Here is a 122,957-nt window from a genome sequence, read left to right as displayed (position 1 = left end):
TTTGAAAATCTCTTAAATGACTGAATTGAAATAAAGTCCATGTATTGTGTTTTGTATGAATATGATGTTCCTCTGGTACCTATTAGGCCGAGACAAAATGCACATCAGTCTTCTCTCCCAAGTGGGAAGGCTAGAGGATAAATTCACCACTACTGTCTAAGTTTAGAGCAATTTTTTCAAGTTTCTTTTAGTTCTGTGCTAGAAAACAATGGGGAAAAATAAGATTAATAATTAAAATAACCACACTTCTATTTTTAGAGGTCCAAAACATATTCTCTGCTTCCACTCTAATTTTGAGAAAGCCACAAGTTTGTGGCCTGAACATTTCTTATGGAGAAATTTTAAATATTGTATTCCAATATATGTACAATTAAATGCCAGTTTCAATTTTGTTACCATACTATTGTAAAATGCATCCAGCTTCAGCATCGTCTTCACCTCTCACCCCACAGTGTGTTCATATGCTTTTCTGTGAAATTCTACCACAGACACAAAGACAGCGCTAATGCTAATGCATAGAAATATAATTTGTACCATATAAAATCAAGTCACATCCCATGCTTATAGTTCCAAACTGGCAATATATTTCCTAGGTTCCACCTCTACCTTCTAAGATACTTTGTGTAAGTGAAGGGTTCAAAGGATTAAAGGATAAATCTTTTCAGATTTATTTGGATTGGCATTGACATTTTTGATATCTAGCCCCAATCCTCTTTTTTTTGAGCAAGCATTAGCCTGTGGTTGAGTTATTTTGATTTTAATTGGAACTGATTGCCCATGTCATGGATTCTATTTTTTCTGGAGCTCCAGGCAAGCACCGAAATAAAAGCAAAACAAACTAAAACCCTTGATTTCCCAACTGGATTCTGTTGCCGAAAGTGTATTGTTTTTTTTTGGTATTGGTTTATTATTGTCACTGGTACAGAGGTACAGTGAAAACCTTGTCTTGCAGACCGTTCATACAGATCAATTCATTACAAGTGTAGAAGGTCCTACAACCAAAGCCATTGGTTATGATTTGAAAAATGACACAATTTTATGTTTTCTTTTAACCTATGTCAGAGATTGAGATCCATAAGTGTTGCTTGTTCAAAATTAGCCATTGCTCTTTTCCTTATAACTGCACCAATGTCCTCAACTGCAAAAAGCTTTAATCATATCTTACAATATTCTCTTTGTGACCAAGATACAGAAAGCAAATGACATTGTAGAATGGGATGAATTACATTTTTGTTAATTTGTGGAATGCAGTCATCACGAGAAAGGCCAGTGTTTATTACTGATTCTGAATTGCCTTTGAAAAGTTGACAGCGAGCCACTTTCTTCAACTGTTACTGTTGTATCAGGTGGGGAGTCCAGGGTTTTGAGCTAGCAATAGTAATGGAGTCAGAGTTATAATGTGACTTGAAGGGAAGCCTGCAAGTAGCAGAATGTAGATGTGCCTGCTGGCCTTGAGCTTCTAGGAGATAGAACTCGTGATTGTGAGGTGCTGTTGTTTAGTTGTTATTGTGCAGCTTGTAGGTGCAGAGACCAGGGGGACTGTTTAAGGTGGCAGAAGGGGTTTGTGGCCCTTGTAGCAGACTCTGTCCATTTGGATTGATCCTAAGCAAGTGTCTGGTAGGTGTGATGTTGCTCTTCTTCATATTTACATTGAGGATGCCTTGGAAACACACTTGAGGACCACAGAGAAAGTGTGCCATGGTTGAGCATGAGGAATAAGGCTCATTTTGCAAGTCTGGAGATTAGTATCATTACAACAGGTGAAGTGAATGTAATTTAATCAACGCTAATTATATTTGCTTGGGAGAGTATGGTGTTGCTGCTGCTTCATCCATTTATGACTGTATGTATAACAGCTTGTGAAGTACTGATAATATTTCTCCAGCATCTTGAGGTGTTTTCTATTAGGTTTTGCATCTCAGCAATGTAGAGTGGGGCAGAAATTGAGACTACCTGATTTAAGAATGAGCTTGGTTTTGGCTAATGTAAGAGTCATCAGAGTTCACTCCCGGATGTTCAAAAATTGAACTTGTAATGTTGTAGTTCTTCTTGAATGTCAGCTTTTTCTCAGAATTGGCTTCCAAGGTATGGGAAATGCATGTTTTTTTTGTTTACTTATTCACAGAATTTGGATATGACACGCAAGGTAAGCTTTTATGCTCCTTCCCTAATTTCCCTATATGCTGAATAGCCAGCTGGGCCTTCTCAGAAGGTAGTTAAGACTCGAGTGCTGAGGCCAGGACAAGCAAGGATGACAGATTTCCTTCTGGAGCAACAAAACATTCTGCTGGAAGAACTCAGCGGGTCAAGCAGCATCTACGGGAGGAAAGGAATTGTTTTAAGTTTTACGAAATGTAGGCAATTCATTTCCTCCCACAGATGCTGCTTGGCCTGCTGAATTCTCCCAGCAGATTGTTTATTGCTCCAGATTTACAGTCTCGTGTGGCTTCTCCGACAAATATCCGTTCCTAAAGTGCAATAGAAAACTAGGTGAGTTTTCTCAATAACGCAGCAGTTTCATGGACGCCATTGGTAGAACTAACTTTTTCACCTGATTTCCGGGAATATCTAATTTCTTGAATTTAAATTTCCTAGCTGTCATGGTGGAACTTGAACCTGTAGGATGAATCGTCCGAAGGAAAATGTCAGTGGTTAGCCATTTCAAAATAATGTAAGTCCTGCTTGCACTCGCTGTCGTCTGAGATGTTTTGAGTGACAAACACTGTTGCTGGACTTACGTGGGGGCCAATGGCAGAGTCTGATCTTGCTGGAATTCTCCAGTTTCCTCCATGGGTTGGACCTGCTGTAGGTTTGGAGAATATTGTGGTGGTGGATCTCAGTCTGGGGAATGGCAAAGCTAAGTTCTTCTTCAATTATTTTATTTTAGTTTAATGTTTTTAATTATTTAACTGTTTTGATTATCTTCTTTATTTTAAAAAAATTATCAACTTTACTAGTCTTTATGTGTCCCTGAATGTCAGAGACATTTAAACATTGTTAAATGCAATGATTGCCTATGACAGGAAACAAAGCCATACCCAAGCTTTGCTTTCTGTCAATGCTTGTCATTGTGTTCCAGGGCAGGGTCTTATCCATTCTGTCGCCTGAGGGTTTCTTGCTCCTTGGACCTTGCTACCCAGTGCCAGGAAGATCAACCATACAAACTACTGGACTGGGAAGGGGACAGCAACTGTGGGCATGGACCAAAACCAGCATAATCCAGCTCCATCTTTCTGTAAGTAATACTCCAGGCCTCAAGATATTGATTCAAAGTTTCCCCATGAACCTGAATTCCTGATTGGTCTCTTCAACTACGAAGGATTTCCATTGATGAGATGAGATTCTTCCCATTGCAGACTGCTGGATAGTGTTGAGCTTCTTGACTTGTGTTGGGGTTCCACTCACAAGATCACAAGACAAAGGAGCAGAAGCAGGCTATTCGGCCCATCGAGTCTGCTCCAAGGAAAAGGGAAAAAAGAAATGAGAAATGGGGAATGGAGGGGGGGAATAAAAAACCCTATTCTAATCCCAATTTCCGGCCTTATCCCCATATCCCTTGATACCCTGACAATTTAGATATCTATCTATCTCCTCCTTGAATGTCCCCACTGATCTGGCCTCCACTGCTGTACGTGGCAAGGAGTTCCACAAATTCACCACCCTCTGGCTAAAGAAATTTCTCCTCATCTCTGTTTTGAAACTGTACCCTCTAATTCTAAGATTGTGCCCTCTGGTCCTGGACTCAGCCTAGCCACATCTACTCTCCTTTCCTATCAACATTTTAAATGTCACTATGAGGTCCCCTCTCATTCTTCTGTACTCCAGTGAGTACAGTCCAAGAGCCGACAAACGCTCCTCATACGTACCTTTCATTCCTGGAATCATCCTCGTAAATCTCCTCTGAACCCTCTCCAATGTCAGCACATCCTTCCTAAGATGTGGGGCCCAAAACTGCGCACAATATTCCAAATGAGGCTTCACTAGTGCCCCGTAGAGCCTCATCAACACTTCCTTACTTTTATACGCTATACCTCTCGAAATGAATGTCAACATAGCATTCGCTTTCTTTACCACCGATCCAACCTGGTGGTTAACCTTTAAGGTATCCTGCACGAGTACCCCCAAGTCCCTTTGTACTTCCGTACTTTGAATTTTCTCTCCTTCTAGATAATAATCTGCCCGCTTATTTCTGCTTCCAAAGTGTACAACTGCACATTTCTCAACACTGAATCTCATCTGCCATTTCCTTGCCCATTCTCCTAAACTGTCTAGGTCTCTCCGCAACCTTCCTATCTCCTTAATACTCCCTACTCCTCCACCTATCTTGGTGTCATCCGCAAACTTAGCCACGAAACCATTTATTCCATCATCCAAATCGTTAATGTACAGGGTAAAAAGGAATGGCCCCAACACCAACCCCTGCGGCACACCACTAGTAACCGGTAGCCAATCAGAACGAGATCCTTTTATTTCCACTCTTTGCTTCCTGGCAACCAGCCAATGCTCCACCCATTCTGTTATCCTACCCGTAATTCCATGACCTCTCATCTTATTAATCAGTCTCTTGTGAGGCACCTTATCAAAGGCCTTTTGAAAGTCTAAATACACAACATCTACCGCCTCTCCCTTATCCACCCTACCTGTGATTTCTTCAAAAAAACTCCAATAGGTTGGTCAGACAGGATCTTCCCTTCACAAAACCATGTTGGCTAGGACCTATCTTGCCTTGCGCCTCTAGGTATTCCATAACCCCATCCTTGAGGATAGATTCCAATAATTTTCCCACCACTGATGTCAGACTAATAGGTCTGTAATTTCCTTTATGCTGCCTCCCACCTTTCTTATACAATGGAACTACATTTGCAACCCTCCAGTCCTCTGGAACCATGCTGGAATCTATCGATTCCTGGAAAATTATCACCAATACCTCCGCTATCTCTAAAGCCACCTCCTTCAGAACCCAGGGATGCACCTCATCCGGTCCGGGAGACTTATCAGTCTTTAGCCCATTTAGTTTTCCTAGCACCTTCTCCCTAGTAATCTTAACTGAACTCAGTTCCATTTCGTGAGACTCCTAACTAACCGGCACATTGCTGATGTCCTCCACGGTGAAGACCGATGCAAAATATTCATTCAATTCCTCTGCCATCTCTCTATCATCCATTATAATATCTCCTGCACTGTTATCAATTGGTCCTATATCAACCCGTGTCTCTTTTTTTAACTCCTTATGTATTTAAAAAAACTCTTAGTATCCTTTCGAATGTTATCTGCCAACTTCCTTTCATAATTCATCTTTTCTTTCCTAATGGCCTTCTTAGTTTCTCTCTGCAGGTTTTTAAAAGCTTCTCAGTCTTCTGTTTTCCGACTAATTTTTGCTTCTTTGTATGCCGCCCCTTTTGCTTTTATTTTAGCCTTCACCTCTCTCGTTATCCACATTTGTGCCTTTTTTCCATTCAAAACCTTTTTTCTTGGAATATATCTATCCTGCATTTTCCTTATTTCCTGTAGAAATTCCTTCCATTTCTCCTCCGCCATCCCTCCAGCTAGCTTACTCTTCCAATCAATTTGGGCCAACTCTTCTCTCATACCATTGTAATTTCCTTTGTTCCACTGAAATATCGATACACCAGTTATCAGCTTCTCCTTCTCAAACTTGAAACTGAACTCAATCACATTGTGATCACTGGTTCCCAGTGGTCCCTTTACCTTTAGTTCCCTAATCACCTCTGGTTCATTACACAGCACCCAATCCAAAACAGCCGATCCCCTGGTGGGCTCTTCAACAAGTTGCTCCAGAAGAACGTCCCTTAGACATTCCACAAACTCACTCTCCTGAGTTCTACCGCCTTGCTGGATTTCCCAGTCCACCTTCATGTTAAAATCCCCCATAACTATCGTCACATTGTCACTCTGGCACGCTTTTTCTATCTCAAACTGCAACTTATCATCCACTTCCTGACTGCTATTAGGGGACCTATATATGACTGCTGCTATTGTCCTTTTACCCTTGCTATTTCTTAGCTCCACCCATAAGGATTCCACCTCCTCTGACCCAATGTCCTTCCTTTCTATTGATTTTATGTCACTACTAACCATCATGGCCACACCTCCCCCTCTGCCTACCCGCCTATCCTTCCACTCATCAGACAAATGGGGAGTATTCCATCTCCTTATGGACCTTAGACGGGTAAAACTTTGGGATATCAGGAGGTGATTCTCCAGTATCATATTTCAAATATTCACCCCCTACAATGAATCTCTCCACCTCTTTTGTTGCACTATTTCCCCATCTCCTTCACTCCGCTTGTCCCACTCTGAAAGATCAAATTTTTCTCAAATTTTCCATTAAGAGACAGAGCTGAGAAATACAAGATATCATTATTTTTGAACCCCTTTTCACTATTATGAAAGGAGTTGTTTAGTCCTTTATGTAAAAGGACTACCCAAGAAACTGGCTAAATGAGGCTAAACACAAACTAGAGGAACAGCACCTTAAATTCCACCTGGGTAGTCTACATTCCAGTGACATGAACGTTGAATTCTCCAACTTCCAGTGAACTGATCCCCCCTGTCCCTTTTCTCTCTCTTCCTGATGCACCTGGCCCCCATCACCCACACACTCCTCCAACTGGTTCCCCTCTCACACTACTCCCCACCTCACCTCCCTTTAATCCATGCTCCACCTTCCTCTTCTATCAGCCTATCATCTTTCCTCACCTGGGTCCACCTATTGCCTGCTAGCTCTTGCTCCACCCCTTCCCTCTACCTTTTTATACTGGCCATCTCCCCTCTATCTTTCAGTCCAGATTAAGGGTCTCAACCCAAAACTTAACTGTCCATTTCCCTCCATAGGTGTTGCCTGACCTGCCAAGTTCCTCCAGCATCTTGTGCGTTGCTCCAGATTCCAGCACCTGCAGTCTCTTGTGTTTCCTGTGTACCCAAGGAACTTCACAGCTCTAAGTTCTATTGATGCATAGAGACTACAGGGGGAGTATATTACCTTTTTAATAAATGATTTACACATAATAACATTTCTAATATATCACCAAGGCTGTAAAATACTCAAACCATTCCTGTTGAAAATTAATGTCCAGGCTAAAAACACCCAATTAGTAACATGTTCAAATCCTATGTTATAAATTTCATTGTCAAAATGAACTTGTTGCAATACTCTCATATGATATTTTATCATGTATATCAATAGTCAGAGTTGCTTTTCACATCATCACAGGCACAGTGGACTGGATGGAGTCCTTTGAGTTGTATTATTCAATGATTGTGGAACATCCTTTGAAAGGAGGGGGATAGACACATTCAATAAAAGAAGTTTAAACTCTCGTTGAAATTCAGAGTTAAGATATATAACAGATAAATAGATTTCTGTTATTTGAGGATCTGTTCTGAGTAATTTATGGATACAAACACAATCAGCTGGTTTATTTATAAAGGTACAGTAATAGCAACTCTGCCATTGTCTTCCCCTGCAAACAAATCATATTTTTATACCATATTCTTTATGTACAGAAGATGTCTCAGATTATTTTACACTGATGAAGAAAACAATGTGGACGTGGAACATGACCAAAGGGAAGTAAAATGGTGATACAGGAGAATAATGGTGAGACTGAAGAGGAGAGGAATGACTTTAAGGCTGTTGGAGGCAGGAAGGATGGTGTTCAGGCAAGAGAGTGAGCAACAAAATTTCAGCAAAACTCTGTGACAAAAAGAAAAGTTGTAAATATTGAGGAGAGGGCAGGTATTTGAGATGTGTAGCTATGCACTGGATGAAGGGCAGGAGAAAAGAACAAGACAATTGGAAAACCTTAAGAACATCTGGGAGACAGTCATTTGGTAAGTTTGGAGGCAGCAGATAATAGGGGGATGAGACTTAATCTGGGTGAAAACATGGACTGTTTTTATCTAATGAATCCTGTGGAGAGTTGAGATGGGGAATCCCAGCTATGAAGGAAAAAAAGGCAAGCCTAAGGATAATTAAGGCATGTATCAGGATTTTGCTGACAGAAAGCCATGGATGGAAGCTGAGGTTAAAAGTGTTGGAAAGATAACAGAGATTCAGTGGTGAAAGAGAAAACTGAATTCAAGGATGAACATTAATTGAAAAGGAAAAAAAAGTACTGATGCTGGAAGTCTGAAATAAAAACTGTTGAAAATACACAGAGGTCAGGTAGCATCTGTGGAGAGAGAAACCATGCTGAGCTTTTAGTGGCCTGTTACTTTAATTCTCCATTCTACCTGCACTCTGATGTCTCTATCTTTGGCCTCCTACAATTGCACCAGGAAGGTCAAGGAACAACATCCCACCTTCCAGCAAGGCAGCTGCAGCCCGTGGGTTTCAAATTGAATCCCACAATTTCTGATAGTCAGCTGTTCCAGTTTGTATCAGTGTTGGCCAGTTCTGATGAAAGGTCATCAACCTATAACAGAAACATTGTTTTTCACTCTTTGCAAAGGTTGTCTGCTGGGTACTTACAACATATTTCTTTTATTTCAGTTTTCCAGCAACGGTAGTATTTTGTACCTCACGGTTCCAGTCATTTTTTTTCTTGCCTTTGTTTCATCCGTTTCCTTCTATTTGCATCACCTTCAGGTGGATCAGCCTTCCTCGCAATCTCTCAGCCAGCACCGGCACCATCACTACTTTTGTGTCATTTGGTCTCTCTTGGTCTCTATCACAGACATCCCCTTTGTTCTCTGCATCCCTTCCCCTTCACTGCAGCTCAAATCATGATTTCTAACTTTTCCCAGTTCTGTTAAATGGCCATCATTCTGAAACATTAATGCTGTTTTTCCCTCTCCACAGATACTGACTTGCTTGTTGAGTCTTTCCAGAATTTTGTTTTTATTTCAGGGCTAAATGGAATACCACTTTTTCACACCTGTTGGTTCCGGTTGAGATATTGATAAGGAGGTTGATGGAATGGAGGCCAGAGGCATAGGGGGCGAAAGAGCAACAGCTAAGGGAAGCTTTGGCCCAATTACTATCTCACTGGCGATTTCAAAACCAAAAGCAATAACCCTTGGTTCAGAATAAATTGTGGCAAAAACAGATTATGGAAACTAACTCTGTTCTTAAATCTTAATAATACTATAGATGTGAATGGAATGAACGACAGAACCGGGAGTGATCAGGTGAACAGAGAAGGAAGTGACGTTGGTGATAATGCCAATATTGAGAGAGGTAAGATTTCAGAATACGAGGCATCGGCCCTGTGGCAGACTGCAAATTAGGGGAAGGTTGAATGCCAATGGTGTTAGATGTGTCAGAAAGACCAAGGAGGCTGAGGACATGGGATATTGTTTGACTCTTTAACTAGCATAGTCATGGCAGCAAATAAACTGGATTCGGGATAACTGGATAAGGAGTAGCGAAACTGTGGATGTAAATCAACACACTAGTAGTGAAAGACAACTGGACGACTGGAAAATTTGTGAAATTAGGGAGACTTTCTTAAGGGTGATAGGAAAAGTCCACTGATTTGGATGGAAGACACACAAAACACTTGTATATGGAAAACACAATGCTAAATGTCTTGATTATTTTTCATGGGTGATGATATCAGCAAGATTGAGGCTGAGGAGGTGAAGCTGAATGCTTGAACTGGGATGAGATGATATCAAGGATGCAGTTAGATGAAATGAGTGAGTAGTGAGGGAGGTGAAAGACAACAGGGATCTAAGTCATCATTGGGTAGGGTAGACTGGAGAGAGCTTGAAGCTGTGGGAAAGGGACTACTCCAAAGAGGTAATAATGGCTAGAATAAACATACACAACTTTTGTATATGGAAAACACAATGCTAAATGTCTTGATTATTTTTCATGGGCGATTACTTGTCATTCTGAATAGCTTGGTCAGCATTATTCTCTGAATTGTCTTCTGAGGTGCCGTTCTCCTTTGTGGATGTGGAAGAGGACTCTGTGTACGCACCCATATCCAGTACTTGTAAGAACTTCAGCTTTTCAAATGCTGTTCCTTTTACTTTAGTAGTTGTTAGACTGTTGTCTCTGTGAAAGGAAACGGTGGTGTTCAATGTATGAACCCGAGAAAGAATCTGCACTTGTATAGAATCTTGTATGACTTTTAAAATCGGTCCAAGTTGAACACAGATTTTAAACTACAAAATTGTCGTTTGGATTTGGAACAGCTAGTTTGAACACTAATGAGATAAAATAAATAATGTAAAAACAGGCAAATTATTTTATTCATCCTTTTCTCCCCTCCAGACCCCCACACAACCTGCTGCCATGGAATCCCCAACAAATGACTGGGCTCATGAATATTAATTGAGCAGATACCCCAGCAGGCTCCTCTCCTGCCATTTTTTTGAAGAGTCCGGCAGGGAAGCACAACAAGGAGGTAACCAATGGAGCTGGCAAAGTGAGTTTGGAATCTCTGAGTTTCCACAGGAGTCCTAAAAGTTACCAGCATTTACACTGAGGAATGCCAAAACTCAGCGAAAGTCCATCTTCATGTGTTTCTACCCAAAAGCTGTCAGTGACAGTGGTTAATTAATACGTATTGGGAAGTCAACTTCCCTGGCAACTATTTTTGCTCCATAGGAATATTTGCATCTACATGAAATGTTAAACAGAGGACCCCCATATACCTTTTCATCTAACAGGTGGCACTTCTGATAGTGCAGCATTCTCTGAGCATGATGTGCATATTTCACATATATAGTCTCCTAGTGCATTGACTCTTTCCGAAAGTGCATGTGTGTGTATTTTAGGTGAGGGCAAGTTGCACATGGAAATTTACTGCAGGCACCTGTGACTGCGAAGAGAAAGGTCTGTCGATAAGTGCTCGAATTCATAACCTCGTGACCAAAGGCAAGAATCCTACCACTGATACCAGGGCTGAATTCTAAATGTGCACCTAATATCACATTTTTGACACACAAGCTGACAAACTAGAAAATATTGGGAACAGCCCAGAAAAAAGTCAAAAAGGCAACCCCCTTTTTAAGTATCATCACTTACCTTACAGGCCAGCTGAATCCATTCCCGGTATGCCCAGAAGAAACCACTTACCTTCCAGTCCAGATGAATTCACTCCAGGTCTTCCAAGTCTGTCCTTAAGCATTCACTTACTTTCTGGTCCAGGTGGCTCCAATCCAGAACTCTCAGGACCGACCAGATGCAGCCACTTACCTCGGAAACATAGTAAGAGGGCTGGGCTGCAGGTGAGGTTGCAGAAACAGCATGGGTTCAAGTCCTATCTTCCCAGCATACTACTAGCTAACGTCCAGGCCATTGAGAACGAAGTTGATGAACTAAGAGAGAGACGGACCTACCAAAGAGAACTGAGGGACTGCTGTGTGCTATGTCTCACTGAAAAGTAACTCACACCTGACTGCACCATAAAACCTGTGTGCTTCTCAATTCACCGGATGGATTGTACAACATCCTTGGGCGAAGTTAGAGGCGGACAGGTCTGCTTCCTTATCAACACCTCGTGGTGCTCAGATGTGATGCTCCTAGCGAGTCCTGCTCATCCAGCTTGGAATATCTAACAGTGAAGTGTCGCCCATGCTACCTGCCACAGAAATTCACTTCAGCATGCTATGTTGGCGCCGGAAGTGTGGCGACACCTGTGGGCTGCCCCCAGAACACTCTATGCAAAAGATGCATTTCTCTGTGCGTTTCGATGTACATGTGACTAATAGACATCTTAAATCTTAACAGTAGTCTACATTCCCACCCCAGGCAGATGTGAAGCCTGCACTCCATAAACTGTGGTCAACAGCCTTGCAACGGGATACCCTGAGGCCCTCTTCGTCATTGCCGGTGACTTCAACCAAGCCAACTTAAAGAGTGTGTTACCAAAATACTACCAGTATGTCTCCTGTCCCACTACGGGCCCCAAACACCCTTGACCATTGCTACACAACTATCAAAGATGCCTATCAAGCCATTTCAGCCCCCCCCCCCAACCCCCCACACTTTGGTAAATCAGACCACCAGGCTGTTCACCTTCTCCCTGCATATAAACAGAAGCTCAAATGGGAGGATCCAGTACAGAAAGTCATACAGTGCTGCTCTGAGGACATAGGTGAGCTTCTATGCGATTGCTTTGAGTCAGTAGACTGGTCCTTGTTCAGAGACTCAGCAGCCAGCCTAGATGAGTATGTCACCACCATCACAAACTTTATCAGCAAGTGTGTTGAGGACTGTGTACCAAAGAGGGCAATCCGAGTGTTCCCAAACCGGAAACCATGGATGAACCGGGAGATCCACTCCCTACTGAAGTACAGGACTGTGGCGTTCAAATCAAGTGACTCTAACCTTCACAAGAAATTGAGATATGACCTCCGTAAAGCTATCAGGGATGCCTAGAGACAATATCAGTCCAAAATTGAGTCTCATATCAGCCATCAGTGGTGGCAGGGCTTACCACCATCATCCTAGTACCTTAGGAAAAACAAGGTAACTTGCCTTAATGACTACCGCCCGGTGGCTCTGACATCCACCATCATGAAGTGCTTCGAGAGGCTGGTCATGGCTCGCATTAACTCCAGCTAATTATCCTACCGCTGAAACAAGTCTATGGTAGACGCCATCTCCCTAGCCCTACACTCATCCCTGGAGCATCTAGACAGTAAAGACACCTACGTTAGACTATTGTTTATTGACTACAGCTCCGCCTTCAATACTGTAATTCCAAGCAAACTCATCACCAAGCTCCTAGACCTGGGACTCAACACCTCCCTTTTCAACTGGATCCTTGACTTCCTGACAAACAGACCACAGCCAGTAAGGATAGGCAACAACACCTCCACCACGATTATCCTCAACACTGGTGCCCCACAAGGCTAGATCCTCAGTTCCTGACACTACTTTCTACACATTCATGACTGCGTGGCCAGATTCTGCTTTAAATCTATCTACAAGTTTGCAGATGATACCACCGTAGTGGGCCATATCTCAAATAACAATGAATTGAAGTACAGGAAGGAGATAGAGAGCTTAGTAATATGGTGTCATGACAACAACCTTAACCTCAATGTCGGCAAAACGAAAGAGCTGGTCATTGACTGTAGGAAGGGGGACAGTGTACATGCTCCTGTTTACATCAATGGTGCTGAGGTCGAGAGGGTTGAGAGCTTCAAGTTCCTAGGTGTGAACATCACCAATAGCTTGCCCTGGTCCAACCAAGAAAGCTCACTAGCGCCTCTACTTCCTTGGGAGGCTAAAAAAAAATTTGGCATGTCCCCTTTGACCCTCACCAACTTTAACTGATGCACTACAGAAAGTATCCTATGCAGATGCATCACAGCTTGATATGGCAACTGCTCTGCTCGTGATTACAAGAAAGTGCAGAAAGTTGCGGACACAGCTCAGCACATCATGGAAACCAGCCTCCCCTCCATGGACTCTGTCTACACTTTTTGCTGCCTCAGTAAAGAGGCCAGCATAATCAAAGACCCCTGACATTCTCCCTTCTCTCATCAAGCAGAAGATACAAAAGCCTGAAAGCACATACGACCAGGCTCAAGGACAGCTTCTATCCCACTGTTGTAAGACTACAGAACAGTTCCCTAGTACGATAAGATGGACTCTTGACCTCATAATCTACTTCATTATGGCCTTGCACCTTATTGTCTACCTGCACTGCACTTTCTCTGTAACTAACACTTTATTCTGCACTCTGTTGCTGTTTTACCTTGTACCACCTCAATGCACTGTTGTAATGAATTGATCTGTATGAATGGTATGCAGGACAAGTTTTTCACTGTTCCTTGGTACGCGTGACAATAATAAACCAATTTACCAGTTTTTTAAATTCATTTTCTCATCTTTCAGTCCCTTCTTTGTCCAGAAATAAACCTGGTTGCCTTGATAAGTATTAACTCAAATCAATGTTATTGTATTTTCAATGGCTTTAGGAGCTGATTTATGCATTGTGCCGGCTCTGAACAGCTCTGTAAAAATAAAACTATTCTGTTTCCAAGATACTGTTAGAATTTACCTGCTGTTATCTTATTTTACCATACTGGACTCCACAGTTCGTTTGTTTGCATGCCATTTTTCCCTCCAACAATTTTCTCTGCACAGTCACAGGTGCCTTCAGTAAATACCCACAAGTTATTTGATATATATTATGTCATGGTAAACTCATGAGCTGTTCCTACCAAAAATGCACATACTGTATATGTACTTTCAGAAGGAGTTAATACATCGAGAACAGGATCAGGACTATATGATTTCCCTGAGTTTTTCTTACGAGCACTGAAACCAATTCTAGTCTCATCTATCACTCTCCTAACAGTATTTCCAGTTCCCATGCCAAATCGCTTCTCTGATTGGGAACACCAGTTAATGTTGAACTTTGTGCTGTAGGTCCATACGCACTAGAGCCTGGATACAAACAGCCTATCCTCATGGATAAAAATGAATTGAGTATGTTTGTGATAAAGTTTTGGAAAACAAATTAATGCGAAGATTCACCATTACCCCAAGGTAAGGTAAAATGGTCCGCAGTTCAATTTCAGGAAATGCATTAAATTTTCACCACCTTACTGGTTCTTAAAGTCAATAATTAGGAGTACTTCTGTTGCTATCTGAAACCCCAGCACCGCTGCACCACAAATCCTTCTATCTTGCTGCTTGTTTCCTATGTTTGTTTATAATTCAGGGCTTCTGGTATAGCATGGATATATTTATCTCTGCAAAAAGATATAACAAGACAATCTGATAGATCAGGAGGAACATGGAAGAGCCAACTGCCTCAAAATGATGGAACTTTCAACCTTCCTCGCGCTTTCTGCCCAGTGCAACTTATTCAGAATATATTAATGTACATAATAGGGCACAGAAGGGCTTAAGCATTGTTAGAAGAGGTGGAAACATTTCTATTCTAACTTGCTTTTTCCCTTATTAAAGTTCGCAAAACAAAGAGACCTTTCCCTCTTTGACAATCAACAATTTCAAATCTTGTAGCTATTTATATCAACTTACCTAAGAAAAATCCCTTTAATGTTAGGTGTGGATTCAAAGGCATTCTCTGGAATGACAGAAATTTGATTGTTCTGGAGGTAAATGTACTGAAGAGACTCTGGCAGATCAGTAGGAATATAGGAGAGTTGATTGCCTGATAGATCCAAAAGCTGAAGATAGAATACAACAAATGAAAACATACAGGGTGCAGAACATATTTCAAGTGCAGATGATTTTAATTGTCTTTATGTGATTTGTTAATAGTTTGTGTTTAGCTAATTGAATTGAAAGGTTTATTATGTAACAAATGGCCCTAAGACTTGCAATAAAATCTCCTTTAAGAATATAATTTCTCTCAAACTTCCCTTCTCTGTCCTAAAACTCTTCTGGCTGGCTTTTGAATCAGTAAAGTTACCAGTTTTATTATTCCTTCATAAGTCTATTACCACTTAAATAAAAATAATCCCCTCATTAATTTCAAATTATAATCAAGTAGAACACTGCAGATGCTGGAATTCTGAAGTAAAAACCAAAAATGCTAGATATACTCAGCAGATCAGGCAGCGTCCATGGAGAGAGAAACATATTACCACTTCAAATCAATGACCTTGCAGCAATATTTCAGTTCTGATTAAAGGTCACCAACCTAAAATACTGTTTCTCTCTTCACAGATTCTGCCTGACCTCTCTATATTGTATACTTTTACAATGTAGAAGGAGGCGATTCAGACCATTGATCATTGAGCAATCCCATCAATCTCATTGCCTTACTTATTTCCCTGTAACCTATTGTCTCTCACTTGCCTATTAACTGCCCACCCCTCTGATTCTCTTGTCACCCACTTACACACCTAGAATAATTTACAGAGGCCAATAACCTATTAATCTGCCTGCCTTTGGGATGCAGGAGGAAATCAGAACAGTCACTCTACACAGACAGGATGTCAGGTCTCTTGAGCAGTGAAACAGCAGGACTAACCACTGCACCATTATGCTACCCTGCTCAATATTTCCAGCAATTTCTGTTTTTAAATTCTGATTTGTGTTGCCATATGCGTCAACTCATCATCATGGCCAACACTAAATGTTTATAACATTGCACAAAAAGCAAGTCCAGGCTTACATCATCCAGGCCAGCAACTACATTTCCAGACTAGGGGTCTGATCTATTTTGAAGTCCCCCTTCACAAAGTTTAATAGCCCTGAATGAATCCTGTCTTTCCACCTCCAACCACCCCTTTTCTCTGCAACATAAAATATGTTTGATTTCTAACTTTTTTTCAGTTCTGTTTAAAGACCATCAAACTGAAACATTAATTGTTCTCTCTCCACAGATGCTGCCCTACCTGCTGAATATTTCTAGCATTTCCATTTTTATTTCTCCCTAATCATATTTGCAACAGGAAATCCTGATGTACAACTGCAACACCACTTCCTTACCCATTCATAACACCTTCTTGATATAGGGAATAACATGACCGATTACTCTAATACTCAAAAGTTGACTAGCTATGATTAATTAGCTTCCATTTCCCTCTTGTGTTCCCAAAAACAATTGTGTTACCTGAACATCCTTGATCTTCAGCCTATCTCACAGATATTCCCTTTGTGCTCTCTACCCTTCCACCTTTATGCAACTTAAGCAAACTTTCTCTTCCCCCACTTTCCCCAGTTCTGGTGAAGGTCATTGACCTGTCTGTGTCTTTTTCCATAGGTGCTGCCTGACCCCATCACCTTCTGTTATTTTTTTCAGGATTCTAGTACCTGCAGTTTTTTTATTTTTCAAGTGAGCTGGTTTCATCAGTGTTGATGAGGCACCAAAACCTCACTACCCTACAACTAAAGTGGGAGAAAAAGGTTTCCACTCCTGATCAGAATTGACCGACTTCCTTTTGAAATCACTGATCGTTTCCAGCTCCACCACCTCACAGGCAGTAGGTTCCACTTGCTTCTGAAAAAATCTCTGGTTCACTTCCTCTTCAAATCTTTTCAAAACCTTAAAACAATTTCTTCTCATCCTTGCACCATCAGCCTATGGGAATATCTTTTGTCTCCCTTGTCTAAACCCTTCATAATTTTGTTCACTGCTCTCAAATATTTTCTAAACCTCCAGTGAGGACAACCACAGCTTCTCCACAACCTAACCTTGTAGCTAAAATCCCTCATCTCTTCTACACACTCTCAAAGATTTATTTACTGTTAGTATAGATGATACTAATAATTTCTTACCTGGAGTGCCGACAGTTGCTTCCATGCCCCTGGATAGACAGAGTTCAGTTTAAGTTTGTTATTACTCAGGAAGAGCTCCTTAAGTTTTGTCATTCCTGAGAGTGAGCCATCAGGAATTGAGTTGATTTCATTTTCCTTCAGCTTCAATATGTGCAAGTTCTTTGGCAGGCCACTGGGCACTACATTCAGATTATTTCCAGAAAAATCCAACGATTCAAGCAGCCTCATTTTCCGAAATGCTTCTGGGTGGATTTTGGGACTTGTTAATTTGTTGTAACTCAAATTAAGTTCTGTCAAAAAGTATGTGTAAGCAAAATCATTTCTGGAAATTTCTGAGATCTGATTGTGGAGAAGCATTAATGTCTTCACCCGTCGTGGTAAGCCACTTGGAATTCTTTCAAGCAAATTATTGTAGAGGTGAAAGGTATGGAGCTTTTTAAGTCCCTTGAATGCAAGTGGGTGAATTGCTTTTGCCCTTATCTTGTTATTATGAAGCAGGAGGTATTCAAGATTTTTTATCTGTGTCAACCAGTTAGCAGGTATTGATTTAATAGCATTTTTCTCCAAGTGTAGGAGGATAATATTTCGAGGTAACCCACTTGGTATTTGAGTCAGATTGTTGCTTGACAAATCCAGGTATTCCAAGCTTGACAGTTTCCTTAAATCAACAAGAACACAGGTAATGTACAATTCTACACATGTTGCAGCTGTCTGTTTATTGGTGGAATGGGGACTGCCCTAGGATGGTTTGAGGTGCAACCTAGCTGCAATGCTGCATGCCTTCCACCTTGTAGGTAAGATTGCTTTAGGAAGCACAGAGCATTACTATGGATGAGGAAGAATAAATGAGATAATTTTGGATGACTGATGATTTAAGACTGCTTCATGGCGAAGATCAGGTAGTCAGTGGCTATTACACTGAACTGTTAGAGGTCTGCTGCCTGTAGCCCAACTTGCATCAAAATCTGTTCACCCAATGTTACATTAGTGTCTAGTAAATTATTCAGTTTTAAAATCACCATCCTTCTTTTCAAATCCCCTTATGGCCTGACTGCACTCAATCTCTGCAACCTTCTGCAATTCTACAAGCCTCTGAGATTGCAGGAAAAATAACAATGAAGTTTGAGTCACCCTTTTGGAAGTGCACATTCTAAAGACAACAATCCCTTCCTGCTCGCAAACTTCACAGAAATTACTGCATTCTTTGCCTTTCATGGGCCGTTAACAACTCCGTTCACAAGGTGAGTCAGTCTGCAATATAAAATAGCCATTTCATGCGGGAATTGTGTTAGGTCAGTAGGCGTGTAATAAATGGAAAATATTGCACCGATGCACTGGGAGGAAATACACATTTTCAACTGGAGTACGAGTTGGGACAGAATAGTGATTCGATTCAAAAGTGGAGATGCATGGATTTGCGGGAACAAAGTAGGAATTTGCAAAGAAATATATACAGTAGCATCAATAATTTTGAGAAAATCTTTTGTCAAGGATGCACTTTGGAAAAAAATCTACATTCTATAGGGTAGAGTGAACACAAGTTTACAACCAGTGTCTGTTCAACGTGCAAAATCCTTACCAAAATGTTTCATTGTCTATTCCTTCATTGGTTATGTAATTATTATGAAGGTATAGTTCACGGAGATTTGAAAGATTATCGAAAGCTCCTTTCGGAATCTTTTCCAGTTTGTTGTTCTGTAAACATTTGAATATAAAAAGAATGCAATTAGGTAAAGTTATATTGAACTTGAAATAACAACTAATTGTTTTTAAAATGATTTTTACATACCTTTAAATGTAATCTGAATAGTCCTTTTGGCAAATTCTTGGGAACATACTTCAAGAAATTACTGGACATGATTAATATTCCGACACCATCGGATCCATTGAACATATGATCAGGTAATCCTGCATCTGTAAGTTTATTGTTATGGAGATAGATAGACCTATTGGAATTGAGAATAAATAATTAAGAAAAATAGCTTTATAAAATGTCATCAAAAATTACAAATCTAAAAATATAATGTTAGCATGACAACAACTCAAAGAAGAAAAGCTTATTATTTAGAATCTCTCAAATATATTTAACGAGTAAGTCCATCTCGTAACAAATGAAGTTTTAACACACATCAAATGTAATTGTTTCTCTTTCATACACTGTATATTGGTAAGGATTAGGAGTGAAAGTAAACCTCCTCCGCCATTCACCGAGATTATGGCTGGGCTTCTACCTCAATGCCATTTCCTGCACTAGCTCCATATCTTTTGATTTCCTTTAACGTCCAGAAATCTATCAGTCTCGGTTTTGATTGAACTCAATGACTGAGCCTCCATAGACATCCAGTGTGGAGAATTGCAAGTACGCATTACCCTCTGGGTGAAGAAATTGCTCTTCATCTCAGTCCTTCTGCTTATTCTGAAAGTGTTACCCTGGGCCTAGACCCTTTAGCAAGGGAAAACATCCTCCTTGCATTCAGGCTTGTAAGAATTTCATAAGTTTTAATGAGACTTCCTCTCAATCTTTTTAAAATCCAGAGGATACGAGTTTAGTCTACTCAATCTCTGCTCACACAGCAAACCCACTATGCCTGGAGCCAGTCAGGTGACTATTTGCTGCATCCCCTCTATGACACATTCTTTTTTTTAGGTAAGAAGACCAAAAATGTATACAATACTTCAGGTGCAGTCTCAGCAAGGCCCTCCACAATTGCAGGAAGCTATCTTTACTTGTGCATAGTATAAGACCACAAGATTTATACATTTACCACAGGATTTTGTTTCATAAACTAGACAAAAATAAGCTTTTAAAGTTTTTTGTTTGGTTTAAAATTTAGTGGATGGCCAGTTAAGAAGAAATACATTGCATTTCCACAGCGTGTTTTCTGGATGTCCCCAAATTATTTACAATCAATTAATTGCTTTTGAATTGTTGTTTTCAAACAAACAAGGCAGCCAAGAGCATTCTAATATTCATTCAGCTTTAATATTAGTGAGGTTACTGATATTGGGGTTAAATTTCCTTGTTTTGGAAAGTATATCCATACATCTGTCAACTGTGGCTCAGTTGATAGTGCTGTACTGTCAGAAGGTTGTCGGTCTAAATTCCTCTTCAGAGCCTTAGACGCTATGGTTTAGATAAGTATTGCAGTACTGAGGGAGTGCTATATTATTGGACTGGCTGTTTTCGGATGAAACAAGGGCCCATTTGTTTCATTAGGCTGTAGAGGATCCCATGGTTAGAGCTTCATCCCTAGTGTCCTGACCAATATTTTCCTTTCATTCAACAACACCGAAGTACAAATTATCTCGTCATTATCACAAAACCATCCATGAGAGGTTGCTGTGCATAAATTGGCTTCTATATTGCTACAATGGTCACTACAACAGCTGAAAACTACTTTGGTATGTCCTGGAGTTGTGAAAGATGCTATATAAATGCAAGCCTTTCTTTCTCCGTAGGTTTGTCATCCTATCACTGACATTTACCCTTTACAAACTTGAACAATGATCTCAGACAGAATAACTGATGACAAAGCCGTAGAATGATGTTGAATTGAGTCCTCCTACAATAGAGGAAGTGTTGCTGAATGATAATTCAGAACAGAATCAGGAGGAACTCAGGCAAATGCAATGGTTCAGTATTACCTGAGCTGAGATTACACACACATCTCATCTCAGCAAGTGATTCTAGCTGAGGCAGTCTTGACGTGTACACGCAATACCACAATACAACCAGTAGGCTTCACACCATTTACACATTATCATTTTTGTTATCAAAGCTAATCTTTCCCTGTTTTTATTACCTGTACTGTTCCTAAATTAAGCTGCGGTCAAACAGCTGCTGGAAGACCAAAGGGAACTGATTCTAACCTTGTGGGAAAGCTCTGAACTGCACTGAGTACTTCCTCACAACATGATATAGTTTGAGGGCTTGTTGATTAAAACCCTTTGACCACTAATAAGTACTGCTTGTTGTAACATGGTACAGCTTAAGCACTGGGACCTTTCTATCTGCAATCTGGAATAACTGACAGTAGATACTTTCAATATCATTCCTCTGATAACTAACATAGGTCTAATGCTCTGTATTTTAACTGAGTGGAAACTACAGCTAAATAATGCGAGAAATATAGCACGTTAGGAAATGCAACAGGCGTTTCTAGGGTAGAACCAGCTCAAAGGCAACATTTGTCACAATTGCATTATAAAGTATTCCTTGATTGGGATTTATATGGTAAACTGCACAAATAAAAAGACCAGAGAAGAATGGACAGTGTCACACAATACGATTGACTAAAAGAATGCCCACTAGAGCAAGGCCCGATGGCATCCCAACACAAGCTCTAGCTTCTGGGGGGGGGGGGGGGGGGGGGGGGATGGGAGAAGAGGGGAAAAGGGAGAAAATATGCATTAAGTTCACACGACAAATCATACCTTAGATTTGGCTTCTGCCCAAAAGTGAGGGGATAGATCTTTGTAAGGTAATTGGCTGCAAGATCTGCACTAATCAAGGTTTTCGGCAGGTATTTTGGAGCGACTGTTAGCTGAAAATGTACAATAGACAATCAGTAGATTACTGGTCTGCATGATTAACTTAATAAGTCAAACTTAACTCTATGTACAAATATTTTTCATGATAACTAACCTGCTTCATGGGCCAATCAGCTACCATGCGAATATATGGCTGCCTATCATTGTGATGCAACATTTGTTGTGAAAGCAGAGTTTGAATTACTAATGCATTCCAGTTGCAAGTCAAAGAAAGATTATCACTAAGGACAGAAAATGCTGAAAGTACCCAGAAGATCAGTGGAGAGAGATACAGAATTACCATTTCAGGTTGATGAAAAACTTGAAATGTTGATTATAGATGATGCCTGACTGCTGAGTATTTCCAACGTTTTCTATTATTATTTCAGTTTGAAAAATGTCCATTTAATTATAATGATTATCAGATATGTTAAAATAACCATATTATAGGCAACTTCAATTTCTATCATATTTTAAAAATAAGTACTCACCAGCACCTCTTGAGGTACAAGTCCTTGCTGAGGTCAGGAATTCACTCGAGTATCTCACCATATTGTGAACCTTTCAAGGACTTTTTTTTAAACTTTACCCTCTGGTAGGAAAATAATGGATCAGGTTAACTCTGCAGCCAGTTTCAGACTCCACCCTCGATGAGAAATAAAAATGGGGTGCAGTGTAAAACAGGCAGCCAATCAGACCCAGTGGATTTCCCACCAAGTGGGATAAGTTAAAATTATTCCTTTAATTTGGAATGTTAACATACACTTGACAAGGAGGGTAGAATCTTGGCAAGGGTTGTCCTGATTAAATGCAGAATTCATATTCCTAAATACTATCCAATGGCATATGATTCTGTTTAATCCCTCTTTAAAGATGGCTATTGTACTATTACTACCTTGTTTTGGATAAAGCAATTTGGCCCAGAGCTCAAACCCAGTGCTTTGCTATTCTGCATCACTGACCTGAACACCTTTCATCAGACAAGATATTACAGCCAGCTGAAGAATAAAACTCCATAGAGTCATAGGGTTATTCAGCAATAGAAACAGGCCCTTCAGCCCAACTTGTCCATACTGACCAAGGTGCTTACCTAAACTAGCCCCATTTGCCTGCATTTGGCTCATGTCCCTCAAAGTAATTCCTGTCCATGTATCTGTATAAATATCTTTTAAACACTGTAATTGTGCCTGCCTCTACCACCTATTCTGGCTGCTCTTTCCATTTACCCACCACCCTCTGCGTGGGAAAAAAACTGCCCTCAGATCTTCTTTAAATCTTTCCCCTCTCACCTTGAACCTATGCCCTCTAGTTTTAGACTCCCCTACCCTGGGGAAAAAGTCTGTGACTCTTCATCTTATCTATGACTCTCATGATTTTATAAACCTCTATAAGGTCATCCCTCAGCCTGCTTGGCTCCAGGGAAAATAGTCCCAACCTATCCAGTCTCTCTTTATAACTCAAGCCCTCCAGTCCTGGCAACACCCTTGTGAACTGTACCCTCTCTGGCTTAATCACATCCTTCCTGTAGCATGGTGACCAGAACAGCACACAATACTGCAAGTGCAGTCTCAGCAATGTCTTATAACATGACATCCCAACTCCTGTACTTAATGCCCGACTGATGAAGTCAAGCATGCCATATGCTTTCTTCACCACCCTGTCTACCTGTGTCACCACTTTTAGGGAACTATGTACTCAAGCCCCTAGGTCCTTCTGTTCAACAATGGTCCCCAGGGCCCCGTCATTCACTGTGTGCATCCTGCCCTGGTTTAACTTCCCAAAATGCATCATTTCATACTTGTCTGATCTAAATTCTATCTGGCTTTCCTTTGCCCACTTTCCTAATTGATCTGGATCCTGTTGTAACCTTAGACAACCATCTTCACTGTCTGCTATATCACCAATTTTGGTGTCACTCACAAACTTACTAATCATGCCCATCTACATTCTCATCTAAATCATTAACATATATGGAAAACAACAGGGGACCCAGCACCAATCCCCGCAGCACACCGCTGGTCACAGGCCTCCAATCTGAAAAACAACCCTCCACTACCACCCTCTGTCTCCCACCACCAAGCCAATTTTATATCTTATCTACTTCCATGTTTTTAGAATGATGAAAATTATCACAAAACTTGCAACTCCTCCACATGTTTTTGCAGCAGATAAACTAATTGAGAATGTGGGGATAATTAAGTAAAAACACATTGTGTAAATATTCAGCATGGACTTGGTGAGCCAAAGAGCCCGTTTCTGTCACTCAATGATTCTAATCAACACAAAATCTAAGATTGCTAATATTATTTTACAGTTGGCTCTATCTTCTACTTAAAGGTCAGTAGTTCCACTGAGAACCTTTCTGGATGGAGGCTTAGGACTCTTGAGTGAAGGAGGTGGTTCTGTACTTCCACTCAGCTGGCAACTCCCTCGTACACTCACTGTGCTCTGCTGCCAGGCTCCTCATGGTGCCTGGCAGGGGGAAGCACAAACTTCTGCAAACAACTCTAATGGGCACATTCATTTCAAAAAGAAGAAGCAACAGCAGGCAGAGCACAAATCCAACATTACTTCCAGTTTGTTGATTTAGTTGAACAGCACGGTGATGCTGGAGGAACTCAGCAGGCCAAGCAGCATCCGTGGAGGATGAAAAACATGATGATGCTGGAGGCACTCAGCAGGCCAGGCAGCATGAATGAATTTAGTTGAGTTGTATTAAATAATTTAATTATTTTCTCTCATTTCTAAGTGTTTTTCAGAATTTTAATTGTTTCTTTTAATTCAATTTTAAAAAAGTATTTTCAAAAATTTTAGTAATTCTTGAATGTTGAATGTCAGAGACATTCACAGAGATTCAGTCTCCTGACAGCTCATAAGACTGGAGGGACATGGCTTTCAGCTTCCAAAGGATTTCTGTGGACAGGGTTTGCTCGTCATGACCAGGAACATCCTGTGTTGCACAGAGCCTCACCAATCAGCTGGTGGACTGCTTTCCAGAAGAAGATAGTGCCTGTGGATCCACATCAGGTGAGAATGGGCTTTGAAGGCAAGTGACTGGCAATGTGGGAGACTCCTTGGTCAGTGGATGTGGGCCACATCTGCTCCAGGTGAATGGCAGGAACACAGAATTCAAAATTCCTCTGTTCCTTATTCCTAACAGAGGACCACTTATAAAACAGTGCTAATTTAGCCACTTTGAGAATTTCTGCATGAAATTATAACACTAAAACATCCATATGTTATTCACCCATAATCAATAGGAGCTGCATTTTATTAAATGATAACTCAGCTCATTTTGTTTTGTATGGATGCAAGAGATTTTCATTCTGTTAGGTTCAAATTTATTCCAGACTAAGTTTTACGGGTGAAAGTACTTGTGATTCATCAAGTTGTCAAATAGAACTCTATACTAATTTTGATCAGGGTACAATTTATTTGTTTTGTTCAGCAAGTAACTCTCGAACAACTAGCTCTTAAGAGGTCCTATTTCCCTTTTTTAAGGCTGCCACAACACCAAAAATCTTAGGAACACTCTAATGTCTGAAGCTCAGGATTACCAGACTTAAATTCTACTTATTAGACAGTCAAATCAATGAGAAAAGATCACTTTTTTTTTCCTGGAGTTTTTCGACATTACTCTGTAAATTTAAAGTTTTGTGTGTTTGCATTTCTTTTAAAATGAATACTTTGTGGAATTCATTTTAATAATTAGCAGTGTAGATAATGGAGAGGCTACCAATGTTCACCGTTATTTAATATTCAATAGGAAGAGCAATGTACAGTGTCAACAGATGCACAGAGGACGCTCAAATCAGGGACCTGAATTCAGAGTCTCCCCCCACCAACAGAAGCATTAGCATATTTTCATCATTCCACAAAACCCTGCATTAAAATACACGTGGAGTTGTGATTGGGTTTGTCCACTAAACACAATAAATTTTCAAAAATGGTTGGAACTTACTGGTAGTGAGCCACCTGCACCCTCTGCTGCCCTACCTGCTGGGTCTGCACTTACCTGAAGCGGATCTTCTGGGCAAACTCCCTGAACAAAGCAGCTCCAATGTTGGTGATAAGGCCCTGTGGGGTTCAGGAGCTCCCAGTTGTAAATGCCTTGTCCACAGAAATACTTTGACAGCTAGCTAAGCCACGCCCCCAGACTGAACCATCTGTCAAAAACACTTGAAATGTTTGTGAATGTTTCTGACAATACAAAATAAAATCAAAACATGGAAATGTTTTAAAAGATAAGTTTAAAAATTAAAGTTAATTCAAACAAATGTAAATGACTCCAAATCTCTTTCCTAGCAGCCATCTCTCGCCATTGAAATGAATGGAGTTCCTGAACCTGCACCATATCTAAACAGGCACATGGTCAATGGGCAGAGTTTCAGGCATAACTGCAGAGAAGTTGTAGGGAGTTGATGCTCCACTGATGAACTCCAAGAGAAGGTCAGAATTGGAGTGTAGCCAGGAAATCCCCTGCAAGCATCTGCGAGAACTTCAGGACTTGTGTGTTTGCACATAGATCCTGAGCTTCCTGACAGTCTCAAATGGAAATGTTGGCAGTTCTAATCAAACCGTGCCACAATGAAGGCCAAAGTTATAGAAACATAGAAAACCTACAGCACAATTCAGGCCCTTCGGCCCACAAAGCTGTGCCGAACATGTCCATGAAGCCTCATTCTTCCAGTTTTAATTTTTAAGACTAATAGAACAAAAATGTTAAAGATGCTTTTACTTTTTTCCTGTGTCCCTTTTTATTTCCTTTTCCTTTAATCCCATTTTCAGGGATGATGTTTCCCCTGGCCGGGATGTCTAAAGCCAGGGGTCACAGTCTCAAATTAAAGGATTGGCCATTCAGGACAGAGGTGAGAAGAAATTACATATCTGGAAAGTGCTGCATCTTTGGAATTCTCAGCAAAGACATCTGTGGAGACTCTGTTTCTGAGTATATTCAAAGCAGAGATCAATAGATTTTTTGATATGGTAAATCAAGGGGTAGAGGAAGATGGTGCTGAGGTAAAACAAAAACAGCCATGATCTCACTTAGTGACATAAGTGAAAATTGGAAAAATTAATTCGACCATTGCATTCTTAAATATGACAGCAAGTATTTTTGGGGAAAAGGAAAGTTCAGTGGTGCTGACAATTTGTGGTGAAATTACTCTACCATGTCTGCCTCCAAATTTACGATCTCCCATCATTGACTTCAAGCCACATGCTTCAATATTTGCTTTTACTAAGATTAATTTATTAGGTAGCAGTTATAAAATAAATCATAGCAGCCACTTACGAATATGGTCTGATTCATCAGTTGTAGCAGCAGTCAAATTTCTTCGTTCTTTACCAGTTCCCACAGACTTGTGGTCACTTTGGTTTCCCCATGCACCATCAATTCTCACTCACTTGTACTCAACTGCACAGAACTCTGTAACCACTTTTTTTTCTTGTACAGAAAGTTCTTTTGGCTTGGAGCCCTTCAAGATGTCCAAACACCATGTTTTGTGTGTCAAACGTTGTTAACTGTTGGCTGCAATTTCATCCAATGCTTTACAAGTATATCTTGGATGTGTTTTACTCCCCAGCAAAACACCAGCAATACAAATGAAACAATCATTTACTCCATCACTCTATCTTCACCTTGTGTATAACTGATTTTACATGAGCTTTATATTTATATTTTACCTTGATATATTATCAGTAACTGCATCACAAAGAAGTACAGACTCCAGTATGTTATCAATAAAGAACTGATGTACTCCCAAAAGGTGCAAGTTTAGAAGTTTTTTTATTGGTTGACTTCCACGTTAATCAATGTAGAAATATTTCAGTAGACATACAATATTGCTCAGTCAACACTGAATATGAAAAAATGTCCTTGCTAATCCAGGAAAGTAGAACTCTCTGGAAAAAGTTATAAATGATTCATGTTCCAGTGATGTTACTGTGGAACATTCTCTGGACTCCTTGGTTGTCCGCCATGTGTTCTGTTATTGCCATGAAACTGAAGCTCTTTCAGCATATTGAAACTATTTTTAATTTCCAGTAGATTACACTCAATGTTTTTCCTTCCCCTTTGCTGTTTCCCTATCTTCTGCCACATAACCTCCCTCGGCTGACAAGGATCATAGAGTTATACAGCACAGAGACAGTCCCTTCGGCCCATTGAGTCCATGCTAACTATCAAGCATCCACTTATACTAATCCTACACCAATTCCATTTCATTTTCCCTACATTCCCATCATCTCCCCTAAGATTCTACCATTCACCAACACACTAAGGGCAACTTACAATCGCCAATTAACCTACCAGCTCTGCCAAAACTGTATTATAGGCAGTAGCTCAAATGTATGCCAAGGTGCAACTCTCTGTCCATTGTTACTGGGGTATCCAATTGACAGCATAGTTGAGGTGAGGGGTTCACAGTGTTAAGTACCAGGAGGGCAAACCTATATCCACCATTCTGTGCCACTGTGCCAGTATGTTGCAGCAAAATCATGCTATCCTTTGCTTTATGTGTGAATGCCTTGGATGTATATGGTGTGGCATTGGCAACATCATTTAACTAAACATTCTGAGGTTCTTGACAACTTTTTGTGGTATTAATTGAGACTCTTGAGAATAAACCACCAAGACAAAACCTTTGAGTTAGTGGGAGTAAAATAGTTCAACTGGGCTTAAGTGATTTGAAGAGAAGAAATTGCTATTCATATATCACCTTATCATGTTCCTCAGATATTTCTGTACCAGAAGAGCTTCCATGCCCTCCTGGTCACCTGTTACCAGTGACTTGGTCTATATTGTCATCCAAGTCTTACATTAGATCATTGCTTACCAGTATTTTGTTTATAAAATGTGTTAATATTGTAAGAAAATTAAATGTTGCTGCCATACCTACTATACTTAATGTATTGCTTTACATGTTGATGGCCCTTTAATACCTCCCCTTTCTTCGAGAACATAACATATGAACGTAAGAAAAAGGAACCATAGAACCATACAGCACAAAACAGGCCCTTCGGCCCACCATGTTGTGCCGTCCATCAAACCACCCTCACACTACCTAACCCCTTCCTCCCGCATATCCCCCCATCCCACACTCCTCCATATGCCTATCCAACAAGCTCTTGAACCTGTTCAATGTAGCTGCCTCCACCACCACCCCAGGCAGCGCATTCCATGCACCAACCACTCTCTGGGTGATAAACCTCCCCCTGATATCTCCCCTGAACCTCCCACCCATAACCTTAAAGCCATGACCTTTCGTCTTGAGCATTGGTGCCCTGGGAAGGAGACGCTGACTGTCTATCTATTCCTCTCAGTATTTTATATACCTCTATTATGTCTCCTCTCATCCTCCTCCTTTCCAGTGAATAAAGCGTTAGCACCTTAAGCCTCTCCTCATATTCAATACTCTCTAAGCCAGGTAGCATCCTGGTAAATCTCCTCTGCACCCTCTCCAATGCCTCCACATCCTTCCTATAATGAGGCGACCAGAACTGAACACAGTACTCTAAGTATGGCCTAACTAGAGTTTTGTAAAGCTGCATCATCACCTCGTGGCTCTTAAACTCAATCCCACGATTTATGAAAGCCAACATCCCATTGGCCTTCTTAACTGCTCTTTCCACCTGTGAGGCAACTTTCAATGAACTGTGAATATGAACCCCCAGATCCCTCTGCTCCTCCACATTGCCAAGTACCTTGCCATTCACCCAGTACTCTGCCCTGGAGTTTGTCCTTCCAAAGTGTACCACCTCACACTTCTCCGGATTGAACTCCATCTGCCACTTGTCAGCCCAGCTCTGCATCCTATCAATATCCCTCCGTAAGCTCCGACAGCCCTCCACACTATCCACAACACTGCCTATCTTAGTGTCGTCCGCAAACTTACTAACCCAGCCCTCCACCCCCTCATCTAAGTCATCTATAAATATCACAAAAAGTAGAGGTCCCAGAACCGATCCCTGTGGGACACCACTAGTCACTGCCTTCCAATCCGAGGGCACTCCTTCCACCACAACCCTCTGCTTTCTACATGCAAGCCAATTCCTAATCCACACAGCCAAGCTTCCTTAGATCCCTTGGCCTCTGACCTTCTGAAGAAGCCTACCATGAGGAACCTTATCAAACGCCTTACTAAAATCCATGTAAACCACATCCACCGCACTGCCCTCATTAATATTCCTGGTCACCTCCTCAAAGAACTCTATCAGGCTTGTGAGGCAAGATCTTCCCTTCACAAAGCCATGCTGGCTGTCCCTAATCAGTCCATGATTCTCAAGGTGTTCATAAATCCTATCCCTTAGAATCCTTTCTAACAGCTTACCCACCACAGACGTGAGACTCACCGGTCTATAATTCCCTGGCCTATCCCTATTACCTTTTTTGAACAAGGGGACAACATTCGCAACCCTCCAATCCTCTGGCACCATCCCCGTGGACAACGAGGATTCAAAGATCCTTACCAGCGGTTCAACAATCTCCTCCCTAGCCTCTCGAAGCAGCCTGGGGAAAATCCCATCAGGCCCCGGAGATTTATCTGTCTTAATATTATTTAAAAACTTCAACACATCCTCTCTCTTGATATCTACAACCTCGAGAACATTACCCCCACCAGCAGTCCCTTCCGCATCATCAAGACCCCTCTCCCTGGTGAATACAGAAGAGAAGTACTCATTGAGAACTTCTCCCACTTCCGCCGCCTCCAGGCAAATTCTCCCACCTTTGTCCTTAATCGGACCTACCTTTACCCTAGCCATCCTCCTACCCTTCACGTACTTGAAAAAGACCTTGGGATTTTCCTTAACCCTACTAGCCAAAGCCTTTTCATGTCCCCTTCTAGCTCTCCTCAGCCCTTTCTTAAGTTCCTTCCTCGCTACCCTATATTCCTCACGGGCCCTGTCTGAACCTTGCTGCTTATACCTCAGGTATGCTACCTTCTTCTCCCTAACAAGTCGTTCCACCTCTCTCGTCACCCACGGTTCCTTCACCCTGCCATTCCTTCTCTCCCTCACCGGGACATATTTATCCCTAACATCCTGCATAAGATCCCTGAACATAGACCACATCTCCATGGTACATTTTCCTTCAAAAAGGACATCCCAATTTACACTCCCAAGTTCTCTCCTTATAGCCTCGTAGTTCACCCTTCCCCAATTGAAAAACCTCTTGTCCTCTCTGCACCTGTCCCTGTCCATGACAATTTTAAAGGCTTTGGAGCAATGGTCACTGTCCCCCAAATGCTCACCCACCAATAGATCCTTCACCCGTCCCGGTTCATTTCCTAAAACTAGATCTAACATGGCATTCCCTCTAGTTGGCCTGTCAACATACTGCGTCAGGAATCCCTCCTGGACACATTTAACAAATTCTGTCCCATCTAAACCTTTGGCACTAAGCAGGTTCCAGTCTATATCTGGGAAGTTGAAGTCTCCCATTATAACAACCCTGTTATTTTTGTTTCTCTCAAACACTGCCTGCCAATATGCTCCTCTATATCTCTACTGCTACCGGGGGGCCTATAGAATACTCCTAGTAGAGTAACTGCTCCTTTCTTGTTCCTTAATTCCACTCATACGGACTCTAGAGATGATCCTTCTACAACATCCATCTTTTCCACAGCCGTAACAGTGTCCCTGACCAGTATTGCCACCCCTCCTCCTCTCCTCCCACCCTCCCTAAACCATTCCTAAACCACCCTCCCTAAACCAGTAAACCATTCAGCCCTTTTGATGCCTGATCATCTATCTCGGTGCCATTTTTCAGCACTTTCACCATATCCTTTGATTCTCTTAATATCCAGAAACCTATTCAAGATGTTTGTCTATGTTATCAAGAAAAACCTTGTTAATGAGGGTTAAAGTTGAGAATTATGAACATGTAAAACAGCATACATTTCTCTCCTGCTTGGTATCAGTTTTTCAATTTCTCTTTATTTGATCTCCATGACACCATGTGTGAACATGCTGGCATCAGATCAACCTACTCTATGAGCACCCCGACAGGAAAAAAATCCAGTGCTCACTTTCCTGCTTATGTTTTGCTTTCCATGCAGAATCCTCCAGCCTCTACTCAACCCATAACAACATGATCAAGACCAGCAGCACGGGTGTATGGGCAGGTCCATAAACCATGGCTCCATTGTTTTAAGACCACTGGGGATTTAATGGAGGAAAAATTCAAGTAACTGAGCAAATTATAAAAATTAGCTTCATTTGAATCTTTAAAATGTAATATTAATGTTTAACAGATTGATTAGTACCAATTTTGATTAACATTTTCAACATTTATTGCAATAGAATGGCGATTAGTGCTCTAATCCCAGCCGTATGCTTAAGCAGTCATCTGAGAGCGAGACTGCTATTTCAATCATACAGTGCCAATGTTGTGGTCATTGAATCTGCATGAGGCTCTACCAAATCCATTTCTTTCAAAACTATTACATCACAAATTTTTATCCATGGGCAAGAGTTACACCTGATGAAGGTAGAATGTTATAATGTGCTTTCGTTAAGCTTGTAACCTACTAGGTTAAATAGTATCCAAGTAATCTTGTACTTGAAGATATTTTACCTTATTGTTCGCCAGGTACAAATACAGCAAATTCTTTAGAGAACGGAATGCATCATCAGGTAGACCTTTAAAAAGACAAACAAGGAAAATTCAATTATCAACTTTTGATTACTGGAGTTGCTTAATTCATCAGAAATTAAAATCCATTTTTAGCATTAGAGTACCATTTTGCCGTGTTACTTTAAACCTGGTGCAATTTAACTTTCAGGTAATGCAAGTATTTTTTTCCATTAAGTAGACTACTTGTGAGCAGACAAAATATTCTTGCAGGGAAATAATATCTCTTTATTAGTCACATGTACATCGAAACACACAGTGAAATGCATCTTTTGCATAGAGTGTTCAGGGGGCAGCCCACAAGTGTCACCATGCTTCCGGTGCCAACGTAGCATGCCCACAACTTCTTAACCCGTACGTCTTTGGAATGTGGGAGGAAACCGGAGCACCCGGAGGAAACCCACGCAGACACTGGAAGAACGTACAGACTCCTTAAAAACAGTGGCTGGAATTGAACCCGGGTCGCTGGTGCTGTAAAGCGTTATGCTAACCACCACAGCACCCTACCTGCCCTATAGTTCCCAATAACAGATGTCTGAAGAGTAAGTAGAACTGATAGGATTCTGTTTTTTTAACCAAATACCGAATCAGAAAAAAAGCTGCAGGATTGTCTTTCTTTCTGAGTGCAGCAGGGAATTGTGGGTAGATACCCTCACAGCTGTCAATATTTCCCCACGTAACCAAGGGAAACATCGGAATTTCTGAGTAAATACAGAAGATCCAAAATAGCTATCAACATTTTGTGATAGGTTTTACAACTGCATTCCAACTAGGGGGCACAGAATTATGGAGATTCCGTATCCTTATTTTGGGCAACTTGCTGAATAAGCTGCCCCAATATTTGTTCTCTATTGATTTCAATGCAGTAGGAGAGGTGTGAGGGAATAAGTTACTAATATTTTAGATTTGATTTAATTGTTTGAGGTTACTTAAATATTTTGTCTATTAAAATGTTCTAGTTTTTAACCATAATTAAACATTTTAAATCTTTTTACCAGTTTTAACCACTTTTGTATGTTTCTGAACTTCAGAAACATTTAGAATTATTTGCTTTGTCGGCTTTGACAGTCAGCTATGCCAGAGGACATGGCTCAGTTGTCTGTTAAAGTGCTTTCACTTATTTTGTGTGGTGATTAGCTGGGGGCTTGTTCCGCCAACCCCACACATGCTGCTATTTCTGTTATGGAATGCCAGTCACTGTACAGACCCTTGGTGTAGTTGTGGGAGTTGGCTTCTTAAAATGGGTTCCTGCCTGGGAACTGCTTAACTACAAAATTGTTGTAAGTGCTGACTGCGACACAAATTTGGGCTAAGATGGTCTGTATCCAGAGCAAAATGAATGACTTTGAGCATGAATAGGACTCAGGATGTTTAGTTCTGATTTCAACACTGTGAACTCACAAACAAGAGTGGATGCAATTGAATCACTTATTACAAACTGTGACCATTTTCCTTTTCATTAGGGTGATAATAAGACCCTGTTGTTTTGCTACTATCCCTACCTTATCTCAGCATTGTTTCTTTAAATTGTTTGCTGTACATTAGCATTATGGTCTTGTTTGATGTAATCATCTGCTCTGTACCATTATTCCTCTCATAATAAAGGACATAATCATTTGTTTTGACATATTTAGAACTTATTAACTCAACACTGTTAAGGGAAATTTAAATTAATTTTCTGAAATCAAGAAAACAAGGCTTCTGAGAAGCAAGTTGTGCTGTTGTAAATGATATCAAGCAGAAAGGAGAGATCACAAGGGCCTGCTCCAGGATATTTTTGAGTGAATAGCTATACAGAAGAATGAAATGAGACCAGGGCAAGGTTTCCAGTTTGTCCTTGCAGTCATATTATTGTGGATATTTAGGGGACATTTAAAGGGAAGGCCGTGAAAAATATAAATACAATAACTGCTACAAATTCCAGATATTCTCATTGAATCAGTTTCACCAGACATCTCCACGGTCTACAGTCTGGAGGAAATATTCTAGTTGTACATTTAATCCCAGGATGCTGTGAATCAAGTCCATTAATAATAGTTTATTGTGCACACTGGATACGATGTTTATCCCATCCCTCCAGGAGGTGAATTGATCAGTACCCTTGTGAGAAGAAAACTAATTACAAATCAACAACCTTGTTCACTTTACAGTTAATATCTGAATAACATGAATGCATTTTACAGCAAGTTTTGTTCTATTTCATTTTACATCTCAACTGTACAATAACAAGTTCACCACCTACTGTCAACGTCAACTTTTCCTAACAATCAGTACACACATTTATGACTTGACATTTTTTTTTGAACACCTCCCTTTGACTGGAGAGGAAACTCACAATCTGATGCCATATCTAAGTTTACGTCAGAAGGAAACCTAAGTTTAACCTCTGATCCTTACTTTAGGGGACTGATCTGTTTGTTCCCAATAAGAAGAACCTTAAACCAGGAACCTATCCTCAACCCTGGCACCTATGTGGGTTGTTGATACTCCAAAGTGCCCCGAGAATGTCAGTTTTGTACCATTACATAAATGATAGAAAAATAGGGAGCTATGTGGGAGAAAAGGGTTAGATTGATCTTAGAGCAGGATAAAATTTGTTAAGTGTGTCCAGGACGGATTTCTGTCACAGTATGTTGACAGGCCGACTAGAGGGAATGCCATATTAGATCCAGTATTAGGTAATGAACTGGGTCAGATGACAGATCTATCAGTGGGTGAGCATTTGGGAGACAGTGACCACCGCTCCCTAACCTTTAGCATTGTCATGGACAAGGATAGGAGCAAAGAGGACAGGAAGATATTTAATTGGGGAAGGGCAATTTATTAGGCTATAAGGCTAGAACTTGCGAGTGTAAATTGGGATGACATTTTTGAAGTGAAATGTATTATGAAGATGTGGTCATTGTTCAGGGATCTCTTGCAGGATGTTAGGGATAAATTTGTCCCAGTGAGGCAGACAAGGAATGGCAGGGTGAAAGAACCATGGGTGACAAGAGAGGTGGAACATCTAGTTAGGAGGAAGAAGGCAGCATACATAAGGTGTAGGCAGCAAGGATTAGATAGGGCTCATGAGGAATATAGGGTAGCAAGGAAGGAACTTAAGAAGGGGCTGAAGAGAGCAAGAGCATGAAAAGGCCTTGGCGAGTAGGGTTAAGGAAAATCCCAAGGTATTTTTCACTTATGTGAAGAGCAGAAGGATGACGAGAGTAAAGGTAGGACCGATTAGAGACAAAGGTGGGAAGATGTGCCTGGAAGCTGTGGAAGTGGGTGAAGTCCTCAATGAACACTTCTCTTCAGTATCTACCAAAGAGAGGGGCCTTGATGATGCTGAGGACAGTGTTGATAAGGTTAATATTCTAGAGTGTTGATATCAAGAGAGAGGATGTGTTGGAGCTGTTAGAAAACCTTAGGACAGGTAAGTCCCTGGGGCCTGACAGAATATTCCCCAGGCTGCTCCATGAGGCAAGGGAGGAGATTGCTGAACCGTTGGCTAGGATCTTTGACTCCTTGTTGTCCACGGGAATGGTACCGGAGGACTGGAGGGTGGCAAATGTTGTCCCCTTATTCAAAAAAGGTGGTAGGGATAGTCCAGGGAGTTATAGACTAGTGAGCCTTATGTCTGTGGTGGGCAAGCTGTTGGAAAGGATTCTTAGAGATTGGATCTACGGGCATTTAGAGAATCATAGTCTGATCAGGGACAGCCAGCATGCCTTTGTGAAGGGCAGATCATGTCTCACAAGCCTGATAGGGTTCTTTGAGGACGTGACCAGGCAGATTGATGAGGGTGGTGCAGTAGATGTGGTCTACATGGATTTTAGTAAGGCATTTGACAAGGTTCCACATGGTAGGCTTCTTCAGGAGGTCAGAGGGCATGAGATCCAGGGAAGCTTGGCCGTGTGGATTCAGAATTGGCTTGGCTGCAGAAAGCAGAGGGTTGTGGTGGAGGGAGTGCATTCAGATTGGAGGGCTGTGACTAGCGGTGTCCCACAAGGATCAGTTCTGGGACCTCTGCTTTTCGTGATATTTATTAATGACTTGGATGAGGGGATGGAAGGGTGGGTTGGCAAGTTTGCAGACGACACAAAGGTTGGTGGTGTTGTGGATAGTGTGGAGGATTGTGTGGAGGATTGTCGAAGATTGCAGAGGGACATTGATAGGATGCAGAGCTGGGCTGGGCTGAGAAGTGGCAGATGGAGTTCAATCTGGAGAAGTGTGAGGTGGTACACTTTGGAAGGACAAACTCCAAGGCAGAGTACAAAATTAATGGCAGGATTCTGGGTAGTATGGAGGAACAGAGGGATATGGGGGTTCATATCCACAGATCACTGAAAGTTGCCTCACAGGTGGATAGGGTAGTTAAGAAAGCTTATGGGAGGTTAGCTTTCATAAGTCGAGGGATCGAGTTTAAGAGCCGCAAGGTAATGATGCAGCTCTATAAAACTCTGGTTAGACCACACTTAGAGTGCCATTTCTGGTCACCTCATTAGAAGAAGTATGTGGAAGCATTAGAAAGGGTGCAGAGGAGATTTACCAGGATGCTGCCTGGTTTAGAGAGTATGCATTATGAGGAGAGACTAAGGGAGCTAGGGCTTTACTCTTTGGAGAGAAGGAGGATGAGAGAAGGCATGATAGAGGTATACAAAATATTAAGAGGAACAGATAGAGTAGACAGCCAGCGCCTCTTTCCCAGGGCACCAATGCTCTATACAAGAGGGCATGGCTTTAAAGTAATGGGTGGGAAGTTCAAGGGAGATATCAAAGGAAGGTTTTTTTTTACCCAGAGTGGTTGGGGCATGGAATGCGCTGCCTGGGGTGGTAGTGGAGGCAAGTACATTGGTCAAGTTCAAGAGATTGCTAGATAAGCATATGGAGGAATTTAAAAACGAGGGATATGGGGGAGGTAGAGGTTAGATAGTTTTAGGTGAGGTTTAAAGGTCAGCACAACATTGAGGGCCGAAGGACCTGTATTGTGCTGTACTGTGATGTAGTGTTCTATGTTCTATACACATATGAATGTGATTAAGATCTGATGACAAATGTCATTCTCTCAAAACTGATAGGACATGCAAGAAACACAACTCAATAAATACTTAAGACCTAAATCAGTTTCTCCTCAAAAGCTGAGGTACAATTGTCCTTCACCTACTCAATGTAATGGAATCGGCATCTTCTGGTGACACTATCGTGATTTTTGCAGGTAGCTAGTGCTAACTGTGCAGTTAATTGGCAGCATTCATCAGTGGGGACCCAAAATTATATCCTTCTAACACATTGAAGCCAGCCTATGTTGCTCCAAGGACATCTTAAAGAAGGTGCATTGTGGTTGGGAGTTGTCTTTGAGTTGAATCTAACTTGAGAAAGAGAGAGCAGCTCACCAGATTTTCCAGTGCTTCACAAGACTTAGTAAAGAAAACCAAAATGATCTTTGGTAAAAGAAAATTATTGTCCTTACATAATTTGACCTATGTGAGAGTTTAGTTCCAAGGCAAAGCAAGAGAGACTGCAGATGCTGGAAATCTGGAGCAACAAACACAAAATGCTGGAGGAACTCAGCAAGTCAGGCAGCATCTATTAGATGCTGCCTGACCTGCTGAGTTCCTCCAGCATTTCATGTGTGTTAATTCAAAGGCAATTATGGGTAGACAATAAATGCAGGTCTTTCCAGTGGTAAGAACAACTATTGAAATGAATTAAAAAAAACAAAATCCTGTATCCACAAGGATGTTTCTGGAAGCAGTTGGAATAAATAGCCACACAGGTAAATGTGCTCGTACACCATCAGGGACCAAGGCTGTAGAGTTAATGCAAAAAACAGAAAATGCTGGAAACACTCTGCAGGATAGATACTTTCTTCCATAAACTTTGTAGATTTCAATGAGGTCATCTCTTATTCTTCTAAATTCTAGAGACTAGAGGCATAGCCTACACAATCTCTCCTCATACAATAGATCTATCATCACAGGAATCAGTCTGATGAATTTTCACTGTGCTCCTTCTATAGTAAATATATTGTTTCGTTATAAAGATCAAAACTGTACACAATACTACAGGGGTGCTCTTACCAAGACCTTAGATAATCATCCTTGCTCTTGCACTTAAACCCTCTTGCAATAAAGGCCACATACCATTGGTCTTCCTCATTGCCTGTTGTACCTGCATGTTAGCTTTCAAGGACAATGCAGTCTCTTTGAATCCCAACATTTCTAAACCTCTCAGTTTAAAAAACACTCAGCAATTCTATTTTTTCTACTGAAATGAATAACCTCACATTTTCCAAAGTGTACCCCTCTTGCTGCCTTGGTGAAGCAGCCAGCATAATCAAAGACCCCACCCACCCAGGTCATTCTCTCTTCTCTCCTCTCCCATCAGGCACAAGATACAGGGGCCTGAGGGCACATACCACCAGGCTCAAGGACAGCTTCTATCCCACTGTGATAAGACTATTGAATGGTTTCCTTATACGATGAGATGGACTCTTGACCTCACAATCTATTGTGTTGTGACCTTGCACCTTATTGTCTACCTGCACTGCACTTCCTCTGTAGCTGTGACACTTTACTCTGTACTGTTATTGTTTTTACCTGTACTACCTCAATGCACTCTGTACTAACTCAATGTAACTGCATTGTGTAATGAATTGACCTGTCCGATCAGTATGCAAGACAAGTTTTTCACTGTACCTTGGTATAAGTGACAATAATAAACCAATACCAATATGCCATATTGTTCCCTATTCACTCAGCTTGTACATTTTACCTTGCAGCTTCTTTGCATCCTCACCACTGTTCCCATTCCAATTAGTTTTGTGTTATCAGCAAACACTGAAGTATTATAGCTGGTCTTTTCAGCCAGATCATTGATGAAGTTTGTGAATAGTTGGGGTCCAAGCACTTGCTAAGTTTATTCGTGCACAGAATTTATGTTTTCCTGCTAGTGACAAACCACAAAAATGCAATCGGAATGTAAATTATGCAACGAGATTTTATAAATGGTTATTGCCAGCACTAATTAGCAGAAAAAGGAACTTAGGACGGACATAATTAGCAAGTATGCATCAGTATCTCTCAGTGTAAAATCAGCAGCACTTTTCTGAGTGACCTGGGCAATAGCTAAGGGTTAGAGTAAAGTGGACTAACAAGATGAAGAGAGTATAGGGACAGGAAAAAGTAAGAATCAGGAAAGGGTGATTACGTGATGTCGAGTTTGGGTTCTAAAATATTTATGAATATAAAGATGGATATGTAAGATCAAGTATCAAGAATGAGATCTTGTGACTTTATCAGGTCCCTGGAACATTCTTGCGCAACTCATCAGTACTGTCCTCTCCTATCGGATTCCTTCTTCTCTAGCCCTTTGCTTCTTCCACCCATCACCTCTTAGCTTCTCACATCATTCCTTTTCATTGCCCCTTCCCCACCCACCTACCTTCCCCTTCTCACCTGGACTCACCTATAACCTGCCAGCTTGTGCTCCCACCACCCTTTTATTCTGGCTTCTGCCCTCTTCCTTTCCAGTCCTGACGAAGGGTCTCGACCCGAAATGTCAACTGTTTATTTCCCTCCATAGATGCTGCCCGACCTGCTGAATTCCTCTAACATTTTGTCTGTGTTGCTCCAGATTCCAGCGTCCGAAGAATCTTCAGTGTCTCAAATGATTCATTAATGCATTTTAGGGCAGGGACTCTCTGGTCCCTGCACTATCTGTGACTTCAATACCCACACTAAATGAATTCTGAATCTGAAGTAAATCAACAAGTTACTCTGTTGTATAATAGTAACTAGGGATGGAATGTTAATGCCAGCCTTTCCAGCACTGTCCAACTGCTGAATGAATGCTCCTAAAGCACCTTTCAGGTCAATGTCCAGGAAGAGCTCAAGTTGATGATTCACATTGGGAGAAGAAACCAGGTCCTTAGTCCTAACATATAGTGGGCATAATAGTAGATCTGTCAGCTTGCATAGCTGCCACACACTCCCCAGTATACATACATGAGCTATCAATGGGATACCTACACAAGCAGATTGCCTAGATACCTCTTGCATTCAAATATGAGGCCAGAGAACTTAAAAGGTGAAAAACATTTACATTTAAAAATATAGCTACAGAAAGAAATATTAAGAAAATAGAACACTTAAAATGAAAGTTAAAAGAAATGAAAAATACAACATAGAATACAAGCTTTTAAGGAACACTTCATCCATGATAAAACAAAAATGCTGAGGCTTTTTTGATATGGAAATGGAAGTGAACTAGGGGGAAAAATAAATCAGAATAAGGCAATTTACTTCACAACTATGTTTAAATATGCAAAGAAACACAAGACAGTTTTAAAGATACCAAGGTCCCCTTCAAAGCCAAACAGATTGTAACCACACTAACAATTAGTTAGATATAAGGTTAAGATATACACAATTATATAAATAAGTTTTAATCAACTTTGAGGACTGAAAATATACTAGCAGATGAAGCTGTATTCATACAGGGTCTGAGCTCTCCTTTAGTTTTAGGAGCTAGAACAAAAGCTTTCATTACCTTTAGATGTAAGCCGGTTATTCTGTAAGTTGAAAGTCTCCAGACTCTGCAGCCTTGATAACTCCTCCAGTGGGATCACTTCTAAAGCATTGTTCTAAGTTAAAAGAAACGACATGAAGTTTGAGTTCTGCCAGGAACTCTGAAAGCTCTCTTTAGTTTGTAGAGATGGCCAGGAGTGAATTAGAAGTGGGATGTCTCATCATGGCAGGGGAATTTACAGTAGGGAATTGATCTATGGTTAAAGTCCAGAAAAATCAGGATTAAAACAAGGTAAAATAATGATGATGATGATCCTGGTGTAACAGTCTGAGGATTTAACTTCAGTGATTATTACGTTAATGGAGTACTTTCATAATCTAATTTTGCAAAGGTATATGCAGCAACACTCATTGACACCTGCCCCCCACCCAATCCCATGAGAATGTCCTACATTTCAAATACCACTGGATACATTCTGTAGGTTTCAAAACAGCAAATGGCTTTTGGCTGATATTTTGGGATACAGCATGTAATGAATGTATATATGTGTGGAAAGGTTCTGTTAAATGGAATGAAGTAGTTTCTGGCTACTTTCATATTTTGTCAACAATTAACTCCTTTGTATCACTCTCAGGCCACCCAAAATATCCCAAACTTTTTCAATGCAGTTATACAGATACAAGGGCTTTTGGAAATTCTCTCATTTTGGATGGGATTCTGATTCTTGCCACAATATAATTTCTGGTTAATATTTCCACAAGATAATGATTTATGGCATCTCATGAGTTATGCCCCTTCTAATGACAACTTTAATCACTGTTTTGAACTCAGTTTTGGGAACTGCAATTTTCAAAAAGCATAGAAGTTTTTTTATATTAAAAAATCATCAATAACTAAGTAATTTAGGAGCTGTAACGTTATTTTGATTTAAAATTATTTTGTCAATAAATGTAAGACTTTGGTAAGTTCAATAAAAGAAACTGCATTTATGTAGCATTTTCATATAATACAAAGTGCTTAATATATTAATGCAGTGGAGGTGTTGGGAGAATTGATAAATGCACTGGCCAGTGTGGAACTAGTCCACACAAACCAGAATGATGTGGGTTGATTCCTGGTTGTAGCTGAACACGGGCGGGATTGGAGAAAGTTCTTTATAATGAGCTTAAGTGTGCCGGGTCTAGGCAGGAGAAAAGTAATTCATTGCTTGCCTAGCCAAACTGTACTGTCCTTGAGTCTGTTAATGCTATTTGTTCAAATCCCTACCCATGCCAAATACCAAAGAAGGTTCAGCCTGCATCTGCCTGAAAGGATAACAGAACATCAGGTGGAAGTACAACTCTGGAAAGGGCACAGAACAAAGGCCATGAATAGCAGTTCATCAATTGCAACAATTTCCTATACTTCTTACTAATCAAAGTAATGGGCAGACATTCCCAACAGTATTTTTGCAGTGGAACAGCACAAAGCAACACAATCCTGGTATTTATATTATTCCTCACCTGCAAAGACAGATGCAGTATTGATTGCGATAAGTTCTTGGGAAATTCCTTTAGATCCACCCCAGCGCAGTTCACAGTTCCATCCAGGTTACAACTGCAGTCAGCAGGGCAGTAGTCCACTTGCACTTCAGGATCAGTTGTCACTCCAGTTTGATTCTTTACTGATTCATGAACATAATTTTCTTCACTTACAGCACTGCAGCTGAAGCTCAGGAGCCATAGCAACATGGGGTGCCACCTGCTCCAATTCATTTTTACCTCCTGAAGCAATCAATTAATTTAATTTTTAAGACATAAGATGGCATAGAATGTCACAACCTATTCGATACAAGATTTCAATTTGAGCAACTTCCATCATTTTTAACTATAGTTTAGTAGAGAATATTAATTATTGAAAGTGCAAAAAGATGAAGTTAACCTGAGGTACAAGTTATGATATATAGTTTGTAAGTTCTTCAAATTTATAATCCACAAAAATTCCATCCTTCACTATGATATGCACATTAAGAAATAAAAGGTATTAAAATCAATATGATGTTTGGTATTATTTCACTTTGAATAGTTAATAGAGAGAGCTAAATATTTTGATGTGCATTTTTATTAACACACATCTTTCTCTTTAACTTAAACAGAGGCTTTCTACTAACAATTATTACTGCTGGTGAAGGACACAGTCAACCTACCGTAATCGACTCCTAACAATTAACAGAGTGTAAAGATTCACAGTGAGAATGTGATTTTCATCTCTCCAAAGTGCCCTAGGCTTGGACAAGTTTTGTTTTCCGGAGGGAAAGGAAGATCTTTTCCAGATGTGAAACAAAAATGGAGAGAAACTATGCACCAACTTCCAAAGAGAACTTCTGTCCTCTTTCAGAAACATGCAAAAGAAATGTTCAGGCCTACTCTGGAGTTATCATATGGAAGCACACAATACTGCAAAACTTTTCTAGGGTAAGTCTCTGGAAAGCCTAACCAAAAGCATACTATTGAACAGACTCATTTATGTCTAATCACTCATTTTCTGTTGGCTAAGAGCCCTAATAAGAGAGAAACATGTCTAACTCGGTAATAACACGCCACTCAGAGTTAAAACAGGAAAATGCCACGTATTAAATTTAACAGAAACGACTAAACTCCATTTCAATAACATTTTAAGAGTGCTTTACCTTGACCGGTGTTGTTAATTAAAACCAGAAATTTCAGTGCCATTTACTCAGCACTGAGATAATCACTAACAGAACCAGCAGAATGGCATTCAACTAAAAAGGTAGCTGATTCATTTAGATCAGCTTGGATAATTAAAGTTTTAGTTTTTAAACTAGTTTCCCAACATAAACTGCTTTATTATAGTTGGAATTTATTGATGTTCCTCTTCTGAATGAGGGGTCTGATGACCCTCATCTTGAACTCTTCTTGCAAGTTACAGCCATCTAAATACCTCATAAATGAGAAAAACAAAAATTTGTATCTGTACACAAGTAGATGCAGTTTTAGTTTCACTATATTAATTTATACTTCCAAGTAGCAATTATTTTCTTTCCTATATTTTAGAGTACACTTAGCTTTAACTTACTACATTGGCAAACACATTGCTAATACAAAATTGTTTACTGTATTACCATATCTTCTATAGTTATAAGACGCATATTTATAATTTACTTTGAATTTCTAAAACCACATTTGTTGGAGGTGACTGCATGATCTAGCTATCAAGTTAAAAAATTACAATACTAGTTAATTACTAATAAACCACCGGAAGAAGAGTCATATATTAAAAGGATTGATAAGTTTTCTACCCTCTTGCCATACAGATACACACCTGAGTCTGTTTAAAATCAATGCACACAGATCCAATTGCACAGAGGCAAACAATCCTCCCAAGTCTGACCTGATGTTATTGCTTTTCCTTTTCCTCCTACTGGGAGCTGTTCTTGCTTGTAGTTTCATTTAATGAGGTGCAGTCCAGTTTTTTTTTTACTTCTGTTTAGGTTGAACTGTCAATCAAATCAGACTCCTGCATCCATCACTGATAAGGTTACTACCTCGGCAAAGTTCTCTAAAGGAATAAGCCTTCACAACAGGGTCTGATTCAAACACTCGTGGTATGACTATGATTTGTAGGAATGTGTTGCTGTGCTCTTTTGGGACTCCATAACACATGAGATGCATGTTTGAGACCACACAAAGTAATCTACCATATTTCCTCAATTAGAATCAAATACTTCTTTAAAATGCTGACATATTCTGGCCAGACCTTAAAGAATGAACTTTATTTATAGGACATTATTTTCTAATTAATACAATAAAAATGTCTTCAGAGTTTAGATTCAGCAGCAATGCACTTTACTTTTGTTTATTAAATTAGCCTTTGCTTACCTAAGGATTACAGTAATTTTCATGCTATTTTTATAACATATTGTGCTCCTCAAAATGAGGGATGGAACACTTTCCAGTCTGGGGACATATTATTAGCCACAAGCTCTCCCTGTTTAGGCAGACCACAAATAGCTGATGAATCCAACTCTCTTTACCCAGTATAACAATATGCTTCAGAACCAACCCCAAGGTAGTTGCATCAATTGCCCTCGATACATGACTCTAAATATTGAACTGCTGCAGCGTTTGTGTTTTTGGTGCTCTCACTGTGACATAGGGCTTCCAGAACTTTGACAAAGAGGCAATGAGGGAATGGTGACATATTTTCATATCAAGCTGATGAGTGAACTGGAGGGGAAGGATGGTGATATTGCCCAAAATACAACTGTTCGTCCTTCCTGGTGGTCGCAGTCACAGGTCTGGAAGGTGCTGTTGGAGGAAGTTCAATGAGTTGGTGCAATGCATCTTGCAAATCATACGTATTCCATCCAAAGTGCACCAGTGATGATGTTACCAACAACTGAATCATTTCTTTGCCATTGAACTCAAGTGCACTGGTGCACTGCAATGTCCTGAATAATGCTGAGGTTATTGAGTGTTGTTGCAGTGGAACCCATCCAAATGCTGTGGTATTGCAGCCCCCTCTATCCTTGGATTATGCTCCTTAACTTAGCCCTGCACAGTTGTGGAAAATCAGGAGCAGAGAGATTCTCTCTACTCTCCCCTATTGCAAAGGGATAACTACAATTAACCAATGCATGAGGACACAGATTTCATGGTGTGGTTATGAAATCATGATAACCACTTCACTAGTCCTAAAGTATCCTTACATAATTCTAATTACTTATATCATTATTCATCTAGTCCAGAACCACACAGAAGCAAGCACCTTGAGCAAACTACCTGAGGAAGATCGCTGGATATACAACAATGGGATCCAAGAAACAAAGCTATATACCAGGGAGACAACTAGAAAAATTTATCAGTAAATAACAAGAAAACACAACTGAATGACACTGCTTGTTCAATAAATAGTTCTCATTATTTCAGCATCAGCACATGACAGAAATTTCTGATATGCTTGACCTCCATTTCCAATATTCTCTCAAAGTGATAGTGAAATTGAGAGGGAAACAGAGAGATAGCCTGTGTAGTATCTTGCTGCATGACAACATCGATAGAGTTTGGAATGTCTTTTCTCCAAGAAATTAGTGTCATTCTAAACCACCAATGAAAAATCCAAATTTAATGAAGAAATAATTATACTTGCATTGTTTCTTCATTTTTTCCCCCCACCGCTAGTCAGTAGAATGAAGCAGACAATTACTGTAGAATCATAACATAACGGGGAGAGGGAGAGGGAGCATCTCATTAATCATTCCTGAGGCAGTTCTTTGAAACACAAATAATTCCATTCCATACCCATTCTGCATACCATTTGGAAAACCTTTATCGGAATCTCTTCTGAAAATAAAAGGGACTTTGCTTCCTCCACCATTTCTGGTAAGGAACTTTGAGTTCTAAGAACAATCTGGACAGGACATTCTATGAACCTTGCCCTTCATTATTTGATGTTGATCTTAAATCAATGCCCTTTAATTAATACAATAAAATAACATTATTTCCACTCATTGGTAAAGTCCAACTCTATCACCTAACTTTAGAAAGAGGGAGTAGGTCTTAGAGATGATGTAGAAAAGATTTACCAGAATGGCTTCAGGGATAATGGATATCAGCTACAAGGTCAGATTGGATAGTTTGGTCTCAGGGTCAAGTAGATGGGTACAAGATCATGGCAGGATTTGACAGGATAAGTAGAGAGAAACTGTTCTCAACAGTCAATGGATCAAAAATTAAGATCTGCTGCAAGGATGGTGGAAGCAGAAATCAGTGCCTGCAAAAGAAACTGGAAAGGCATTTGAAAGAGAATAGTTTGCAGAGCTATGGGGAGAGGTTGAGAGAATGGGACTAATGTAATTGTTCCATTACAAACAGGCAAAACATGAGGAGAGAAGGTCAGTATAACAATTCTATTGTTTTGAACGATTTTAATCTTCTTGACTGTAGTAAAAAGATGGCATTACTCTTTCTTGCTATTAAGAGGTTCTGCAAAGGTATTCATTGTAAGTAGATTCACTCATCCCTTTTATCATCTTAATGCCTGTATCTAATTGAAATCCCTCTGAAGCCACTGTAGGCTCATCCAAAACTGAATTCTTAATGGCATAAACAATTATTTGTATAGATTTAGTACTACACTTTTATTTTCTATTTTATTCCCTTATTTTAAAAACCTTGTGCCCCATATGCTTTGTAAATACCTTTATCAATATGTCTTCTTACTTTGCTAAACTGTTTAATGAAAAGTAAGTATTCAGAAATTGCAAAACATTAAATCAAAACAGTACTTTTGGATCTTAGCTGCTTCCTTGGCCTAATATTGTAACCCAGTTTTTTTTTAAAATACAATTTCTAAAATATATAATGATTAACGTCATTGGAACATCTAACAGCACAGGGATGAGGGCAATGAACAGGACATGACTGGAGCCATGAGAAATGTGCCATGTACAACTGGTGTAAAGCTGAGGGGCCACTTGTGAAGTGTATCTGCCCCTTGGCTCAGCAACACCCCTGGTCTCAACAGGGTGTCAATGGCAGAATGAAAAGCTGGGTGTGGGAGCATTCGATCTTCAGTGTTACCCACACTGAACAAGTCTGGAATGTGCCGCTGCCATCACTACAGCTAGCTGGTGGGTGAAAGTGGACTCCCCATTCAGCTGGCAGTACAATCCAGCCTGCTGGCTGCACTATGTCATCCTGCAGAATATTACACAGCTCCTACTGAGTTGTCAATTGACCTTGTCTGACCAGGCTCCCCACAGAGTAAATTGTCCAAAAATTTCTAAAATACAAATTACATTTACAAAATTTTTTTTAATATATAAAGAATGCCCATTTTCCCTTCACAAACTTTAATGTGTTTTAACCCAGAAGTATTATTACAATTAGTCTATTTAAAAAAATTCATCAGCTGTAAAATAAATTCTGCAACACAGCCAATTATGGAACATAGCAATCCCATCATGTCAAAAAAAAGCCAACTGTTCACAGAGATAAAGTACGATTTAATTTTATTCTTTGACTTATCATGCTAGAACAAGTAGGTTATAAATCCCATTTATCTTACTGATTAAGGAATTGCGAAGGTGACGGTTCCCAAACCCAATATTACTGCAAGTATAATAAATTTATGGATTAGGGTAGATTAAACTCAGACAGCTGAATCTTAACAAACAACTGTTGAACTCATTTAGTACAGATAGATACTGTAGCTGGTAATAAAGCACTTTACAAAATATATTCAAAGTTACATTTACATCATTTTCAGAAATGTACTGAATCAGTTAGAATATAACTAATTGCATTTTGTTGAAAGTCAAACCTGCTCAGCAAGATACTAATATTATAAACTTCAAGATTAATTAGAAGATGTTGCACATTATTCCAGAATGTTTCAGAGATGAAGGCAGCAGCTCCTAACCACCTCCCTGGCAACCTGCCACCAAGATGTCACATGGCCAAAGGCTGGTGTTCTTCTACACAGTTATGAAGATGACTTGTGATAAATCCTCACAGTTTGGCTTTGCCAGGTTGAAGTTGTAGATTCTGAAGTTTCATGGCCATTCCCATATTACCAGCAATTTTCAGTTTCCCCTGGAAGAAGGCCTAGATGGAAAAATTATACTTTAAAAAAATATATTCTTCATTATTATACAAATTAGAGCACTGTAATTAAAGACTTCCCCATAATTCACAGTGAGTGCATATAATCCATGCATTCCCAATTTAGGGAGAATAGATTAGACATCAAATAAGGCTCAATAACTGAAGCCCAACCATAGCGAATGCATTTGCACTTTTCATCGCATCCGAACCATCTTCACAATTTCATTGAAAAGATAAATCTTTTGCGTCTTCCTTAAATAATGTACAACTGTGGAAATGTACAACACATTTTAAAAGCAAAAAAAAACACTCTAATCATTGTAACACTTCTTAAGAATGATGTCATTCAAAAATTGACAAAGTGGAAATACGATGAGCCAGTGCTCACTGTGGCACAAAGTCAAAACCGCAGAGTCAAATTTGCATTCAAATCTGGTGACAACAAAGGAAGATTAAAACGTGTGTGTGCGTGTGTGTGTGGGGGCGGGGGGAAGAGTGCAAAGAAGAGCAAAAAGAGCATAAAGTATAGCTGCAGTTAGCTATTATTTATAATTTAGTTTCCTGGCATCAGGGATCTTTACAATCAGATTTTCCATTGCACTTTGACATGCATGCTGTCCTTGGACATTGGTGATCACTGGTGAAAGCGGTACTCAAGCTGGGGTTTCACAGCACAACAACCTTGGCCTTGCAATCCAATATTCTGGCAATTAACTTGGACAAGGTACCAATTCTATAAATTACCCCAAATCTCCCTCAGCATATCCACTAGACAATTCATTTTATTAACTAAGAATGTTGCTTATCCTGCCTCACAACTCCGGGGGCAGACGATGAATTCTGATCTTGTGGATCTTACACCTTTAATACATATCACACACTCTCCCTCTCCCTGCAATCTCAATTTAGTATCATGTGTGGTTTGGATTGACCAATGCAAGTTGGTCAAATATGCAAATTAAAAACCATAGAGCTTATTACAAATCACTCAGACACTTTCCTCAGCCAAAAATCACATCCTTAGCTAGCACCTCCTGCTTCCTCTGTTTCAGGTAAATCTGTATTAATCTACAGAGTTTAACTGGAATACCAACTTATTTCAACTTTTGTGGTAGCCTTTCACACACTAACACCGTCAAAAGCTTTCTGGAAGTCTATGCTATAATTGTTTCAACATTTATTGGTGTGATTTCTTTAAAACAAAACTAGGGTGCTTGGTCAGACCACGTCTATAACATATCTTCTCCTTCAATATCCAGAACTACCTTCTCTCAAGCAGGAATTCTACTAGCACCTTCTCTTAGAATGACCTTGTGCTAAAGTTTTTAGTACAAGTACACTATTAACTTCTTGACTAATGAATACTTTTACAGTCATCATCACGTGTTAATTATCTTTTGGCTAATATATTTCAACTCAGTTTAAATGAATTTGATAATTATCTTGTCAGAGAATGGAAAAAATTATCACAATTAGATCTTGCTGCAATAATTGTTTTTCTAATAAACAAAGACAAATTTACATAACATCCTTCACCATGTTGAATCCTTGATATCAGTGAATTACTTATAATGTAGTCACTATTGTAGCATAGGCTAATGTGGATCTAACCTGTACAAAGCATTGCACCACAAAGGGAGAATTAGGTTAGAAATTAGTACATTTGTTGTGGGGGCACAGATTGAAAAAATATCGTTGATTAGGACATCGGGAAAAAAAGTTCTGTTTTCCTTCAATTAGCACTGTGGAATACTTTAACAAATAGAGCAATACACATAGAACCTTGGCTTAGCACTTCATGTAATTCCAGAAGTGCAGCATTCTCCATACAGTTTGGAGTAGGCCTTGAACTCACAACTGCATGACTCTAGAGGCGAGCGTTTTATCACTCCTGTTCCCATGCTCTGTCAACTGTTTATTTTGAATTACTTGTTGGCTCCTATTACGTGTCTTTTGTTCCTCTGCAGAGATCTTTCTTATTTTGTGGCAGACTGCTTAGTGAGATCTAATGTGTCAGATGGATGAAACTTAACCAGCCTGATGAGTTACTGACAGTGGCGATAGAGTGACGGTGCCTTTGGTAACCCACTGACTATGTGTTTACTTCTGAACATTCAAATATTGAAATCACGCCACGGAAGTTGTGAACCCGAGTTCCTAAAATTGAATAATTTACATAACGACCAACAAAAACACCTAAAATTCCGACAATATGGGTTGATTCTTAATGCATTCGAGATTGCGCTGCAAGTACGTCATGAGAAGATGCTAATATTTATGTTAGTAGACAATTACATTTAAACATATACAATGAAAATACGTGATGAAATTAGTCACACACAAAATCCTTCAAACTTTAACTGACATTGCTACACAACTTCCACCTAGATACCAAAGTAACAATGATTCAATACATCTGAAACAACCAACAAGGCAGTAGATAAATGCAAGCCTTGCACTTTAAGTTACGATAGATTTCAATTCACAAGCACATGGATATCTCAGTACGGTGCAATAGGCAAAGACAGAGCTGAAGCCATTTCTTGGAAGTGAGTTCCCAAAGAATGTTATATGGATGAAAAGCGACTTAGATGAGATCTGGACAGTGTAGGGTGCTTTTATGGTGGGAAGGTTGGGGAATAGAAATCACAGTACTTATTCCAGCTTTCTCTCAGTTGCGGGAGGTGATGTTTAGCAACCAGAGAAAAATACTCTACAGTTTCTAGTCTTTGCAAGTGAGCTGCACCAGTCTTCAAGTGAATAACAGCAACAAATGAGAATTTGATGGAATTTACTTTTCCAGTAAGCGTATCATGTATGTGTGGGGAGTTGATGCAATGTCTGCATTTTGTTTCCACTATTCATTTTGCTCCCATTATTTATTTTGCTACAACAGGTGTTAAAGGCAATATACTGGAATGTAGGAAAGAGGCATTGAGCCAAAGACACTGCCATTGGAAAAAGCAAGCGTGAAATTTCAACCTTCTGTTTAACATTAAACCTTTATACAGAAACTACTCACAGTCTGGGGATTCATCTTGCCAGTCATCAAAGCTAACAAATCATTATCAGACATGGTTATGGTGCAGTCAGCTTTCTTCTCTATGGGAAGACAAAAGTAGTTAGGTTTACCTATAAACAGCACTATCAAAATCAATTTTTAACTCTTTCATTATACATTAAATTGCAGTACTGTCCCTACATTGTCAAAACCACTGATGATATAATCTATACATCAGCACCCCACGTCAGCAGTCCCACATTAAAATTTTTTCCATTATACACCAATATAAAATAAAAGACAAATTATTAAATGGTGCAAAGGTTTTTCCCAAATCCCACACTAATCACTCTGTGTCCTTTCAGGAAGTCTGCTCATTATTGACAGACTTAGGGGCCTGTTTTCTACAGTGGGACCCTAAGCTGCAAATTCCCCAGGACCCTGCTGCTAGCAGAAATCTCATTTCATCACGCTAAAGTTACAGATCCGCATGACTTAATTGTGCTACTTTATATATATATTAATCCCTTTTAATCTTTCAAGAAAATAAAGGACTGAATTGTGCGAGCAGTGGCTGGTGGTTCAAAAAGGAATACTGACTTCATCCACCTGCAGACAATTACGTCCATAAGGACATAAGAAATAGGAGCAAGATACTTGGCCCTACCAGTCTGCTGCATTGTTTAATAAGCTCTACTTCAACCTTACTTTTCCTTATCCGTGGATTCTCTCAGCTGCCAAAAACCTTGCTCAATGTTTAAAACTGAATAATCTGCCTCCAATTGTTTGGCTTCTAATAACTCACCTGTTTGAATAAGGTTCAAAATGTGCATCTGTGAAAAGATGAACCTATCTCTGAAGCACAGAAGAAACACCAAAATCTCAGAACAGTGCAATTCAAACTCTCTCACCAAATCGTAAGAAAAAACAAATTAATTTTAAGAAACTTTATTGTTTACTTGCTCCAAATTCCTAAACATTGGCCCCAAAATTGCTGACAAAATAACAGCAAAGCATATAGCCCTCTCTGCTACATGCATAAATACCACAGCAGTTTCAGGTGATCGCAGGATTAAACAGAAAATGAATAGTTCCTGAAAATAGCAGTTCAACGTGGAACGACTTTTAAATAATTTGAGTGGCGAAGTCCATGTGTACAGTCTGCAAATTCAAACTAAATTCACAAAGTTTCAGCTGTTGGCTTCATAAAAAAAATTCTACTTCCCCTTCTATCTCTGAATTCAATCTTTCTATTCCCTCCCAATTTCTCTTTCTGTACCTGAATTGATGTTGAATTCACTGTTTCCTTGTTTAAGATCTTGTTTTGTCTCTTTAACATTTTTTCATTTTGATAGGTTAAGAGATGCATGGTTGTTTGCTTTCTTCACCAAGGTCCCAAATGCCCTGAAGGAAGTTCTGCACTGCTTCCCTCTCACTCTTCCTGCAACTTGTCATGCAGATTATATTGGAAAAGCCAAGTACAAGTAACTCTGCTGAGCAGTTACAAGAGTCTTTCAGTCATTAAATGCCTGCACTGAAATCTCCAAAGCTTTCCTTGCACTTAACCTCTCCTAAAACTTCAAAACTGTACCCTGCTGCCGACTGCAGAAATTCAAGCAAAACCCTATGATATTAAGTCCTTCATTGCATCTTTCATATTATCTGCATGGGAATGGGGGCTACAGAATATTATTATGGGACTTCTATGTTAACCGCTTGCACGTTTCCTTCAATGAGCCATAATCAGCCAAAGATAATAGAAATAAACCATACTGCCAGACATCAGCATGTTATCAGTAAGTTGATGATTCTTTTTGTATTAATATTGAAGGAGCAAAAACACAATGTTTGTATACATCAGAGAAGACAATTCATGATACCAGAATTGAAGTCCACAGATCCTTTTCCATTCTTGACATCCACCACCCAGAGTCCTTCTTTCCCATCTGGTCCGTCTTTAACTTTAAAAGCAAATACTCCTCCAATTTTCTTCACAAACACCTCTCCTTCCTAGGGGAAAGTCAAATCAAACACAGGGAATTCATTAGCCTCTATTCAAATTAAGATTGTTTGTACTCAACATATTCCAAGTGATAATGTATCAAGTCAGTCTGAAATGTACAGCTCCAGTGACCCAGGTTCGATCCTGATGTCCTGTCTGTATGGAATTTGCACATTCTTCCTGTGACTGTGTGGATTTCCTCTGGGTGCTCCAGTTTCTTCCCACATCCCAAAGACGTGCAGATCAGTACATTAACTGGCCATTATAAATTGCCCTGTGTATGCAGATGAGTGATGGAATCTGAGAGTTGGTGGGAATGTGGAAAGAATAAAGTGGGATTAGTGCAGGTTTAATGTAAATGGGTGCATGATGGATGGCATGAAAGGCCTGTTTCATGTTGTATGACTCTATGGCTCTACAACACTATAAAACCCATTAACTAAAGGCCATTTCTTTCACCTTTAGCCTTAACCTTCTGCTCCCACAGCACTTGAATCTATCAGGGAAGAATAAACCAATTCAGTGTAAAGAGACCACAAGCTGGTGCTCTGCTTAATGGAGAAATGCACAATAGCAAAATAAAAAGAATATAACACCATGTCTGTCAACATCTTTTATGTACACATGAAACTACAAAATTATATCATCTGTAAAAAGCTTAAAAAAAGTTTGCAAAAATGCAACAAGGGATGGGATGTTTCAACTGAAGCAACCTCATAAATTAAGAACAAATGTTTACTGCCCAAGGGTTTAGATGAAAGAAAACTGTAAATTGTTACAATGTGGCAATAACTGAATTTCAAAGCACTATTTTAAACTAGCTACCTATGCTGACATCCTCCGAGAGGTATTCAGGCAGCACACCGCTTAGTTTTATGCTGGTCCATAACCAACTATTCTGCTCCCACGAAAAAGATAAAAGGACCAGAACCGCAGACAGGTTGTTTAAACATCTGGTTTGAAATGGCAGAAAATGTGAATTTATAGTTCCATTCAGTAGTTATCATGGTGTATGATTTCCCAGTATAAATACCATGAAGCAATTTACTACAACTCCAAGCTCACATTTGAAAATGAACAAATTGCGTGCAGGCTCGAATTTCAAAATGTAACCTTGAAAACAGCTAATAATGTCATAAACTCATGGTAGGTGCAAGTACAGTAACCCAATATGCAGCATAATAATTCATGAACTTGGATAAATACAAAATGTGGGAGGCATGTAATGGGTAAACCTTATAGTTTGCAAATAAATGGGCAAGATAACCAAGAAACTAAATGAACAAATAATGATAATGGGGGACATAAGTGATTTCTGAGTATTCAACTTCATTGAAGATAATTAAAATCTACTGCAGATTTCACAATGATCTCACCATAATTCTCCAACAGTTAGCTATTCAAGAAGATCTTGATAAAGTGTGCATGATTATGTTATTAATGCCTCAGCAGAAGAAAAAGAATCAGGTTTAAGTGATCAAACACAAAGCCACAAGCACAGACATAGTTATCCATATAATCTGTTACAGTGATGTAACTTCTGATTTATAAAATTCCATAGCAGAAGGCAGCAAGAAGACTTTTGTAAGCTATACAATAGACAGGAGTGAAGTAGCCCCTGAAAGCACACACTGAATGCAGAGCCAGTGACTAGAAAAGTCTGGCCAAACCAACACACAAATAACAAAATTAAAAAAACACAATGGATAAGCCATCACTACGACTATGGGATGGAAACACACATCATATGTATTTATCATGGAAATCTGAAATAGTAAAAGTTATAAATAAGCAAATGCACCAGAATCACACATTAAACATACATAATGAATATATAAATCAATGGATAAATGTAATTCACCTGCCGTTATCTCTTTTTCTGCAGAAACAATGGCATCAATTGTCCAAAAGGCAAACAACCAAAACAACAAATATGCCATCAGTATCTGCACATTAATGTTGTGGACAATAGTTCCCTTTACTGGCACTGGTCTTGCATCTACAGATGGTTGGATTACCCTTGGACAAAGCTGTCACTGAGTTCTGAAATTCCTCTCCTTCTTGCCCTTTTAAACCCTCCTTTTAGAATAAACTAGAACCACACCTAAAATTTTGTTCTTTGACTGGGAACCCCATGTTTTTCATTAACCCTCTGTACAGCACTTTGATTGATGTCACAAATTAACTAAAAAAATGTTACAAAGTCAACACGAGTTGAGTTAAAGCTTCCTAATATATAGTATGCTGCTCTGCACACTCAATTAATTTAACTGACTTTATTAAGGTACTTTTACGGGCTGATGTAGCAACTGCTGCAACCCATGAATGACATATGGCCTGTGCACTTCCAAGCCACATTACCCAAATTGTGAAATACTTACTAGTAGACAATACCCCATTCTCTCAGATAAATAAGTGTAACATTTACTTGTCCCCAAAAGAGCATTAGAGCCTTGCGAGAAGCTCAGCAGGTATGATGGAGAAAGAAATAGACGGATGTGCTGATAAGGTTAAATAACACATAGAAGGCTGGCAGAGAGCACAGTCACGGACTATTTTGTCCCAATGGCTGTTTCTGTGCTGTAATCTCCATGTAATTCCACACAATCCTTGTTGCCCAATTTCTTTGCCAATCAAATTACAGATCAGATCACATCACATCACAAATCACCACTCCTCCTCAAAGAAAAATGTTTGGAAATATCCCAATTTATTTTGCACAGCACCCTTGCAAACATAACTCAATTATTTGGTTTTGGGCTGGATTGATTCTAATTCACAAAGATGAAGGGGGGGAAAATGCTGGTTCACCGAGGACGTAAAACCCATGTAACTGACCAAATAGACTTAAATGAATAAACATGCAGCTTTATTAAAAGGAAAAATAAAGGAGAGCCAAAAGACTTTTATGAAAGTAACAGGAATGTAATCATTCACATCACCCTCCCCAGCTTCCAATGATTTTCTCTAATTATTTTGTCTAAGCACTGATTAATCCATTGGGACGTCATTTGCCAGTACTTTTCTAGCCAAAACACTGTTGCAAACTCAGCCGAGACTGGTGATTGAATTTGGGCGAGTGCAGGAGTGCAAGACAGCACCACACTGGAGAGTCCATTTCCCTGTTAAGTTATCCCGGTTGCAAAAAGAAAAAATGCTGGAAGCATTCAACAGGGCAGGTGGCATTAGTGGGGAGAACTGATAGTTCACGTTAAGAATCCGTCATTAGAATTGGAAAATTGGGAAGATGAGCAAATATTAAGTTGTAGAGTAATGGCTCTTCCACTATTGCAACTAATTTGATTCACTTCACCCCTCTCTCTTCAAATTGACCTGTAAAGTTGATGGTTTCCTGCCCCACTCACGCCGTCTGACATGCTCAGCGTTTCTAGCATTTTCTCTTTTTTTTTAGATCTCCAGCATCTGCAGGTTTTTGGACCCAACGGTTTTGGAGTGGTTGCCTTTTGCCAAACAAAAACTGAAGCAATTGCTTATTAATGTGACAAACTTATTTTCACATTAAGTCACTTCTCTAAGCTTGATGGATTTTTAAAAAGCATATGCATAAAAGTACAAAAGTGGACATGCACATACATTTGAATAGTTTCAGAATTCAGTCAAGGTAGGATAATCACTATGCAAGATCATATTTATAATACAATATTTAAAATATACTAAAATAAGCAAATACAGCTTCTATATGGACCAGTTCCTGTTATCTACTTACTGCAGCTTAAGGTACTGGAGCAGAACAGTGTGTCTGTTCTGAGGCAGAAGGGGTCCATTCAGAAATTATAATGAAAAGGAAATCCCAATATTTTCAACCATATACATGTGGAATCATTATAATAGGTCTCCTGTGTAACTTCTAAAGTAATAGCAGTTTAATACTAACTGACATTTTAACTGATTTATGTGCAGGTTAATATTTCACAAAAATGTAAACACACATGAAGTAACTCAGTATGGCATTTTGCCATGACAGGAGTAGAATTTGATCTTAGTCTGCCTGGAGTTTCAGACCATGTCAATTTCAGCCCTAGATCTGCCTGTTTCCCTCTCTGGTTTTCTCATTCCTCTGTGGTGCTGATTTATTCTAAGGGAGGGCCCCCACAAAGTGATGCTCCCTGCTGCATCACACACATTTACATTCCTTTTATATGAGCATGAACAGCAGGTTTTGGCAGGCTTTCTAAACATGGATGACATGATTTTGTCCTCAATGCACAGGAGCAAAGAAGTCAGCTGATGTTTTTTCCATTCCTACTATCCATATCCAGGAGAACTGGCAGCCAATTGCTGTGTTCAACTGGAGTTCAAAATCTGTACATCTAACATGAACTACTCATACTTGGCTCTTTGCAAGAAGCAAGCAGGAAAAAAAACACAAACCAACAGTTGTGCTTGCTTAAAACCTATTTTGTACAAGTTGTGAAAATTTATTAGTCAGTGCAATTTTTAAAATATTCATTTCTCAGGATGTGGGCGTCACTGGCAAGGCCAGTATTTATTGCTCATTCCTAAGTGTCCCTGAAGAGAGTTGCAAGCTATTAACTTGAACCACTGTAATCTTTTTATTGGAGGTATTCTCATTGTGCCATTAGGTAGGGAGTTCACAGATTTAGACCCAACAACAAAGAAGACCCAAGTCAGGTCTTGGAGGGTAGCTCACTGGTGTGAAGGTAAACCTCTGAGACCAGGAACATCCTGGGATTGATTCACTGTTTCTCCCAAATTTGATCAGATGGTGATAGAGGCAACGCTATGAGATTTTATGCTCCTGATGTCATTGGCTACATATAAAGACAAGTAAAGACATAACCAGATTTAACTGTAATGCCTTCATCAGGTGGGCAACTCCCTGACACCAATGATAAAGCCCACATATGAATAATGGCCACTGGGTGCTTCACTTCTGCATAGGTCAGAATCCTAAGGGACAAATAAAAACAGAAGATTATTTTGTGATAATCAATCATATTGGGCTGTTGGGTGATCCAGCCTGTATGTGGTAAATTAAATCTTGCTTTATTTACGCCATAGTTGTGTGATACCTTTTTGACCACAGTAGCTTTGAAATCAGCTGAAACACTGGTCCTCAGCATACACTATAAACACCCAAACAAAAAAAAGCTGGATAGTAACTGGCTGTGCATCCTTTGAGTATGGAATTGTGTTACTTGAAGTTACCTGTTTTGACCATGTCTTAGAGTCATACAGCACAGAAACGGGCCCTTTAGCCCACTGTGACCAAGCCGACCTTTTTGCCTGGATTGGGTGCATATCCTTCTACACTCTGCCTGTTCAAGTGTCTACCTAAATGCCTCCCAAGTATAGTGATTTCACCACCTCCTCTGGCAGTGTGTTCCAGATATCAACCACTCTCTCTGTAAAATAGAACTTACTCCTAGATCCCCTTTAAAGCTCTTTCCTCTCAAGCCTATGCCTTCTTATTTTTAATGCCTCTGCCATGGGAAAAATACTCTGACTATCCATGTATTTCATAATTTTGTACACCTCTGTCATATCACCCTTAAGCCTCCTTTGCTCCAGGGAAAACAATCCCAGCTGATCCAATCTCTCCCCATAATAAAGTCCTCCAATCCAGGCAACATCCTGATGATTCTCCTTTGCACTCTCTCCAGCACAATTACATCTTTCCTGTAGTGCAGCAACCACAACTGTACACATACTCCCAGTGCGGTCTAATCATCGTTTTGTAAAGTTGCAAAAGAACCTCCCAACTTTTATATTCTATGCCCCAAACTAGGAATGCAAGAACACCATGTGTCTTCTTCATCACGTTATCCACCTGTGTTGCTACTTTCAGGCAGTCCCATGGTCCCTCTGTTCACCAACATTTCTTGATGCCCTACAATTTACTGTACATGTCCAATCCTTATTTGACTTCCCAAAATGCATCACTGCGTACTTGTCGGGATTAAATTTCATCCCTCACCCACATTCCCTGACTCCACACATAGGTTACCCCTTTGGTCCTTAAGGGGACCCACTCTTTCCCCGGTTAACCTTTGCTCTGAATATACTCAAGGATGTCTTGGGATTCTCCTTAATATTACATGCCAAAGATATTTCATGGCCCCTTTTTGCCCCCCTTTCTTAATTTCTTTCCTACACCCTCTATATTCCTTAAGAGACTCACACGATTATAGTTACCTGTCACATGCTTCCTTTTTTTCCCTGATCAGACCTTCATTTTCCCTTAGAGGGCTGTAGTTTTAAGGAGAGATTGGATAGGCTGGTTTATTCTCACTGGAACACTGGAGGCTGAAGGGTGACCATGCAAAGGTTTGCAAAATTTTGAAGGGCATAGACAGAATAGATAGATTCTTTTTCCCAGGTCAAGGTAGTCTAGAACTAGAGGCCACCTAGAAGTTTATGGTGAGAGGGGAGAAATGTAAAGGAGGTCTGGGGGTAATTTTTTCACATAAAGGGTGGTGAATATTTGGAATGAGTTGCCAGAGGAGGTAGTGGAGGCAGATACTATTACAAGATTTAAAAGGCATTTGGACAGGTACTTAGATAGGAAAGGAGCAGAAAGATAAGATTTCTTTATTAGTCACATGTACATTGAAACACACAGTGAAATGCATTTTTTGTGCAGTGTTCTGGGGGCAGCCCGCAAGTGTCACCACGCATCCAGCGCCAACATAGCATGACCACAACTTCCTAACCTGTACATCTTTGGAATGTGGGACGAAACCGGAGCACCCAGAGGAAACCTACGCAGACACGGGGAGAACGTACAAGCTCCTTACAGACGGTGGCCGGATTTGAACCCGGGTCGCTGGCGCTGTAATAGCATTACACTAACCGCTACACTACCGTGCCTGCCCTAATATGTGCAATTGGGATTAGCATACATAGGCATCAGCATACATAGTCATTATGGAGAAACAAAGGACTGTAGATGCTTGAATCTAGATTCCTCCAGCATCATAGTGTTTTTCATTTACACAGGCATCATGGTCAGCATGGATGAGGTGCGCCAAAAGGGCCTGTTTCTGTGCTATATGTTTCTTTGGAAGTTAAAGTCCCCCACCACTATAACCCTATTGCTCTTACAGCTTTCTGCAATTTGCTTATATATCTGTTCTTCTAATTCCCACTAACTATTGGAAGCCTTTAGTATAACCCCAGCAAAGGTGACTGAATCTCTCTTATTCCTAAGTCCTACCCATGTGCCCTCATTGGAATATCCCTCCAGGACGGCACAGTAGCGTAGCGGTTTGTGCGACGCTATTACAGCGCTAGCGATCGGGGTTCGATTCCTGTCACTGTCTGTAAGGAGTTTGTACGTTCTCCCGTGTCTGTGTGGGTTTCCTCCGGGTGCTCCGGTTTCCTCCTACATTCCAAAGATGTACTGGTAGGTTAACATGGATTTAAAATGGGTGGCGCAGACTCGTTGGGCTGGAAGGGCCTGTTACCACACTGTAAATTTAAAAAAATTTAAAAAAATATCTTCTCTAAATACTGCCATGATGTACTCACACTATGTGGATAAATAATCACTTTGTTGCTCGATGTAGTTTTAAAAAAATGGGGGGGGGGGCGCGGGGGTGGTGTCACACAGATAATTGAAAATATATAGCAATGCAAGTATACTGGAGAAAATTACGGATATGAATAAGATATAATCAAAAATAATTGTTGCCTATGGTGAACTATTGGTCATACCACTTCCTGTGAAATTTACTGCACAGCAGGCACAAATATTGTGCATGAGTAATGGTGCTCTGATGTTCGGAAGAAGCCAAGTGGTAAATTCATGCTGCAAATATATAAATATACATCAGATTATCTACAGAAGACATTGAACTAACGTTAGTACAGAGCCACTCCACCATACATAATGATACATGAGCAAATCAAATATAATGTTAACTCCAGCTAAGGTACTGTCACTGAGTGAGGGAAAAGCTGAGCTGTCCGTGGTCAGTACAGCCCAGTAGAAGTGGTGTGCGTACTTGAATTTTTCTTGAAAAGGTAACCAAGGTTTTGGATAAAGCCTGTGGATAATATCAAGAACTTTTGGAAGTAGGGGCGGCACAGATGCCATGACTAGGGTTCAATCCTGACCTCGGCTGCTGTCTGCATGGAGTTTGCACATTCTACCTGTGACCGTGTGGGGTTCCTCTGGATGCTCTGGTTTCCTCCCATATCCCAAAGATGTGTGGGTTGGTAGTTCACTGGTCACTGTAAATTGCCACTAGCGTGCAGGTGAGTGAGTATAATCTTGGGCGAGTTGCTGAGAATGTGGGGAGAATTAAACAAAAATGAGATTAATGTAGGATTAGTGTTAATGATTCGTGGTCAGTATGGACTGGATGGGCCGAAAGGCCTGTTTCTGTGCCATATATTTCTATGACTTTATTAATAATGTGCTCAAAGGGCTTTTAATCAAGTTGAAGCTTAAGGAATTGAAGGAAAGTTATTGAGCTGGATAGAAATGTCTGAGTTCACTGGCAGGTGCTCTAATAGCCAGGATGTTGCTTATGGCAACCCAAAGGGCTGCTTTGGTGCCTCAACAATTCACCGTAATAATTAATGTCTTGGATGTTGGGTTACAGGGCCATATAATCCAGTTTTCTCAGTAACACGTAGGTGACATTTTTAGCAGTCTAAATATATGCATAAAATTACAAAAACATTAATAAATTAAATGAATGGTGAAAACACTTAACAAATAGATTTCAATAGAGACAAGGATGATCACTTTGAGCCTAAAAATACTGACAGTGTTTTCTAGATGGTGAAAAGCTAGAATTGGTTTAAACCCAAAACAACCTAGGAGTCAACAGACACAGGTCATTAAAATCCCAGAGACAGGTACAAAATAATGAATAAGGCAGGTTGATTTCTAAAGCACAAGGGGGTTGAAGTTGTGTGGCAGCAGTCCAAGGCATTGATTTGGCTACACTTGGAGTATTGTGGGTTGCACACTTTAGAATGGATATACTATCCTTGAAGGGATTACAGCACAGATGATTTTGCCAAGTGATACTTGGACACCCAGGTTTAAAATAGGAGAAATTACACAAACCAGTGTTGTGAATCCTGGAATTTTGAAATTAAGGAGTGATTTGATCTAGCTTTTCAAAATATGTGGAGGACTGAAAAGGTAGATAGAGAAATTATTTCCACTGGTTGGAGAAACTATGACTGGGGTCACAGTTCAAAAAAAAATCAGACCTGTCCTTTCAGCAGCAAATTTAGGAAACATTTCTATACTGAAAAGGTGATGGAAGTTTGTGATTCTCCTCCCCAAACTGCAGTAAATGTAAGAATGATACAACATTTTTAACCAAAGGTAATCAGGGATAAAGGAGAAAAGGCAGGTATACTGTACTGAGTCACTAATCAGTCATAATCTTACTGCAGAACAGCAAGGTAGTGCAGCGGTTAGCATAACACCATTACAGCGCCAGCGACCCAGGTTCAATTCCCGCTGCTGTCTGTAAGGGGTTTGTATGTTCTCCCCGTGATTGTGTAGGTTTCCTCTGGGTGCTCCAGTTTCCTCCCACATTCCAAAGAAGTATGGGTTAGGAAGTTGTGGGCTGCTATGTTGGTGCCAGAAGAGTGGTGACACTTGCTGGTTGCCCCCAGAACACGCTACGTAAAAGATGCATCTCACTGTGTGTTTTGATGTACATGTGACTAATAAAGATATCTTAACTTGAAGCTAAGTAGTCTGTTCTGTTCCTGTGCTTCTATGTATAAGATGTAGGGACTGTATTAAGATATGTTTATGCTCCAGGGATAAATGTGGTAAAATTCATAGCATAACAAATTCATTAAATATCAATCAAAGTCAAGTTAACACATGCACCCTCCCAATCGATGTGCAGTAAGATTCAATTCACATGAAGCCAAGCTTCATTCACATTTCTCATAGAGAATAGTAAGGTAGGAATAATTGATAAGAATGGTGCATTGTTTTTTATCATCAAGGGTTTTACTTTCTAAGTTATGCAATTTTCTCTCTCCATGTGAAGGATGGGGGCATTTCCAGCCCAAACTGTTAGTCATATGGTTGAAGCACGCATGCAAGGTCAACTGGTGTTAATTGCTGTTTTACGTACATATTCAAGTAAGCTATTTTACATCATTTTTGTAATGCTTTAAACCGATTCCAAAGCAGAAAAACATTGCCATTTAAGTCCAGGCAGCAGCCTGAGAAAACATCCAGGTCTAAAGCATGTATGTACAATATCAGTAAAAGCCTGCCAACTGTTCAGATCCAACAAGCAACTGCTTCAGATTCTATATCAAGACTCAACATATTTACTTTCTTCCTATCAATACATTTGTGTTTTCTGTACTGTTAACTAATAAAGCATTATCCTGCTGTTGCTGATTTTCTTAATGTTGAGAATGGGAAAGGAAAAAGCTAGTGTATTATTAGGAGGTCTGTAAACTGATTGGACACTAGATCTTGCATTTTCCTTGCATTTACACAGACAGCACCTCAAACTGAATGGAAAACGTTGTTTGCAGAGTGTGGACAACAGTGGTAAAGCTTACACCTGATGTCTAATACTAACTGCCCCCTAATATGACTTTCGAAGGACAGTGAAGGGTCAACTACACTGGTGTGTCTGGATTTACATACAGACCAGATCAAGTTAGGAATAGCAATTTTCTGACCCAAAGCACAATAGTGAACCAGATGGGGATTTTTCTGACAATACAGTAGTTTCATGGTCACAATTATATATTCAAGTAATCACAGGGATGTCTCAATATACAAGCATATTTAACATTAAGATGTAGTTATTTCCAAACTTTACTGATTTCTTCCATTAAATAACAGTGCTGGTTGATTCAAGTGGTGGCAGCTGTACACAAGAACTTTCAAAATGTGTTTTATAAACAGGCTTGGGAACAGAGTTGCATTGGACATACTGGAGGGAGGTATACAGTGGTGTTCCCAGGAGTCAGTATTAGAGCAACAATTCCTTTTAGTTTATATTGATGACCTGGACTGAAGTTACCTGGAGAGACTAAAGAAGTTGGAAATGTTCTTCTTATATCAAAGAAGGTTAAAGTGAAGTTTAATTCTGTTTACAATTTTGAAAGATTTGGATGAAGTAGATAGAGGAATAGTTATTTCCATTGGCTAAAATATCAATAGACAGAACAAATTCAAGAAAATTGGCAAAAGAACCAGAAAGATAGAGAGAGAAATAAAGTTGCAGAGAGAATTTTTATGATCTGGAATGTGCTACCTTAAAGCAGATTTAATAGCAACTTTCAAAAGGGAGATGGGTATACATTTAAAAAAAAACGAAGTGTAGGATAAAACTAGGAGAGGTGGGTGAATAGCTACTTCAAAGATCCAGCATAGATAAGACTGAATGAAACAAAAACATGAAATGCTGGAAACACTCAGCAGGTCAGGCAGCACCAATGCAAAGCGAAACAGAGTTAACAATTCAGGTCAAATACCCTTTGTCAGACAGGTCTTCAATTGAAACACTAACTCTGTTTCCTGTTTCCATAGGTCCTGCCTGACCTACTGATTGTTCCAGCATTTTGTTTTTGATTCAGAATTCTAGCATCTGCAGTTTTGTTTTATTGTCAAGCTGGAACGACTGGCCTTCAGTGCTGCCTGATTCTGTGTTCCTACTAGCTCACTGCCAGAATGCCCTTGGTGACCTGGGCGCCAAGTTCCTAACCTTCAACGTGCTTTTTGTGGGTAGGAGGCATACAGCTAAGACAAAACACTCTGCCTATTCAATCTCAACTATGCGCTGAGCCCTAATCATGCTGCAAAGAAACAGTTCATTTTAGATTGTTAACAGTTTTCAGAGTCATCTCCACATACCAAGGCTGGATTTGAATACAAGCCTCAATGACATCCCATCTCCCTCCAACAGAAGGTGGGTTTAAACCATTCAGTTCCTGATCATTTCAGTTGCAAATCCAACAGATATTAACAGTAAACATTGGTCTCACCTCTTGAAGTTTTTTCTCAATTTCTTTAAAAACAGTTTGGGCTTTGAATCCAGTAACACTGGATGCAGCACTGGTCGGAACTGCTTGGATGTATTGGTTTCTGAAACCGAGAATGATATAAAGTAAAAGTCAATTAAAGAATTTGAGCACTTTAAGGGTTGCATTTCATTGAGATCTATATGCGTGGTAGATTAAAGTTACAGCTTGTGTTGAGCCCTAATGAGGTGTAAACATACATTTCAACGTCAGGATCAGCACACCCAGGCAGGGAGAGACAATGCTTTTCTGTTAAGGGTAGAAGAGAAATGGTTTCACCTGCTATGTAAACATCTTCAATTGTAGTTTCAATGTTAAAATGTCAACACTTACATACAACACTTTCAATTATTCAAATTCACTAGGATGAATCACAAAGTACACAAGATTAAATTCTACTTCCTTCTTAACCAACTTGATATAATTTCATTATAAAGTCTCACACCAGATTTCACTAATACTTCCCCCCACTAAAAACGCTCAAACTGCTTTCTGAAAAAGTACCTCCTTGGTAATTTCAATTCCTATCCTCAGAAAATGAAATTATCGAGTCCAAAATATCAAAAATAAAAACTAAACATCTCACAACATGACAGACTTGATGAATTATTTTCCATTTCTTAAGGGTTTTACTTCTTGGCTTCAACTGACTATTTCTAACTCACAATGGTTAGTGAGAGTTTTCAGTTGGATCTGTGTAGTCTTTGCTAGAAATGTTTGGAGAATTTCCCAAGTTGTGCCTGTTCACAGATGCAAAACAAATTAATTGAAATCTCAAAGCTTTACTTCACATAATAATTATCTATGGAAGGCTGCATATAGCAACATCAAGAGTCACAGAGTTGATCGAATTATGTCCCCCATCATTCATTGTTGGGGATTGCACTGATGTAATTGATTTGGATTAATTTTATGCACTTAATTAGTATTGTATAAATATTTTCAACTCACATCCTTTTGCTGGATAAATAATTTTGCTTTTGATCTGCTGTAGTTTCTGTCTCTGGTTCAGTTTGATGTGTAATTAGACTTTTTTCCATTTATTCATTCATGGGATGTGGATGTCATTGGCGATACTAGTATTTATTATCCATCCCTAATTGTCTCTTAATTGAGGAGGCAGTTAAGAGTCAACCACACTGGTGGGTCTAGAGTCATGTATAGGTCAGAACCAGTAAAGATTTCTTACCCTGAAGGACCATTGTAAATGAAGCCAGGCCTCCAAATCATTTGTTGGCAAATCTGTGTGAGTACTTATGTACATTAGTACTCATTAAGAATGATTCCTTTCACTTTATGAATTCTTCACAAATATCTCAGTGTGATAATATCTATATACAAACAGTTATTGTCATTTCTTTGGTGACAGTCAAGGAAAAAATATAACAGTGCTCTGCTACATTGAAAATTAGGTTAAAAATTCTCTTGTCTGTATAATGTTTAATGGTAAGGATACAACAAGCTAGAAACTGCATTGATGATTTTTTAGCAAGTTGTATTTGTCTATTGGAAATTACTTTTACAAGACTGCATTGCCTAAAAAATTTGCACTTTTACCCAAAGAAATGCTGTACAGTAGACAGGAGTGGATCTGGATCCACTCAATAATCAAACCAAGAAGTTTATGCTAATACATGAATATGAACACAGAAACTGAGTAATGATGGAAAAAATGTTGTTTTTTTGCCTGAGGGTACAAGAGAAATTCTCCACTGGTTGGGTAACAGGCAGATGGATGGTAGCAAACTATAATGGCTTGAAACAATAATTTGAATCTCACTGAGGGCTTGTTAACTCTCACTTAACATTACTTGTTTTATTTAAGAAATGCAGTGGTAAGCGATTACAAATCCTACACTTGTGGCCTAACCTTCTGTGAACTTCAACAAGGTAGATTTTGTCCAATCAATCAAACTGCATCGCTGCTTTTACTCAACTAGGAGAGATTGATGGAGGATCACGTAGCTGTTTTGGCTGGGATGGCGTCAAGTTAAGTGTTTTTGGAGCTGCACTCATCCATGCAACTGGAGAACATTCGTCCATATTTCTGACATACCTTGTAGATGGTAGAAAGGCTTGAGAATCAGGAGGCAAATTTCTTGCAAAGAATTTCCACCTTTTGACCTATTCCAGTAGCCATAGTCAGTCCAGTTAATTTTCTGAACAATGGTAATAAAAGGAGAATAGGATCTCTTATGTTAGAGATGGCCATTTCCTGGCAACTGAATGTTATGAATCTCTTTCACTTGTTTGAAAGTTGTCTTGCTGTATACAGGTTGGACTGCTTCATTAGCTAAGGAATTGCAAATAGAACTGACCATTGTGCAATCCAAGTTCTGGACTGCTATCACCAGCACCACCTGAACACTGCTCAGTTCCTCTCATTGTTGGTTTTGTTATGGACTCAGTGAAAGTCCCTTTAAGATAGAGAGTGTGTGTGTATGTGTGTGTGGGGCATGCTTACGTCAATAGAAGATAAAGGACGTAATGACGTTGTTGAAGAAGTCAGAAGAAGAAGAAGGAGAGAGAGAGAAGGGAGAGAGACACCAGCCTGCTTGTTTTCTCTATCGATGGATGAGAAATAATAACTGTGTTTGCCACTGAAATCCATGTATGGAAGTTGGAAGTAATCCGGTGGAGTTCACTTTGTTGCTGACCTGTAGAAGGAAACAGGTATTTGTGTGTGGACGACCACGGTTCGGATGCTTTTCGGGGTGAGGAAGTCACTACCGAGTAAACACTGAAGTGTCGTTTGGGTTCCATCGTGGAACATTTGGATTTCGTATGTACTCTCTCTATGTTTTTCTACATCTACATCTTATCTTCAGACAACAGTGGCTGTTGAAGAAGCCCTTGCTCATGTTTCACCTTATGGCTTGCGGAACTGAACTTTAAGAACCATTCCGGAACTGGGAGTTTTGGACTTTGTCACACACACACACGACGAGTTTAGTTTTGGGGTTAACGTTCGAGGTTTAACATTCTTGAATTCTAACATACTAACATTTTTACTTTTATTTTACGTATTATCATAAGTAGTGATTAATAAAATAGTTTTTAACACTGAATCATGCTCAGTGTGTTTCTTTTATTGCTGGTTCGTGACAGTTTGGAATAAAACTTGGAAAAGAAACATTCCATTTGTAAATCCAAGCAAAGTAAGTACATTCTTATTTATACTTATGCTATGAATGGAAAGGCACTAGGGAGTGTATTGGAACAAAGGGACCAAGGAGAGCAAGTGCATAGTTCATTGAAAGGATATTCAATGGTAGACAGGGTGGTGAAAATGGCCTTCATCAGTCAGAGTACTGAGCATAGGAGTTGGGACATTATGTTGCAGTTGCATAGGTCATTGGCAGGCCGCACTTGGAGTACTGTGTACAGATTTGGTCACCCTGTTATAGGAAAGACGTGGTTAAACTGGAAAGAGTGCAGAAAAGATTTACGAGGATGTTGCCAGGACTAGAGGGCCTGAGTTATAGGGAGAGGTTGGCCAGGCTAAGTCTTTATTCCTTGGGTGTAGGAGAATGAAGGATGACCTCAAAGAGGTTTATAAAATCATGAGGGGCATTGATAAGGTGGATGGTAGCAATCTCTTCCCCAGGGTAGGGGAGTCCAAAACTAGGGGACATAGATTTAGGGTGTGAGGGGAAAGATTTAAAATGGACCTGAGGGGCAATTTTTTCATGCAGAGGGTGGTGAGTATATGGAACGAACTGCCAGAAGAAGTGGTTGAGGCAAGTACAATAGTATCACTTAAGAAGCACTTGGATAGGTACATGCAGGAGTGGGGCTTAGAGGGATATGAACCAAACGTAGGAAATTGGGACTGGCTGGGTGGGCACCATGGTCGGCATGGACTAGTTGGGCTGAAAGGCCTGTATCCATGCTGTATCGCTCTGTGACTCTGTGGCTCAATTCCAACTTAGTACTAGGTTGATGGGAGCAGATTTCAGTTGTGATACTGGCAAATGAGATATTATTATGATGAGGATATCAGCACCAGGATATGAAATACTTAAGCTACCTTTAACATTACATTACAATTCATTCCTTCTACCAACCGTAAGTTCTACTGGCAGACTGGCTCTTTTCACTCATTTTAGTGGCCAAGTTAGTCTCATTTATAATGATGGGAGTACTGGTGTGAACAAAACCCTAGCTTCACACTTACACCAAAACTCTGCGAACTCTGTAATTTTGTGAAAGTACAGCTTTTGACAAGCAAGTTATAATGTGACACATCCCACTTAGTGCACCAAAATCAGTTTCAAGTAACTCCCCATAGATGTAACTCTGTGAAATGAAGATTTAATTCCAACAACTTGGTTTGAATTTCAATTAATTACATTTGTTTTCAAACTTTTCATGTCAGCTATGCAAACGTCTCTCTCAGTGAGATACAAATTCATTGTGATCACTATTGTCTATGCGCTGCAGTATGGATCAATGTTAAATAGATTGGCTTTTTCACTTGTTGCATAAAAGAAAGAAACATTGCTAAATTGACCTGAATTTTCTCTGATAGCACAGGCTGTGCGTGGAAACTTAGAAGCATATAATACCAAGATTGGAAGTGGATTTTTGCTACAGGGTCACAGCATATTCTGAAAGTAAAGATCAGGAAATGATAGAGGTGAAGTACATTATGTTTAACATTGTGAAACTTTCTTGGTGCCTTCTGTTACTTGTGGTTGATTGAAACATGAGATAGCTTTGCCTAATTATTATTATCAGAAAGGCTTGAAAGAAATTCTAGACAAAAAAAAGTACTTGACATTTTAGCAGCCAAAAATACAACAAGCAACAGTTAAAATCAATTTGGAAACCATGTCAAATGTAATATTAAAATTACTGCCTGCTCCACTTCTCCAGCAAAATCCTTCCTGGCAATAAATGCTACCAACAGCGGAAACTCATCTTTCTCCAAAATACCAGCCATTCTAACATTTAAACAACATTACAATGTCTAATGTCGGTGTTAAAACCATTGCCACATATTTCCATTACCACCATTTTCACCACCCTGTCTTCTACCATTGACTCCGCTTTCAATGAACTATGCACTTGTTCTCCTAAGTTCCTCTGTTCCAATACACTCCCTAGTGCCCTACCATCCATAGTATAGGTGTAAATAAGAATGTACTTACTTTGCTTAGATATACAAATGGAATGTTTCTTTTCCAAGTTTTATTCCACACCAGCAATGAGAGGAAGTGAGCAGTGTTCAGGTGGTGCTAGTGATAGCAGTCCAGAACTTGGATTGCACAATGGTCAGTTCTATTTGCAACACATTGCAAACAGAAATAAATTAGGTGGTAAAACTTTGAATATGTTGTTCTACTCAAGCACTGCAGTTATTTGAGAGTTACTGCCTTCAAGAAAGGAAATTATCGCTCGACTTCTATCGATTTGCTTATACAAGCAACCACACCAGAGGAACCCACAGATACTATAGTGACGTCATGTTTGGGATGATGCTGTAGGAGGGAGTAGCAGGACAATGTGAGGAAAACAGGAGAACAGAGTTCTCCAAGTGAAGCATGAGAGCAAACAATACCATTGAGCTCCAAAGAGAGGATACAGAGCAGGGAAAGAGTGATACGTAAAAAGAGGATACCAATATGCAATCAGTCATAGTTATTGAGAGAAACAACACAGAAACAGGCCCTTCAGCCCACTGAGTCTGTGCTGACTATCAATCACCAATTTACACTAATCCAACACCAATTCCATTTTTTCCCATTCTCATCAACTCCCCCTAGATTCTTCATCATCTACACACTAGGGGCAATTTACAATAGTCAATCAACCTACCAATGCACACGTCTTTAGGATGTGGGAGGAAACCAAAACACCTGGACGAAGCCTATCCAGTCACAAAGGGAACATGCAAACAGCACCCGGGGCCAGGATTGAACCTGGATCTCTGGCACTGCAAGGCTGTGACTCTACTAGCTGCACCAAGGTGAAGGAAGTGAAGGGTTGGGTCTTTAGGAGATTCAGTTGCCTATTACAGTCATAGGCCATGAGCACCAGTGATCAAGGGAGTAGATTGGATCAAGAAAGCTGTTTTTTTTTTGACAGGATCATAGTACCAAGGAGCAAAGAGATCCAGAAGCCGCTCACATTTCAGGGCATTGAAGTCAGGGATGTTGGGAGGCTTGCAGTATTTACTGAATGGATAGAATCAGTCACATGCTTGAGTTGGAGGTTTTGATAGACGATCACTTTGCATCGTTGAGACAGTTCCAAAACTCTGACAATCTTTGAAGAGTTGTTACAGCAGACATGATGTTATTGTCAGCCCATTGCAGCCAGATTGCATTGGGACTGTAAACAGTCACGTCAGAGCTTAAGGCCTTGGTGACGATCCAGAAACAGGAAGTCAGAGGCAGTGACAACACGAAAGAGGAAAGGTCTGGTTCCTACACTGAGCCAAAGTGGCAGTCAGGCTGACAGGTGCTGTGAAACCTGAGGCACAAAAATGGAGCGTCTTAAGAAGCAACCGAAGTAGAAATTATTACAACTGAGTTCATGGCTCCCAGTAACTACTGAAGTTTTGATTGTGATTACTTAACTGAGTTATATCATATGTGGACAGTTTAGTGCACAGCGGGGACACTAAGATGGTGATGTAGAATACATGATACAATGTTTCCACAGTCATGAAGACTAAACTGCATTACAGGATGTGAGACCAGCTCTGCCAGTAGTGACCCTGGAGAATTGATCCGCTGGAATTATTGGTGCCTGTGTGATGTCACATTCAAATTTGCAGAGGGGTTCAGTGAGTGAAAACAGCAGGAAATTGTGAATTCATAACTGAATGAATTTATTACTCTATATTAAAGCAAAAACTTAACCGATTGTATAATTTCACATGTCACACAGTTTAATTGATTGTGTGAGTTTATTTCTTTCTTAAAGGGAAGTAGTATAACGTATACATTTTAAGTTTGCCAAAGTTACTGGATTGTCTAGAGTCTGCTGGGAACTCCTGAGAGTAAGGCAGGAGATAATTCTGTCCATCAGCAGGTGGGAGATGGTGCAATTCAAGCCATGGATTGAACCAGCTTGGAGGATGGCTTCAGGGATATGAACCAGAAAGTGGACAGATTCAGGTGGGTTGGACCTCCTCATCTGTGTGCATGTTAGTGCCATAGTACTTTTGAGTCTTATGGAGGTAATCTTCTCCCTTCAGCAGAAATTCAGAGAAGAGTATGTGGCATTGGTGAGTATTTGGGAGAGAGGGAGCCCCTACTGTTAGGGAGGTCTGGAATGATGGCATGAAGCCAATGCCTCATTCACCTGGAAGCCTGGGTTGAGAGCCTCTCTCTGTTCAACTCAAGCTCCCCAGCTGTTGGTTGGAGCTGAGACAGTAATGTCCTTCCAGCACATTCCCTTTCCTTACAACATGCCATGTGGCCCTTTGAGTTTATGCTGGCTCTGAGTAATGGCCAATTAAACCACCAAACAACACACCTTTGGGACATGGGAGCAAACTGGAGCATCCAGGGGAAACCCTCATGGTCACATGGAGAAAAAGTGCGAACTCCACAGACTACATATATCTGTAAAGTACCTTTAAGAATTGGTTGGTATTCAATGGTATGACCTGATACCTCTTGTACCCAGACACTGCAGTTCTACAACACTCTACTGTTGTCTATTTGCACATTGTTACTGCAACAGGGAAACAACATACAAACATGACAACACAGAACCATTTTTGGTTTGTTCCGATCTAGCGCAACTATTAATTTTCACACTTAAACATGTGTTCAAGAGTTATTGTTATGCAAAAGCAAGGGCCTTTCAACACAAGTTGTTGAAAGACAAAAGAGTATGTTGAACTGCAATCCTAAAATCATGTTAAAGATTGACAATCCTCTACCAGTTTAAGATGGCTGCAAACTCAACATTTTGTTCAGGGCCTTAGTACATTTGTATCCAGTAAATAGTAAGTAGGAAGAGTCAGAACAGCACTGATCTCATTAGTCACGAGGCAGGAAAAGGCACAGCAGGTGAAAGACCTTTGTTTGGTTCAAGTTCTTGAAGTTAAAATGCCTGCTGATGAAGAATCACATTGTTCCAGCATAAACTTAGACCTCTAGTTTGCAGTGTAGGCTTGAATCTGAATGGGGATCTCAGCCTATGCTGCATACACTGGCTGCAGTCACTGCTGCACCTTGATGCTGCCCAGCTCCCTGGCATACAAGTCGGAATAACTCACCGCACATGATCTGGGAAACCCATCCTGTATATTGTTACAACTACAGCACCACCAAGGCCGATGTTATGTTGCAAGGCGACCTTTGCCCCAGGAACTTGCCTCTTGTCGGCTTCGCCTCTCAGCTGCCAGCACAGTTCAGCACACTGGGCCAGACCTGACAAGTCAAGCACAGACACAGTCGATGTTTAAAAACCCTCAGGCTCAAAACCAGCAATGCTGGAACACAGCAGTACTTTCCAAGCTTCAATACAGGGGGTCTTGTAGTGAATTTAAATGCTGGAGAAAGCATTACTTCAGTAAGTGGCTTCAGCCTGCAACGTGCAATTATGCCATAACATATAAATGTATGTTAATAGAGGTTTTGCAATAGATTGTTTCCCAAAATTAGGTAATTGATAAAGTCTGTCTGACCAAAATGTATAGGCTTTTCTCTTGTTTTAATGCAACTTGGCCAAAAGCAGATCAGTGGGAGTCCAGTTGTGGGGGTCTGGTTCATGTAGAGACACATTTCCAGCAGATCATTTAAAAAAAATCTTGATTAAAGAATATAGATATTAACTTTTCCCTGCTTTTCAAGGACACTAATGTATATTTCAGGGGGATTTAAGTGAGAGAGAGATTAAAATCCTTCTGCCCCATGGACACACAAACTTGAAATTCCTTATCTAATTATGTGTACAACAGGACTTACGGTACTTCAAAATCTGTAACACTGGTACAAGCAAACAGTTTGGTCTTTACAAGCTCCCAGGAGGAAGCAAACAATGCAGTTCTATGATTTTGGAGTAATATACCATCCAAGAAATCCAGATTTTAAAGCAGTAAGCATGGAACAAGGACTTATATTAAAAGGAATACTTTGCGCAATGTGGAACATGAGATCAGTTCAAAGCAAGCATGCCCATTGTATGACCAGGAAGTGCAAAAGTATCAGTTTTTTGAAATGGCGCTTGTGGAGGTGCAATAATTAAACCATCTGTGAAAAGGGCTGGATTTAAAGAGCAGCAGAAATATTACTAAGATTGGCAGCTGTTTCTGATACAGCCACATTACTGATTCCTTACTTTCTTGTAACTTGCACACAGAACTAAAAATTCTCATCTTAGGCTTTAAGCAAAAAAAATTTTCACAGAACAGGAAATACAAGTTTTGTGACTGAATACTAGTTATACAGTTCATACAAAAATAATAACAAATCTGGCAATTTATCTTGGGAATGTTTACTTCAATAAAAATGCAAACCACATTTTTAACAAACTACAACACATGGGGCAGAAAATTGTTGACAAAGTAATTTATTTTGCAGATAAATAATATAAATAATCCTGTTTCCCTTTCATTGAAGAATAATCCCCTACACCTGCCAACGATATGCATATTTACAGAACCTACTGGAAACATAGAACTGTGTCTGATTCTTGCCATAAGGCTCACTTCTGCCACGCACAAAAAAAAATCAGAAAAAGTAGTCATAAAGTTGTACAGCATGGAAAAGGGCCCTTCGGCCCATGCTTGGACTATACTTGGTCATGTTGACCAAGATGTTTATTCAAACTAATCCCATTTCCCAGCACTTGGCCCATATCCCTCAACTCTTGTTATCCATATACCCATCCACATACTTCTTAAATATACGTATATAATGTACCTGCCTTAACCACTTCCTCTGGCAGTTGGTTCCATATATCTACCACCTGCTGTGTTAAAAAGTTGCCCCTCAGGTTCTTATTAAACCTTTCACTTCTAATCTTAAAATTATATCCTCTAGTTTAGATTTCCCAACCCCAGAAAAAAAGTCTGCTCACCATATCCATGCGCCTCATGATTTTATATACCTTTCTGAGATCACCCCTCAGTCTCCTAAGCTTCAAGGAGTAAAGGCCCATGCTGTCTAACCTTTCTCTGTAAATCAGTCCCTTGAATCCTGGCAACATGCTTGTAAATCTTCTTGCACTCTTTCCAGTTTAATCACATCCTCCCTATAACAGGGTCACCAAATCTGAAAACAATACTCCAAGTGTGGCCTCACCAACGTCTTGTACAATCACAACATAACCTTCCAACTTCTATATTCAGTGCCCTGACTAAGGCCAGCGTGCCAACAGCCTTCTTCATTGCAATATCTACCTGTGATTCCACTTTAAGGGAACTATGCACCCGTACTCCAAGGTCCCTCCATTCTGTAACAGCACCCAGGGCCCTTCTGGTTCAATGTAAAAATCCTACCTTGATCTGTCCTTCCAAAATGTAACACTTTCCATTTATCTGAATTAAATTCCATTTGCCATTCCTCAGCCCACCTGCCCAGCTGATCAAGATCCCACTGCGATTCTTGATACTCCTTTTCACTGTCTACAGCACCACCTATTTAGGTGTCATTTTCAAACTTACTAACTATTCCTTGTATATTCTCATCCAAATTGTTAATATAGATGACAAATAACAATGGGCCCAGCACTGATCTCTGGGGCATACCATTAGTCACAGACCTCCAGTCTGAGAAGCATCCTTCCACCATCACACTCTGTTTCCTACCATCCAGCCAATGTTGTGTCCAGTTTGCTAGTTCTCCTTGGATGCCATGCGATTTAGCCTTCCAGAGCAGCCTATCATGCAGAACCTTATCAAAAACCTTACTGATATCCATATATATGTCTACCGCCCTCCCCTCGTCAACCTTCCTCGTCACTTCATCAAAAAAAAACTCAATCAAATTTGTAAGACAAGATCTCCCACGTACAAAGCCATGCTGGCTACCCCTAATCAACCCCTGCCTTTCCAAATGTAAGTATATCTTATACCACGGATGTTAGGCCAACTGGTCTATAATTACCAGGTCTATCCTTATAGCCCTTAAAGGCACAAAGTGGTTGCAATTTTAGGAAGTTACTTAGAATTTATAAAAGTACTTGAAACAGTACAGCACAAAAACTGGCTCTGCATCCCAACAGATCCTGCTCCATATAAATTTCCTCCCATATTCTTCATCACACCATGTCCCTGCATCCTTCTACTCCTCTAAACCTCACGTTTTTATTGAAATGAAAATATGCATTGGCCAGTTATCTTTTCACTGCCATCTTTAGAAGGAAACATTCTTCACTTAACCAAACCACTGATTATCCTGGGAATTATCCAGATCAAGGAGGGTGAATTAAAAACACTTTGGATCAAGCTAAGAAATAGATAACAAAGGGCTGCACAGTGGCACAGCTAGTAGAGCCACTGCCTCACAGGCCAGTGAGCCAGGTTCAATCCTAACCTCAGGTGCTCCTTTGTGGAGTTTGCACGCTCTTCCTGTGACCGTGTGGGTTTCCTCCAGTTGTTCCGGTTTCCTCCCACATCCCAAAGTCGTGCAGGTGGGGAGCTTAATTGGCCACTGTAAATTGCCCCTGCATGCAGGTGAGCGGTAGAATCAGGGGGAGTTGATGAGAATGTGTGGAACATAAACTGGGATTAGGATAAATGGATGGTTGACAATCAGCATGGACGATGGGCTGATGGGCCTTTTTCTGTGCTGTATCTCTCTATGACCGGTGGTATGAGTTATTTATTAAGCAGTAAATAGTAGTTAGAATACTGGGCATGTTATAAATCAGGAGCATGTAAGAGGGTAATACAGCAATCATCAGGGACTTTAATCCACTTAAAGACTGGACAATCACATCAGCAGTAAAAAGATGCATGGGAAATTCATGGGATGTGTGCAAGATGGTTTTGTAGAACATTATGTTGAGGAACTAAGGAAGAAAGGGGAATTTTAGATATCATTTTGTGCATTGAGAAAGGGTTAATTGACAATATTATTATAAAGGGGTCTTCAGGGAAGAGTGTGACCAAGATGTGGTAGATTTTTTTTATACTAAATTTTAGAACATAGAACAGCACAGCACAGGAACAGGCCCTTCAGCCCACAATGTCTGTGCCAAACTAAACTAAATCTCTTGTGCCTATACATGAGCCATGTCCCTCCGTTCCCTGCATATTCATGCGTCATCAACCACCTCTTAAATACCACTATTATATCTGCTTCTACCACTACCTTGGCAGCTGTAAAGTGATGTAGTTCAGTCCAAAAATAGGCTCTAAAATATGAACAGAGAAAACCATGAGGGTATGAGAGGATAATTGACTATGGTTGATTGAGAAAATACACTTAAATGTATAATGGTATAAATGCAAACATGCACATATACACTCTTTTAAGACATAAAAATCCAACATACAAAGTGGCTCATCATGGCTGACAGGAGAAATTAAAAGTATTATTAAATCTCTCTATCAGGTCACCTCTCAGCCTCCTTTGCTCAAGAGAAAACAGACCTAGCCTTTACAATCACTTCCGATAACTCAATGCCTCTAATCAAAGCAACATCCTTGTAAATCTTTTCTGCACCCTCTCCAGTTTAATCCTATAATGTGGTGACCAGAACTGCACTGAATACTCATGATGTGGCCTAACCAACATTTTGTACAACTGTAACACATCCTGACTCTTGTACTTTGTAGAAAGTAGTGGGAAGAGCAGGGTCAGTGTGGATTTATGAGGGGAAAAATCATAGTTGACTAATCGCCTGGAGCTCTTGAATAATGTAACCAATAGAATAGATAAAGAACTAGCAGATGTGGTGTATTTAGATTTTCAGAAGGCACTCACTATGGTCCCATACAGGAGCTAAGTCAATTAGCTTAGAGCACAGAGAGTTGGGGATTAAATGTGGATATGGATTGACAATTAGCTATCAGAACAGACAGCAAACAGTGGGGAAAAAAAAGTTCTTTCCTAACTTGACAGTCTGTAGCTAGTTGGGTACTGCAGGGATCAGTGCCTGAACCAAAGATTTGTCTGTGGGCACCAGTTATCATATTTCCAAGTTTGTTATGATACAAAACGAGGAGGAATTGTGAGTAGGGAGGAGGATAAAGAGAAGCTTCAAGGTGATGCAGACAAACTGAATGAGTGAGCAAGAACATGGCAGATGGAATTTAATGGGGGTAAATGTGAAGCTATCCACTTTAGTGCACAACACAGAAAAGCAGAATATTTTTTTGAATGGTGGGAAATTGGGTAATGTTGATATTCAAAGGGACCTAGGTTAACTTGTCCCAAGTCACTGAAAGCCAACATGCAGGTCCAGCAAGCCATTAGGAAGCCCAATGATCTATTGTACTTTATTCCAAGATGATTTGAGTACATCAATAAAGATGTCTTATTGCAATTGTAGTGGGCCTAGCTGAGACCCCACCTGGAGTATCGTGCATTCTTTTGGTCTCCTTACTGAAAAATGAGCAGAGATTGAGTAGTCTAGCCCTGTATTCTCTAGAGGTGATCTCACTGAAACTTTCAACAGGCTGGATCCAGGGAGATGTTTCCCCAGACTCCAAGGCACATTTCTTAAATAAGAGACCAGAATTGTATGCAGTACTCTCACTAAAGCCCTGTGTAGATGTAGCATGAGCTCTCTACTCATGTACTCTATCCCCCTTATGATAAAGACCAGCAGTTCATTTGCCTTCCTCTTTACATGCTGTACCTGCATGGTTTCTTTGTGCTTCTTGCACAAGGAAACTGAACAGCAGCGTTCAATGGTCTCACTCTATTTCAATAATATTCTGTTGTTTTTTTTTACAAAACTGAAAAACTTCACTTTTTGTTTCCATGAAGCAATTCCTGCCAGGCAATGACCTTGAACAAAAAACACATGAACGACATAAATCAAGCAAGATCTGGTTACAATATGGCCAAGTAGAAACAGACAAATGACCTACAGCAACCCAAGACAGACTGCAGATGCTGCATCTCGAACAAAAGGCAAACTGCTGGAGGAACTCAGCAGGTCAAGCAGCATGTTTTGGGTCAAGATCCTGCATCAGGACCTCATGTGACAAACTCTTGAAGATTGGCTGATGCAATTTCTCCTCTCAATATCCTGCACTCCCAAGGAATTACTGTAGCTGAGGTAAATGACATCACAAGATCCTCCGGTTTTGAGCTTAATGCTGATGATAACAATGATCAATAAGCAGGGAAGATTCATTGCTTTTTTAAGAAAAAGTGTATTGTGCCATGTAGCAGAGTGCCTAGACTTAGCAGGTCTGAATAAGAACTTAAGTAGTTGGATTACAAGCGAACAGATTCAACACTTTATTGTGATAGTTGATCATAGCCAGATCAGGTATTAGCAAGGGTAAAATCGCCCCCTTAATTGCTATCCAGAGTCCTATGACATAAGTGAACTGTTAACTGTTAGGAGATGGTTGGGTTAGATTCAGCTACCTTTCTCTCTCTAATATTTGAATAATCCACCAATCCTCATCAAAGCTCATCAATGATTAATGGCCCCTGAATTAATTTCAGCATATCTGGGTTGGGAGAAAAAAATTGAAATAGTTCCTGTTTTATTTTATTAAACAAATACAGCCTGCTGCATTTGTTTCCTTTCAATGCTCTATCATCTAGCTCTTTACTGAAGGAACTGACTTTTCCTATAGTTCAGAAGATGTGAGGAATTTTTCACTGTCCTTCTCAGTGGATAGTATCAGATGTCCACCATCAGACTGGACTGGATAGCATCTGACAGTATACTCCTATGAAGACAACATCTGGCAAAGGGAAAAAAAACAGAAAACAAGCTGCTGTTTCCTATACAGATTAAAATGTGTACTTCTTTTTTAAACAAATATTCCCTTCCTTATGATTCATCTGCAAGTACGATCCAACAATTCCTTTCTGAATATATTTACATGCACAGCTGATGCACAGGAAAACTCACGCAGGGATGATATTAAAATTATCTTTCAGAAGACTACAGGGTGCAGTAGCTTTACATACTAATTTTATATTTTCTAAAGAACTGAGACTATTAGTATGCAATTAAAAAAAACTCTGCTAAAATCTTGTAGTAATTAAATTATCCATAGTAAAATTATTGGTCACTGCTAATATGGTGAACATATGACTGCTTAAAAAAAAGGAATAATTTCCTGTTATGAAGCCACAGAATGTGCTTTCCAGATGGAGTTCAATCTAAAATGCCAGGAGAAAAGTGCAGCAGGTAAAATATGAAAAGCAAACTAATCAGAAGCAGCCAGGTGGTTTCTAAAGATACACAAAATGAGTATGTAAAACTCAACTACATCGCTTTTTACTGAGCAGATTATATTCATGCATAAAATCCAAAGGACATTTGTCATGTTGCAAGTAATAAGCTCCACAGGTTGATGTTGAGTGTGCAACATCATACTGAATTTTCATAATCTACAATATTTTATATTTTGAATCCATGTTCTTCCCAAATCATAATCTTTTGATGCCTCTGTGACTCCTGCTTCTAGCCGTGAAAACTAATTATTCATGTTTACCATAATACTTCTTTCCAGAGGTCCTCTAAGTGGCACGGTTATTCCAATTCTTATTATCCTCTGCACAGCCAAAACTGTAGCCTTTATCCCTTCTTTCCTAACATCATAATATATATTTTTTTCACTATGTTATTTAAAAAAATTTCTCTCACTAAAAATACTTAGAAAAAAGCTACAAAGTGATTGCAATTTTGGATCCGATTCTTAAGAGTTATGCATGAAATTGCTGGTATTTCCCCACATAACGGTCAGGAAGTTTGGACCCTGACGTAAATGTGCATGAGCACAGAAGTATGGAACTTCTTGAGAGGTTTTCGGCACTGTCATTCTGACTCCACTCTGATGTAAGGAGTGCCAACTTCTTGAAGTTTCCCTTTGACGAGTCTGTGGCCTTGCCAATGAAGTAAGAGCCACCCTCATTCAGGAAGCCCTGACCTGGGAATTCACTCCAGCTAAGTGCAGACCTACCTAGCAGGCAGTTCCAAGGAACTTCCAGGCCATTTTGTTTTATTGCTGCTAGCTCTTTTTTAAAAAAAAAGTTCTTCAAATAGAATCAGTTCTTTCCTTTTCAGTTTATGTGCTTGAAAACTATCAAAAATTTACAATTAGGATATCTTTTCTAGAATTACCTGAATACCAGAACTTATGGCAATCTCTGTATCAATGACTTACATTTAAATTTTGAGATTGCCATGCATTGCAATGTAAAATCTAGCATAAAACAAAGGAAATATTAATGTAAATTATTGGGCCAAGGTCTACATTATAATTATAGCTTATCCTTTCTTCACTTCTGAAAACTTAATGTTTGATTCAAAGCACTTGTGAGAAAATACCCTCCTGGAGTTTTTCAATTTTTAATGCTGAAGGCTGTTGCAGTAAAAATTAGGTCTGTTGAGTGATTAAAAATTATTAATCATGAGATAATTGCAGATGAATTGCAATGCTAATATAGTCATAGGCAGGAATGATTTACAATTTTGAATTCAGTTTAGTTAAATTATTAAGACTTTTGAATAATTTTTAAAAATCAATATTACCCTTTTAATGGGTTAATTGAATTTTTAAAATAGTTTTTGAATGCTTTTGAATATTTCCCACTGAGGGATCCCCACAAGGCAGGATGCAGACAGCCTGTAGAACAGCAGTGAGTGCAATTGGCTCAACGCTGACCAGAAATTCTGAGCCAATTTTTTTTTTGTTTACATGTTCAATAAAGGAGTTACTCTGCCCTCATGTTAACTGTCCACGTTAATAGCAATTAATCAATAGCCGGATAAATATCCATTTGGAAAAAACACACAAAATTTCTGAAATAATATTGTGGCTCCCACATTGCTTAAAGTTGTAGGTGTAACATTGCAGTCTTTTCAGAATTGGCATAAATTCAGGATATAATTTGAGTAGTGGTCTTGCATTAAGGCAGACAGGTGCTTTTGGAATCGCTGTCTAAATTTAAGGAAGTCACACATTTTGTAAAAACTCCTTCCAATTTTTTTTCCTTCATGTCTTAAAAGGTGATGACTGACTTTGACACTTGTAGCCATACAGCACCATTCTCAATGCATGGATACAGAGTGCCAAAATGCAATACAATGATATATCAGAGCCTTAACCCTACTTTCATGTGACAATGGACTCTCCATCAGAAGCAGAAACACTGGCTTAGCTTTCCCCCATCCTACACTGAAGCTCAATGTAACATTCTGTTGCTACCCATTCTCACTCAAAAGAACCAAGCCGCCTCACAGTACCAGAATTGTTCCCTGCGAATGTGCAGAGGTAGAATTATTGGAAAACTAAGTGTTGGCGGCTTCTTCAATCTGAATAATCAGATTTTTTAAGCAAAGCAACAGCAAAACTGACTGACTAATCCTGAGGATTTACATTTCTGTTTATATTGGTAGACCTGTCAACTGGAAGCAAGTGCAAATCATTTTGCAATTGAATCCAATCATCAATAGTAACACAAGAGATTGCAGATGCTGGAATCTGGAGCAACAACTAAACTGCTGGAATTAGAGTCTAGCACTGGTAGCCCTCTGTGCTCCTGTTTATCTCTCTCCAGCAGCTGTCTCCCACCTTCACACTCTCCTCCCCACACCTCGCTCCATCTCCCTCTCATGTTTTTTCCTCTCTTTCTCTGCCTCCATCTATCATTCACCTGCCATTGTCTCCCAACTCCAGTCCCTCCCCTCCCCAACCTGGCACAACCTGCCTGTCATCTTACCCATCTCCTCAGTCCATCAGTCACCTCGGACTCCTGTCTCACCACCCCTTCTCCGCTTTATACTGGCCATCCCGCCTCTCCACTTTCAGTCCTGATGCAGGGTTTCGACCCGAAATGGCAACAATCCTTTGCTCCCACAGATGCTGCTCGACCCGCTGAGTTCCTCCAGCAGATTGTTTGTTGCTCCATTCATCAATAGATTGTGTCCTGAAATAATCTGGGTTTGACTGAAGTTCAGACAGGGAGGATAAAAGGACCATTTTACTTGAATGACATTGAGGAAAGAAGACTTGAGTCAGATGCATTTGGCAGGTTTCAAGTCAACTCTCATCGGACAATAAAATATAGAACACAAAATACATAAGTAATTTCCAATTTGCACTGAAAACAAGAATACTAAATCTTCCTGGAACTGTTTTTCTCCATGAATATTCAAGAAACCAAGGTTTGGGTTGAAAATAGCAAACAGATACCAGGTACTTTTAGACATAATAACAACAGCCAATCTAATGCAACAGAGTAAGTGTCATTAATTGTTTAATAGGTATATTTGAATCTTGTTTTGGGCACTATTTTTCCTTCTGTTTCCTATGTTATAAGGTAAAGATCCATATGTTTTAAATGTGCCAAAATTCCACCAAACTTGTGCTGTGTAGATGTCCAACTCCAAATTCATCAACAGCTGCAGGAGTAAATGAGGCTGTAAAGCAGTAATCACTTAGTCTTCAAACACAATTTTGGGAGCATTGCAGGAAGTGAGAATTTCCCTAGATTTAGGAAGCAGGATACTACAGATGAGTTAACTTAACATCTGTCATAGTGAAAATGTTAGAATATTATTAAAGGCGTTATAGCAAGGCACCTAGAAAAATTCAAGGTAATCAGGCAAAGTCAACAGGATTTCTTCGAAGAGTTTTAATTTATAGAGTTCTGGGAAGTAAACTGCTGTAAATATACAGGAACCAACGGATGTACCATATTTTGACTTCCAGAAGGCACTTGATAAGGTTCCACATCAAAAGTTATAAAAGAAAAATCAAAGCTCATGGTGTAGGAGAAACACCATGGCATGGATGGAAAATTGGCTGGCTAACAGGAAACAGTGAGTAGCCAGATGGCCTGACATAAAGAGTAGTGTGCCACATGGATTGGTGCAGGGAGTTCAACATTTTACAATTTATATAAATCACTTGGATGAAGGCACCGAAGGTACAATTGCCAAATTTGCTGATGACACAAGGTTAGGATGAATGTAAGTGGATATGTGGAGGTTACCGAGGGATAAAGATAGGTTAAGTGAATGAGTAAAGATATGATAATAAAATATAACGTGGGAAAATGTGAAATTGTCCATTTTGGCAGAAAAAAAATAAAAAATATTATCTAAATGGTGAGAGATTGGAGAGTTCTGAGATGCAGAGATTTTGGTCTCACAGTGTATGATTCACAAAAGTCCAGGTACAGCAAGTAATTTGGAAAACTAATAGAATGTCATCGTTTATTGCCGGGAAAATTGAATAGAGAAGTAGGGAGGTTATGCTTCATTTATATGAACAATGATGAGACTAGTTCTGGAGCATCAAGTACAGTTTGGTCTCATTATTTAAAGAGAGATATTGAAACACTGGAAGCAGTTCAGAGAAAGTTCACTAGAATAGTATTTGGAATCAGCGGATTAGCTTAAAAAGGAAAGATTAGACCGGTTAAGCGTCTATCTACTCGAGTTGAGAACAGGGGAGGGGACTTGACTGAACTTTAAAGATCTTGACAGGTTGGCTATGGAGAGGATGATTCCTCTTGTGAGAGAATCTAGAACTAGGATCACTGTTTAAAAATAAGGGGTCATCCATTGAAGACAGGTGAGTTTTTAGAACTCTTCTTCAAAGGATGATGGAAGTAGAGACACTGAATATCTCTGAAGCAGGGGTACTTAGATACCTGATAAGCAAGGAGGGGAAAGGTTACTGCGGGTAGAGGGGAATGCAGAGTTTAGGTTACAATTAAATCAGCCATGACTTTATTAAATAGTAGAGGATATTGGAGAAGCTGAGTGGCCTACTCCTGATCTCGATTCATTTATTATCTGCACAATATCTGTCATAACAGTAGCTCCTAAAGCAGCAGCTCTCAATGGAAACTTTACAGATTTAACAGATTAAATAGGGGCATAATTAATACATTTTAAATGACTCCAGAAACATGTTTCTAAATCATTATTTTATATTTTTGGATTATACTAATGTCAGGGTAATTTCACTGCTAATGCATCTTACATTGAGTTTGATCTTATGTAAACAGCACAGGAGAATAGAAGCATAGAGATAAGGATCTCACATGTAATTGATGCACTCGTTCCTAAATTTACTGCAACACATGTAAGAGCACGTACACACACAAAGTTGTATGCATCAATACCACCTGTTTTTATCGTCAAGAACAGCAACTGTTATTTCAATGAAAGGTGACAGCAGATATCTCTATAAACATTCAGCAGATTTTCCCAGCACCATGATATTGTGTTTGTGCAGACTATAAGCATATAGGTCAGGACAATTTCTAAAAAGGCAAAGATAATGTGAAAATTATTATGTTCACATACACTTCCAAAACAAAAACATAATTCAAGGTTGGGCTTTTCTGTATGATTTTTATTCTTCGAAATGACAGCATGTTCAGCTTCAAACTAGAGTGCTGTCCCTTGGTTCAGAATAGATCCAATATCCAAATAAGAAATATATCACAAATAAAATACTTTCCACTTCGGGCACTATATGTACTCTTTTTTTCATATATTTTAAGGCAGAAGCACGAATTTCACTGATGAAATGCAATTTAAGGCCCAAACAAAATGAAGAATTAATTCCTCTGACAGGCCTTGGTTTCTAAAAGTGTCCTGCAGGTTATAAAATGTGCAAAAACAACTATTTATTGGGGGAGAAAATGAGACACCTCCTGACTCAGTACTAGACACGTCAATGTTTGAGAACTAGTAAAGATGCAAAGAACGAGGTATTTCCATGGTAAAACAAAAGGTGAAGCAGCCCAGAAAAAGGTTTATGAGCTTCCCCTATTTTCTCCTCATCCTGACTTCCCTGAGAAAGGGTTGGTGGGTCTCCTTGAAACACTGAAGTCAGAGTCTCTCAAAGAAGTGCAATTTTGGGGTACTATTCCAACGAGAAGAAAAGGACAGCATACAACTCCAAGGAAATGGAATTTCAGTAATACTGATTGTGTTCCATTATGATCAGCATTACTTTAAAACTGCAAAATGCATTTGCAATCTACTTATCATAACTAGGATGCAACTCATGTTAATGTTGCATTGTGACAGTGAGAAATATGGGCTGGTGTGTAACTCGTTCAATCTTCAGCACCACTTAAGTGACAGCTTTTATGGAATTTATTACAGCTTCCTTTCTCTAGACCCAGCAAAACTACTTCCTCTAGTTGAAGAGAAAGAAAGTATATAAAGAAGAGAGATCAAGAGGGTTATAGAAGCTTGGAACTTCTTACTCAAAAGGACACATATGGTGACTAATGAAGTTTTAAAATCTGAGATTGATAAATTTTAAGCAATATTAAGGAATTCAGAGCTCATGGAGTTGAGCACCTACGATGTGACTGAATGGTAGTGCAAACTTGATAGGCCAAATGGTCTACTTCTTTCTGATATTCATGTCCCTTATTCTGAAGGGAGGCACCCATAATTACTTTCTTTTGGGTAATTATTTACAATCTCCATAGTCCACTGCATCAATTAATGGCATGGAATAAGCAGTGCCTTGTTTAGAGGGGATTTACAATCTACTCCATGTAACAAAAAAGTGTATGCACGGAATAGTAACATGAATAATGTTCAACCTTCAGGAAAAGAATGGTATACATTCTTATTCAAAGCTGTAACTATCGCCTTATAGGAACAGATATGGCTCAGAAATGGTTTGCCCAAGGCTCTTCTGGAATAAGCACTGATGCCAATTGAACTGGTCAACTCAAATAGATCTCATGGTCTTCGACAGACTGATGTTTTACCATCAATTTAGATGAGCAATGCTGTTTCTATATTGAAAAGCAAATGGCTGACTTGCACTCTGTATTCTGTTATTGTTTTTACCCTGTACTACCTCAATGCACTGTGTAATGAATTGATCTGTACGAACAGTATGCAAGACAAGTAAAATCAATACCAATACTAACAGTTGTCCATCTTTACCACAGAACTGCCATTAGGTCTACAGAAACTCTCAATGAAAATAGGATGGATTCCAGAGCACCAATCCTTATGCATTGCAAAAAAAGGGCTTCACAATGAATTGATGTAGCAATGCAAGGGAAAATTGTATAAAGATAGAACTTGAATTTTTTTTTAAATCTCTGAATTACATAATTGTGCTGTATGCAAAGAAAAGGCTAGGTACAGAAACTGTCTAATCTCTTGTGTTCTGCTTTTGGGATCTCATCAGAGGAAAGTACAGCACAGAAAAAGGCCGTTATAATCTACCTTGTTCAAAGTGACCGTGATTCCTATCTACACTACTCCCATTTGCCTACGTTAGGCCTGCATGCCTTTGCTCCTTTCCTATCCAAGTACCTGTCCAACCCCTCTTTAAATGTTGTAATTGTATCTGCCTCCACTGCTACCTCTGGCAGCTCGTTCCAAATATTCACAACCCTGTGTGTGGAAAAATTTACTCCTCAGATCTCTTTTAAATTTCACCCCTCTCACCTTAAACCTGTGCCGTCTAGTTCTAGACAGACCTGCCCTGGGAAAAAGATTCTGACTATCTATCCTATCTATGCCCTTCATAATTTTGTAAACCTCTATAATATCATCCCTCAGCCTTTTACATTCCAATGAGAATTAGCCCAGCCTATCCAATCTCTCCTTATAACTACAGCCAACATCCTGGTTAATCTCTTCTGCACTCACTCTATTGTTACTGACTCCGTCCTGTAGTGTGGTGACCAGAACTGCACACAATATTCTAAGTGCAGTCTAAACAATATTTTATATGACTGCAACATGACGTCCCAACTCTTATACTTAATGCCTCAGCCTATAAAGACAAGCATACCAAATGCCTTTTTCACTACCCTATCCAGCTGTGTCCCACTTACAGGGAGCTATGGACTTGCACCTCAAGCTCCATCTGTACATCAACGTTCCTAAGATCCCTGCCATTTACTTTATGTCCCAACAGAATTTGGCCTCCCAAAGTGCATTACCTCGCACTTGTCTGGATTAAGTTTCATCTGCCACCACTCTGCCCAACCTTCCAACTGGTCTATGTCCCACTGTATCTTTAAACAACCTTTTTTTTATGTACAACCCCATCAATTTTTGTGTTATCTGCAAAGTAACTAATCATACCTCCTGCAATCTCAAGCAAGTTATGTATATATATTACAAACAACAAAGTTTCCAGCGTCAATCCCCGTAGTATACCACTTGTTACCAATTTCCAGTCAGTAAAACATTCATCCATCACAATCACCAAGCCAATTTTGGATCCAGTTCAATGTGCCCCAGATCCCTGTACTTTAATCTTTTGGACCATTTTACCATTCAGAACCTCATCAAAAACTTTACCAAAATCCATGTTCCTAAACATCAACTGCCCTACCTTCATCTCCTTGGTTATGTCCCCCAAAAAACTCAGATTTTGGGACATTATCTCCCTTGAACAAAATGGTGCTGACTCCTCCTAATCGGTTCCTGCCTTTCCAAGTAACATAAATCCCATCCCTCACAACCTTCTCCAACAACCTCCCTACCACTGATGTAAGACTCACCAGCCTGTAGATATCAGGTTTATCTCTTCTGCCCTTTTTGAATAAGGAAACAACATTAGCTATGCTCCAGTCTTTTGGTACCTCATTCTTGGCTAACAAAGATGCAAAAATCTCTGTCAGAGCCCCAGAAATCTCCTCCCTTGCTTCCTTTAGCATCCTGGGATAGATCCTGTCTGGCTCTGGGAATTTATCCAGTCTAATGTGCTCCAATGTTTCTTGCACTTCCTCCTTCCTGATACAGATGTGTTCCACAGTATTAACACACTCTTCCCTTAACTCTCCAGCTTCCATGTCCTTCTTTCTGATGAATACTGTATTCATTTAGGATCTCACTCATATCCCTGGCTCCACATAAATCTCCACTATTTCCTATATCTTACGTACAATTTCTTATACATAATTGCGTTCTGCAGCTCACATTAGAACATTTGCAAAAATAGCTTTGGGTTACTCTCTCTGCTTCCCTTTCTTTCTAGCATATTATTCCAGGTTATTTTCTCTTAATTAGCAAACAGTTCTGCAATGAAGAACAGTTCATACCTGTGGCACCCAATGGATGACCTTTTGATATCAGTCCGCCACTTGGATTTATGACCCATTTTCCACCGTATGTATTATCACCTCTGTCGACCAATTCTCCAGCTTTACCTAAAAGAGCAAAAACCAAATCAGCAACAGGGATTAGAATCTCAAATATACAGAGAGGTGAAATATGTTTTCAGCATTCCAGAGCACTTGATAACTTTGAATATAAAAGCAAAATACTGCAGTTTGCTGGTAATCTGAAGAAAGAAAATATTGAAAATATTCAGCAGGTCAATAATCTTTTGTTAGAACTAGAAAAAAGTGAAGTTGTAACAGGATACATCACCTATAACTACATGGGCCTTCAATGATAGGAAGGGAGGAGGATATTAAAAAGCCAGATGCTTTTTTTTGGGCTGCCCCCCAGATCACTATGCAAAAGATGTATTTCACTGTGCGTTTCCATGTACATGTGGCTAATAAAGAGATCTTATCTTAGCTACAGGACATGTCGGCGTGACTGAGGAGTGGATCAGAGTGCCGCAGAGGGAAGTAGTCCTTCAAGGTGAAACATTGATTTACGTGCACTATGTATCAATGGCCGAATGTTTTTTGTCAGTAATGAGTGAGCATTGAGCACTGAATAAAGTTTGGGTTCAATCTCTCCCAGTGAGAGGGACTGCACGGTGATAGGGCCTTTGATGGGAGAGGGTGGGTGGAGTGGAACCACTCATCCACCACTTATGTGGCCAGACTTAGCGAGTTCAGGATGTGAATGGTAGTATATTTAATTGCTGTTCTCAGCATCAACATACATTCATTCTGCAATTAGAAGAAGTGTTGCCTGATTTTGCTGTTCTTCTGTGTAATGAAATTAGAGCTAATAATTACACCCTTACCAATATTCTGTGCATGAATAACTAATTCACTGCCAAGATAGGACATTTCTAATCGGTGTGGTCAAGTCCATGTCACGTGACATGAACTACCCAGCAAGGAATCGGGAAAGCTAGAAATAGATTATTATATGGAAATAAAGGATAATTACCTCTCCCTCAGAAAGATTATAAACAAGAAGATTAATAATGGCGTAGGTGAGCACACTGATCCCTCTTCTGGAAATAGAGTTTGAACCTACTTAGACTGATGAGATGAAGGTCATTTACATTTAATGTCTGCATCAGCTGTGTGTGAAATTCTTTAATCCAATTCCAAGTGAGAGAATATGCACAGCACACCTCAATGTTACCTAAAAAAGCTAAATAGTGGCATATTTGGTGAAGAAATGTCATTCATTTATAATAGAGAAGGTGGTGTTCTATCAAACTGATAGAGCCCTCCAAGCTGAGTAATAGAGGCCATAAATAGTCACACCTTCTGCAATAAGGGGGGAAAAAAATCAAGAGAAAGGCATTAAGAATAATCAGATCATAACATCAGCCGATATGCTTCACTAGTCTTAAAACAGAGGGTTGTCATATAACATTTCCATTTGGTGGTATATTTCTTATTGAGCAATTACATAACTCATTGCTAATGGATACATCACATTAAACAACTGTTAAGGTTCCACCAGTCCCCAAATTTCATTTTATAAATTCTGGATTAACTCCCAATTCTCCTTCCCAAAGATATGCTTGAACACAAAATTCTCTGGGAACATTCCCAGCTACTTTGGTTTGTGGGAGAAATAGCACAATAGCAGAATTATCATGGCAAGTTATAATACCAATAAAACTTTTGATAATTCACCTGAATCAATAATTACCTTCAGAACAAAGCCCAAGGGCTTCATAAGTAATGAGTTCATTAGCTGAAAAGCAGTCATGAAGTTCAATGACATCCACATCAGTGGGCTTCATACCAGATTCCTCAAAACATTTTCTTGCTGCTTCCTTTGTCATATCAAACCCAACCTGCAAAATAAAAATAAAAAAAGGCCCTTTTAATTTTCTCTTTGGAGGTGTGGGTATCACTGGCAAGGCCAGCATCTATTGCCCATCCTCAAATGCCCTTGAGAAGATGGTGGTGAGCCACTGCGGTTCCTCTGGGAAAGATTTATTTCCAGAATGCCATTGGGTGGGGATTTCCAGGGTTTAGTTCCAGCAACAAGGAAGGGTGTTACATGTCTATGTCAGGATGATGAGCAACTTGGAGGGGAACTTACCATTCCCTTGTGCCTCCTGCCTTTTTCCTTGGTGTCGTGGGTTGATACAAGAGTAGCCTAGGCATGCACTGGTCTGATCAGTATTATGTGGCGATGTTGCAGACTGATCACTTTATGATCTAATTATTAACTGTAAACTTGATTATAATGATCAAAATGATAAGAGCATGAAATCCAGGATGAATGAAAAAGAACCCCCCACTCTAGAACTCTGGTTTTACACCTATTTTTACTTTTGATCCAAGATCTCACATACTCTCACAAGTGAAAATCTTGGGCTTGGGAATTGTCCAATGTTTGCAGTTTTAAACATAATTATTTTCAAAAGCCCACAGAGTAAAATTTGATTAATCATTAATCAAACACCTCTTTCTGGACAAAACTCATTCTCACCATTAAAACGTTGCAGGTGGGGAGGAGAACCAATGACTTAGCTCAAGTGGATGAAGAAACATAAAACATACTAAACTCACTGACCCCACCCCATTTGGCCAATATCACTTAACCACCAGTAACAATTAGAATAATCATTTGGTGGTAATTTATAGATAAACCTACTATTTAAGATCATATATGTAGCTGGCAAAAATATCCATACCAACTATGTCTAAATGAGGCAGAGATAAAGCCTGCCATTAAAATAATGAATATGCTACACAACATAATCCTATGATCAAGCCTAAGTTTTAGGTGCAACAGATGTTTCTATATTCTTCAATCCAATGTCATCCATCTGTAATCTCAAGCAGCTTTGTAGATTCTAGTGTCTGTAAAAAGCATCAATTTCATTAATGTTTCTTTCCATTATAGATAATTTGAGGATTTATCAACTCTATTAAAAGTATGTGGGTCTTCTTTGAATATACTGTGTTTCCATTTTGATGGCATCAGGTGCTAGGTATTCAGGAACATTCATGTAATTTTATATTTGCTTGGAAATTTTGGCGATCATCAGAAACTTTAAAGAGAGAAAATTGTCCTTAGGAAAAACGTTCCACCATTGCACTTCTCTGTGTTGTGTTTTCAAATGACTTCTTTTCAAAACTAATGATCGGCTCCTCTCGGAGCAGTGAAGTCACCCATGATGATGAGCTCATGCTTTCTGGAATTCATGAGAATGACATGTTCCACATCTTTACGGAGTCCGCATCTGGTTTTGTCAGAGTTTATCAAGGTTGGTATGTAGGTACTAATAATAGCAACATACATCTTGCAAGAAAATAAAATTATTTTCCATAACATATTCTTAGGTTAGTTACTAGAAGTAATATATGTACCTGTAATAAAAATAACTTGCATTGTATGCCATTTTTGATAGCCAAAAAATACATTTTATGAATTATCAAAGATGTTGAGGCATAGGACATAGGGAGGTGAACAAAAGGTTAATCAAGAAAAGTTTTAAAGCAAGTTTTGAAAGCAGAGATTTTTCTAAAATTACCTCCACTATTCAAAATCCAAAAGATACACCTCATGGAAATATTATTTTCCCTTTTAGTGCTGACCATCCTGACGTTGACTGATTTCAGACCACCTCTTCATTAACTCAACATCATCCCACAACTGCCATACTTCACCTTTCCTCTAACATCACCACTGGACTCCTGATACAATATTTTTTGTTTTTGCCTCCAGAACGCACTCCTAAATATTCCCAGTGAGTAGGAATTCTAGAAAACATTATTAAAATGCACCATCCCTCCTCAGCATGCTGCAATCTTCCATCTTAGAAATCTTGACACTATGCATGTCCAAATTCATTCAAAAGAATTACATCAGGTACATAGTTCCACAAGGCAGAGACTTACAATCCTGGAGCTATGTTCAAAAATTGTGTTCCAGTAACTAATCCCTACTCATGGGATATTACTAATTCAGAAATATTGTATTTCTTGGTTCATGTTTAATTACCATAATGAAACACTAGGTATGCTACTCCCTCTTTGAGCTGAAATCAAGAATACTGTGGAAGTCAAACATGCAACCAACACCCCATAGCAACATATATGATATGGTTACTTGCTGAAAGGCACCATGGAAGACGCTATTGAATTTAAATCCTTGACAAATTTGCAGTAACACTCAGTACACTTCAGTTTTTCGAAGTGTCTTGCAATGCAGAGTTCTGTTGGTAATTATTTTTCCAAAAGTGACACATCTCCACCCAATGGCCAACTTTGGAATAGAATCCAATCTCACAGGGTGGTTCATCTTCACTGCCTTCTCAGAATTGATAACCAGAGCCCATCACATCATTTTCTGACTCAATTGGTACAGAGGCTAAGGCCATAAAGCTAGAGAATTGGGAATTGTCCAATGTTTGCAGTTTTAAACATAATTATTTTCAAAAGCCCACAGAGTAAAATTTGATTAATCATTAATCAAACACCTCTTTCTGGACAAAAATCATTCTCACCATTAAAACGTTGCAGGTGGAGAGGAGAACCAATGACTTAGCTCAAGTGGATGAAGAAACATAAAGCATACTCTGCTGAATTTTACAACAATAGTGGCATTTTACACCACTTCTCTTCATCTTCATCAAGGTTTTGCAAGTAATGTATTAGTTACGACATGTAGAACAAATATACTGGCAATGTATTTTCTGTGTTAAAATGCAACATTCCTTCCAAAAACAACAACAAAAAAAAATCAAATTCACCATTTCTTCTTTCATGGATATACTATCATTGCCAATGAATGTCACAAGATTTGTAACCAATTTATGGATCACATAAATATTGATTGTAATAACATTGTGGAAATACACTAATCAGCAAGACAGATTAATGATTTGCATTGATTCCTGACACAAGACTCAATCCTTAATCTTTCTTTCACTCTCGGTAACTTTTGGAATCGATAAGATTTCTTTATTAGTCACGTGTACATCGAAACACACAGTGAAATGCATCTTTGCATAGAATGTTCTGGGGGCAGCCCGCAAGTGTTGCCACGCTTCCGGCGCCAACACAGCATGCCCGCGACTTCCTAACCCATACGTCTTTGGAATGTGGGAGGAAACCGGAGCACCCAGAGGAAACCCATGCAGACATGGGGAGAATGTACAAACTCCTTACAGACAGCAGCTGGAATTGAACCCGGCGTAGCACTTAGCGTGGTTGCAGGGATAAGTGCCGGGAGGGTCATCTGCGGGGAGGGACGAGTGGACAAGGGAGTCGCAGAGAGAGCGATCCCTACAGCAAGTGGGGGGGGGGGGGGATGTGCCTAGTGGTGGATCCCATTGGAGATGGCAGAAGTTGCGGAGAATGATGTGTTGGATGCAGAGGCTCGTGGGGTGGTAGGTGAGGACAAGGGGAACCCTGTCCCTGTCATATCAGGGAGGATGGGGTGAGGGCAGATGTGTGGGAAATGGAGGAGATGCGGGTGAGGGCAGCATTGTTGGTGATGGATGGGAAACCTCATTTACTGAAAAAGGAGGACATCTTGGATGTCCTGGAGTGGAAGGCCTCATCACGGGAACAGATGCGGCAGAGGCGGAGGAACTGGGAGAAGGGGGTGGCATCCTCGCAAGTGACTGGGTGGGAAGAGGTATAGTCAAGGTAACAGTGGGAGTCAGTGGGTTTGTAAAAGATGTCAGTGGGTTTGTAAAAGATGTCAGTGGTTAATCTGTCTCCAGAGATGGAGACAGAGAGATCCAGAAAGAGGAGAGAGGTGTCGGAGACGGACCATGTAAATTTGAGGGCAGGGTGTAAGTTGGAGGCAAAGTTGGTGAAATTGACGAGCTCAGCATGGGTGCAGGAAGCAGCCCCAATGCAGTCGTCAACGTAGTGGAGAAAGAGTTGGGGAGCGTAACCGGTGTAGGCTTGAAACATGGACTGTTCCACGTAGCTGACGAAAAGGCAGGCATAGCTGGGGCCTATGCAAGTGTCCATGGCTACACCTTTGGTTTGGAGAAAGTGGGAGGAGCCGAAAGAGAAGCCATTGAGGGTGAGTACCAGTTCAGCCAGACGGAGGAGGGTGGTGGTGGAGGGGAACTGGTTGGGTCTGTTGTCCAGAAAGAAGTGGAGAGCCTTAAGGCCTTCCTGATGGGAGATGGGTGTATAGGGACTCAATGTCCATCGTGAAAATGAGGCGGGGAATCGAAAGTTGTTGAAGTGGTGAAGGGCATGCGGTGCCACAGACATAGGTGGGAAGGGACCGGACCAAAGGGGACAAAATGGAGTCAAGATATGAAGACACGAGTTCAGTGGGGCAGGAGTAGGCAGAAACATTGGGCCTACCAGGGTAGTTGGGTTTGTGGATCTATGGTGGGAGGTAGAAACAGGCAGTGCGGGGTAGGGGAACTGTGAGGTCCGAGGCATTATAGGGGAGATCTCCAGAGGTGATGAGGTTCCCCTTGTTCTACCTACCACCCCATGAGCCTCTGCATCCAACACATCATTCTCCGCAACTTCCGCCACCTCCAACGGGATCCCACCACTAGGCACATCTTCCCCTTCTCCCCTCTCTCTGCTTTCCATAGGGATCGCTCTCTCCGCGACTCCCTTGTCCACTCATCCCTCCCCACAGATGACCCTCCTGGCACTTATCCCTGCAACTGCACTAAGTGCTACAGCTGCCCCTACACCTCCTCTCTCACCACCATTCAGGGCCCTAAATAGTCCTTCCAGGTGAGGCAGCGCTTCACCTGTGAATCCAAGAGTGTCATTTATTGCATCCGGTGCTCCCAGTGCGGCCTCCTCTACATCGGAGACCCATCGCAGACTGGGTGACCGCTTCATCGAGTGCCTTTGCTCCATCCGCCCCAAAAGCAAGGATCTCCCGGTGGCCATCCACTTCAATTCCACATTCTACTCCCATACCGACATGTCTACTCATGGCCTCCTCCACTGCTGCGTTGAGACCAGATGCAGATTGGAGGAACAACACCTCACACTTTGCCTTGGTAGTCTCCAACCTGACGGCCTCAACGTTGATTTCTCTAACTTCCAGTAACCCCTCCCCTCTTCTCCCCCCATTTTCTTCTCCTTTGTCTTCCCTCATTCCTATAGCCCCCTTCCACCTTTTCTTTCCCCTTCCCCCGCCCTCGTGACCTGCCCATCTATTCCCCACCTCCTTCCCTTTATTCCATGGTCCACTGCCCTCTCTCCTGGATTCATCCTTCTTCAGCTCTTTGCCTCTTCTACCTATCACCTCTCAGCTTCCTACTCCTCCTGCCTCTCCCTCCCCCACCCTCCTACCTTCCTCCTCTCACCTGGACTCACCTATCACCTGCCTGCATGCACTCCTTCCCCCTCCCCTGACCTCCTTATTCTGGCTTCTGCCTTCTTCCTTTCCAGTCCTGATGAAGGGTCTCGACCCTAGACGTCGACCGTTTTATTTCCCTCCCTAGATGCTGCCTGACCTGCTGAGTTCCTACAGCATTTGTGTGTGTTGCTCCAGATTCCAGCATCTGCAGAGTCTCTTGTGTTTCTGTGGCAATTTGATGTTTCTGGTTATTTTTCATTTCTCTCCCTTACAGTCTGTCATTATAGCACAACTTCAATGTTATTAACATCCAGTTGATAACACGATCCAGCTATTATTTTCAATAACTTATGGCTGGAGTTAATGTCAGTGAGTGGAATCATTCACCCTTGTAGGTTCTAGTCTGCAGGATTCAGATTTCAATTTGATCTCAAATCACAAGCAGCAATTTTTTCCTGGCTGGAATAGGTTTGTAATAGGTAAACTGACAATTCATATCTGCCAGATGCCACTTCTACACGGTCCTGGAAACTAAGCAACAAGAGAACCTGCTTCAGACATAGCTCTGAAAACCAGGGTCCAAGACAGCAAACACATTTTCAGGTGTCAATGCATTTTAATAAACAGCAACAAATGGCCTTAAAAGGGACTGTAACACATAGGCAGCAAGGAAATTTGTTAAAATGGTATCAGAGTAAAAATAGTTCAAGCCACACATCGCATTATCCATTCCCTGCCCAAAACAGTTACACGCATAGGAATTCACTCATCTACATTTTGAAAAGCTGCAGTTCAAAAAAATTGTAATTTAAAATCCTAAAAGTTTTCACACAAGTGGCTCTACCATTTATAAAGATCAGACATTGAAACGATAATCCTACCGCCTTAATGCAGCTGTTTTCCTGAAAGGTGCTGGCCAAATCAGTTACCATTTCCTGGGCAAGGATTTCGACTGCTTTGGACTCCAGACCATGTCTCCGTACAAATTTCTCACTTGCCAGGATTGCTGCTCCTGCCCCATTAGATGTTGGGCTATTTTTAAAAAAAAGTTTCACAAAACAAGTCAAAAAGAGGAAAAGTTCCATCATTTATTCTATTCCGACTACAACATATGCATGAAACAAAAGTAAAAAAAAACATCCTGGGATCAAAGAATTCTGTTTGACTGCTATTTTGGCCCAACTATCCTGAGCCTTCCTGATATTAGAGTACTACTGCCGCTCTGGTACCACATCCTGAGTAGTTGTTCTCTATGTGTGGTCGTAGACAAAGGTTTTAAGTCATAGAAAAACATCACCAAATATCACCAGCACTAAACTCATCTATCATTATCTCCAGATACATCCTAACCCAGCAGCTGGAGGGATCAGACAGCAATATACAATCAGAAGGGAATCTTCAACAAACTGGACCCCATGTCACTTCTCAGTATCAAGACCAATGCATGTGCTGATTATCATCTCCTGTTGTCTCTCAGATGATGAATTGTAATCCTCTTTTTGAAATAAGCAAAGACAGAGAATGTATCCTGGATAAGGCACTTCAATGTCAGTTGCCAAGAGTATTGTATTGTACCATTGACCAAGCTGGTTAAGTCCTGAAGGACATGGTTGTGAGATACAATCTACAATAGGTGGTGATACAACTGATTTGAGAAATAAATTGAGTTGATCTCATTCTAACCAATCTACCTGTTGCAAATGTAACTGTCCTCGACAGCATTAGTGAGAATGACACAGATCAGATGGTCACACAGAGAATACCCTATCCACATTACGTAGTGTAGCAAAACGGAATAGATCAGAACAAAGCCAGGGTGCTAAGACAGCAAACCCATTTTCAGGTAGACCAAAACTAGGCATCCTTTGGCATATAATGGTAACTTCACGTTTGTCATATCTCTCCTCTATCATTAGCATCAATTAAGGGATCAAGGCTCTTCAAAGTAGTATAGAAGTTGGGAGCAGCACCAAACATACCTTATAACAAGGACTCAACCTGACAAAGATGAAAAATAGGACTACATCCACAATGAACAGCAAAAGCAGTACACCACAGTCAGAACTAAGTAATCCATAAAGAGCACATCAGATCAGAGCTCTGTAAGCCCTGCCACAGCTTGTCGTGAATAGTGGCAGACAATGAAACAGCAAGTGAAAGGAGGCAGTCCCATAAAGGTACTCTTATGGTTTATCTTTCTCACAAAAATATCGAAAGCCAAGTCAAGATTCCATGTCCAGACAGGCTGATGAGAGGCCCAGAGGCCCATGGAGCAATCTTCCCACACAAGGCAGGCCAGGAGCCAAATTGCGCCATCACAATTTTAGTGACACTCTTTGGTTAAACTATTTGAGATGATTTTTTAAAAATGTGACCAGACAGTAAACTGAACAAATACCCCATTCTTACCAGCACTGCAGGAGAGTCAGGAATTCAAAGACCTGACGAGACTTCATCACCTGATCAAGTGTGAACTCCTTTTGGAACTGGGAATATCTAAACAAAGGAACTACAATTAATTACAATTCAGACTGAACAAACTAACATGATCCACCTTAACATTATCTTAAAACACTAGGGAGATTCTTGTGCATTTCTGAAATTTAAAATGAATTCAAAGTTTCAGCTTTAGACCAGTCAATAAATAAGAAGGCTGCTGCAGTTCCAGGCTAAACCAAAGAATTGAAAGCATTTGGTTTATTTTATTTACCTGTATACCCACTGTAAGTGAATAGACCAATAAAAAGGCTGATGGTATATATTGTGGGGAAATGTGTGTTCATCCACTTTGGTAAGAAGAATAAAGAGCAGTGTATTATTTAAATGGTACAAGACTATCAGTTATTAGTGTTCAAAGAGATGCAAATAGGTAGTTATTATGTATATTCAAGGCTGAAAAAGATAGAGTATCGAATAACTGGGGACTCAAGGATTATGGTAGGAAAGTGGATTTAAGGCCACTGATCAGATCAATCATGGTACTGAATGGGGAGCAAGCTCCAAGGGTTTAATGGCCCAGTCTTGCATTTCTTTTTTTTTCCCCTCTGTCTCTTTCCCCACCAATTACTATAGCTCATGATCCCTCAACTCCAGAACTATAACAGCCTCGGCAAATAACCCAACAATGATTTCCATGTTTCCGAAAGTAACTTGAAAGGGAGGTAAAAGTGAAAGAGATTTATTCCCAGTGGAGGTCAGGTGAGAATCATGGAGATGAGATGTGCTGTAGTTTTGTTTTGGAATCAGAATCTTTTATACAGAACATTCCCTTGATATAATGGTCTGCGGTGTATAGGGTAAAGTATTGGAAAGAACAATTGAATAAATTCAATATTTTTTTGCCATCAAGGCTATTTTCTTGTGTTCTTCTAGTGACCTTTACTGAAGCCGAAACCAACAGCAGGATCAACTTTCTGGCAATGATTTGTTATGGATTTAAACTCCTGGACTTGAAACTAAAGGTTAGGTCAGCTCTGGTTTCCCAGAAATTGTCTGTGTTGTCCTAGTCCCCTCCACTATAAATAAAACAAAATTTTGAAAATGACCACCAAAATAATTAATTCGAAGTAAATCCTTGAGAGTTGCAAGTGACTAAAATGCAGGGTGGCACTTGCAATATTAGACTGTGACAGCCAAAAACTTGACTGTTTAGGTAACATGACAAGATTAATACATCTTGGCTCTAGAATATCAGCTATGTTGTTCAAAAAAAAATCTGGCATTATAGATGAAAGCAAATGTGTGTGCATTCATCATTTCATATCAAAAATAAAGTTTCAAAACAAAAATTCAAAGGATATGTCACAACTGCTTCATGCATGAATTTCAATAACCCAACCATTCTGAGGTCACGCAAATACAAGATAAAAACAAAAAGATAAAGAGCTTAATCCTTTGATTACTGAACTCTGTAGAGAAAATATATACATAAAACTCTAATGCTGCAAAATCACAAAGGGAAAGGATGATGGAAGTGAACTGAAGACTACAAATGGTTTAGTGATATATTTTATACCTTTGTAGAAGAGTCACCATTCTGACCCTTTTTTTGTAGTAAAAAGAGACCAGACTGAGCCAATGACTTCAATGCCACTCCACAATCCAGTCACAGCGAACACAGAATTAGTGTCTTCCTTTCATCCCATAAAAATTCCAAATTAATATTGAAAATATAAAGATTTAACATTTAGATATTCATCACAAATTTCAGATCCTTTCCAAGGATTCCAAGTTGTCAAAACTTCATTTCCCTCAGTTTTTCCAACAATTCTGCAACATTAAACTTTTACAACCAATACTTTTTAATTAAAATCTCTTCCTCCAAAGCTCTTTTCCTTATTATTGCCCTGGTTTATGAGCATTAAACTTTCACTTACATAAATCAACAAAAATAATACAAATATCACTGTCAATGATTAATCAAAAACAAATAAACTTTGCTCACGGGTTATTTGTAGAATGCTTGTGATTTTTCCAAGCTATCTTGGCAAAATGCTCTGGTTTTGTCCCTGCAATAAAAACAAGACAAATTGAATACTGACATACTGAATCTTTATAAGGGATGAAATACAACTCAGGTTTGTGCAATAGAAGTCTTCCCTCTGCCAACCATGAGGTTTCTTTGCAATAGACTCATCCTGATGCAGGGTTTCAACTCAAAACATCGACTCTCCCCGCAGATGCTGATCGACTTGCTGAGTTCCTTCAGCAGATTGTTTGTTGCTCCAGGTTTCTTTGCAAGATGAACCTGGAGCAACTTCAAATCAGTTTGCATTGAGCTGAATAAAAACTACTTTGAACAGGATTAAATTGACAATGTTCTTCAGCCAACTTCTTTTGATGTTAACACAGAGATGGAGAAAGACCAATACTTTCATGACCACTGAGTCAAATAGAAATTTGGTATCAGGTTCCAAAAAAGTTATATAATGTTTAGGTGTGAATTTTCTATGACAGTGAATTCAAACGGACCTTCCTTTAACATAAAAGCCACAGACATTGACATTGTGTGTTAAAGGGAGAGCATTAAATGAACCAGACTGTGGAATTATGGAAATGGTAAGTGGGAAACCGACTTATCCCACATTAGGAATAGGAGGGTGGGGAAGAACTACTTGAGAAGGAGCTCCATCACACTCCCACAAAGGTAGTATAAGCCAGGGTTGTGCTAGCTGGAACTACGAGTCTACAAAAATCTGGAACCAGCAACAATTGCCATAAGAAGCAGTCAACATTTCACCTTTTAGACCCTTTGTCAGAACTCACTGTTGACCATTTTTCTTTCTATGGGTACTGCCTGATCTGCTGAGTGTTTCCAGCATTTTCTGTTTTTGTTTCAGATTTCCAGCATCTTCAGAGGTTTTGATTGTTAACAGCTGTCAAGAGGGATGGCCAGTGATTGCAGCTTGTTGCTACCAAAGACTCCCAGATGACAAGGGCCAATGGGACAGTGGCAAGTGCTGTGGTCACGAGGCTGCGGAGAGTTTGGAGAAGTGGGCATTTGCAAGCGCTGCGCTGAGAAGAAAATGACAGCAGAACAGGTTAAGGCTCGACAGCAGAAGTAACATGGGCCAAATGTTGGTGAAGATGAACTCTAAAAGCTAAATGGAAATATAAAGGTGTGCAGGCTGTGCAAGAGACCTGTGAGGGTACCCGTCAGTGTGACATACAGTTGTTACTGATCCTAGATTCCAACAACTTTGTAAATCCTATTACACCACTTTCTAGTGGTGTTCAAAAAAAATACAGTTAAACGTGAAAATATTGGTGTTCCAATTCCCATAGTTATGTTTTCATAAATGTTTTCAATTCACTGTGCAATGCAAGGTTGGGATTTAATTCATGAGTAGACTGCTCAATAAGATAATTGCCCACTTGGCACTTAGTTGCTTAGTGGCTTGCTCTGAGATTTCCTACTTGAATACAAATTTTTAAAAAAACGCTATTTACTGCACGGTAACAGGCCCTTCCGGCCCAATGAGTTCGCGCCGCCCATTTAAACCCATGTTAACCTACCTGTATGTCTTTGGAATGTGGGAGGAAACCGGAGCACCCAGAGGAAACCCACACAGACATGGGGAGAACATACAAACTCCTTACAGACAGTGACTGGAATTGAACCCCAATCACTGACATTGTAATAGCGTCATGCTAACTGCTACGCTACTGTGCCACCCAATGATTGCCTAGTATTAGTAACATAGCTATAGCATAAGTAAAAGCATGCAGATTCGCAATCCAGTTTCTAAGTATTATTAATTGACAAAATAATGTTTACCTAAACTGAAATCACCCTCTTTCAGCTAACTGGACTTTTTAACCAATTTTATAACTGAATTTTTAAAAATAGATTATTAATCACCAACTTTAAATGCTTTTGAACTGAATCTGATGTCAACTGCACAGGTATAGTTACCATATTTCTCCATGTGCTCTTTGCCAGCACTTCCAAATAATTGTGGTGTTACTGGAGCTGCAGATATCCCATACTTATTATTCAGCACCTCGCAGTGTTTGTCCATGGGATTGGTCCTGTCTAGGAACTGAAATGTAAATAGTGTATAGTCAGACTCCAGACAGAACACAGTATTACTGATCAAGGGAAATACATTTGTCTGGACAAAATGGAAAGGAAAGGAGATAATATAGTCGAATAAAATTGGGATACATTTAAGTACTATTTGAGTAGAGTGTAGATTAGAAATGTTCCAACCAGTAGCAAATTAATGTGGTGGAAAGTTAGAGCTTTACATAGGTATCAAAAAGATTAAACAAAAAGTAAATCAGAAGAAAAAATAAAAGTAGGTTTATAAGGACAAGATGACAGTCAAAGTTTAGACCAACAATAAATGGAAGTGGAGATCGTTCCATCAGAAAGGAAAGAATTGCAATATTCTTAATAAATATTTTCCCCCTGTATGTCTGACATGTTGGAGTTGTTTAAAGACCAGCTGATCAAAGTTCAGGATCGGCATATTCCGGTAAGGAGTAAGGACAAGGACGGTAAGCTAAGGGAACCTTGGATGACCTGAGAGTCCTAAATTTAGTCAGAAAGAAAAAGAAAGCATATGTAAGGTTTAGGAAGCTAAAATCAGACTGGGCCCTTGTAGAATATAAAGATAACAGGAAAGTGCTCTAGCTGGTGATTAGGAAGGCCAAAAGGAGCCATGAAATGTCCTTGGCAAGCAGGATCAAGGATAATACCAAGGCAATTTATATTTGTATTAAAAAAAAGGATGACTTGGGATAGGTCCACTCAAGGATAAAGGAGGGAATTTGTGCTTGGAGTCAGAGCATGTGGCTGAGGTATTAAATGTGTACTTTGTGTTGGTATTTACTGAGGAGGATTTGGAGGATAGATAAGGAAGAATGGGGCATGCTAATATGCTGGGACATTTTGAGATTAAGGAGGAGGTAGTGGTGGGTCTTCTAAAAAGCATTAAGGTGGATAAGTCTCTAGGGCCAGATGGCAGATATCCCAGAATACTGAAAGAAGCAAGTGAGGAGATTGCTGGGGCTTTGACAAAGATCTTTGTGTCCTCACTAGCAACAGGGTGAGGTCCCAGAGGACTGGAGAGTAACAAATATTTTGCCTTTGTTCAAGAAGTGAAATGGGAATAATCCAGGTAACTATAGGCCAGTGAGCCTCAAGTCAGTGGCAGGGAAGCTATTGGAGAGGATACTGAGGGATTTATGCACATTTGGAAAGGCATGGCTTTGTGCAGGGCAGGTCATGCCTTACAAACTTCATTAAGTTTTTTTTGAGTAGGTGACAAAGGAGCTTGACGTTATCTACATGAACTTTAGTAAGGCATTTGATAAGGTCCCTCACGGTGGGTTGATTCAGAAGACAAATATTCAATTCACCCTGGATCCCATGCAAGTTTGGATTCAGAACTGGCTTGCCCATAGAAGACAGAGAGTAGGGGTGGAAGGCTGTTACTCTGGCTGGAGGTCTGCGACCAGTGGTGTTCTGCAAGGATCGGTGCTGGGACCTCTGCTGTTTGTGATATATATCAATGAGATAGATGAAAATGTAGATGGGTGGATTAGCATGTTTGCGGATGGCACCAAGATTGGTGGAGTTGTGGACAGTGTAAAGGACTGTCAAAGAACACAGCAGGATATAGATCAGTTACAGATATGGGCAGAGAAGTGGCAGATGGAGTTTAATCCGGGCGAGTGTGAGGTGTTGCACTTCAGGAGGTCAAATGAAAGGAGAAAGTATCCATTTAAATGTAGGCCCCTAAATAGCACTGAGGTACAGTGGAATCTTGGGGTCCAGGTCCATAGTTCACTGAAAATGGCTACACAAGTGGATAAGGTGGTAAAGAAGGCCTATGGCATGCTTGCCTTCATTGATAAGGGTGTTGAGTATGAGTAAGGAAGTCATGATGCAGCTATATAAAACTTTAGTCAGACTACACTTGGAGTAGTGTGTGCAGTTCTGGTTGCCCCATTACAGAAAGGATGTGGAGACTGTGGAGAGGGTGAAGAAGAGGTTTACCAGGATGCTGCCTTAATTAGCGGATATGACCTATAAAGAAGGTTGGACAAACTTGGGTTGTTCTCCTCCCTAGAGCATTGGAGGCTGAGGAGAGACCGGAAAGAGATTTGTAAAATTATGAGAGAAATAGATAAGGAAAAAATTCTGACTGTCTACCCTAAGGTAGAAATGTCAAACACCAGAGGACATGCTTTTAAGATTGGGGGTGGGGGAAGTTTAAAGGCAACGTGACAGCGTGGTAACAGGCCCTTCCGGCCCAACGAGTCCGCACCACCCATTTTAAACCCCAAATATGCAGAGAGTGGTAGATGCCTGGAATGGGTTATCAGGGGTAGTAGTGAAAGCAGGCAGTTTGGTGGAACTTAAGAAGCTTTTAGATAGACAGCTGAATATGAAGGGAATGGAGGGATAGAATAATACACAGGAGGGCATTTAGTATAAATTGGCATCAAAATCAGCAAAACATCATGGACCGAATGGTCTGTCTAGTGCTGTACTGTTCTATGTTAACTGGTGGCGCTAAGGTAGGATTAGAGGAGAGTCACAGGGAAGTGTGGAGTAACTAACATAAGTATTGAAAAAATAATATTAAAGTGTCAATGAACATAAAGTGTTAATTTATCCACTTTGAAAGCTTTACATGCAGGAAAATTAAGAAAATACACTCCAGAATATTGAGGGACATAAGAAGTGAAACATCAGAAAGAATGAAACATGGTATTTCAAAATTACACCAAAAGAGCTCATGATGATGAATGTTACGTTCCTATTTAATAAAGACGGTGCTGGAATAAGTCAGTTAACAATGGCCATTAGCCCTGTGCAGTGGTAGGAAACTAGCAAGAGATAATAATTAAAAAATAGTTTTCCTGACACTTCAGAAATTTGGGTTAATTGGGGCAGTCAAGGAACTCATCTGCGACTAATTTGCATCATATTATCTTTGAAGAAATTAACAGAAAAAGGGAAAATAGTAAGCGTGTTCTAAATGGACTATCAAATGTTTAATGAAGTACAGCATCAGAGATGTATTGGAAAGATCAAGACACACGGCAGCTTGAGTAAGTGGATGATAAATGGGTAGAAAGCAAAGTGTAGGAATAAATGAAAATTTCTCATTTTGTTAGTGTGCAGCCCATTGCACACAATGGGGATGTACAAAGGGAACAGTCTCATTCTCCACAGACATGTATGATTTATACATGGGCATGGTGGTGTGATATCAAAGCTTGGTAGAGATACGATGTTAAGGGGCACTGAACTCCAAGGAGGACACAGCAGATTAGAGAAAAACTTCTCTCCCAAAAGCTGTCCCAGTTTTCATAGCTTTAAGGTTTTTCCATTGGTAAACAAATCCCTATAAATTAGTGTGTACATGTACAAAATAGGACAGAATGCCCAGAATGTTGTTACAGGCCGTACATTTTCTCCAACATTGACAATTGTTGTTTTCAACATTAGAGAAAATGTAAGGCCTCTAGCAACATTCTTCAGGTTCCTCCATAAGGTGAAAGATACTGCAGTTAATGTGTTCATTCCAACAAGAATAATTTGATATACTGATAGACTAAATACTATATAAACCATTAAGGCAACAGAGAGACAGAACAATAAGAATACAATTGTAAATGATCTACAAAATATATCATTTAGTATATTTTTCTTAGGATTGTATCACAACACCAACAATTAAAACAAAAGGAAAACACCATAGATGATGGAAATCTGAAATGAAAAAATGTTGGAAATATTCAGCAGGTTAGAAGCATTTATGGATAGAATGATAAACAAAGTTAATATTTTGTATTAATGATCTTTTGTCAGAACTTCCAATTGTGGATAATTTATGTCTAATCATTTCGCACTAGGAATATGGTTTATCTCCCACTTCATCTCCCAATTATTTCAAATCTTCTGATGAAAGGTCATTGACCTGAAACATAAGCTGTTTTTCTCTCTTCATGCAGCCTACCTAACCTGCCAAGAACCTCTGCTATTTTCTGTTACTATTGCATTGAAGCAGGTTTGTCACTTTGCAAGCCTCCATTTTGCCAATTTACGATTTGCCAGGAATACAGACTGAAAAAACTATTTACTGTTAAATCTGCTGAAAATTCTCTGACAATAGGTCCTTAATCATCTGTGAATTGAAGAGACAATCATGGCAAATGAACAAAAACCATTGATGAATAGATGCTTTCACTCCAAAAAGAGTTGTTACAGTTTAACATGTACAATTTAATTAGCACCTGGAGAGAGAAAAAAAAGCTTGTGTTCAAATTAATCTCCAGAGCAACCAACCTGGTTGAATGCTGAACACAATTAATTTCCAACCTTCTTTTCATATTGGCAAAGAAAGATCATTTCCATTTTCACTTCCATTAATTCAGAACTCTACACGCCAATTGTTAACATTCTCACTGCACCAAATATATAAATAAAACCAAAAAGCACAGATCAATAAAAAATAGTATCACATTAGAAAAAGCCATAAAAAAGAAAAATTGTATTTGAGGCCAAAACAGAAAAGCTGGAAACACTCAGCAGGTCAGTCAGCTTCTTTAGAAAGAGAAACAGATTCTCTTTCCATAGCTGCTGCCTGACCTGGAATTAATATTTCTATTATCAGGATATGGAATGATTTATTACATGGCTAAAGGTGAATAAATTACAAAATTAGTGAAGGAATTATATTTTAAAGCTGGAAAGATACAAATGCAGGTAAAATGGAAATACCTCCAATAGAAAGCCATGTCTGCAACAAGTCATGTACTTGTATGCCCATGCTATGTGCCTGTGATGCTGCTGCAAGCATGTTTTTCACTACACCTGTGCATACATGTACTTGTGCATACTACAATAAATCTGACTTTGGCTTTATAATGTTTTCTGTATTAAAGTACCTATAACATGCCTTCATACAAGGAAGGAAAGTCATTGGAGACAAAGTGGGAAGAAAATATTAAGAGAAAAATAAAACTGAAAATGGTTTCTACATTTATTTCAGATTTCCAATGTCTGCATTTTTTGATTTTCAGTAAGGTTGTTATGCATTCTATTGATGCAGATTGCAAGATGTTTGTCTCAACTCACAGAAGTGCAAGTTTAAGGCACTTCAAATTCTGTTTCGAACTCACAAAATATTTTCTCTACCTTAGAAGTAAGAGATCCTCTTTCCATTTTTTCAAATCCCAAAGCAAGGGTACAGTCAGCCAGTCCTTAAAAGAAGTGATAAGAACATTATACTCATACAATGTTAGTGGGAATAGGAATGAGTTATTAAAGTTAACCAAAACCTTATCTATTATTTTGATTTCAATTACATTCAACAATTGACATTTTATTCTAAAACATTCAGTTTTAGAGAATGTTCAAACCTATCTATATCTGTGCTTGGATACCCTGCCAATCATTTACTGAAGAATCTCACCTCTGCCACCATGACGGTTTAAGCAGTTTTTGACATCTCACAGGAGGAAGGGGACAGCTCGCAATAAAGGATCTTCCATAACACTGTTCACAAATTGGACAAGTCTAACTCATAGACAAAATAACAATGCAGTAATTTACCATAAACAAGATGTTCCAAGGTACTTCAGAGGAACATCAGTCTAAATTGACACAAGTCATGTAACCAGGTATCACAACAGCTGACCCAGAACTTACTGTGAAAGGTTGGTTTTAAGGATTCTTCTGTACAAAAAAAAGTAGAGAGATGGAAGCTTTAGGGAGGGAATTTCTTAGATTAGAGCTTTTGTAACTGAATCCTTGGTCACTTAAGGTTGAGTGATTTAAAAGTGTGACGTAACTAATAAGAGCCATGGCCTCACAAATCCAGCAACTCAGGTTCGATGTTGACCTCCAGCACTGTCTGTGTAGAATTTACATTATCTCCATGACCGCACGGGTTTCCTCTGGGTGTTCCGGTTTCTTCCCACATCCCAAGAAATGTGCAGGTTGGTAGTTTAATCAGCCACTGTAAATCGCTCCTAGTGTGTACGTGAGTGGTACAACCTGGGGGTAATGGGAATGTGGGGAGAATAAGAAGTCCGTTTCCTTGCTGTATTTGACTCTGAAATCTTGAATATTTATAGCTGTAGTTGAAGGAGTTCAGATATCTGAGAGACAGGAGGTGATAGGAGATTACAAAAGTAGGGCAGCAAGAAAAAGGGTGGATTTGAGAACTACTTTATTAACTCTAAAACTGAGACATTGCCCTTCCAGAAAGCCCAGAGATGATGATAGACAGTTAAGATAAAAGGAGTAATTTTGAATGGATTCCTGGAGTGCACTGGAATTGTCAAGTTTAAATGTGAAAGAAAGTGTGAATGAGGGATTTAGCAGCAGATCTGGATGGATGAAGCAATTGGCTCAGAAGAGCCATTGGACAGGGTTTCAAGAGAAGCAGCTTTTAAAGGGCTGATGTTTTCTCAGAAATGAACTGCAAATGAAGAGGTTCCTAAACATGACAAGGGAATAACTCTTAGTGTCCTGATGAAGGGTCTCAGCCTGAAACATCAACTGTTCATTTCCCTCCATAGATACTGCCTGACCTGCTGAGTTCCTCCAGCATTTTGTGTATGCTGTGTGAATAATTCTTAGTGTTGGGTTACCTAATAACATGGGTTCTCTGATTTTGTGCTCAATTAACTTTTCCCGGGTATTTTTTTCTATGAGACAGATTAAAACCTTGGTGAAGCATCGTGATACGAAGCTAACTGCAAGAACAATTGTGTACTTTATGATCAGGTGCATGTGGAAAAAAATCTCTGTGGATATATCAATCCAGAAGAAGTGTCCAACTGCTCACACTGGGACAATCAGTGCAATGAGGCAAGAACACTATTGATTTCATGATATGCAGCACAGCTCTTACCAAAGATTGCCTTGCCTTCTCTTCATAATTCTCACCAAGAAGCGGAGAACATAATATCCCACGCACTTGGAAAAAGTAAAAAGTGTTCACTAGTCTGCTTCGCCACAGGCAGTTCCTAGGCATCAAGTCCGAGTGTTTCCATTCCTATTTTGTGGATTCTGAGGTGGCTGATGAGACCGAGTGGGAACTCCAGACTCTTCTACAGATGGGCACTATGTGGCCGATGGGGAGGGTGGGTGGTTAGTTAGTTTGTGAGGTGGTGCATTCTGTCCGCTGATTATGCACAATCCAGATGCATGGCCTCAAGGTTCTCAGCACCATCCTGTGATATACCTCACCTCCAACAAACATCCCAGGAAAGGGAGCCAATCTTCAGAACTAACTGACAACACTCCATTGGGTCACCCAAACCCAAGTCATCGAGCTGTAGTACGAGACCTCAGACCTGTACCAGCAGCAGTGATCCTTGTCATTCGACATGCTTCTGAGACTTGGACTACCTAGAGCAGGCAGCTCAAGGTACTGGAAATACCACCAAAGCTGTCTCCACAAAATTCTCCAAATTCACATGAAGGTTAAGCAAATGTCCTCTCCCAGGTCAGCATCCCCAGCATTGAGGTTCCAGTCACTCTCAGGTGGTTCACTACTATCCAATAATAGCTACTAAGCAATTTTAACTAAAGATAACTATCTTAATGTATCAAGATAACTGAATTAGTTTTCATGATGATTATTAGCAGGTTATGAAATTAGTGAGGATACATGGGATGATACGGAAGTAACCTTAGCACATTCCTCTGTTTATTATCTTCTCATTTACAATAAACTTGCTTCTAATTTAGTTAACCCTAACTCAAGGGTTTTGCTACCCCTATTTAATACAAAAGCTGTCTTAACTTACCTCCTTGTATCAGCTGTCTAGCCATGAACAGGGCTGTAGAACCAGTCGAGCAGTTGTTGTTAACATTAATGATGGGAATTCCAGTCAACCCCAAACTGTGGTAGATTGCACGCTGGCCACAAGTTGAGTCACCTTCATAAGGAGGACAACATAAAACCATTACTCCTGGATCTGAACCTAACTGCGCCCACAAAAGACTGTACCTAAAGCTAAAAAAAATCTACACAAGAGATAAGCAACAAAAGCAGGAGCAGACCAATCAGCCTCTCGAACGTGCTCCATCAGTCAATAAGATCACAGCTGATCCTGTAGTTCATTCACATTGCACCTACTTCCCATATCCTTTAACTGCCTAAATGTTTATAGATCCTAGCCTGGAATATACCAAGCATTCAGTCTTCAGAGAATTCTGAAGATTTACATTCTCTGTTTTAATTAACATAGAAACATAGAAAACCTACAGCACAATTCAGGCCCTTCGGCCCACAAAGCTGTGCCGAACATGTCCCTACCTTAGAAATTCCTAGGCTTACCTATAGCCTTCTATTTTAACGATAAGATTGGTTATTCAATCTTACCTCCCGCCCTTCCTTCTCAAATCACAATGCTCCCAAAGAGATCATACCACAAACCCTGGTTACATCAGGATTCTGCAAGCTCATAGAAGTTCCACATTCTTTGCAGAATCATGGAGCGAGCAAGACATTGACACAGGGATTTGGAGACACAAGAGAGACTGCAGGTGCTGGAATCTGAAACAGCAGTCTGCTGGAGGAACTCAGCAGGTTGAGCAGCATCTGCGGGGAGAAAGGAATTGTTGACGTTTCGGGTCAAAACCCTGCATCAGGACCATTCAGACAATTCCCTTCCTCCCCTCATATGCTGCTTGACCCACTGAGTTCCTCCAGCAGATTGTACGTTTGCTAAAGTGTTTGAATGTTAGTCCCGAATAAAGTGTGTTAATCTTACATTTGCAAGTTTGTTGAATATTCATTTGACAAACAATAATGCGAATTAAAACTTTGCTAAGTAACAAACTGAGTACAAATTCCATTTAAATAGAGAAAGAACAATTGCATCCTTCCCAATGGAAACTAAGGAGATAGACTGGGCTGACAGTCAGCAGGTGGGCCCATAGAGAATCACCAGCTCACTGCAGTGCCTGCTGCAAGGTGAAATGCACTAGAGCTTGATGCAGGCATGCCTTATGTCCCATTCTGTCCCTGGACTCACCATCATGTCCAAGGCTGCTCTGTGAAGATTGTTTTATCTAGCCCCTCAGCTTTACCCCAGGGATAGCAGGTGCACCTAGCAAGGCTCCACTGACCTTCGCAAACAAGTCATTTCTTTTTTGATGAACTTCATTTTGATTAATTCACATCAGTTAACTGCGTTTTTAAATAAATTTATATTTCTAATTTATTAATACATTTTTGCTCATTTGGAATTTGAAAATAGACTGTGGGCAGGCCCTCAGATTACCCTGCCTGAGGCCAATCTGCCACTCATCGTCCAATCCACCTTATGGAATGGCTGCAGCAAAACCGTTGGGAGCTGCATGGCTGCAAAAGACAAGGACAATCATGGTGGGAGTGACAAGACACAGGCCAGGTCTAATACGATCCGGCCTAGGATTCTGAATACCTCACAGGCTTAAGTGTGGATTTTACTTACAATGTTTCATAACACCAGGACCTATCCAATGAGATATTCTTAAGGTTTAGTCACAGTTGCAGTGTATAAAAAGTGCCAGAAATTTTCACATATAAATAGAGCCACAGACGTTGTGTCACTGGTAAAGGAAGGATGACAGTGTGGGAGCAGTTCTGATGAATGTCACAACTGATGATGGCTTTCAACACAAGTGTCACATAGAACCTGATCCTGTGTCTGGGAAGAAAGACCAAATTGATAAGCTACATGACTATCGAAGTAATTGATCCTGTGGAAGTATCCCTTACCGTACACGTAACCCACACAAGCTTGTTCCACAGCAGAATATGCAATGCCTGCGTCAGCCAGCGCCTTCTCCGCTACAGGGGGAAGAAAATAGGGAATTATATTTTCTGATCTGTAGAATTTATTTATCAAATTCAAGTTACTGCCACTAATTTATTTAATGCGTTAATTAAGAAAAGAGTAATTAAGTAAGTAAATGGTTGCCTAGTTTGAGCTGGGTCTCGCCAATGTAGAGGAGACCACACAGTTTTGCAGAGCACCTGCGCTCTGTCCATAACGTCCATCTTGAGCTCACGGTTGCGTGTTATTTCAACTCCCTTTCTCACCCGACCTGTCCTTGGCCTCCTCCACTGCCACTGAGGCCAAACACAAACTAGAAGAACAACATCTCATGTTCTGCTTGGATAGTTAGTAACAAAGGTATGAACGATTAAATTTCTAATTTCAGGTAACCCACACCCCTGTGTTCCTTTCCCATTCCCACCAGTCCATCCAGGTTCTCTCTCCCTTTGTCCACTTTCTGCATCCCTCTCCGCCTCCCTCACCTGGCTCGAACTGCCCATTCATTCCCCTGGTCTGGTTCCACCTATCACCTGCCAGTTTCTGTCCCACCCTTTCCTATATACTGGCCATCTTTCCTCTCACCCCTGACCTCCAACCCCACCAGTCCCGAAGCAGGGTCTTGACCCCAAAAAGTCAATAAGTTTTTGCCTCCACAGATGCTGCTTGAACCGCTGAGTTCTTCTAGCAGTTTATTTTTTGTTCCAGATTCCAGCATATGAAATCTCTGGTTTCTCTTTACTGTGAATATGTTGTGAAACGTAACTAATTGATATAGGACTTTACATTATTCCATTCATAGATTCATACAGTTCTATCTGGTTTTTTGATTGCTCCACACTACAGGTTAACCACTTGACATTAACCAGCTAGATCTCAGAATAATTAGATATCAAGCAACCTCAAAAACTCAGCCGTTTGTTTGGGACCAACTCTAAGTATCTGACTTTTTCATACTTTGCTCTCAAGCGTCAATTTTAACATGTAGAAACAAGCGAAATTTCATATTTTTAAAGCATCCTGGAGTTCATTCAGTTTTTTAAAGATTGTCCAACTTCTCATGACAAATAACAAACAAAAATCACCTAAATTATTCACCTACCTGCTTCTTTTGCCATGTCAGGATAGTCTAGGTCCCCAGGCTTTTCAAACTGGAGAGGAAAAACACATTGTCCCTTTATTGCCACTAAATTTTAACTGCATCTTACTTGAAAAGTATTGGAAGAAATTTGACACTAATAACAAATGCATGAAATTCAAAATACAACAAGTGACAGCCAAGCATCTCTTCAGATTTGGAAAACTGAATGGATAACCTAAGTAAACTATGCACTAAGGATTTGGATATGCTGGGGTGCTTGTGCTTACTGTGTGACAGGACTATGCTTCAAGGAGAGGGAAGGATACTGAATTCCACCTGAGTGTAAGGCCCAGTGACATGGGTTCACTGTACTAGAACCGATGCTACAGTCCTACGCTGAGTGGCAATAAGTCGCAATAATCATGGGGCAATGGGAAAAGGGGCATGAAAAATCTTCCCCTATGAGTCAGAAGTGGATAAATTATCTATGATTTCATACCCACTATCCAGCAGCATTTGACTGTTTGATTCACCAAGGAGCCCTAGAAAACCTGAAGACAATGGGTGAAGGTGTCAGATATCATGAAGGAAAATGATTACAATTACTGTATCCTCATCACCAAAACAAAAAGTGAGGAGTGCAGCTGGTTTTTTGACACTAAGATTGAGACCATCCAGTTAGCTGACTCCACAGCCTGCTTTCAGAGGGTAGACCTGGTAGGCAAGGTTCTCCTGGCTCCTGCAATGAATATGTTTTTCTTTAGTTTCTCTTCTATTCCCACACTTGCTCTCTCCAAGCTCTTCCTGCCAAAAATCCTATACTCACTAAACAGATAACTAACCAACTTCCCTTTCTGACTGCTGTGTTAATTGACATTGATGGCTAGCTCAGGTATTGCACAGCTTTCTAAACTCATCATTTTAAAATTAAATTTTTTAATTTTATGTACAGCGTGGTAACAGGCCTTTCCGGCCCAACGAGTCCGCGCTGCCCATTTTAAACCCAAATTAACCTACCCGTATGTCTTTGGAATGTGGGAGGAAACCAGAGCACCCAGAGGAAACCCACACAGACACGGGAGAACGTACAAACTCCTTACAGACAGGGACGGGAATCGAACCCCGATCGCTGGCGCTGTAATAGCGTCGCACTACCTGCTACGCTACCGTGCCGCCCCATGCCTCATGCTCAACACTCTCAAAGAGAGAAACTCTTGATCTCCCCTTCTTAGCAAAGCACCAGTTTATCCACAAAGTGCTTCCCTTTCCGAACCCTTGAATGTATTGCAGCCTCCCAAATGTGTTTACGTATTTCCAGGAATTACTGCAATCCTTCTAATTATACTTTCAACCTTGTGAAACTAATGAAACATGCTCAAAAACCTCTATTCATATGCTATTTGATTGTGACAATGGTAATCCTTTCACATTTTGAAAACAGTTCAGATTTTTACTTGTTGAATAGTTGGAATGGACAGATTGTTTTATGAGGAAGGATTAGATAGGCTGGGTATGTATCTGCTGGAAGACTGGAGGGAGCAAGGATGATTGAAATATTACATTTTGATGGGTTTTGACAAGATGGATGTGTGGAGGATACTTTCTTTTGTGGGAAAATCTAGATCTAGGGAATCACACTTTAAAAAAATGGGTCACCCAGTTAAGATAAAGATGACACAGATTTTTTTTTATTTCTAAGAGGGGCATGAGTCTTTGGAACCTTCTTCCTTGAAGACAGTGGAAGCAGAGTCTTTGAACATCATTAAAGCAGAGACAGGTAGATTCTTGATAAGCAAGGGGGTGAAAGATCACCATGGGTAGACAGGAATGTGGAGGTGAAGTTACAATAAAATAGGTCAGGATGGTATTAAATGGTAGAGTAGGCTCGAGGGGTTGAATGGTGTACTCTTGCTTTTAAGTCATATGTTTGCAATCCATTCCGGCTTATCATTTTTCACCTCGGCAGTCTTTGATATGGCTAAATGCTCTATCATCTTCCAATACCCACCCCCCCCCCCCCCCACCACAGTCACTTGCTTCCATGCTTATCTAAATCACAGAATCAGCTCCAATATCTTCCGTTCCTATGCATGGCTTGTTATCTCTGGTACTCTACATGGGAATACATTCCAGGCTGCCTATTTATCATCAATGTTCTACTCTCATACACATTCCTCCCTGGTCCCAGATCACTCTTACCTTTGCTATCTCTGGATGCATATTTCCAAATCTCACCTGTGTGGCCTCATCAGTTCTGCAGACTTGATGTCATCTAAATTACTGCTGCTGTGTTCTAACTCACATCAGGTTCTGTTCACTCACAACTCCCATGCTTCCTGACCTACACTGGCTCCCAATTAAGGAATGCCTTGATGTGAAAGTAAACCAAAGAGTGATTTACCAAAAGTGATTTGGAAACAGCTACTTGAAGGAGATCAGAGCAGTGAGAGACATTCAAGGGTAGTGATAGTGACAGTGAGAGATAAGAGCAAATATATTCCTTCAAAACATCTCCCATATCAACAGCCATGTGAATGTCAGGAAATACACAGGGAAAAAAAATACTAGGAGTTCAATATTGCTAAACATTTATTGCTAAAACAGAGAGCAGCATATTGATGACAAATAGGTGGCCTGGAAGGTATACCCAGGAAGAGTACCAGAGATAACAAGCCATGCATTGGAGACATTGGAGCTGGGTGAAATATAGGAGGTGCTGGGTAAAAATATAAAATAAATTAATAAAGTAGAAGGAGTGAAAACATACAATAAATGCAAAATGACCATGTACAGTGGTTGTTACTGCTCTCTATATTTTTCTTGCATTTATCGTGCATTGACGATCAAGTTCTTTGCACAGCTTGATGAATGGAATCTATACCGTGGCTCTGTGGGGGAGCTCATCAGCCACTGGGAAGAGGCAGTTGAGGAAGATCCTTGGTTTGACTTTCCCTGGGGTAGACAGCAGGGAGACTTTTCTGTAATTACTGCAACTAGGCTTCTCTCTTTTTGAAAATGATTATGATTATGGCTCTCCAAGATTTACAGGCACGCTTTTCTTTTTCCACACAAGGGAAATAAGACAAGAATTCAAAGGTATTTCTCCACCATGCTTTAACTATGACAGCAAGGATTTGGTCTGCTCTAGAGCCTTGTCTTACAAAATGATGAATGGCCTTTTCAATATTGCCAGGAGGCAAAATTGCACCCTGTGGAATATAGTCACTTGCATCAAAGACTATCTCAGTAGCGGGGGGATCTTCAAGGTACTCCAACCAGCAGGCACTGACTGTTCTCTGTCCTTGATAAGCCCTCCTCCATGCTTGGCTCTTAGCAGGGTGGGTCTTTGGACCACACATCATGGTTCTCAATCAATTGCTGGATCTCCTGTACCTCTTCCACTATCTGTTCGTTATGGCACAAATTCTTTCTGAAGCTCAGCATTCAGATACCTGTTGATCAGTTTATTTCTCCTCAAGACATGATGGTGTTTTCAGTCCGAGAATACCTTGCGTTCACAATTAATTAGTTTCTCTATATCCTGCCATTTCTCGTCACATGAATCTCAATGTTGACTGATAGAAAGCCAAGGTTCTCTTCCCAGGCATAAATTATAGTGTATTCAGGGCATGCATGGCACCAGATGCACAGCTGGCTCTTGTCTGTTGGGAGTCACCAGGTTGCCTGTGAGGTGACACCACGTAGAATTTTCTGTGAAGGGTTTTTGAGTCCTTCAGTATCGACCTGGCAAACGATCCAAGGGGCAATTCCCCTACATAATGCAGGGAAACCTCAGCTGGATTGGACTCCACCATTCAGTGGTCAGGTGAGCTGATAAATTTAGCCTCCCAAATCTGTAAATCCTGAATTTATGTGTTTGAAACGTGCGGACATTAAGATGCAGACATAATGCTCTTGCAATAGTAAAACACCAAAGATTCAGTTCAGAACTGTCAGCAATAGCCAGCAAGATCTGGCCCAATAACTGTAATCTGCAAGATGTGATGGAAGAATGTATCCCAACAAAAAGGAAAAGAAAAACAATATCTAGTAATATCCCAACCTCCACCTCTCACGCTTCCATAATGTAACCCATCCCCCCACCTCCAGGATACAGTAATTAGACCATATACACATCAAGAAGGAGCAGCACTGTAGGAGTGGGGGAACGCAGGATAAACTGACTCTATTCGTCAAACACTGCCTGGACTACAGCTGTGCCTCACAAATGCACAGGCCAAGATGTACTACACTATCTGGTTCTTCTTGTGGTCAGCCTACAAGGAGAAACGGGATCAAATCTGAAACAGCCCTAGCCTATATGCCAGTGCATTTGCTCATTCTGCAGGGGAGCCTTGCTGGCACAGTAACCATCGAGAACCCCCTTTAAAGTGTCACCCAGGAGCTTCCACCAAGTACACAAACCCCAGGCATCAGTCTCCTTACTGCAAAGAACAACCACTCTAAAGCACCCCATGTGCAAGCACAATCGCCGCTTTTGTTTTCTGGCCCAATTACCTTGGTCATTCCTACTCCCACCACAAACACTCTCCTCTTGGTGGCTGCCATCTTTACTGTCGGAAACACTGTCTTTTACCCGGAACAAAGTTCACATTCAACTGCACCGCCCCTTAAAGCTGCGCAACTCACAACCACCCTCCTACAACATACCCCCTGCATTCTCTCCAATGCACAGCACATAAGTCTACAATTTAGTTGTATTGTTCTCTCCTTCAGATAAGATTTAGTTCCCATTTTAAATTTCAGATGTGCAACAATAATTGCGAAATTCAGGCCGTCGGAATGATTTGCGTGAAATGGTGATTAATCTGGATTTTTGCTGTTTTTGAAAGTGGTTAAATCATTAAACACGCTGCAAATTACAAATATTCTGGTTAATTTGATTATGGAGGAGGTTGAAATAACAGTTCCAACGGTGTTTTCATCCTCTGTGTGAAATATTCTCCATTCCCTGAGTACCATCTGCTGGTGGAAAGCAGTATATGTCTCGGAATTCAACCCACTCAACTACTTCGAGTCAGAACAGAGTAGGGGAGAACCTGGACCCCTGCTCCCTGACAGCAAATTTCACATTTTATTTTTCTTAGTAAAATTTCGCTCTTACTTTCCTTGAAATATATTTAATTAACCTTTTTTCTGTCTTGGAAACAGGTAATATTTCTCTCTCCGGTCATGCAATCTAATTTACTGAGTATTTACAGTGTTCTGTTTATATTATTAATGGGTTATATTCTACTTGTATCATTTAGACACAGTTGACATAAATATTTATATGTCAAGGATTTTTTCCTAAATTATAGGTTTAAACGTAACCTCTGCATTTTGATCGAATGGAATGTATAAATATCCTAACTGCAGCAACACATGGTTATATAAAGTAATATTAGGGAAATAGAGCAGGAGTTTCATGTGTAAGATACTTGTGTTTCTTCATACACTGTGCAAGTGTGGATTCTGATGAACCTTTTGAAGCTCAACCTGCTATTTTAAGTGTGATTGGATATGTATATTGTGTATTCCTAATATCCAAAGAAGTCTACTCGAAGAATGTGCAGAATAATGCACACCTGATTCAGAGCTAAAAAACAAAGTAGGACTTATTTATGAAAGGGTTCCTCGCAACCATTTCTCTGGAACTTTCTATAAACGTTGTTGCAACTTTGCAGTGTCACATGGCAGAATCCTTAAAGAAATGACAGCTGTAAAGTAATATCATTCATAACTAATTCAACATATACTACAGATGAAAAAGGAGTCAATCCAGGGATAAAGATTTAACCTAAGAGTAATTGCACTATTCTACGCAGTTCTATAAAAAACCGCTTAAGCTTGTCAGTACCAATTAAGTCCAGCATTTGAGATTTCCCGTTGCAATTGTATTGGGTTTATCACATCTAAACATGAACATTTATAAGAGCAGAGAGCTTGTCTGGAAGAATGCAGGACAGACTGGTCATGATCTTAGTCAGTATGCAACACAAATCATGTGGTGCTCAACCCACTCTCTGAACCTTACACAGCTGAACATGTGTTTAATGATTGGAAACAAAACTCACCAAAAATCATCAATTATTTGCAGGTTAGTTACTGGATGATTTCGTCTTGTTGCCACAATTCCACAACAGTCTGGAGTTTTCTGTAATTGTTTCAAGTTGCCAAAGTTTACAGAGAATGACATATAGGGTTGCTGATGTGTCTTTTTGCTTATTTTGAGGTTTCTGCACAAACCAGTTGCTTCAAACATAGTTGGAGGAGAATGCCTACTAATGCAGTTATGTTTGAAGCAACTGGTTTGTGCAGAAACCTCAAAATAAGCAAAAATATACTTAAGGTGGTCATCAGCTGTGGGTGTCCTAGCTGATGACCATCTGCTGTCTGTGGTTGTGAATTAGCTTCTCCTGTAAGTGTGAGGGAAGTGTGTTGGTGAGTGTGTATATAAAATGTGCAGGGATATAAGCAATGAACTTCAGGATTTAGGACACGATAGTGTTTGTACAGCTGCATCTTGAACTGCTTACAGAGAATCATAGAGTTATACAGCACGGAAACAGGCCCTTCAGCCCAACTTGTCTGTGCTGACCAAGTTGTCTAACTGAGCTAGTCCCATTTGTCTATGTTTGTCCCTTTAAACCTTTCCTTTCCATGAGAGTGACAAATAGGAGTTTGGTGTAGAGGGCAGTAGAAAAATTAAATCTACAGGTAAGATGCATTTCAGTGGTGGAGAGGCAGAGGCTTAGGTTCTGTTACCAACTATCCCAGTGCTCTTTGACTTCCATTGACTCCCAGTCTGACAATGCCTTGATATTAAAATTCACTCTATGATCTTGCCCTTCCTAACTTGGTAACTTTTTTCAACCTTGCAACCATTTGAGATCACTGTACTTGCACAGTTCAAGCTGCTTTTGCATTTCTAGTTCTCTTTGCTCCACTATTGCCATTTGCTGAGCAGGCTGAAAGTTCTTAAATTCCACTGTGAATTCTCTGTCATCTATAATATATCAAAATTATAGTTCACTGATTTGCCAATCTGTTTTTGGTGACCAATCTTCATATCTCTTTATGTGGTTTGCATCAATTTAGTTTGTTGATTAATTATTATTGTGCAGTGTCTCAGATTGTTTTACCTGATTAAAAGAGCTGTATAGGTGCAAGTTGCTGCGGTCAGATAATGGGGGATGCAGGATGAAGACGTAGCTTAGGAGTTATGTAATTATAAAGATGAAATTAGTGGAAAATGAATGCCACAGGGAAGAAGACTAAAGGATCTATTTTTGAGTCAAAAAAGGCAGGAGGCAAAAAGTTTGAGAAAGTCAAAATTTGGGATGTGATTTCGCAAAGAATTACATGTTGCAGAACGTGAAGATGAATTTTGATGAGAAGGGAAGAACAAACATCCAATTGTGTGAAAACTTAGCTGAATGGAGCATGCTGTCAGGAGCCTGTATTGTTAATGATCACGTGCAAAGAACTGAAAAACTCTGACCCAGTTATATAAAGGAACTGAAGGTTTGGGGACTGGTGGTTTTGTAGCTCCATCTACTGAAACGTGTATCCACAGCTATGTCTGGGATCCATGTAATTTTTTAAGTGAATAATGGAAAATCTTACTAATGTGCCAACTAGAAGTATAGCTACATATTAATGAAAAGTACACCTGCATACTGACTAAATTGCCATGAAGAGGACTAGTTTTGCCTGCAGTAAATTTTGGTTGCTTCTGATTATAACCCCCACACACACCTCATCCCTCATCTGCCAGTTGTAAATGCATTTTGATTTTCAAAATGATTCCATGTTGTTAATTTTAGAACTTCGTATCTTTAAAAAAAAATCTGTAGTATAAAAGTGACATTTGAGATTTTTTTCAAAAGAGCAACGAACCAACATTTTCCATTTTAGAAAAATTGTATGTTTATTCTTTTATCTTTTGTACTTGTCTCTTCCACTTAGAGGCACCATTGCCTTTCCCTTTTTCACAGAAATCCTATTCAGTAATTTCTTTACCTTTCCCTTCAATCTTTAGGGGTGTTCTTTACCTTTCCAATTTGCGAAAAAATGCATTCAGAGAAGAATTCTCTTTCTCACATTATGACATGTTGTAATGCCTTTAGATATCATTGAAATGCTGTGGAAAATATGAAGGACAGATTTATTTACAAGACCGTGCAAAATTAAATATTCCAGATTGTTACACTGTGCTGGCATGTCTGGCTTGCTGCTCACCACAACGGCCAAAATGTGTGCCACTCCATACTGTTTGGCAAAGCCTTGTCAGTCTTGCTGAACTCCCAAAGCAATAAGGCAGTTTCTCCCTTTAGTGAAACCCAAAATGCACTGATCTCATATCGTGCCCCTTGTGCACACTGATGACCACCAGTGTTAAAGACGTACTCCAACCAAAAACTTGTTTTTCAACTTGACAGGCAATGCTGACACCTTAATTTCCTTTACTATTAGGAATGCGGGAATAACATTTTTCTCACTGCAAGTTCTTCCATTGCACATTTTTATGAACAGCAAAATGTTTTGTAATTTATCT

At 39.9% G+C, this 122,957-nt stretch overlaps 2 protein-coding genes across 3 annotated transcripts; both read right to left on the bottom strand.

Moving 5' to 3' along the window:
• Positions 1 to 7,064: 7,064 nt before the first annotated feature.
• podn (podocan) lies at positions 7,065 to 44,397 on the bottom strand. Of its 2 annotated transcripts, none has more exons than XM_052012058.1 (10): positions 44,184 to 44,397; positions 42,365 to 42,625; positions 40,884 to 40,977; positions 32,295 to 32,359; positions 21,623 to 21,732; positions 18,978 to 19,134; positions 18,768 to 18,883; positions 17,189 to 17,846; positions 14,981 to 15,129; positions 7,065 to 10,027 (listed from the first exon to the last, which is right to left on the bottom strand). In XM_052012058.1, exons 2-10 carry the CDS (start codon positions 42,614 to 42,616, stop codon positions 9,850 to 9,852), a joined length of 1,779 nt encoding a protein of 592 aa, XP_051868018.1. In that variant the 5' UTR covers positions 42,617 to 42,625; positions 44,184 to 44,397; the 3' UTR covers positions 7,065 to 9,849. The 2 variants fall into 2 exon arrangements, with proteins under 2 accessions (XP_051868018.1, XP_051868019.1); XM_052012059.1 differs by having other exon boundaries at positions 44,253 to 44,397.
• Positions 44,398 to 47,857: 3,460 nt separating this feature from the next.
• Positions 47,858 to 119,003, bottom strand: scp2a (sterol carrier protein 2a). The gene is made up of 16 exons (XM_052012066.1): positions 118,916 to 119,003; positions 114,419 to 114,467; positions 113,259 to 113,330; positions 111,298 to 111,429; positions 108,674 to 108,738; positions 103,430 to 103,556; positions 101,459 to 101,522; positions 99,424 to 99,510; positions 97,896 to 98,046; positions 91,405 to 91,552; positions 89,652 to 89,759; positions 73,727 to 73,880; positions 65,452 to 65,551; positions 53,351 to 53,480; positions 51,492 to 51,571; positions 47,858 to 48,469 (listed from the first exon to the last, which is right to left on the bottom strand). Exons 1-16 carry the CDS (start codon positions 118,964 to 118,966, stop codon positions 48,374 to 48,376), a joined length of 1,614 nt encoding a protein of 537 aa, XP_051868026.1. The 5' UTR covers positions 118,967 to 119,003; the 3' UTR covers positions 47,858 to 48,373.
• Between the last annotated feature and the right edge of the window lie 3,954 nt (positions 119,004 to 122,957).

The sequence above is a fragment of the Pristis pectinata genome, chromosome 3 (assembly GCF_009764475.1).
Source record: "Pristis pectinata isolate sPriPec2 chromosome 3, sPriPec2.1.pri, whole genome shotgun sequence".
Lineage (NCBI taxonomy): Eukaryota > Metazoa > Chordata > Chondrichthyes > Rhinopristiformes > Pristidae > Pristis > Pristis pectinata.
This window is presented reverse-complemented; position numbering and strand designations above follow the sequence as displayed.

Excerpts from the sequence above, each read along its gene's own strand:
- podn (XM_052012058.1), bottom strand. The coding sequence starts at position 42,616 with ATGAATTGGAGCAGGTGGCACCCCATGTTGCTATGGCTCCTGAGCTTC. Across the intron at positions 17,847-18,767 it reads ATAGACAATGAAACATTTTG|GAAACTGTCAAGCTTGGAAT; the intron begins GTAAGGATTTTG and ends TGTTGATTTAAG. Across the intron at positions 10,028-14,980 it reads ATTAAAGGGATTTTTCTTAG|AGACAACAGTCTAACAACTA; the intron begins GTAAGTTGATAT and ends TTCCTTTCACAG.
- scp2a (XM_052012066.1), bottom strand. The coding sequence starts at position 118,966 with ATGGCAGCCACCAAGAGGAGAGTGTTTGTGGTGGGAGTAGGAATGACC. Across the intron at positions 65,552-73,726 it reads GGTTTCCCAGATCATGTGCG|AAACCAATACATCCAAGCAG; the intron begins GTGAGTTATTCC and ends TCTCGGTTTCAG. Across the intron at positions 48,470-51,491 it reads GCAAGATGAATCCCCAGACT|GCCTTCTTCCAGGGGAAACT; the intron begins GTGAGTAGTTTC and ends TTTTCCATCTAG.